This window comes from Caloenas nicobarica, chromosome 6, assembly GCF_036013445.1.
Source record: "Caloenas nicobarica isolate bCalNic1 chromosome 6, bCalNic1.hap1, whole genome shotgun sequence".
Classification (NCBI taxonomy): domain Eukaryota; kingdom Metazoa; phylum Chordata; class Aves; order Columbiformes; family Columbidae; genus Caloenas; species Caloenas nicobarica.
In genome coordinates, this window is record NC_088250.1 from 30,564,782 (window position 1) to 30,694,745 (window position 129,964).

General features: G+C 42.7%; 1 protein-coding gene across 2 annotated transcripts; it reads left to right on the forward strand.

The window, feature by feature from the left end:
- Positions 1-19,230: 19,230 nt before the first annotated feature.
- PDIA5 (protein disulfide isomerase family A member 5) lies at positions 19,231-121,609 on the forward strand. Of its 2 annotated transcripts, XM_065637841.1 has the most exons (17): positions 19,231-19,330; positions 30,936-31,062; positions 34,246-34,333; positions 47,788-47,871; positions 48,647-48,692; positions 54,801-54,893; positions 56,168-56,228; positions 60,061-60,128; positions 64,190-64,281; positions 64,386-64,457; positions 68,910-69,046; positions 86,492-86,562; positions 87,620-87,783; positions 90,316-90,446; positions 107,073-107,143; positions 116,846-116,980; positions 120,411-121,609. In XM_065637841.1, the coding sequence occupies exons 1-17, from the start codon at positions 19,256-19,258 to the stop codon at positions 120,489-120,491; spliced, it is 1,596 nt and encodes a 531-aa protein (XP_065493913.1). In that variant the 5' UTR covers positions 19,231-19,255; the 3' UTR covers positions 120,492-121,609. The 2 variants fall into 2 exon arrangements, with proteins under 2 accessions (XP_065493913.1, XP_065493914.1); XM_065637842.1 differs by lacking the exons at positions 107,073-107,143; positions 116,846-116,980; positions 120,411-121,609 and adding an exon at positions 104,794-104,860.
- Positions 121,610-129,964: the final 8,355 nt, after the last annotated feature.

Here is a 129,964-nt window from a genome sequence, read left to right on the forward strand (position 1 = left end):
CAAATCTCAGTAATATTCCTTCCTTGTCAAAACACTTAGGGGTTACTCATACAAGTAAAGGTTTGCAGGCATGCAAATTAATTTGTAGTAAGATGGTTAAAGTTTTAAATCATGTATTAAATTACTTGTATTGTACAAGTTTAACTTCATTTTCCAAGCTAGTCACATGCAACAGAGATGCAGTAATGTAGGTATTCCAAATGCAGGAGTCATTAGCTGCCTGTGCCTTCTAAAACTAGATTTGTAAGTCAGATCATTGGAAAGATCAGTGGTTTGTGTCCTAGATGTCGTAGACCAGAGAGGTGGAATATTGGCAGAAGATTAGGTTTATTTTTGTATATGTGCTTGAAATATTTAGATAGACTAGGATAGAAATCAACTTGCAGGGTTATAAACCCTGATCCAAAAAAGCAAAAAAAATAATGAGCAAGCCCATCTCAGGTGTTCAAGGAACATAAATATCGATTTATCCTTGAACAGTGGCCCAAAGTCCCATTAAAGTTCAAGGGAAAACAGTGATATTCAAGCACTTGCTTAAAGGTAGGCATGTGCTTAAATGCACTGATGACATGGGGCACTTTCACTTGTATTTATCTATGTATTATAACAAACAGCGAGCTACCACAAGGTTTGTTAATATTGCAGGCATTTCTGCATCTCCTTGTTTCCGCACAGAAGCATACTGCTGACGGTTTCGATTTTGCCACAGAAGAAAAAGAGCATTCCAGTGTGAATTGTCTGCCTGGGTCTGATGAAATCAGATGAATTAGCCACCAGTTTCCGTAGGGTCAGATTGGACTACAAACATGAATTCTCACGAAAATGATGTAGTTGCACCTTTAAGAGGCTTGAGTTGAAATGTACCAACCTCTGAATAATCTGATTGCGACAAATATATAAGCAGCCAGACTGATACCAGTCAGTACCCTTCCCTCCCTCAGGAGCTTTATCCTTTACTGTTTGTAGGTTTACCTGTTAATGCTCATCGTGGTTATAGGCTTTGACTCAACAGCTCTCATTAATCACTGCCTAAGAGCGCTGCATCAGGTAAGCAAACATATCAGATGCTGAGCTGAAGCAGCAGCACTCACTTCACACTGTCGTTTGCTCTTGATATAACAAGGGAAAAGATTATGCAGCCTAAGTACCAATAATTCTTCACTACATGATTCAAAACAAGCTTTGGAGATTGGTGCCACATTGCTACAAATGATGGCACTGAAGGTTCATGAAGTTCAGTCATCAGCACTGAAACCCACATCCTGTACCTCACTGCATGTCTTGCGTTGTTAAGTTGGAGTTACTCAAAGGTGTTCAGCTGATGAGCCTGGATTATTAGAGTTTGGATTCAGCCGCCAAAGTTTGGGAGTGTTTGAAAGCCATGTCTGAATAATCACATCCTTTAATAGAGCCAGCTGTGAAGAGCAGCTGAAGGTCTTGATTTTATGAAAGTTCAGGTTTACTTTAATCCAGATTATCACCTGTAATTCAGTCCTAATTCTTCCTCTGAATAGCAGGAGGAAGCCAGGAAAGATCTTTGCATAGGCATTCAAGCAATTAGCAGTTCAGTTTCCAGACAGTTAGTTTTGCTGATTCAGCACACACAGCAGTTCTCAAACTATAATCTACTAAAACCATTGCTGTCACAGTGGCAAAGCATCTGTCTCAGAGCTGTGATGTCTTGCTGCTGCTTGGAGCTCAGGTCAAGATTCATTTAAGTTTTCCAAATGCCTTTTTTTGTTTGTTTGTTTTGACCAGCTAGACTCCAAAATAAGCATATTTGTTTGATGTCCTTCTGCATCAAGTGTCTCTGATGAGAATCCATCTATCACCAAACTTTCAGCCAATGCTGAAAACAAGAGGGCAACAAACAAGTGAAAGGAGAGAACCAATATGCAGAATGACCTGGAGAGAAAATTAAATATCTGCATGCAACAGAAAAAAAGTCTACAACAACAACTGTAAAGTCCCAATGCAAAGCAGATGCACACCTCCCTTTGAGGGAAGCTCAGTCTCACATTGTTTCCTATAGTCACTCTAATTTTGCTCAACTATTTTTATGGTAGCTCCTGTGAGTGTTGGAAAAATAATGAGAAAAGGACTGGGATACTGGAAGGAACAACAGAATCCATGAAGGATCTGAGGTATAGATTGTGGCAATACAGTGTTCGAAAAACACCAAGCTCATGCATTACTAGTTATGTTTGCCATGTGGTTTCAGCGAGGGATGGTATTCTTCATACACAATGTCCAAACTGTTCAGTACTGGATCATCCAGCAGCTGGTGTTTTGAGGCCCAGAAATGGCTGCACTTCAGTGGTAGGCAAAGCTCCTGGAATGCTTGGGCATTTTGCTAGGTAGAAAGGAGTTAAAATTATATAAAGAAATATGTTTCTAATTTTTTACCTTTTACACAGATGTGTGCTTTATGGGAAGGGTATGATACAGCTAATGTAACCTTCAAGTCTTACCCAGGAATTCTTTAAGGTCGCCAATTGTAGTCTGTGTGCCTTGAAGAACCACATTTTTCTACTCAAACTGGGAATGGCAGCAGGCCAGCTGTTATGAATGGCAGCTTTCTTTCCATGTTCACATGCTGTAACTTTTGTATGGATGTTGTCTAAACTCATATGTGCGTTGCCACGGGATTCCATGCCCTGCTTAGTGTTTGCTGTGCTGATACACTGGCACATCCAGAGGTGATTTTTTACATGTCATCAGAAATGTTATAACACTGGATTGTTTTTGTAAGTACAAGCGACTACCTAAGTGATGGAGGATTCCTGTCTCCTATGCATGCAAGAATAGAAAGGGATGGCAAGGGAGAGAGAACAAAGGCTATGTACCAGATAAAAGAGCACGAAACCTGAATTAATTTGTGGAAGCAATAACATTTTTGTCAGTTATTCCTCTTTCCTGAAAGATGGAACCTCACTGACTGAAAGATGCTCAGGTCAGATATGCTTTCATTTGTCAACAGCTAAGTTGGTGTAGCCCTTGTAAAATCTAAAATCACATGCCCTTCACACACACAGTTTTTTTCATGGCTATACTCAGCCTAGAGTATAGGAATTGTCATATGTTATCAACTTGGCAATCTGTTCAGATCAGTATCCTCTCTAATAGTAGCTTAAGAGGGTAGTTCCGTAATCTGATATGTATATTTTTTCTTTGCTTTAAATCTCAAATTAATCCCTTGAGAGGCTCAATTCTTCCCTGGAGCACACACCTTAAAATCTCTCTGATAAGTGGCATAAATTATGCCAAATCTAGGCAATCTTGCTATAACATAGCTGACCAAACCCTCTGCAATCTCTTTAAGTTCTTGGCCTCAGTGGCTTCCTGTGATAATATATTCCATGACTGAAGTACATGCTTAGTAAAAATGCTTAATTTTATCAGATGCCGAAAGCCTGCGGCTGGAGCTGCCCCGCTGCCCTGTTCCCCAGCAGGGCGGCCATGTCCTGCCACCCCCTGCTGCCCCCAGGCCCCAGGGAGCTGCCAGCTCTTACGGCTCCCCGGCACCCATTCCTTGTGAAGCAGGACCACAAAGTTGGCTTTTTCTTCCCCTCCACAAGTCTTTTTTATGAAATCCACACAGAAACCTCCTACTAATAACCCCATTCTCCCCCTCTGCCAGCTGGCAGCCGCCTCAGCACTGACTCTTGCCCTGAGCAGGACGTTACCAATAGCCACTCCGCCAAGCAGGGCTGATCCCCTCAGGTCCTCCAGACTCCAGGGGCTGTGTTCAGTACCGTTCCCTTCAGCTCTTCCAGCAGCACCCTGACATCTTTCTGTCCCTTCATGACTGATGAAAACGCCCATGGGTCAAGTGAGGGGTGACAGGGACCCAGTGCCCACCCAGAGAGCTCCTGTCACACTCAGGAGGGACAGTCTCGAGTTTGCCCCCCCAAAAAAAACAGGAAACCCTTTCATAGGTCCTCTAAATGATTTATAAATGTGAATGTGGAGCTCTGAACACCACGGTCTTCCCATTGTCCCAAAGAAATGCGTGCCTCCAGGCCTTACCTCCTCCCAGGTGACGGCCACTGAAGAGCTCCTAACATGGCATCAGGACACAGCTCTGCCGTCCCCCGTTGATGATCCCCTTCACCGCCCAGTGCCATGAGGGTGCCATACCAAGTCCTGACGTAAAGGCGATGCTGGGCGGGCTTGAGGGAGGCTCCCCAGCTCACAGTTTTCAGTGGAAAAGGCATTATCACACGTGCAGCCGCCATGTTGGGCTCCACCTCAGGGCAGCCTCCCTCCTCCAGCAGCTCCTCTCAGGGCCGGGCAGCCCTGCCAGCTCAGCTATACCCTTGTGTGGGGCGTCTCTGGTTAATTTTACTCATCCTTTTTGTCAGTCAGCACAGATAACAGCATCACTGTGTTCTTCCTTTCAAAATTTAGCCACGTTTTGGCTGCGGTGGCCAGAGCTGTCAGCCCGGTGAGCGTGAATGAGGCTGGGCTCTGCATGGCTCCTCCTTCAAGCAGAGAAGGTACATGGCGTTGCTCTCTGAGGCCTGGGTTTGGTCTCAAATGGCGGCACAGAATGTCTTCACTGAAGGTTTTCACAATGCAAAGAGGTAAAAATAGATTTATTTTACTCAGGGAACAGACCCACAGAGAGGAGATGTTTTTCACAAGAAGTGAATCCAGCTCTTCTCAGTCATGCACTAAAGCCATAGCTACAAGCTCATCCTTTCTCTTTGGTGGCAGCTACCTAACTAAATGTGTTTTCTCTAGTACATTGTGCTCTGTGCTGAGGCTGTCAGCTCATTGTAACTGCTCTAGAGTCAGGTTTTGTTCTGTTTTTAAATAAGAGTGAAACAAATTCATCTGCGAGCTATGGATTAATAGCCAGCATGGATTTGGGCCAATGTACTTGAATACATTCATGAAATTTCACTTTATCCTTGGTGTCTTATCTTCAAGAATACTCTAAATTTACAATTCTTTCTTTTATCTTCATTATGTTTCACTTGCTTGTAAATACACATAATACATACTGATTTGGTTTGCATGTTGATTTTCTTTCTCAGGAAAATAGATAAATAATTAATTGGTGAATAAAAGATGGACTGGTGTTGGAATTATGCCAGATCTAACATTGAGTCTTCTCTATTTCTTTATTATCTTTGACGGAAAGAGAAATGAAACAAAGAAACAAGAACATTTAAAGCATGTAATAAATTCTTCCCTGTAACAAAGAGTGTTCAGGAGCACTCCTTCCTTTCCAAGAGCACCTTTGGTTTGTTCGATACAGTATTGTTGTCAGGTGCATTGAGGTTGTTTTGAAAGGAGAATGACAAAACAATGTCATTTGTATAATAATTAAACGTAGCTGTCTTTAACTGCTGGTCAGGATCAAGTTCGAAAATCTCAGCAGCAGAAGCACAAATTCCTGCCACCTAAACCAAAAGAGGAACGTCTTTACCTAGAAACGAGTAACAGGCTATTACAGTCTCTGCAGCCAGTCATAAAAGGGAAGCATTCAGTACACTGCAATTATGCCATGCATCATAACCTCTGGGGTTATGTGCACAGTAAATGCAGATTGATCATTATTAAAATCCAATTTTTCTGAAGAATCAGCTTAAGTACCTCACATAATAGAAAATAAACTCATTAGAAGATGATGACATCTGAAAATTGGAAGTATAGGTTTCTTTTTTTTTTCCAATAACTAGGTGTCTCTTCTGTTATTTCCTCTATTGTCTCATTGAGGATTCTTGGTTAGAGCTGCGTGGAAAAAGGGGCAGTTAAGGAGCTTTTTCTTAGGTAGAATAGTCTGAAATAATAGAATCATAGACCGGCAGAATGGTTTGGGTTGCAAGGGACCTTAAAGATCACGTAGTTCCAACCCCACTGCCATAGGCGGGGACACCTTCCACTAGACCAGGTTGCTCAAAGCCCCATCCAACCTGGCCTTGAACACTTCCAGGGATGGGGCATCCACAGCTTCTCTGGGCAGCCTGTTCCAGTGCCCCACCACCCTCATGACAGTGAAAAATAAAAATACTTCGATTCCTACACATAGCTGCACCGCCTCCTGGGAACTGTAGTCCAGATGCTGCAAAATGGTATTCTTCAGTGCAGGTTGGGTTCCCTGTCATAACTAAGCAGATCAACATACCCTCCTCTTTCACTTTATTTGTACAGGGAAATGGTGCATCGCAGCAGTCACATGGCCACAACACACCAAGATAATACAATCCAAAAAGAAGAGTATAAGACAATCAAAGTAAGTATATGACAGACTTGAATAATGTTACAAAATTGTAATAGCTAGGGTTATGATCACTGATTCAGCTGCAATTTTCTGCAGAAAACAAGTACCATCAACCAGAAATATTTTCAATTAAAATAGTTCTGTCAAAAGCTCAGCTCTCCACCAAAAACAGACTCTAGCTGTACTTTTTTGGTCAGATTTGCTGTTGATAAATTGAGCAGACACTGCTTCTGCCTGCTTCTCTCTCAGCCCCCTGTGGATCAGACTAAATGACAGGGGCTGCTCCCTCTAATTCTCATACAGGAATTGCAGTGCTGAGATGTGTTTATGATCATGATCATGCCTTCTAGCAGATTGCTTCCCCAAAAGCTTAATAGAAAAGACTCTCGTTGAGAGAAAAGAAACAATTTTTTTTCTCAGAAAAAGTCTAGAGGAGAAAACAACCTTCTCTAGATTCTGGCACAATAGGTTAAGTATCATTTAGCAAGCATACAGAAAAAGGCATGCCTGGCTTCTTTCCTGAGGTACAAATCTATGCCTAAATAGGCATTCTGAAGGGAGAAGGTTTTTGTGGGAGGCTGTTGTTCGGGAGAATTCAGAGGAACCCATTATATTGTGTCGGCTGCCCAGGAAACTGGCATAATACTGAAAATGAAGCAATGAAAATGAATCAAATCTGCTGGAAACAGCAATGTGATAGAAGAAAGAAAGGTAATCCAGTAATTAGAGTGCTAGCCTGTAGTTTTACAGATTTCAGTATCCTAAAATGCCACAGACATCCTGCATCAGTCTCTTAAACTTAGATCTTCTAAGGCAGGGGTGTCTAACTCATTTTCACCGGGGGCCGCATCAGCCTCGCGGTTGCCTTCAAAGGGCCGAATGTAATTTTAGGACTGTATACATGTAACTACTCCTACATGTATACAGTCCTAAAATCACATTCGGCCCTTTGAAGGCAACCGCGAGGCTGATGCGGCCCCCGGTGAAAATGAGTTAGACAGGCCTGTTCTAAGGGATCGAACACCTATGATGTTGATTTTATTAATAACATAAACACATTTAAATCGTTCTGGGTCCAAAATTAGAATGTATAATAGCCTTTTTATAACTTAAATTAGCATAATGCTTCTAGCTTGTAAGCTCCCTGCATCGTTGTTACGTTAAATTTGATGGGATGAGTAAATCGAAAGCATTCATGACCAGTCCTAAAAAGTTTAATAGGGTTGAGGATTTTGAATGCGAGGATCTCAACCTATTTAATATAATAGCAACAAGGCCTGTGATCCTGGCCAACTAAGCAAAACCCTTACTAAAAAAATACTAAAGACAGAAAGATGTAGAAGAAATAGATGGGAAAGAAAAAAGATCCAGAAGAAAGCGACAATGGGAACTTAGTGCTTGTTTGGGTTGTAGCCAAAGCTGGCAACAGTAATTGAGTCATCTCGGTCTTCCTCTACAGCCTGGTCTGCTCTGACTTTGATGCTCCAGTAGAGCACGGGTGGATTTCAGCACACAGAAGGTGATGTAGGAATTAGCCATTAAAAAATGCCTCACTCCGTTTAGCATATTTCCTTTCACGACCATCTTCGTTCCTCTTCAGTCTTTTTATTTAAAAGCCCTTCTGAAGAGTTGAATAGCTGATCCCTCTATTATTTTAACAGTAAACAGATGTGAGGTTAATCTAGCACATTCTTTTCTAGTTTTGTTTCCTTCTTCCTTACCACAAATGATTTTAGTAGTACAATTAGGCTTTTTTGTTTAGATTAATTCAGGCCCTTCTGTTGCTTTTTATAAACGAATCTTTGTTACCTTGGGCAACTTAGCATATTGGTCATAAGGAATAGTTACAATCATCTTTTTCATCTATGTATAGCAGCTAACATAATAGAGCCATGCTCCATCACAGTGTCTCTGCAGAGCTATCACAATGTAAATAATTAATAATAACAGTTGTTTAACACTTGAACAGGACTCTTGTTGTTTGTAAACGAGGAACATTTATTTTCTCTGCATTGCTTATTACAAAAACCATAAAATTACTCCAAAGGAAGGAAGCCGTTTTACTCACACACTTGGTGAAGTATATGAGGAAACTCAGAACTCAGCAACACATCAAAAGTGAAAGGTTAAATGAATTTTTAAATTATTTCAAATATATTACTAGTAATGTGGGCAAATAAATCTGATATTTATGTTAACAAATTCATCTGCCAAAATGCAATTATAAATCAAATAGTCCTTGTGGTAGTATTGTCCCCATGGTAAGAGAATAAAATAAACAGCTTTAAAAAGAATTAAATTTAAAAGGGCATTTTACTAATGTATGTAAATAAAATTACAATAGCAAAACCATATCAGAAGTCAGCTGTGCTTTTTCCACACATCAAGGAACATGAGTCAACATTGCAGAAAAAATAATTTATTTTGCTGAGTCTCATTATGTAATCTTCCTTGCATATATTGTAGTATTTAAGTATTAACACAGCATATATCCAACAGATTTTGATTAAAGTTGTGGTTTTGTAATTCCAGCAGATTTGAGAGTCATGATTTTCCTTTGCTTTAGTCATATTGTCCCTCTTGTGGTACAGATGGCTCAGTGTTTTGATTTATGTAACCCAAGTAAATCCATGTTCCTTATGAAGACAGTATGTCTATATGCCAATTAGAGAAAAGGTCCTTGCCCTCAAACTCTTCCTGTATGAAGAATATTCAAACAAGTCCATTCCCACTTAAAAGTTTGGCACTTATGAATACACAACCAATTGGATATTATTGTGACAGGGAAAAGCACAAACCCGAGAGATTTGCAGTAAGACAGAATCCATAGATCACACATAGTTGAATGTTTCCATTTCTGTCTTTTCTGACCATCTTAAGACTGAATAAAGAACAAATGCAAAATACACATCACTAGAACAACGTTGCAATACACTGGCACCAAGGGCTTCTAATCAGATCAGAACCCCATGGTGCCAGATGCTATCTAATGAAAAGGAGATTCCTCTTCCAAAGAGATGCCAACAGAATAGAAGAGCTTATAGCTTAGAGCTCTCGACTTGGGAAGTTTACTAGAAGAACATAAGTGTTTGGTAATTCCTCATTTAGACAGATCCACTGAATCCAGGATTGTTCACATTCCCCTCACAGTAGGCTTTAAGCATAAGCAACTCAAGAAAATATCTCGGGGTTTTTTTTACTTCTGGGTGCCCTGCACACCTGGTCTATGAAATCCTCACCTACACAGAGGAGCCACAGCCCAGCTGGCAGTAACTCCCTGTTACTTATGGCCCTAATATATTATGTGGCCTTCTTCCACAGTGTGGCATGGGGCTCAGATAGACTGTGTGCAAAATGAGATAAATGCTTACACACGGGAACTCACAATGGAGCAGATCTCGTGCCTGTGGGAGGCAGAAGCTTTTGGCCTGTTAAGGAGCATTTTGACCATGCTGCAAACAGTATGACCAGCTGAAGACTTTGCACAGGGTCTGGGAATTTGGCAACAAGAAGTTAAAAATGGGGAATCTGGTTATCTCTTTTTTTCACTATAGTGGTAAGACTCCATTTCTAAATGATGCTTAGGACTTTGCGCTTTCTGTCTTTCCATAGTAACATCTCAGACACGTGCCCTGTCACTGTGTCCTATGCTAGTTGCCTAGATATACTGCTTTCATAAACTCAGAGAGCTATAGCGCACTTCAAATCTGCAGTGTTTTTCACCATCAGCTTGTATTTCTCAGGTCACATTTGCTGCATTGGCTTGCACTTTTAGTGCTACCATTTGCTGCTTGTCATTGACAAGTTCTTTGAGCAGGTGCTCAGTTTTTCTGCTGTATAAGTGACAGAATGGGAAAAAAAAAAGCATCCATTTCGGCTGTGTTCCTTCTGCAGCGCACATGGGGAAATGAGCTTGAGGTGACCCCGTCAGCCTCAGCTAAACCTCATTCTATTGCTTTTTACTAGTTCAGCTGGACAAAGCCTTATTTGTGCCTCAGTGCTGTCCCCCTCTTATATTTCACAGACTTCACTGTCTGCACAGATCTACTTTCAGTAGCTGTTTTGTTACTATGCTATCCTTTCTCTTATTTTTTTATATATATTGCTTTTTTTCTGGGTTGCTGCCAAGACACAACTTGTTTAAAAAATAAACCAAACACAGATCCTGGCTTATGTCATCCTAATAACCTCAACTCCATGGTTTTGTCTCTAGGGTCTACAGCGCATGACATCAAGTCATTTCGTAAAATGAAACTGGGTTTGATGGCTCATGGATTTTGCTCCAAAACCCCTGAAATTAACTAACTGCCCACTAACTGCAATTGTCTTCAGCTCCATCCTTTGAGCTATCCTGGTGTCACTCGGTAAGATCTTATAGTTCCTGTGAAAAGAAAATGCGTTAAGTCTTGTAGCAGATTTCACCAGCAGTTCTCAAGGCACTTCACTGGCAAGAAAAAGTAACATTATCTCCATTTTATGGATCTTTAACACATTTTTGCATAGGCTTGACAGAATGTTTTTGAATGCATTCTTGTCTTGTCGCTGCTCGTTTCCTCCAAAACTGTTTTCTTAGATAAACAGGCATCTGTTAATATTTGACTGTATTTTTTTTCCCACAATCCCCTTCCTCTTTCAATGCACAGGATAGAAGGTGCTCAGCACATGAGTAGCTCTTCATATTTGGATTTAACCTCCATGAACCATATATGCCCCCTGACTCTTTGTTGTATGCTACTCAGACTTTGCTTTGACATGAGTTATATTCTTTATCACAGGGTCTTTTCTGTATTATCATTAAAGAGCCTGGGTGCTTCACGCCTGTTGAGAAGTTTGTCTTTCCAATATATAGTAGGACAAAAGAGGATGCCCTTCCACTTCATAGACAGGGAATACAAGGTTGAGTTTCCTATTCTGAGTGTACAGTCTAACTGTCTAAGATCTCCTATTTCAGAGTAGTCAGCTGCACAGTGTGTTAAGTACTCGCTGCACTGCTCCTATTGAATTCAGTTTCTCTTATGAGCACTCAGCACTTCTTCAAATCTGATCAGATACCAAGTTGGAGACTCACAGACAGAGCTCCGAACATTTAGAGATAATGTGGGAAATTTTTCATTTAAGCAGTTTGCCCAATGTTATAGAGGTCACATTGCATTAATAATAAGACCATCTTTTCCCTTCCAGTTATCTCCTGCCTTTAATTATACATCTCTCAACTATTGTAACAAACAGGTTAGGCAATCTGTGGGGCGAAAGAAGAAAAAAAAAAAGTAATTAAAATCTCCATCTTACAAACCATGTTCAAGGAGGCTAGTACAGTTTTTCAAGCTTTCTTAATGCAGCATTTCCTAACTTTTGGGTGAATGACTTTGTTCCCTCTGAACAGAGTTTGTGTGCATGTGATTTCCTAGTTGTTGGCGGTTTATTTATTTTAAAAAAAAGCAATCCAGACCAAAAAAAAAAACCAACCTATTCTGCAGGTTTTATTATATCTTTGACATCAGTAAAATTCAGCATTCCCATCCTGGGAGATGAGACGCCAGAGTTAACTCATAGAAATAGCAAATTGCCATCTGCAGATCAGTGTGTTGAGGCACATACTTACTGAAAGCAGAAACCTGGGAATCTAATGGCTCTGGGGGAGAGTGTGTCTACAGCTTCTTCTGAACCACTAGCTCCTGTCTCGTTACCTTAGGCTTCACCCACCAGTTTTGAAAATGAGTTTTCCTCATTCAACCCATCATTCAGGCTTAGACTTTGTCCTCAATGTCCTCATGCAATCACAGATGACTCATCCACCCATGAATTTTGCTCACCATCCCCAGCTGTATCTCTACACAGTCTCTCTTAGATCTGCCCTTCACACTGGTTCCTGGTTGTGTTCCTTGCTCAGCCTGATCTCCCACAGATTCACTCTAGTTCTCATCTAATCCTGGGGGTACTTCTCAGCCTACATGCTCCCAAAGGGCCAAAAATAAAGTTAAATCAAAGATGCTACTGTCCAAAATCCAAACCGTTACCTGCATGTGCAGAGATCCTGGCTTTGGCCACATCTGGCTGCAGTCTCAGGCTGGCTGTTCTGCTCAGCATTTTCCCAAAGGCACAGGGAAGTGATGGAGAGATGCTGCCTGGAGTTCCTGATCACGCTTCTGGATCCCAGGGAACTATGTAGTCTGGCTGTCCCAGGACAATACTGCAATTCCAGAGACTTAGGATGAATCCCAGGGGGAGAAAAAAATTTTCAGCTTCGACAAAAATCAGTCTGATAAGTTTTTTTGAGAAATGAGGCATGAGGATACCCTTGATAATGAAGATATAGACAGGAATTCACCTGGCTGTCAGAGTTCTCTCCCAATGTTGTTATACAGCTGCAAGGATTTCATTATTGTGTTACAGTACCTAGAGCCATACTGCTAAGTGTCTTAAAAATTTTGATGTATTCTTAAAGGAAGGTGTAGGAGAGCAATCAAATCTTACTGTGATGGTCCATTCTCAACACAGACCTTACAAGAGGGTTTCACTGTGGAACCTGTTTGCAAACCTCAGTTTCACAAGCAGCAGCTGAGTTACCACCTGTCACCAGGAGAAAATGAGAAAAATACTATTTTATAAAGATATTAACCGTTGCCAGACCCTTGTGACAGGACTTGAAAGATAATTCAGGTTTCCTAACTGCTGGTTTTGGCCCACATTCAATGATCTATTCGTTCCTGCAGTGGAAGAGTCAAGACTTCATATTTCTCTGACACTGAGCTCCTTCCATTCCTACTGACTTCTGCAGGAGATAAACTCCATACTCAGGGTGAGACCCAGCTGCACACCAGACCCCTTCTCCAGGAAACCTACACGCACACAGCAGCTGGGAGCCATGGTGTACTCTAAGAGGTGCTGGCCAGGCTGTCCAGAGGAGCTGGAACGCAGGGCACACCATAAAGCGTATCAAAAGGTAAATGTTGTTGCAGCGTCAGTCATGGTGATGTTGAGGTTATGCTATGTGGACAACCAGCTTAAACACCAGCAGCATGTCAGCTTCCTGCACAATCCTTTTCACGGATTGTTCACTGTTGTTTTTTTCTCACTCTTCTCTATTGATGTTTTAGTGGTGTTCACTACTGCTCTCCTCTGCTTCTCTTCCCTTGGCACTCTACCTTTTGCCCATTCTGATTTCTTCCTTTCATTTTCAGTATTTTTTCTCTGTGCCTCCTTTGTTTCCATGTTGTTTCTCAGCTGGTTTTCCTCCTTCTTTTACTGACTTTGCTCCCTAACAGCTGGGGGATGAGCCAAAGTCGATCCATTACCTTCAAAGAGTTTAGGATCAAGGTCTTATTCCCACTTGCTTCCCTGCTTCTTTTACGATCTCTTTTCCCATGCAGCGTTCTCTGTAGTGTTTCCCCACTAAAAGATGGGTTACTGCAAAACGTAGCGAAGGAATGAGGTTTAGCGAGAGAAAAAATCCTAAGGACCTAGTAAATTCCTTACTGAATTGCTAAATTGCTATTCCGGCTGCACAACTGCAGCAAGCCAAAGGATTTGATCATAAGGTTGGAGTTTAGCTTCATCACAGCACAGCTTTTTTCATATGGCTGTAAGTAGTGGTCCTTTCAAAGACGAGGTCTTTCAGGAAGAAAATCCCTCGCGTTAAAGTTTACTGCTTTGCACATGGTATCTAGTGACTGCATAGTCATACGCTTAATTGTGGCTTCTGATCATAAGCTCAAACAGGCAGTACTTAATTGCACAAATTAATTACAGGAAAACTGAAAAATGAAGAAAAAACCCCATATTGACTGGATATTTACTAATATTATATAAAATCATATAAATCAACACAAAGAATCTGTATAATATATGCCATGTGTATGTGTGCACATGTGTGTGTATACACATGTAAAAAAGTAGATATAAAATCATTTATATACATATGGAGACAGAATAGTGCTGAATACATATATATTGGATGTATTGGATATATTCTCATAGGATAGATGTACAAAAAATAATTTAGCAGAACATTGATTGTCTACAGCAAATACATGCTAGTGGTTGAATGTTAATACATTTTTGGATATAATATGGAGACAGATGCTCAGCCACTGTGGATGGATACAGTTCCATTGAACACTGAGGCCGGTAGTGTAAACAGTCTTTTACATGGAACGGTATTTGATTCTATATTTATAGTCCTATCTTTATATTCAGTCCTTCATATGGATGAATATTTGGTGTACCCAGGCCAGAGGCATAATAACTCTACTCATAGAAGCAGGCTACCCCTGAACAGCATAGCAGAACTAGTCTCAGTATGTGGACTTGCACATTAAAGTTGAAGATTTTGTCAGCAGAACAGAGACTTATATTGTTCTAAAATAAGCAGCTGAGCCCGTCAACAGCTTGTGTAGGCACCATCACAATCCAAGGGGTGTTAGCTGAACTCCACTAATGCCCCCATTTCTGATTTACGGGTGGAGACGTCAGCCTCCTCTAGATCATATGGCATGTAAATCCTCATGCAGGAAACCTGTGTTTGGGCTATACATTGAACTCAGATTCAGATCTCAGCCCTTTTCACAAGCTCATTGTTCGACACTTTCCTGATGATGCAGTAAAGGTAAAACAGCCTGCAGATATTTTATAAAGCTTCTGCAAATCACTGGAAAACTGTCTTGACCGCAGTACTTCGGAAACATGCAGTAGTGCTGCAGTCAGTGCACAACAGCTAGACTCCCGTGATTGTTTTAATCTTGTTTAAACTATTCTCTCAGCAGGTAACTGAGAGACATAAATTATCTCCTGCCTGCCAGCACAGTGCCTGTACTGTAGAAGGTTTTTATGTTGCTCAGGAACACATTATATCCAGCTTTAGAGATTCAGTGAAAGAAATGACAGTGTTCTTAACAGTAGGGCCACTTAAATGTAAAAGGGTGTGCAGAACTCAGACTTAAAAAAAGCAATAAAAACTGTAATGGAAAATTTCTAGGAAGAAATATTTGGAAAACATCTATGCTCAGCTTTTAACTGACTCCTGCAGTACCTACTGTTTTTCTCCTCTCATATATAAAGAGCATCTGTCTACTTGTGGTCCAAAAGTACTTTGAATCTAGAATGAAGGAAACAACAATAATAAAGTACAAAAGTAAAATTCCCATGAAAACACACAGCATGTGTGTATTTCTTTTTTGTGCTGTGCAAGGTCTGTACAAAAACTCCACAGTCCTTCTAGACCTCAGAACTGTAAAGGGGTATGATGCAGAAAATGGAGTCACTGAGTTATATGGTTGTGTACAGCATCCTTGCAGAGCACTGAGGATAAAAGTGAACTGAACTCCATCCCGACTTGCCTCCATGCCGTTCCCATTGACTGCAGCGAGTGACCCAGGTGAAAAGCACAGATATGTCACAGCTGAATAATAGAGAGCAGTCCCTTGAGACTTGTGATGTATTTCTGTCACTAACAAAATAGTGTTAAAAAGAGTTCATGTGAAAGTATGAAACTGGAATGTTTGACCTGAGAAACAATCCTGTATGTAACAGCTGCACCTTTGTATCCCTTATTTTGGTGTGCTAATGATCTTCTGTGGAACTTGTTAGCTGATGTGTATGGATACGCCGCATCTGCAGCCCTGCTACCAGGTGCTGAGGAGCAGCAGGAGTGGAAAGCTGCCTTCAGGCTCTCCCCTCTGACACACGTCAGCTGGAGAAAAGCAAGGTACCGCTGTGCCTCTTCTTGGAGACCGCTCCCTTGTAAAGTCCTACAGGGGCTGGTCCTGTCTCTTTTCCTTTTCATCATGTGCTAAAGAGCTGAAGAAAAGGTCATGAGGAGCCGAGGGCTACTATACCATCAATCTGTTGATGGCAACCAGCTCGTATGTCTCTTTTCAGCTGATGCAATCCATGCCATGACACAGATGTCACAAAACTTACAGGAGATAAGCCTGCAGATCAAAATCAGTTGGCTGAATCTAACTAAAGAAGGAAGAGTTGTTGCTGGAAGGAAGGAGAACTTGATGTAGTGGAGGCAATGAATGAATCCTGCTTTCATTTTGGGCAAATGCTATGTAGTTCGAGGTCCCAGTGTAGACCATGTTGCCCCTGGATTCAGTATGGCTTGCAAAGTGCTTTTATATTTTTCTGTCTGCTCTGCTGTCATTTTTTTGTGGTAAAGGTGACTTATTTTACCTTTTGTAAGAGGCCTCCAGAGACTTGTTCAGGTTAAAAAGAGGACAAAGAATAAAGCTTGTCAAATAAAGCAGCAACATATAGGAAATGTCAAAAGTGTAACTCCTTACAGACATACTTACTGTCAGTCCAGTTTTGTATTTCATTCTTGGTAAAAGAGGTGTTTGAATATAGATCGACAAGTAAGGATTAGCAGACCCAGTGCAGACTTTGGAAATGAACATGTGCTGAAACTGTCTGGTTTTGTAGCCTTGGGCAAATCATATAATCTCTCTGCTACTGTTTTCTGATCTATAATCCAAGGGCAGTAATTCTTTCTTGCTTCTCACTGGTGAATTAATCAATGCTTTCAGTGTTTTGCAGTGCCGTATACAAATATTACAATTACAGAGAAGCAAGCAGCAAATTATATTAATGCCAAACTGATATAGGGTAAAACTTGGGATGCTGGAAAGTCGTGCACTCAGATACAACTGTAATGAGTTCATTAGTAATGCATGACTGGATTAAGTAGTTGCCACTGTGTAAAGCCTTGTCTAGAGCTGATACTTGATATATTATTTTGACCCAAGACAGATGCTCAATGATCTTATCTCTTAAGTTTTGGCATGCCTGTCATGTCAATACAAATTATCGAGTCAAACTGAAAGAAAAAAGCTGTAGTTGCCACATGAGTATCCTTTTTATATTTTTCTGTATATAAGAATTGCAGCTTCCCGAACTGGATTTTTTATATAACCTTTCAGAAGCACAGTTTGAAATACCTTGTCTTCTATTTTCCTTTCTTCCTGGGAATGTTTCCTTTTGCCATCATGATAAGAATGTACTCCTGTGACAAAACAACCACGTTCCAGGATTTTATCCTTTCCTTCCACAATGGCAGCACATCCTATATGGTGATGACACAGCACAGAAATTCCAGCACATAGAGGTTACTTTTGCATTGACTGATACTGGTGGCTGTGATGTGAAGCATCAGAAGATATAACAGTTTTCTACACAAAAAGTCACAGGAGGATTCAAACAGTCTTTGAGGACCTGGGTATCCAACTGAGATCAGAGGTCTGGATGAGTCAGGGTAGTTCTGTGCAGAAGACTTTCAGCTCTGGGCTGGGGATCTGAAGCTGAACACCATCTGGAAGAGGTTACCTATTCCTGGAGGGTTTGATAGTTTATTTGAAATGGGCTTCAATTGGGGATCTGGAGCTTTTTGCTAACAGGCTGATTGTTACAGATTGGGAAGCTGGCGCCAGTGGTGGTGGTGACTGGTACAGTGCACCCCTCCATCCGTCCCAGCGCAGTCCGTAAGGGCTGCAAGCGAGAAGTGGCAGTGCGGATAGCATATACTTTAGGGGTACAGATACTTGATGCAAAGGACATTTTTTTTGTGTCCTTCCACTGTAGAGTGAAAAGATTCCTACCTTTTCCTTCCCAAAGTCTCTCTCCAGCTGTATGTCCTTCCTCATCCCAAACTCCTTCTGACAGCTCCTGGGCTGGGCCTCGTGTATGCTTTCACTGGCATTTTAGAGTGAGCTGAGGATTGCTAACCCCATTTTAAGGCAGGCTAACCGAGGCTGCCTGCAGATGGGAAGTGAGGCATAGCACTGTGAAATGATTTGCTAAAGGTTATCCAGCTGTGACTGAGAAAAGTGTGCTCTGGCTCTGCCGAAAAAGATGCCACAAAAGTGGAAATGTTAATAGTAATAACTTTCTCTACGTGTGTTTCTGCTTTGCAAAATTACATCTCTACCAGGGGACTTGTTAATGTCAACGGCATTCAGTTTTCATGATCACCACTTGAAGTGATCAGTCAGCTGTACAGATGTACAAATTGCTCCCTTGCAGCCAGCCTCTTAGTCTAATGCTCAGGCGACAGTCAGCTGTAAGGATCAGGCTCGAAAAGATGCCTTTGATTTTCCTTTGATGTTTCTGAGCCAAGCAAGAATTTCACACGGCCACTGGGCGGTAGGTGAAGATCCCTTCTGTTTGGGGGAAACCAATTATAAAACAGCTGACCCGCTTTGACATTAAAATTACTGGCAGGGCATCTGGGATGTCCTTGTGAGGCAGAGCTGGCTCGCTGAATGTGCCCAACTAGGGGCACAGGCTGATTTGTTCATCTGGATGCAGCAATCATTCAAATAGTGTGATTATAATGGTAGTTGCACAAATTGATCCTGGTCAGACTCGGTGTATTTATTTGCTTGCACTTTGGCATCGTTACCCATGTGCGAGGATAAAGCAGGGTTCTCCTTTAGCATTTAATGATAACAAGTGGGAACAACTTACAAGGAGAATGGGTGCTAGTTTCTAAGCCTATTTTCCAGTTAACTCTCCCCTTTCCTTACTTTTTGTTCACTTATTCGCCTCTTACCCCAGATTTAAGACCCGCAGAGGCTTTTAAAGACCCTCACAAAAAAGCATCAATAACGACGTTATTTGCCAGGAGTTTTTCCAGAGTGAAGTACACACTGGGAGAGAGGTGGAGGCACAAAAAAACTAATCCTAGAGGGGAGTCCAGTGGGACGTTAGAGACGAAGAGATGGGACTTTTTTTCTTTTGAATCTGTTGAAAGACATTGGTCGGCGATTGCGTTTTAAGTGGTGATTGCTGGCAGTACTTTGGGGTGTTTGTTTTGTTTTTCTTTTGCTATGCGCCGGATCCCTGCGGGAGCTGCTCACCCCGCCGCGGGGGGATGAGCATCCCCCGGAGCGGAGCGGCGGGCCGGACTACAAGCCCCGTCATGCCGCCGCGCGGGCGGGCGGTAGCGGCGGACGCGCCTGCGCCGCCAGACGTGGCAGGAGCCCGCAGCGGCGGCGGCGGGTCCGGAGCGGGTCCGGAGCGGCGGCGATGGCTGTGCCGGGGCAGGGCGGGGGGGCTGCGCGGCGCCGCGGGCGGCTCCCGCTGCTGCTGCTCGGCCTGGCGGTGAGTGGCGGCGGGCGCGCCCCGGGGCGGCGGGGGGCGGTGCGCGGGGCGTCCCCCTTTCCCCGGGCCGGGACGGGACGGGGGCGCTGGGCGCGGCCGGAGGAGTTGGGGGAAAGTTGGGAGCGGGACGGGCCCCTCGGGCTGGGCGCGGCGGCTGCCCCCGCCGGCCGCACCCGCCGCCGCTCCGGGCGGGCTCGGCACGGCACAGCCCGGCATGGCTGGGCTCCGGCAGGTCTGCTCCCGGGTGTTCCCCTGCCCTCAGGCGTGTGCTGCTTTCTCTCCCTCCCTTTCTCAAAAAAAAAACCCAAACCAAAACGCAGAGAAAACCCACCCCGGCGTGCGGCGGCGTCTCCCCGCGGCTGCGGGCTGGAGCCCCGGCCGGCACCGGCCCCCGGGGGCTCGGACCGGCGGGCGCTTCGTTCCCAAGTTTCATGTGCAAATCGGTGCCGCGGCGGCGGAGGTTTCCTCGGCGCTGGCTCTGCCGCAGCAAAGCTGCCGCGCTCGGCTTTGTGCACCTGTGCGCGGGTGGCCGTGGGCAGCCCCGCCGCCCCTGCCTGTGCCTCCCGCCAATGTGGCGCTCTCCATCTTAGTGCGTTCCGGACGATCTGGGTACGTTTCATTGAAATTAACACCAAGTGGAACACCCCTTCCCTCAGAGAGACTCCGAGACTTACAGAAATATTTTCAAGTCTGATTTTCCTTTTTCTTATACATAGGATTTAGCATAAATAGCTCAAAAGATTGGCGAAGGCATGCTTTAAAGCAGTACTCCTTTATTTACTTTATTGGCACGGACTACAGTTCTTCCTTCTGCCTGGACAAATAGAGTTAATAATTAATGAAAAATTACGTTAGTTTTTTTACACACGCGTGATCCGAAATGTATTTGGAAATGCATGACCTAGGAGTGCTTATCTAATTCATACAAATCCAGTGTGGAATTGCTAATTTCCTTGAGCTTATTCTGTATTAATATTAGAATTGCTGTTGTGGGATGGAAAGCATTGGCCCTGCCTGACGTAGGCTTTTGCCCCTGGCAGGGGCCCAGCTATCAGCTCATCCAGGAGGAGGGAAAAGAAACGCTGTGCATCCTGCACAATTTTTATTTTGTTCTAAGCTTCATCTAGAAGCACAGACCTCTGGTACCTGCTATTTATTTATTGATTTCAAGTGAAACTGAAGTCAGGCTGAACTCTTCCTAAAATGTTGGAGAGGTCTTAGTCTGGGTTGGTTTTTTTTTTTGCCTGTGGCTCATCTTTAATATACACAGTACTTTTCTCAATGATACTTGTGGTAGCATATTCCTCAGATTAAGTGTATATTGTGGACTGAGTGGAGTTACAAGGGAACTGAATTTTTCCTTCATTTAAAATGACTAGACATGTGGAGTTATTTGTGGTATTTCCTTCTATGTCCACTGCAACTGTCAGATCGTATCTTACTGTAACATTCATTTTATGTTAATGTAAGTATTTTTCTGTGATTTCTTTCTGTAGGTTAAAGGGGTTTTTTTTCCAGCTTTCTTCGTGTGAATCTGTTCCTAACTATTCTAGTTGCCCTTTTTTGGACCTTTTGTATTGCAGAGCTGGTGTCTTTGAGATGAGCAGAGTGAGCCTGCCGTTGTCAGTGAAATTATACAAAGCTATTATAATTTATCCACATTATTCTCTCTTCCCCCTCTTAATTTGCCCCAGCATTTTATTTGCTCTGTGATGCTGCATGCTGAGCAGATGTCTTCATTGAGCTGTTGATTCAGCTAATTCTTTCCCCTTTGCTGTGTACAAGTAGTTTAAATTATTTCTTCCAATTTGCATTATCTTGCACTTGAAGGTGTGATTTTTCATCTTGAAATATGTAACTCGCTGTACGCCAGGATTAAAAAACTAGCCTACAGCTGTGACATTGCAAAACCTGCTTTTAAATTTTTCTTGAGTCAATGTTTGCAAAGTGAGGGAGGCTGTTAAATCAGGACGTTCTCAGTGTGCACAGTTAAAGCATAGGTAATGCCAGCTGATTGGTAGGACAGAGGTTAACGAGGACATTGTCTTTCCTTCCAGTCTGTTGTTTTTTATGTACCCACACACGATTTTTTTCTTTTTTTTCTTCTTTTTTTTTTTTTTTTTTAATTTTCCTGGAAGTGCTGAGGGCTTGCAATGCACCTGGGACAGCAGCTAGAGTCGTGCATGCATAGTGCTCCTGAAAATAGGGCTCACTTTTAAAGTAGGACCCAAATTTGGAGGTGGCTTCCGAGAATTGAAATCCTTATCTCTGTAAGGCTTCCTGCATTTGTAAAAAGAAAGCTACAAATCTGGATGAAGAAAACACCTCAGTATCTTCTAATGGAAGATGTTAAGTTATCTTCTGTATCACCGTTAATGCGAGACACACGTGAGGAAGGTGCTGCAGTGATCTCTGCCTGCTGTAAAGTTTTATTTCTTGAATGAGTTGGAGAGTCATAGGGAAGTTGTGGTTTAACTTTAGAGATACTTCCCTATTTGATGTGTCAAGTGGTTGACTATATCTCATGCTCGAAGGACTGAATTTACTGTTAAAGGCATTGAGGAGTTTCTCACCAAGGTGGATTTGCGTTTCTTCTGATGTACCAAGTACTGTCCTTTGTCTCACAGAGGCCAGCTGCTGCTTCCAACAGGATTACAGATCTGGGATTTGTTTGCTTTGCAAACACTGGTGAATGTTATCTCAGGCCAAGGTGGCAAAGGTCAGTTCGTCTCCTGAGTGCTGACTTAATGACAGAGAAACTGAGTCAAGAGAGTCTGGCTGACTTGCAGCCATTGGGAAGCAGGCTTCTTGACCTGGTGCCGTTCAAACCCGGTGCCTCAAAGACAGGCTTGAAGGAACATTTCAGGCTTCCAGCTCCTCAAGTCCAGGTAACGTCATGGGAATGCAGCAGTGAGCACTGACACGGACTTGTGAATCCAGGCCTGTGGGGAGGACCTGGATGTGGCTCGCTGTGTGCCGCAGGTGGCCCTGCAGCGTGGCAGGGGTGGCTTTGCCTCTGGTGAGTTTCTGGGCAGGGTGTGAGCGCAGCTTCACTGCAGGGCTCGGTTGCTGTTTCCTGTGGTGGCATTTGGGCTTAAACTTGGGAACGCCTCTTCCCATCCAGTTACTGTTTGTACTACAGGGGCTGCTTTGGGAAGGGTTTGCTGCAGAGAGACAGCACTGGAGAGGCAAATCCCTTCCTTGCTGTCCCTCTGCCCCACTCCTGCTTCATCTGTTCCCTCTTCAAAATATGGATTTGTGAAACTTGCCATGTAGGCCGTGCTCTGCCTCCTCAGATGCCCTTCCCAAATCAAACCTTGGCTTTCAGGCCTGGTTTTGTTACTCAGCTCTGTACCTTATGGAGTGATGTTTATATATTTGCTTTGGTGCTGAAATGCCTATTGACTTCAGAGGGCCTGGGATATTGCCACAAGTGTGGTGTGGTCATCAGAAGTGGTGTTTCTGCACAGGGGTGTGTTCATGACGTTATGAGCAACTTGTGATTGAAGTGGTGCTTGTTCTGTTGTTGACCATTTCTTTTTCTTTTTTGGTGATGCAGTTCATTGAGTTCCTTCATTTCAGTAAACTGGAGGTAATGAGACTCGCCTTTCTTAAGAGTTGTTTTGAGATCTGTTGATAGGAAAACGCAACGCAATTTGCAACCAGAATCACAAGCTAGCATTGCCTTGGATTTCTTGAAGTGGACAGGATCACTTTGGAAGTAAGTTATGATTTACCTTGGTCTCACCACTGTTTCAAGCTCTTGAATGGCAAAAAATTGTGATAGCAAAGTAGGCGTTAAGTTTTGGCACTTTGCTAGCTCAGAGTAGCTGTAGCATTCGTGAAGGGTGCTTTGATTTGTGTGCTTGCAAAACACAGATAGCAAAGGTCATCCCATTTGTGGCTGCCTTGATGATGTCCTGTCTGTTGTCTTTGGGTTTATAGTCATGTAGCATATTTGCTAAGTGATTGCAAATAGGCTCTTTCTCTAACCCTCCTCACTTTTCAGAAGATGGCACACGGTGAGCATGTGGTTCTAGGATCAGGTGCGTGCCGGCTTGTTCTGATGCTGCCTCCCTTTTGCATCTTGCAGATTGCTTCTTTTCTGTGTGACTCTTGCTCTAGCTATGTAAATTAAGCTTCCTCTCCTATCACCTGGCACAGAAATGTGAGGATTAATTAGTTAATATTTGTGCAATGCTTTGAAGATAACAAGTGTCATATAAAGTGCTAAGGATTTTCAGGTGTTATTTTTCGCCCTCTCTTCTTTGTAAGTCCCATTAATAGTGTTTTTGTCTTTTTATAGCATCTCCTATGTGCTCCTTGAGTAGGTGATACTTCTTTAAACTTCCTCAAAACCTAATTTTTAGTGGGGGATTATGTTGCATATGCTTTGCTCATGGTCTTAGCTTCTGAAGTCATCCAAATGTGCTTGTTTGGAAGTGATATCAGAAATATAATTTCATCAACAGCTTGTTTAATATATATTGCACCAATGCCTGCCTTGGAGAGCGAGTAAGCTTCACCTTCATAATAAGGAGAAAGTTCTTTTTGTAAGCATTAGTAATTGACCCTATTATAGTCAGTTGTTAATTAGTAAATAGTTGCACAGGTTTTCCTTCACTAAGCATTTGAAAACCAATGATAAACCATACAATTAATTGGCTACACACAGCCTGTAAGAACAGCCCTTAGTAGAGACTATTATGCCTGTAGCTTAAAACCCAGTGTTTAAGAACAATATGAACAGTAGAGTCTAGTCAAATCTTGACGTCTCCATGGTATTTTTTGCTATCTTCTATATTTGGAAAGTGAACATAGCAAGTACTCCATTAAGTGGAATGCTTTATTTGTAGGATTCTTCACCCTAAGTTAAAGAATACCAAGACACTCTGTGTCAGGATTTTAATTTGCCTTCTTTCATGAACAAAAGAAGACATGACACTTGCCTCTTGCAGATATAACCCACCACAATAAAATGTCAGCAGTGCTTTGTTTTTTTTTATTCCTTGAATGGCTAGAGGTGAGACTTAATTGATCTGGATTATATACAGAGTAAGAATGTGTTCTTCCATGGAGCTCATGGGAAATGAACAAAACCCAGGAAGTGTTTAATGGGAGAGTCTGCAAATGTGGGGCAAACCTTTGTTTTTCTAATGCTGTCGGTGTTCCAATGCAGAAGTTGTTGGTCTTCTGGTGTATCTGCCAGAGCTCTCCTCACCTGGCCGTCCCACGCTGCTGTGGGCCCTGGAGTCTCTGCTCCCTACTGCGGCCACAGGTGGCTTTTCGGATGAGCCGCAGATGATGTGCTGCACCTCGGTTGCAGTTTGGGAACCCCTGCAGATGTGGCTGGGAGAAGATTGTGTTGCAGTCCCAGCAGGATCGCAGGGGCTACTTCAGTTGTGACCCCTGAAACCTGAGACCCAAGTGCTACCCTTTCTCTTCTCTCATTCACATCATAAATTCTTAGCAGGCTTCCTAGAGGTACTGTTGAGTAAGAGAGATAACCCGTTTCCCCTCATCTGATTTGATTAAAATGTTTCTACAGCTATTTTGGATATTAATCATGAATGAAAACAGGGGACTGTCCTACTTATCACTATCCATCTTGGAAGGCATTTGTTACAAATGGCTCAGTGATCAAAGCAGCACAACCCTGAATGTAAATAGCAGCAGAGGGAGGGCTTGTGAGTGAAAAGCAAGCAATTATTGCACAAGGTCAAGAGTTGTTTGTGTGATGAACAAGGACGATAAAACATCTGCAGTCAAACTGTGATTCTTGTAAATAAGAGAGCTTTGGATTTGAACATCTTGTATTTTTAAGGGAGAGCAAATTGGGGGAAAGGGAGCAGCAGATCTTTTTCTCTCTTATGCTTGTCTGGAGGTGACTTAGACCTGGTATTTTCAGTACATGCACACCCCCTGCACCCCAGGACCTGACCATGCCATCGGCTGACCTGCAGGTTTATAAACCTCCACCACAGCAATACAGAGATGTTCCTTCAAATCCGTGTTCTGAAGTTAAGTGTGCATTCCACCACAGGCTTCATTTTGGGAGCTGAGTAGGAAAGGGAAGGTGAGATCCAGTCTTGTTCTTGGGATTTCTTGCTTGTGTCATCCCATCCTTCCCCCATTTTAGTGTAGCAGGGGAGATACTTTTTTAGAATGTGAACTAGTCCCCTACTAAAGAAATTAATTATGACATTAAATTCAGTCATCTCCATTACTGCTTGGAATTCTGAGGCAGGTTTGCTCTTCAGCTACGTTCCCATAAAATGCCTTGTCAGACACAATCTGTTTCATATGTGCAGGGTTGCTCATTGATCATATTTACAGTGGGTTGAATGCTGTTGTCCCAAAATGAGAATGACATCAGTGGATGGTTGAGCTAAGACAGAAATCAAAGTCAATGACTTGCTGAAAAATGGGCTTTTGAAATTGTGGTCGAGTGTGAAGCTGCGTCCCTGCCAAGCAGCAGTTGTGCTGGAATCAGTGTTGTTCGTGTCAGCCCCAGCTACTCTTGATGAATAGTGTGCAAATTGTCTACCTAATTATACATGTGTTAGTGTGGACATAAAAATTGTATGTTGACATATGGATTCAGGCACCTAAGCACTCTTTCAACCCTATATCCGTTTATATATATTTATGCATAATTTGTGTCCAGGGAAATGTATTTTTTCATGCTCTTGAGCTGGAAATAGGAGCAATAGGAAATAGTTTTTCTGTCGAGTGTATAATGTGACTCCTCTGATAGTGCCTCCTTATTTAATTTTGTTTTGTATTTTCTTGTTTTTAAAACCATGTGTTTTCATTGCTCTTGATTTAATATAAGTAAAAAAAAAAATATTCTCCAGACATGCTGCTTATCCTTAGCAAGAGACTGTGCTGTCACAAAGCTTTTGTGGGGAGCAACTCATAAATTGAACTGAGTTCTGTGGGAACAGCAGTTAAGCATTTATCACATTTAATTTGAATAATAAAATGTAAAATATGAAAATATGTTCTTGTGGCTGCTTGAAAGCTATTCCTTTTTTTCATGCTGAAATGAGATTCAGAAAAGAGTAAAAACTTGAGAAACAATCTCGGCTTTCTCAGATCCTTGATGATTTTGAGAAAACAAGGCCTGAGGGATGACCACATTTTTTTAATAGTGTCAGTCCTGGAAGTAAAATTAGCAAATAGTTATTTGCCTGTAACTCTCATTGCGTGTGGGTTTGTGAAAGCTCAAATGCTTCTTGGGTATCAGTTCTGAGGAAGAGGGGTTGTGGTGTGTTTTGCTGCTCTTTAACACTTGCGTATGTTTGGCAGCTCTGCAAGGAATTGCTGGAGAGTGGACGGGGAAAAAAAAATTAAACCTTTATGGCTGATGAGACTTCTTCCACCTCACTTGCAAGATTATATATTTAAATACATACTTTGATTTGAAGAGCAGAGGCAGAGCTAGAGTACACATGTTTTTGTACCTTGTGCTCAAATAGCAGTGTCTCTCAGCAGTTTTGGGTTGACTGTCTTGAGGGTTTAGGTTCACTTATGTTTTACTTGAGAATCCTTCTTGCGTCTTAGATCAGACACTACAGTCACGTGACTGATGTGCGACCTACACCGTAAAAATTCTGTGAAAATAAATTCAGGTTGAGATCTTGAGCTGGGGAAAATCTGCAGACTGGAAGCGCTACCAGATTTGCATTTCATAGTCTGCCATGTGCAGTCTGCCTTTTTCTGAAAGTCTCCACCAAAGCTTCCTGCATCCGAGGACACCGGGTGACTGCTGTACTAGTTCCAGCCCACCGAGCCAGCCATGGGTGAGGACTCGTTATGCTACGCATTGTGCAAACACAGCATGAAGTAAAATAGACCTTCCCTCATTTTTATTGCAGTTTCTTGTCACCATAACTGTCATGGGGCAGGGGTGGCACAGATGTTGCATCTGTTGGTCCTAATATGCCTTCTACTTTAGCAGGTACCAAGGTGGACAGCTTCTTGAGAAAAATGTTTGGAGTGTTTCTTAACTTTTCAGCGGTGGTTGTGAGTAGATTTTAAAGCTTTTTGGATCCTTAAGTGACAAGAGAGTTTAGCTTGTTTCTTATTTATAGAGTTCCATATGTGTGAATGTAGCACTTCCTGACGCATATGAAAAGAGGCTTCCTGCCCAGGAGGGACTGTCACCTTTCTTGACCTCTTCTTTTTTTAATGTGAGCTCATCTCCTGTTGTGCCCTGGATTTAAACAAGAAGCAGTATGCTTGATCGCGCAGCACCTGGCTGATGAACTCTCCTGCAAAGACTTTTGCAAAATGTCTGGAATAAATCTACCTGAGTCATATCTCACAATTAAAGTCATATAGCACAGTACATGCAAATAAGCCTTGTCTTTGCTGCCGCTTTGCCTGTGGGCTGTGCAGGAATACGAGCCTGCTTTTCTGTGAAGAAGAAGAGTGTGTATCTGCCTCCATAGGATTCTCTTTTCCCATCTTAATTTCGTGCTGTTGCCAGCATTACTGGCTGTAGCCCTGATGAGGCTGTGGCTGCTGGTATGGTCATCCCAGCGTTGGCTCTGGAGCACGCTGGGACTGGCATCAGCTGAAAACCTCTGCTCAGCATCACTTGTTTTCAGTGGAGCTGGTGGCGAAGGTTCTTTGGGAGATTTACTGATAAACCGGCCTCTCATTTATTCCCGGGTAGGGTCTTCATTGATTTCAGTGGGAGAAAGCTGGAGAGTGTGGAACTACTTAATTCTTATCAGTTTGCAAACACCATGTAGTGCAAATACGTATTGGAAGGTGGTGAACGTCTCAGCTCAGCTGATAACCTCCCAGTATTGCTGTGGCTGCCTCGGATGTGCAGTCAGGCTATCTCTGTCCGACTCAATGCCTGCAACTTGGGTTTTGGGGGTTTTATAACCAGGAAAGGCTGCAACATTAATCTTAATTAAAGGGAGATGATGATTTATTTGGCAGGGATGACTGATGCTCTTATATGCACTATGCCCTTCCCGGTGGGTTTTGGTCTAAACCATAGGATTGGAGAGAGCTGCTGTAGTAAAAATGCAGAAAAATGAGTAATGTGTATTGATTTAAAACCTGGGGAGGAACTGGGCAAAGTAACAGTGGATATGTGCAACATGATGTGCGTCTCCCTCCAAGCACCTGCTGTTCCACCAGCGCAGCGAGTTTTCTGTTAGGGGTAACACCAACAAGGCAGTAGTTAAACCTGTCACTATTTCCAAAATCCAATTTTTCAAGAGGTTTATAGCTCTGCCATTATAAGGAAAAAAAAAATCACTGAAATTGGCTAAACAGCCTTTCCATCTGGAAAAGACATGAAATACATGTTCTTCCAACCTATCGGTAGAACTGTACAGATGCTTTAAACAAAGTTCATAATACCATTTGGTGCCACATTGAAAATGGCCTTTGTGGCTTTTTTAGTCAAATTTTTTCTTTATGACAATGAGTTCATAGGCTAGAATATCCTTGTTCGAGTCCAGTTTTCTAAATGAAGACAGCTTCTAAAAGAAGCAGTCTGTAATTTCCCCTTTTACCTGCTGTGTTCCAGCCTTGGTTTCAGTCCAGTTTACAGTTTAGCCTTCTGTAACTCAAGACATAAGTAAAACTTTAGGACACTTGGATAGTTAAAAAAGTTGAGGTGAAGGAAAATGTTTTTTAAAAAATACTTCGGATTAAAGAGATCTGCTCATAAGTCAATGTTAGATTAATCCCTCCTGTACAGCCTCTGATTGCGATGAGTTTTGAGCAGGAATTTGTGTCTCTGTGTCACCCCATTTAGCACAACTGTATTTGTCTACTTTGATTGGCAACACCAGGTATTTATCTTGGAAAATACACAAATGATTCACAGGCATCAGCCTGAAGTAGGAAGGCTGAGCTCTGGACATCTGGATTTAGAAGACTGCGAGTTTGTCGGTTGAATTAAAGCATCAAGGACATTTATGCTGAAGGTAGGGGCTGACTTGCTAATAATGTGCTTTTTCCCTTCTCACAGTTTGACCACCTGGGCTCAGTGGTGGGAATCCTGCCTGTGGAGTGCGATAACTTGTTCATTCTATGCCTGTGCGACCTGTTGTGCTTTTATATTTTATGTTAAAGGTGTATCTTCCAGGAACTTTGAATTCCCAAACGTGTTCTGAGGTTGTTTTGGGGATGATCCCCAACTCAGCTCAGCCTCTCCCCTCTACCCTGTGCACCCCAAAACTCCCCCTCCCCTTTCCTGCATGTAGAAACTTCTGGCACTTACAAAATATGTTTTGTAGGTGCAGGTTTTGTTTCTGTGCCTCAGTGACGTCGTGTTTGCAAATAGCTGAATTTGTAATGAACTGTAGTGCCTGGGGCTGCGTGTTCTGACTTTGATTGGCTTAGTGCCTTGTTTTGAATGCTGCAATCTGTAATACACGGGATGCAAGAAGAACAGCCTCTTACTTCTTCGCTTCCACTCTGGACACATTTTCCAGCCCAGTTGGAACGAGACATGATCAAAATTAGTTCTGTAATTAAGAAAACATTGAACCTCTTGTGTGTGTGTTAGGCAAATGAGCTAGAGCTTTTAGCCAAGCAATTAAGTGCTAAGGTTTTACTGTAAGGTGAATGTAAACCAGTGAATTTCTCCAGCTAAGCTGCCCATAATCATTCCATTAGTATGAATTCAGTACAGTGCAGAACAGAGGCAGTATAGCATGATGGATAAGATTATGATTATTATCGAAGATTATTGCAGTACAAATGAGCAGCAAAGGCACCAGCTGAGGTTATGGTCATATTTTGATAGGAGTTTTACTTTATGGTAGAATAAAAGACAGACTCTGCTCTGGAGCGGTCATGATTTCAATAAACCAAATGATGCAACAAAAAAAATAATTTATTTGCAAAAATACAGAACTGAGATGCAGCAAGACTAGATGCTGTGCCTTCCATGTGGCCCGTGGAAGGCAAACTTGTTCTTGTGGCCAAGGCCCCGTGTGTGCGCGAGGCGCAGTGTGGCCTGTGGGGCACTGAAGCCCAGTCCCACACGCGGGTGGGAGAGGGTTGTGGTTGTTAGTGCTGTAATGCGGATGCTGAATTACTTGCAAATTCTGTTTTCATTTCCTTCATCTACTCTGTCAGCATGGGTTAGTTATTTTAACTTCATGGCTCTCACTGTCTTCAGTGGGATATTGAAGTACTCGATAGAGTGCGCCGAGCATTCTGAAATCTAGGGATAAGAGTGCTCTCAAAGTGCTAATTTTCTGCTTCTCTTGTTACAGTATATTAAATTTACATAAGAATTTTTATCTGGTTATCTGCCTAGGGAACAAACTTTTAAAGGGGGTGGCTTCTTAACTAAGACCATATTTCTTCATGTTGTGTTTATCTCATCGTTCCACTTAAGGATACTTGCTGGGAGTCATGTTGGTGCAGTTACAATAAGTCATGTGTATGGCTTTTTTTTTTTTTTTTTTTGGCTTTTGCTGATCAAATTGATATGATAGCTTATTTAAGGCAGCGTGTCTCAAGATTATGGAAAAAGGTCAAGGCAATTTCAAAAGCAGTTTGTATTTTGTTTCTCAGCATGGAAGCTGTTACTGATGCTTCTGGCTTTGTGTGTCTGTAGGCGTTCTTGCCGGCGTTCGTGTACTCGTTGAAGGTGTCTCCACTCATAGAAAAAATTAGTGACCACAAGGATTTTAAGAAGCTTCTCAGGACACGGAATAACGTACTAGTGCTGTATTCCAAATCTGGTAAGTCCTCCTTTTTTTTTTTTTTTTTGATGTCACAGCTCTTTGTGCCCAGCAAGGTTTGTGCGTTTGAACATTTGTGTGTGTGTTCTGTTACCTGTGTCCATGCTCAGATGACGAACGTCTTGGTCCTTACTTGTTCTCTCTTTAGTGTTTTCTTACGTGACTGCAAGGTGCTTCTGCATGACTACAAGGGCTTCTTCAGGACCTGTGTCCTTTGTTCTAACTCAGACACTCCTGATGTTTCAAGATGGGAGTAATCTCAATTTGGTCTTTTAATTGCTCTGTCACATTGGCAAAAATGTACTTTATTCTGGCTTTGTCTCCAAAACCAGCTGCTCATAATAGCTATCAGCCAGAGCTTTCTGCTGTGTTTATCACAGTAGTTTGCAAGTTTCGATTTTCTGGTGACACTGAAAGGCTTAATGAATAGTTATAGTACTGAAATCAATCTATCTCTGCTTCTGACAGCTTTGGGTGTCCCATGGTTGTCTTTCAACTGTAATTAACAAAATATAAAAATAAAAAATGAGCTGCTTGTGTAAGGGAGAAATGGCTCATTCCACGTTATGCCACCTGTCCCCTTAAATCTCTTGGCTGTCTTCTCCCACATTCATGCTCCTTTCTGGCTGTTCTCTCTTGCTCTTACCTGTTCGCTCTTCCTTTTACTCTGTTCTGTTCCTGCTGTACCTTTTCTCCATTGTCGCCTTGTTTGTGTTGGTATGGTGTATTGTGCGACAACATGTAAAGTCAAGAAATAGTCTTTAAGCTCTGTATGCAAGTGCAGAATGCTGTTGTGGATGTGGAGGTCATTGGACAGCAAGAAGCAAAATGTGTCGCTAGGATGATTTTCCTTAGTGCTGTGTTGTTTTTGTTTTTGTTGTTGCTTCCTTTTCCTTCCTGCAGGCAAACAATACAGGATAGTGCTTTGTTTGGGGGTTGGGTCCTCCCTTTCTGAGCTGTTGCAAAGGTCTTATCTCGATTAAACACAGTGATGTTGGTAGAGTTGCTTTGAGTTTATAGGGTGCCAAATTGAAGCAGTATGTGGTGACACAATATCCTCCCTCTCCCAATATCAGAGAATTTTGCAGACAAAAATGTGCAGGTGCTCTGATAATGAACTTTATTTCCTAAAGATATGCTTATTTTGAAACAGTTTAAATATCTGACTTATTTTTTGTTAAAATATTTGTGTTTTGCTATAGTGGGGAACTTTGAGTGCTCAAACTTGGCCAAATGGTTTTGTAGTAACAGGTTCAAAGTGAAAGCCATAAAAGAGTTTCTAATGCTTTTGATTTTGAAAGGGACACTTTAGATAAAAAAGACATCTGTATTATTCAGCTTTTTAAACGGAAAATTTTCTTTTTACGCCTAATATTTTAAGTGGCGGTTGCTTTCATTTTTAGAAGCACAACCAGAACACTTCAGCTCTGACACTCATCAAATAAATGTTGCCCTATGGGCATTGTTCAAAAGCTGTGTTGTGGAGATTTCTTTTTTCTGTATTTGTTATTTAATTGGTTGGTTTTAGTGGTCTAAAGCATTGCATGCAAAGCTGACTGTGGGATTAATGTTTCTTCCTAGAACAGTGATCCTTGCACAATTAGAAATCTCTTGCCTATCCATCACCCAGAAAGAGGGGAGGGCAAAAAAAAGAGAGAGAAGTTTGGAGGTGCAATTTTTATCCCAGGTATACATCCCCCAGCTGTGATGAGATGTTGGCCAGCATCTGATCATACTGCTGGAAGAAAGGCTTTGCTTCTCAGCTGAGCAAAACTAGATGAGTATTTCTATCTCGTGCAGAAAATTCATTAGTTTCAAAAGATGTCCTCATTTACAGGAGATGTTCAGTTCACCCTACCAGCTGGCTATCCTGCCAGGGCTGCTCAACTAGTGAGTCTTTGGGGACAAGTCTGTCCTGTCCCGAATCCTGATTTTTTTTTTTTTTTTTTTTTTAAGAATGTTCGTCAATTCGTTCCACTTTATGCACATGCAAAAAATTTCCTCTACATGTCTACGTCCCTGTGTTGGAGAGATGTGGCAGTTGCATGTTATGAGTATGGGAGAGTTTATTGAGAGCTAATGTGTGTGGGCTGGCGTCTCTGAGAGCATCAGGCCCAAGCAAAGGCTGTTGGATACAAAGGAGCTGTTTCTGGCTGAGGAGATTGTTGAGATAAAAACTGTGGAGGCTTAGAGATTATTTGAGGGGGCCATCACTAGCCGCTGGATCTGCTTCTGTACTCTGACCTATATAGGCCTTCACGTTCTCAAATGTCAAGATATTGGTCTATAGAGGCATTCGATCTGACTCAATATAGCCATTCTTGTATTCAATTAGTTGAAGTAGTTGTGGAGCAGCAGCAGTTTAAATAGATCTGCAAGAGGCTCTGAGTTTCTATTTTCTGTTTAGCAAGGTAGGAAACAGTCTCTGTGAGATTTTTCAGGGGAATTGATACTTGTTTGAACCTCTGTATTTTTCTCTCCTGAGCTCTTGTCCCATTTTTCTTCTGTGTTTATTTTTAATACCATTTATAAGACTGTTTTGGAGTGGAAGTGTTTTGCAAAATCTATACATGTGGCATGGCATTATAAAAATCTCAGTTGAGTACTTATAATACAGCCATTTCTTGGAAGGGCCTTTTCTAGGTGCTTTCTGCTAATAGTTTGGATCTTCTCACAACTGTTGGTTTGGGTATCTCGTGGGATTATTCTGAGAATAGCAGTGTGTTTATCTTCTGTGTATGACAGGGATAGAATTGAGACAGGCAGAGATACTGAATGACTTGCCCTTACAGCTGATGAAGGTTCCAAATGAAGTTGCTCTAATTAGTGGCAGTAGTACAAATCAATTAATGCCCAGCCACAGGAAAAAGGTCATATTGTGATGGAAGCTGGTTTTCAGGAGAGGACACAGTATAGCTCCATAAATGTAGGTCAGGGAGTGTGCCTGGGGGTATGAATTTCAGGGGGGTTGGGAGAGAAGGAGCCTCCCAGCTTCAGCTGCAGCCAGCATTCCTTATAGTTTACGAAAGATTTTACTGATCCATCTCATACTGGTTTCTTCAAATTAGACAAAATGTTCTTCCAGTGCTTCAGAACAAAGGAATGCATCATTGTGTTTTTCTATGTGCAGTAATAATGCTGTTGTTGATTTTATTTTTATTATTATTTTGGTTTGTTTTCCAGCTGCTGCTGCGGAAAGCTCACTCAGGTTACTGTCCAGCGTGGCCCAGGAGGTGAAAGGACGAGGTACTATAAGCTGGATAGACTGTGGGTATGTGTCACACTGTTTTTCTCCTTTTATTCCCCTCTCCCTTTTTGGCTTTTATTGCTGACTTAGCTTTTTTTGATGCGCCTCTAACTTTTTGCCTTTAACTGAACCCACATCATTCTGTGCAGTTTCTTCATAGCTGTTGGGAGGTTGCATCTTGCCATCCTCTCCTTCCTTCAGACCTTCAGACTGGTGGGCAGTCATTTTTACCTGAGGGCTGTTGTCACTTCTCTGACAGTATGTTTTTCAGCCTGAAGCTTGAGACCCCAGCTAGCATCGCCTTTCATGGAGAGCACGAAGCACGGAAACTCTGCTCTGTTTCCCGCAAGTCAGGGGAGGAGGAATCCCACATGTTGTGCCTCAGCTGGAGGGCAATGCAGTTCTGCTCCAACAGCAAATGTTGCACGAGCAGTAGGGCTGTTTGCTTGGTTTTGAAGCATCCAGCCATTTGTGTTTCTCAGTAAAATGTGCTTGCTTTTAAAGAACTTCCTCTCTGCTTGCATAGGTTCATGGCAATTTTTAATGTGAAGGCAGGGAAACTTGTTTTTGTAAGTGATTGTTTTTGTGGGGAGGAATGAACAGGTGTGTACTTTCTGGTTTGCAGATGTAAAAGCCTCCACTGTGCTTCTGCTCAATAACATATTGCCTGTGGTTTTAGCTTGTGTATTGTAGTACCTCTCTGCCTCTGCAGCTTCGAGAGCTTTGCCTGCAGGTGGCAAATTCCCCTTCCTGCACTGCAGAGGAACGACTTGCTGTCTACTTGTGTATTTGGCTGAATTGTCATGGGATGAACAAACTGTACACTGTGCACGAATCTAAGTCAGCTCTGAAAATCATGTGGCTCCCGTAAAATTATATTTTTGAAACCAGCCTCTGTCCATCAAGCAGTGACCCAGAGTAAGCCATTGGTGAATGAAAGTTAAGATGCTTTTGTTGTTGGTTAACCTGTGTTGCTTTCCTCCTGCCACCAGGCAGGTACCTTTCCCTTGGAGTTCTCTGCTTCTGCCTTCTGTTTGCATTCTGCTGGGCTCGTCCAAACGCACAAACACTTTCATCTCTCTCCAACTGATGGGGATGGTGTTCCAAGCCATCAGCAGGCAGAAGAACAGGGCTGCTTCTTAGGGTCAGTGAAACCCGTACCACTTCCCACCTGCTGAAAAGCCAGCAAATAAATTGGATTGACTGATGAGAAGAAGGTTGTCTGGAGATCTGACATACCCCTGAAATCCAGTCTCCTTTTCTAACAAAAGCACTGATAACAACTTTTGGTTGTCAGTAATGATGGCTAGAAAATAGGATACTGGGCCAGCTTCTTGGCTTTAGTTTCTAATCGGCCCTGTTTGTGACTGTGGAGTGGTCACTAGTTTAAATGGCTTCTATTTCCCATTTGGTTTAGGCTGTCTCTGTCCTGGGGGACTTAACTGCTCACTGTATGTGTGTGCATGTGGCACATGTGTACAACTGCTGGAATGATGAAGCTGTTCATCTGTCCCTTCAAAACGCTGCTATAATACATCTAAGCAATAACCATCTCCAGTATTTATTTTAGTTCTGGGTTGGAGAAGGAAAGATTGTTTCAAACTTCAATTTGAAATCCAGAGAAGTTTTGCCAATTAATTTCACGGGCTGGTCTCTGCTCCTGAGTTTGTGAGTGGTGGGGATGGAAACGTGTTGTTTGGTTTTGCTGTAAAATACATTTCAGTGCATCAAACCCTGATACGCTGTGCCTTTCCAAATGTTGTCATCTAAACCAAACTTTGTTATGGAAGTTACTTGCAAGAAATGTATTTTAAAGCCTCCTCCAGGTAGTGCTTTAATGCATTCCATAGGAAGCCTGGTACTTGCAGTGCCTTTCCTCTGACCATGGTGGGGAAATATTTAAGTTTCCTATTCATAATGAAAGGTGAGTTGTTCCCAGAGAGTGAAGCAGCCTGGTGAAGGTCATGCTGTAAGAGATTGGGAGACCTGGGAATAAATTTGTAGATTCCCAAAATTGGCTTTGATGCCAGTAAAATCACAGATTGTCACTTGCGGAGTGACAGGCAGTAAATAGAGTGCTGTTACGTGGCAATAGCTGTAATTCTCTCTTTGATGGTTGAGCAGGGCTTCCTTTCAGATCACTCGTTTGGGTAGAACCTGGAAAAAATAGATGATCTGTCCAACTTTAGCTGGGTGTTTGTCAGAGGTGTCTCTTCTATCCCTCCCTTCTGCAGAGAGATGTCACAACAGAGTTTGTGAACTTGCCTCAGGGGCAAGGTGAGCTGGAAGACTGGCTGGTGCCAAAGGAAGTCTCGATGTGTGCAAAACAGAAAAGAGGTGTGAGCTTTAACCAAGTTTTGTGGTGTTTTTTTTTGTTTGTTTGGGTTTTTTTGTTTGGGTTTTTTGTTAAAACTTAACAGCATTCTGAAGATGATCTTGTAGTGTTGAGGTAACTTTTAAACAATTATTTTTTCCTTGAAAGGTTTTTTTCTTTTACCTTTTTTTTTTTTTTTTCCCTTTTGATTCAGGTGGCTGCAAACTGCTGCCCATCTCTTTGCAGCGATAATGTGAGCGAGGCTGCAGTGTTGCTGTCTGCCGCTGGTCACAAAGGGCCAGTTGTAGGGCCTGAGCAGCTGAGTCCTGCCAGAGTCGCTCAAGCTGTTCTCCCCTTGCAAGTATGCTCTGGAGCTTATTTGCAAGTCTTCATGCCGAAACAAACAGCGCACAGATGCAGGGATATTTACAGCACGGGCTCGATTTGTTTTACAAATATTGACAAGAAATGGCTTGTTTGGCAGCAGTATTTAGCAGGGAATTTTGGCTTTGCTCTTTGCATCCTGCTGCAGCGGACTTCTTGCCTTCAGATCCAAGCGTTGGCAAGGCTGGCATACATGCAGAGTTGTGGTGTGTGTCTCTGCTTCCCTGTGGCGATAATGGCAGTCTTTTTCTTTTCTTTTTCTTTATTGGCGGTGCTTTTTTTTATTTCTTGTTATTCTCCTTCTTCCCCTCATTTTCAGGAGAAAGCAAGAGCGTACTTCTCCACTGATGGGAATCGTTATGGATTGCTAAACCTCAGCAGTATGTTCTGTATTTTGTATAGCAGAGGGGAGCGCACAGGTTTGCGGCTGGAAGCAGGCTGCCTGGATTGCTGGGTTATGTGGAAGCACACTACTTGGCCTCGGCTTTTGTTAGGTCTGTGGTATGAGACAGAGGTTAGACTTGAGCTTTCAGTTCCGGGTCGAGTGCCCTCAGGGAGACCAAGTAGGTTAATTTTTCAGCATAACGTGGGGAAAGACTTGGCTTCTTGCTGAGACGGTGTGGAGTAGAAGAGGTTGCCACTTAACTTGTCACTTTGCAGCAGAATCACAGGAGTCCCAGCGTGCTGGGCTTAGGAGATGCAGGGCTGGGAAGCACCAGGTTCCTGCCATTCCTGCGTGGTGAGGCTCACCGGCGTTGGTGCTGGGCTGGCACTGCGCCATGGCGAGCACAGCACACCCGGGGACACCGCTGCGTGCGGTGTCGCAGATAAGGTCCTTGCTCACAGGAGATTTCAGCCAGTTTGTGCGGGCAGATCGATGCCTCCTGCCAGAGATGAAGGGGCAGCATGAGAATTGCTTGTGGCATTGAAGTGGTCACTGCTCCTGTGTGCTGAGATAGCACATGTGGCTCTGTACCCGATTAAACATGAGGCTATTTCAATTGTGAATAAAAGACCTACAAATGATGTGACAAAAATGTGGTTTATTCTAGCCTTTCTATGTTTTAATTAGGAAGTCCTTGCTGAGGTGTTTGATGCTGAGTGAACAGTGGTGTGAGAGATGACAGAACATTGAATTAATGATGGCTGGTAAAATGCTGTCGTCTTTGTGATGGCTACTTTTTGTTGCCATCGGTTTGAACAGAGCACTTTTTGCTACCTTTCGTGTATTTATTTCCTTCCTGCAATATCTGGTGCTTTGTTTCTGAGTCAAGGCTAACTCAAGTAACTGATAGCAAGGGTAGAGCATGACATTGCATGTTGGTAAATCTTCAGAGTGTCCCAGAGATGGATCAGTCATCTTATGAGCAAGTGTTTTGAGACTTATGTTTGGGGAGATGCCACGTTAATGGGAGCTGAGAGTCCCAGCTTCTGTTCCTGGCTCTGCGAATGATTCACTTCTTGTTATTTTGTGCTGTTAAAAAAAGTGTATCTGTTTTCCAGGCAACTGGGTAAATATTGCCCGATTCGTTAGTCAATGTTTGGAGATCTTTGAAGGGAAAAATGCTACAGCAGCACAAATGAGTGTTCTTCACTTAATGGATTCAGATGCTATTGGGGTGGTCATGTAAGCAAGTGGAGGACTATTATTGAATTATTTTTAGTAGGAGGCTGATAGAAATTTTGAAAATGGAAGGGCTTCATAGGGAGTTGAAAGCTTAAGATGTCTGTAAAAAAGAAAGCGTCTTGTCCTTTTGTGCATCTCGGAGTTTGGATGCTGTAAACTGTAATAGCAGGTTGGGGTGCAGGGAAGCTGGTGTGTGTTGCACGGACAGACAGGCGGACAGGCTGTGTCTGTGCCTCGGAGCCACCGCATCTCACAGACTCATAGAAACTCCTGGCAAACCCTGATGGTGGCAAGTAAAAGGTACAAAGTGATGTGCCCGGGAACACAATAAGATGAAATTACTGCTTGAATGAAGATGAAATTTTTGTTGCTTGTTTTTAAGGCAGACAAAGCTCCAGTCCTAGTTTGTGATGCCCCGAGGTCTGGCTTTGAAGAGTAATCGATATAAAGTTATCTTCTAGCCTTCTTGAGTAGGTTTTGTGATAGATCATGGGGTGGGCAAGGACTGATATAACTTGAAAGAGTGTAACTAGTTTGGGTGAAGTGGAAGGGGAAAGTAAGTAAAATGAATGGCTTTGAAGAGAAGAAAACGTGTTTGTCAGGTTATAAAATGCATTGTGGTCAGGTGCAGCATTGAGGATGTGGCAAAAAAGGTTGAAACTATTTTTTTTCTATTCCGAATGGGATTTAGTGAACAATCCTGAGCTTTCCTATTACTGAATTGTTTAAAATTTTTTACTGACTATAACTCCTGCACAATTGTGGACTTGTATTTTCAGAAAAAGCACCCATTTCTTTGGCCCTGGGTAATTATTCCCTGCTCAAATTGCATGATTCCCTTTACTGTAGGTCCCAAACATAAACAAAGCTGTGTGATTTCCATCTGCTGTCATACCGTGTGTGCTTGGCTTTAGCACATCAGACTGCTAGGAAGAGGAAATGCCATCTGGTTAAAATGTCTGACTAATTTCTGGTTGGTTTTAATCCCATTTTTTATGCTTTTGTGTGTCATTCTTGTAGTCCCTTTTGTGTCTCCTGTGTGTCATTCTTGTAGTCCCCCTCCCCAATACTTAGTTGTTGGTGCGATCCCATGACACGTAGCATAAACGTAAGACCATAATTTGGCAGGTGAAGCAGCCCTTTCGAGGCTATTCATCTGAACGTGTCTTGGTTCAGGAGAGAGCCAAAGCTAATGAGTGGTTGTCTTTTATGGGATTTTCTCCAATTTTTGTGTTTATCTGCCTTTTAGATAAAATCTTCTTTCTCAAACTTCTAACTTCCTAATGCTTTGATACAGAAAAGCGTTACCTATACACACAGTCATAAATGAATTTTTAAATGCCTTGAAATAGCAGGGAGGAATTTCAGAAATAAGGCTACTGGTACAGATGGCATTAAGTGGCATTTTGCTCTTTAGTTTTCTACCTTCACTCCTATAAAGCTGATCAGAAGCAGGATTTATTTAAGAGAATAAGTCTACTCATCTTCCTTCCTTGTAGTTGAATTTTAAAGCTGATGAAAAGCTTTGAAATTGAGAATAAAAATGACCAGATCTAATGCGGAGAGAAAAAAGGAAAAAGAAAGGAGAGCTGCTCTTGCACTGATGTGACCTCTTCCATCTGAGCAGATTTTTGGTGTCTGGAATTTCTGCCTTTTTCTCCAGTTGCCCTGAAGGCGAAGGGCAGGGGCAGCTGAGGTAGGTGCCAGCCTGGGGGGCAGTGGGGGCTCTGTTTCAGCTGGGCCCGGGGAGCTGAGCCAGGTATCCATCAGGAACACTTTGTGAGTGTACTTATACTGACAACACGGTCCTTGTGTGGATGCAGTTTATATTGGCAAACTGTGCGCTTGCAGCATGGATTTTTCGATACCTTCCTCCTGTCTCTGTCATAACCTGTCTGTGTGGTTAATGCTAATTCACATTAAAGCCCTTTTATTTTACTGCAAGAGTGACCACGCAGGAAGTGCTATGCCAGTCTGAAAGAAATTCCTTTTTTAGGTAAGCTCTCAGTTCCTAATATAAACCCACTTAGTCTGGTGTATTACATTAATTCGGAAATGCAGAGCGTTTAGCTAACACCTGCTGTAGTGCTTGGGTGTATGAGCCTGGGCTTATGGCTCGGTTTCATCCTGACTATGCATATTCCATGGGTTTTGCCTAGAATTGCTCATTAACTGTGAATCTCCAATGTTGCTGCTTTTCAGGCTGCAATGAAGAGTAAGCGAGCTAAGATTTAATGTAAAGCATTCAGTACTTCATTTAAGACATCCTCCAGAATCCTCTCCGGGCCCACAGTGCAGCTGAAGGTCATAACAGAGGCGCCAAGGGAACAGTACGATGTGCTGCGGCATCTGTGTGTCCTTGGGTGATACATTCCAAACCTGCCTTCGCAGGGATCTCATATTAGTGTGGACTCCAAACAGAGGGGTAGTCGTGTCCCAGGTTAGGACAGTGTCCCCCAGTACCAGGCTGTGTGGGTTCGAGGAGGTCCAGATGGGTCTGATGAGGAAAGCTGCTGCTTTGCAAAGAGAGTTTGAGTGTTCGGCATTTCTAGAAGTTCCTGCAAAGCCTTTGGTAGCTCCTGTGAAAGTGTTTACCTTTTTTCTGTGCAAGTATGTGGGCTGCCAAGTGCCTCTTACTAATTTATATTACCATGGAAAGTACCATTCATTATAAGTTCTTGACTTTCTGCAGGGCCAGAGCTTGCAATTTTTTTCCCTTAATTGTTTTTGCTTGACGATACCTGTTATCTTTTTGTCTTGGATTTCTTTCTCTCTTTGGCTCGCTATTGCTTGCAGTGAGAATTAATCTCATGGGTTTTAATTTTCAGAAAATACTTCTTTTTAATTTCATTCTTATAGATCCCTGGCCTCTATAATTGACTAATGGGCACAGGGAGTCGTTTGTATTGGGTGACAAGTCGTGCTAGGTCTCCGCAGCACATGGATTATTCTGTTTGCATTCCTGGCACGTTCCAGGTGAGTGTTTGGAGCAGTAGGCTGTGATTGCTTCGTGGGTCACAGGGAGGGTTTTCGTTGCGTTCTAGTGGGGGGAAATCAGGCCTTAAATTCAGATGAGACTCTGTCCTGTCAGTGTGCTAATCTTAATCTTTAATTCTTTCCAGGAGCACGTTTTCTGCTTTTGGTTTTCATGCTCCCTGATCCCTTAAAAGATTCAAGCTTTTCATCTGCCGCATTGTTTGAGCAGCTCATTTGTTCTGTGCTATGGAAACCTGTTGCTATTGTTACTCCTTTTATAAGATAGTTTCCATCAGGAACCTAGAACGCTGGCAAAATGTTGCTTTGTTTTCAAAGACAAATCTTGTGGTTTAAGCTTCCTGTGCTGATTACTTCTGCATCCATCTCTCAGGGGTCCTGTTCCTATTTTGGTGTCTCCAGGTTCTGAAACCCCACTCAGGAGCGTAGTATTGAGGTGCCTGTCTGCACGGGGAGCTGCATATGGGCTTTCTGTTGGAGTAGATGTGAGCCATTAACATCCAGCGGCTGCTAAGCGCAGCTCTTTGGAGAAGTGCTCCTGCAAGCTAGGCTGATGGTTTGAGAAGTGATTTTTAAATTTTTTTTTTCTTCTTCTCTGATTACAGATCTGTCTCAGGAGAGTGATACAGAAAGGTTTGGGATCATTAGAGAATATGAGGAGCCTTACAAATGTGCCATACTGTCAGGAGCAATAGTTGCAGCAGCTGTCGCCCTGGGCTGGGAGGGAGGAGTGAGGATGATGGGGAGACAACACTCGCAGTCTCACAGAGTTTTGCAGCGGTCACTCTGGTTTAATTTGGTCAGCAAAGTACACAAGCTGCTGTAGTGTAAATGGATCACACAGTCCTTGTTGGAGGGTGGGATTGATGACTGGAAGGAGCATAGTCAAAATCCCATCATGTCACCAATAATAGCTACTGAACTGCATTTTAAAATTTTGAAACCTTGTGCATGTAACTACAACTGACTGTTAATGACTTCCTCTTTCAGATTAGGTTTACGAGTGCAAATGTGGTTTTTATTTTTAGGTGGTGGCTTGAGGAAACTTCTGGCATTGACACCCCTTTTGCTGCATTTTTGGGTCACAAGCTCAATTAGTTGTTTGGCAGGATCTCAACTCCATGCTTTCTCAGGATGTTCATCAGTCTGTTGTCTGTAGAGGGTATTCTCTGGAAGGCGGCCAGAGGGCATTGCAGAGGCTGCTCGTTGGACTGGGAAACCCTGTTTGATAATTCACTTCTGAATTCCAGTTGCACTTCCCTGAATTTAGAACTGGAGTTGTTCTCTGTACAGTGGTTTTCACCATAACATCAAAGAATGAAAGCAATTAAACAACAGAGACAATAATGAGAGAGTGTGCTGGTAACAGGACAACAGCCTTCCAAAGCCTTTTCTACTGTTGGGAGGCTTGTTTTGTAGGCAGCCCTGCTTCTGCTCTGCCATATCACCCTGCTTTTCCCCTTCCCTGCTCAGTCTTGCCTCTTCCAGCTGTTGGGACAGTGACAGTGTTTGTGCAGCCACTGGTACAACAGACCCTCCACCGTGCTGGGGTCTACAGGCACAACCGTGATATAAGGAACTGCCGAAACATAGTTTATGTGGATTGCTGATCCCTGTTTCAGATGGAGAAGTGTACAGATAGAAGAGATAAAATTTGTTTTCAGGTTGTGAGGTCTGTGATTCGCATATAGTTACGTGATACGCTGATAGAGGAGCAAGAGAATTTTTGTGCAGGCAGATTTACTGACCTGTTTACTTAAATTGGTGCTATCAGTGTTTTTATTAATTGCTTGTGCCTGGAAACACTGTAGGTACAGAAAAAGAAGGCTGGGTCCAGTCTACATTGCAAAGTGTTAGTAGATGCCAGCACCGTGGCATCGAAGTGGCCACACAGCACGTACACATGCTGCTATTACATTGGCAACTGGAGACATGAACTTTTTCTAGATGGCATTTTTGTTGTTTCCTAAGAGGGGATTTGACAGTCATACCAGATCCTTCTTCCCTGGAGGCTGACGTGGTAGTAGGGCTGTTTTTCCTTCTTGATGAGAAGCCAATGAGCAGCATTACATGATAAGGGAAATAATTAGGGAGCTGTGGGCAATCCTATTTGTGCTTGTGAAAGAGGATGGTGCCGAGGATGTTTGGTCTTATCTTGCTGCCTTCAGGACCTGCCAGGACAATATCTGAATGTGCCGCAAGGAGAGTGTTTTGCACTGCCACCTCTGGGCACCATCTTGGGATCCATCCGTCTCGGACTTGTTTTGTTTTAGAAACCAATGTGGACTTACTGCTGCCAAACTCCTGGATCTTATTTTGTGTTCCTCATGTCTAGCTTTGTCCTCTGTCCTTTCTCTCTCCAAATTACCTTGCCACAATGCTGCAAAAGCCCTTCTCTGGATTGCTCCTGCCACTGGGGGTTGCCATCAGTGTCTCTCCTTGCTCCTTTGTCCTTATGGCCACGAGCTCCCAGGCCTGCGGGCAGCCCTGCACAGGCAGAGCATCCTGCAGCGCTCCTGAGGAGCACCCGTGGCATGTCCCCTTCAGGAGCTGGCTTCGCTGGTGGTGCGCCAAAGGAGGCCAGATCTCCTTCGCCAGCCCCCTGTGCTCCTCCGGCCCCAGCAGCAGCTGGCTGCCTGCGCAGAGTGGTTATTCGTGCATGTTCACACTGACAGGGAACCCCAGAGATTTGCAGGGAGTGCTCCAGTCAGGCTTCCCGCCAGCTCCATCGTGACCCCAAATGACAAGTGTCTCCCAGTGGAGGAGATGGAGGTGTGTGAAAGGGGTGAAGTATTCTTGCAATGCTCGCTGTCTTTGTTGTTAGACTTCTTGTTTAGTTGGGTCAACCTGGATCTTTCATTTTATTCTTCTTTGTAACAAGCTGCCATACATTTTTGTTTCTCCTGCAAAAGAGCATTTTGGAGCCCTGGGTTGGTTTCATGAGAAGGAGGACCCTGGGGAACATGCCTGTGGGAGTGGAAGGAAGCCCTGCCATTGTGCCATTTAAAATTCGATCTCATTACCACATAGACAGCTGCCGGTTAGGGTCCTTTGTGGTATTGCAAATAGGTGGATGTTTTGGCTGATTTTCCACAGAGGTAGAGCTGAATGATTTGTAGAGCTGCCTGCCGGCAAAGCCAGGTCCCTTCAGCAGTACCACAGTGGGGACCTGCGAGAGGTGGAATTGCTCTGGGCAGAACTTGCAGGAGGCAGCCAGGGGTGGCTGCTGGGGGCACATCACTGACCTCAAACCCGTCTTTCCGGAGCCTGATGCCTTGTCTGGCACATCGTGGCCTGGGTGGTAGGGTGCTGATTTTGGGGGTAGTTTCTGGCTTTTTTTAGGTTTGGGGGTTTATCTTTTTTTTTTTTTTTCTCTCTTTTTTTTTTTCTTTTCTTTTCTAGTCTTCATAACAAACTCTTATACTGCCTCTTCAAGTGGTATAATTAAATTGCAAGAACTGGAGTCCTAATTACCCTCTCCCATGTGAGAGTCGAGGAGCTCATCTTCAGAGAGAGGCTGTTGGCTGAGATCCAAAAAAGACAAACCTCAGAGCAGAGACTGCATCTGTGTTGATATTTACTCTTATTAAGGATAATGGTCATTACCAAGTGATATCGGAGCAGGTTGCTCTTTGCAGGTTATTTTTGTCTGGCTGTAAGTGAAAGCAGAAGGAAAAGTAGAACGAGTCTACCTCTGCCATTTCTGTACATCTCCTTATCTGCTTTTTTCAAAGAATCATTAGTATAGCATCTGAGTTGGTGGGTCTGGCATGTGCAAAAATCTGCACTGATGCATGGAAAAATTACTGATACATATTTAGACACTGCCTCTTCTGGGAATTTGCTCCTCTTCCATCCGTTGCATCAGTGCAGATAGCTTGCATAAACAGACTAAACTCCCAATGCAGTGGTGCAGAGAATCTGCCCACTAAATGGTATGAGACATACTGGAGAAAACTGCTGCTTTCTTTGCTGTGATAATGGATGTGCATTCAAGCAGTTACGTGAATCTCTATAAATGGAACAATCTTGAAAGCAGAGCAGACTTAGATCCTGTTTCCTTCCAATGAAACAGGTGTTCTTATCTTTCTTTTTTTAACAGAAACTCACACAAACAGAAAATGAATTGGTAGGAGTTGCTAGCTGCTTGCTCACGGGTACATCTCGGTACTAACGTTTTGTAGTCTTTTTCAACTACAAACCTTGCAGAACTTTTCTAAGATGACTATCTGGATCTCTAAGTGACACACAAGGAAAAATTACACTTTTTTTCCCCGACATGGTTTGAAATTGCACCAGACTGATGGCAGAACTGGCAGCACAATTGTCTTGGTACCCATTTTGGTCCTGTGCTGATGGCAGAACAATTGCCAGCACATCTCAAGGTCTGACAGACCCTGTTGCTGGAGGTAAGTTTCAGCATTACACTTGTTCACCTCAGCCACCTGACATTTGTCTTGGCAAGACTGAGATGGCCAGAAATCCGTGTGTGTCCTGGGAACATTTGGGAATGTCTAGAAGAACATTTACAAATGTTGACTGTGGTGCGAGCGGGCTGGCTGTTTGGCAGTGAAGAATTGTCTTCTCAGGTTCAGATCTCCAGCCTCCTGGAGAAGCAAAGAAAACATTTACGGTTACAATGCCTAGCTTCGGCTATGGCCTGAAAATGCAGAACTGACATGAATTCAGTAAGACTCTTCAGATAAACATCTATAAACATCTATAAACATCTATAAACATCTATACAATTGGGATTACAGGTGCTCCTTCCTGGTGAGGTAGCTGCGTGCTTCGTTAGTTCCTTAAAATTCTGATTTTTCAGCATAATATTCTGATTTTGATGCACATGTCCATGGCACCCCCCCTCCTCATTTCCATCTACAATAAGCATTGGGAAAGTTTCCACAAAGGCGTGCTGTCATCTGCGGCACACTGTGAACCTACTGTTGTTGTTCCTCACATTTGCAGAAAGGCAGCTGGAGAACATTGGGGAAATTAGCACCAGTGCTGGCAGCAGCACTTAATTTGGTGGCGCTCTTGCAACCCTTGCATCTCAGTGTCTCTAATGTGTCTCTAATCAGTTTAAACTTGATGGGTTTTCAGTGTTTTCATTTTCTAAATTGATTTATCTACGTAAAAGGTACAAGTTGTCCTCTGCTGGGAACAAGTTTCCAAGCTTTTTAATCTTGCTGTTTGTCAATGCAAAGAATAGTCTTGTCAATGTGAATCATCCTCTTTTCTTTGTAGTTGTGCTGTTTCACTTATCTCCCCAGGTCTTTGACTGACTTCGTGTTCACTTCAGCTTGAAATATCCTTATAGCTTCACTTCTGTGTCATTTAGGACACCAGTTAGGCCATGAAGACCCTTCACCTGCCCACCTGAGTGAACGTATATGCAGTTTTCTCCCATGACCCTTCTCTTCAGCTCAGCCTAATCCAATGCTGGAAGTGATTCACTGTTGTTCAGTTTGAAAACCACCTCCAGCAGGTCTGTCTGCTGTTACATGCCTCGTTCTTCAGGAGCTGTGGCAGATGGTCCTTACTTGTACTTGCTGAGTGTGTCTCCAGGACACATCGCTCTTACCTGAAGTGAATGGGGTTGCTTGGCTTGAGGCTCTAAAATTTATATTGTTTTTTGTTTTCTGCAGGACATTTTTAAGGCTAGCCACTTGTGATCTGGGCTTGGAGATACCATGAAGACGTTTATTTTTGGTTTTGAGTTCTCTTTTGCCAGATATAAAAGCTGACCTGCTCTTTCTCTTTGAATCTTTTCACTAACAGCGCCCTTTGACCGTCACCCTAACAGTAGCATTGTCTTCTTGAAAAGTTGGCTTGCTAAATGTTATGTTAATCCCATGGACAGAAGGTCTACTGAGGTACTTGGACATGCTAGAACGGTCTCCTTTCCCACTGGTTAGGGCCTGCCTTTGGAATGTGTTTTTAACACAGTTCGCTGTGTCCTGACCATGCAAATGGAGAAATTAAATTGTCTAATGCAGCTTTCCACAATGCTTGTCCTGTAAACTTAGCTGAACAGCTTCCAAATTACTGTTAGTTGCAACTGATTGCTGATGAGGAAGCACAGCAATGAGTTTTCAGAACTGAATGCTTTTGATTTCCTTTCTTGTAACCATTTTCCCTCCAATATGTTTTTTGCAGTGATACTGAAAGCCGAAAATTATGCAAGAAGATGAAAGTAGATCCAAATTCAAAGGAGAAGGGAGTGGAATTACTCCATTATAAGTGAGTGTTGGGCTGGGTTTTGTAGTTCCTTATCGTTGGTGCCCCTGTTAGGACCATTTGTTCTCCTTGCAGCTCCATACTGCTGCAGCATGAAAACTTCTTATTTTTTATCCTTTCACATGTGAAATTGATGACTGTTTCTTCAGTTTGCAAGCATGTGTTGTGACAGAAGTTGAGATAAATTTATTCTGCTGTTGAATAGAGTACAGTAAAAGCAGGAGCGGGGCCTGGGAGAGATACCCAGTGGACTAAAACTACCCAATGCACAGGGCTGATGCCTGAGGTTTGAGCTCTCTTGCCCTGTCACGTGCCCACTGGCATGTGCCTTGGGCAAGTTGCTTCACCTCTCTGTGCTTGCTTTTCTGACTTGAGATACTACTTTGTAAAGTAAGCAGAGAAAGGCAAGTGTAGTGAAACAGCAAGAGATTTTTTTTTCTGGAAATAATAGGAGTGGGAGTACTGTTAAGTGTAAGAGACACCAGGCAGCTGCATCTCCATCTCCAAAGATCATGCCTGAGTAAATATTCTTGTTAAAATGTCAGGGGCGAAATTATTTACTAGAAACCTGTTTGCTTTACACTCTGTTTTGCACCCGCCCTTTTTTCTTACTTTTTTTTTTTCCCCCACTCATTAAAGTACTGTACTGTAAATTCCACTTAGTTCTGAGGTTTCAACAAAATGTTATTCTGGTTAGTAAGAAGTGAGGGAGAGCAGCTTCAAGATTTCCAGCAATGTTATTGTAAGTTAACACTATTCCCCACTCCTTGTTCAACAGGGACGGTGCATTTCATACTGAATATAACAGAGCGGTCACATTGAAGGTAAATTTAAATATTTGATTATTATTCTTTTCATTTTGCTGGACATGGGGGAGACATTTGTGGCTTGGAAACAGGTGTTGGTACTTTTTCATGCTGAAGGCATTAAAGGGAGGGGGTTGATCTTCATAAACAGCTGTCAGAATGACCTAAAGGTGTTTGTGTGTGTACATGTCTGCCAACCATACGTCCAGGAAAATTGTGTATAATTAAAAAGATTGAACCCATGTTGAACTGGAATGTAAATTGTGAGTTAACTTGCAGGCTGGTAACAAATAGGGATTTTCTTGTTTTGATTGCAAGGTGCTATCAATGGCAGTATAACTGAAGTTATTAGCTGATACTGCATTTTGATGAGTTCTCTGAGATTTTTAGGTTGTGTGTTTGTAAACTGTAAAGAGAGCTGAGTGGCCTTATCTTTTATTGGATTATGGAACCACAGTTCCTATGGATGTGCCCTGAGTGCAGCAGGCATAAAATGACCTTCCTTCTGCAAACCTTGACACAAACCAACAGAAAGCAACGTTCTGTGAGGGCAAAGGAAAAAAGAAGGCATGAAACTTGAAATGAATGTGTAGATCTTCATGACTGTGGAAATGGTGAACTAAAAGCACAGTAACCATGCCAAAAGTGTGCAGCGTTCCTCTGCAAAGCCCTGGTGAGCACTGGGGGTCTCCTCATGTGAGGCTGCAGCTCTGCGAAGATTTGGCTTCCAGAAATGACTTCTGGCCAGCTCTGATGCCCAGTTCCCATTTCTCTTACTCCAGCAAACGGAGGCTCTGCACCATTGTTGGTCTCGTGGAGGCTTGATGGCACCATCCCAGGCTGACGTTGTTACATTCAGTTCCCCTTTCTGGCTTGTTCAGGGGTTTGGCCTGGGATGGAGAACAGCCTGTGTGAGATGCTACATGAGCCCGAGTCTGTCAGTGTGGCCATTCCTAAGCTTGCTTGCTCTGGGCCTTCCTGTGACAGCTGGAGCTGTTGTGGGGTGGCTGATGGTGTGACTGCCTTGGAAGTGCACCCTGGCTTGAACCACCCGTTCAGCCTGTGCTTGGGGTCATCATGCAGGAGTCTTCTGAGGTGGGGAGGGTAGGACTGTGCATCTTCCCATCTACAGTAGAAACCTCGCCAGGCACTGGGAAGGGCAGTGTGAGATACCCAGCCTAGTTGGCAAGTCCCCAAAGCACCTTCTGAACTTAGCGAGGAAAAGCACCTGGTGAATTTTTTTCCCTCTTGGTGGGTGGTAGGGTGCAGGAGACTAGTTAGTTGCCTAAATTTAGGTGATTTGAACAAGGCATGACCTGTCTTTTCTGCCCTCCATAAAGTGCTGCAACCTGGAATTAGTGCCACGACTTCTACAGATCTGATCAGCTGGAAATCACCTGTAGAGCTCAGGGAGTGTTGGGCTGAGAGGCGTTCGTAGCATGACAGGAACCACATGTATCATTTATTCCTTCAGTTGCTGTTCTGTGATGAGCGTTTCCCCCTTCCCTCTTGCCCTGCCTGCTGGGGAGGAGCAAGCAGCATCCCGTGGGCAGGGATGTGCAATTGCTGTGCAGGTGGAAGAGAGGGTTTGGAAGCTCCCTCCCCCTAGCAGCTCTAATCTTTCTTAATTTAACTGCCTCTGTGAGACCAGCTGCTAATGATTTACAGGTTGGACAGTGCATCAGAGATGGACAGTGGTCAAAGAACTTGGCTGTGTTTACTTGTTCTGCTGCTCACAACTGCCTGAACATTTTCTGTATTTCTCCCTCTATACCACTTCTTCTCCCTGTTTTCTTCTGTTGAGACATTGACGTTTTTTCGTTCTCTCAGCTATGTTTGTCAGGGATCTCCCAGTACATTACAAACAGTGAGCAGCAGAGCAACACAATTATGTAGAGTATTATACCCATTTTACGGGCAGGTGGACACACTAAAGAACAGGGAGATTAAAGGATTTGTTTCACATCATTCAGCAAGCTTGTGGCAATAAAACTTGGATCTTCTTTCCAGGCATCCAGTAGACATATTAATATGTGCATGACATTTTGGAGAAGGATGGACACAGCTCTGAAGAACTGTAAAAGGATTCCTCTGAAGTAATCGGCAATTTCATAGATATGGCTGATCCAGTTGATAGTGTACTTGGGTTTTTAAGGAAAGCTTTTCATTTCTTAATGTAACTAAATCCTTACGTAATTAGCAGAGATGCTCTTGTGGGTTTACTGTTAGAAAAATGAGGAATAAAGGGTAGCTCAGTGTTGACAGCCAGGGGAAGTTAGTTGTCAGTCAGAACCTCCTGCTGCTGAGTCCCATTTTAGGACCAGACCTGTTTGGGGTATCTGGTAAAGAGAGGTGGACTGCAAGATAACCAAGTTCGGTGATGGAAAATTATTAGGAGTAGTTTAGAAAAAGTATTTCCAACTCTTTACAGAAGGGTTTAGGTTCTCGCAATATCAAGTGGTTTGTCAATATGAATGTAGGAACTTGTGGAGTAATGAACCTGAGAGGGAAGGAAAGGACTCAGCTCCCACTATGCTGGAGTTATGCAGGCTGCTGTAGTGGGTTTTGAATTACCAGTCAGGGCAGTGGTTGGCCTGAAAATATTGGCCCTGTGCTCAACAGTAGTTAGGTGATTAGGAAAGGAACAAAGAATGGAAAAACAAACATTATTGCACCATTTAAGTCCATTGGATTCTTTCATCTTGTGTCTTGTATGTGATTCTGCTTGCCCCATCAAGTGAGAGGTGTAGAAGTATGGCAGGAGGTCAGTGAGGACGGTCAGAGGCGCAGGTGGCTTGAATATTTATACAAAGATTCTTGGGCTTGGAAAAAAAGGACAACTGCAGGAGATTATGGTAGATACTTGTATAACTGATTAGCTTGACAAATGAAATGATCACCTGTTTTTTTTTTTTTTCTCCAAACCTGTGTGCAGACAGTGGCATTTTGGGGTGGCTGATTTGAAACAAATAACTGCAATGTTTAAAAAAAGGTTGTAAAACTTGTAGCTACATGTTGTGAAAGCCAAGAATTTAAGAGTCTTAAAACCAGTTTTAGATAGTCAAAGGACAGCTCCATTGATAGTTAGCAACCACAGAGGTCCAAATGCAACAGCTGGTGCAGAGTCCATAAACTTAATTACTTTTTGCCAGAAATTGAAAGCATATACCAGTGTATGCTATATAAAAATGGTACTAGTATAGTTTTTCCCCAAGTATCTGTAATCAGCTGCTGTTGGAGACCTAAGTTTAGATCAGTCTTTGATGTTAACTGGTGTGTCTGTTTGGTGTGGCTAAAGCAACATACGTGTCCTAATTCTCAGTAGTGCCATAAGACCAGTATCCAAGCTGTGCTTATTACATTATGAAGCCTTTTCTGGAGGATAAAGTACAGAGAGAGTTTTAGTCTCCTTCTAAAATGGAGAAAACTCATTAATGTACAGACCTGCTCAGTACTAGCAAAGGGAATAGACTAACCCAGTAAATTGGTCCTGCTCTAAAATCTGAATCCTTTTCAAGTCTGCTGTTCTAAGGAGTGTGTGTGTGTGAAATCAAGGGAAGTCTTTATATTAGCATCCCCACTGCATTGTACTTCAAAGGAGTGAAAAGTACAGGGATGTGTTTCTGTACATTTTTCTTTTTCAGGATAAAACCTAGGTCCATGTATGATAGCCAGCTATTGCGCTGTTAAAACTCACGTGCTTTTAGCAGCATGGGCTGGATGAAGCTATGTCCTGTATTCTGCTGAACTGATGCTTAAGGTTCAAAGCTGTTGCAGGGGTTCGGGCAGCAGGTTACAGCCCAGCATGGCTCATGTTGGTGCCATGGGGTCAAAGTGGGTCCTGACCCCATCGTGGCAGGACAGGAGCGTCGCTGATTCTTCAGCGTGGGCATTGCTGTGGCCTGGACCTTGCTCTGGTGTCTGACCCGGCAACCTGGCGACCTCTGCTTTTCCATGATTAGAAAGCGTTGCAGTTTGTTTGGAGAGTTCTTTTCTATTTAAAGGCACATAGAAAGTGCTCTTCACTGCATGGAGTAATGAGTACAAGGCCTGCTCCTGCCAGAAGACATTACACATCTCATTTTTTCCTTCTTGGCTGAAAGGGAGAGACTGAGTGAATTAAATCTCTTTAATCCCTCATCCTCCAGCCACATATGTTTCTACATGACTGAACTTGGCACACAGGAATTCTTGAAACTAGCAGAGTCAATCACACTCATTAGCTGTTTAAAATGTTGACCCCCCTCTCCTCCCCTCCAGTGCACAGCTGAGATCTGTGCAGACTGAGAGCGAGCAGAACTTGGGTGTAGCTTTTGTAGGTGTAGAACATCTCCCCTCTTTTGTCCTTTACTCCCCTTTCCCCATATATTGTTAAGTCTTCTTAGGGTATCATTTGGTATGTTAATGCCTCTAGTTTTAGAGCTTTTTACAACTATAACTGCATTAAAAGTTACTTGATTTTTTTTTTTCCCTCTAGCGAGCTCCTTTCTTTGCTAATGCCATATTAAAACAAACTTCTTCCTGAAGTGTTTTTGGTCTCACCACTACTGTCTCACCTCTTAGGTCTTCTTACTAGGTACCTTAAGTGCTTTGCTTGCTGTCTAGTGACTAGCATATGCTGCTTCTTGTGATAAGACAAATCTCTTCAATATTAGCTGTGCAACTAGACAGAAGCATAAATGCAATAAATGGCTGCTCCTGTAAGCTCTGAATCCTCCCAGGCCTTGCAGTACCAACTGAGATGCAGGAAAATGAGCTTAACTCCGCTATCTGTTGATAAACTGTTGGGCTGTTGTACCAGAGCAGCCCTGCCAAAGGCAGAGAGGTGGCAAAAGTATCTCTGAGGATGTTTCAGCACTATGTGTCACCAGGTGTGCTGCTCAACTGTTCTAGAGAAGGTGGAGTACAGACCTGAGCTTCTAGGTGGATGCTCATGGTGTATGTGAGTATATACTCAGCTCTGCTCTTCAGTTGTGAGCTGCTTTGGCAAAATATCCCATGGCCTAAAAAAGGCTTTGATGAAGCATTTCTTTGCTTCAACTCCAAGTTCACTTAGTGCTGTTGCAGCATCATGCACTCACTCTTACAATAGAGGAAGCTCCTTAGAGGCCGCATTGCATTACTGGTGTCGCAGAGATCCTGTCTGGGAGTAGACACGTACCTACAAGCAATGCCACAAAGAAAGAAACGGAGTCAATCTCAGTGGTCAATAAACACAGAAAATCAAGTATTATTTTTCCTAGAGCACATATAGGATGACAGTGATCAAGCCTGTGCTTCCATGTACTGGAGGGCAGTGTGACTCTGCTGGAAGCTGTGGAGAGAATCTCATTGGCTTCAGAGGGCTGCAGTTTCCCTCAGGCTGAATTGAGAACCAGCAGAGAGTATTTCCTCACGATAAAGAGAATGTGGTTGGCTGAAATGGATTCTTGGTTGCGTGTCAGTCAAGTACAGCAGTTATAAAGTATGCATGCATGTGTACTCAGCTTGGTCAGTGTGGGAGCTGCAGCATCACAAGGTCTCATACTTCCCACTTGTCACATTTGCTTCTTGCTCTCTTACTTTAAAATCCATTGAGTGCAGTTTCTAGGTAGATAGGTCATATAGGGAACTATTGGTGGATTCTTCTTCCTTTGACCAAATAAGCAGTTTGTTCAAGTGTGGAGTTCATTGCCCTCCAACTAGACCTATTGGATTCAAAGGTTACTCAGATATGGGGAAGGGCATGGGAACCTGACCCCTGCATAAAGAGAAATCTTTCCTGCTAAGCCAGGGAGTAGCTGTGGAAGTATTGCAGATCGAGTGCCGTTGAAAGAGCTCTCTGAAGGATCCTTGAAGCTATTGTCCGTGTGCTGTTCTACTTCCACAGTGTTTTCCCCAGTTTTGTAGTGGAAATGGGAACTGCTAAGTTTGGATATCAGTTATGAGGAAGATACACACCCATGTATCACCTGGTTCTGCAATAGGAAATTCGTGTTCATCTGCATTACAGCAGATGAGTATATGAGCAGAAAAGCAAAGGCACTAACTGGATGAGGTTTGCCTGACAGCTTGGATTTGAGATGGGATGCCTCATGATTTCCATTCATTTTGATTTAAAAGCTTTTTTTCCCCTGTTGATTACAGTCTATAGTGGCGTTTCTCAAGGATCCAGAAGGTGCTCCACTGTGGGAGGAAGATCCCGAAGCCAAAGATGTTGTGCATGTTGACAGTGAGAAGGTACATTAGCTGGATAGATGTTCTGTATGTTTTATAAATATGTGGGATGAAGGGAGTGCGTATGCTTGTGTTAACTCTTAATGAAGCACCATAACTTCCTTTATTTGGAAAGGAAGTTTAAAGCACTCAAACTGTTTTACGTGACTTGACAAAGTTTGTGGATTGTGATAACTATAAAGTCTCCTGCTTCCCACCTTCCTTGCCCCTATGTCTGGTCATGATATTAATCTGCCAGCTGCACAGCAGGTATCAGAGCATTGTGAATGGTGTGGCAGAAGAGACGTGTTTGTCTCAGGAAGGTGTAGCAGCTTGCAGGATCACTGAAAGATGCAAGTAGGAGGTAAAATGCTGCTCTTGGAACTTTAGGTTGTTAAACCTTGGGTTCCTCAGGTGCCTGAGATCATCTCAGGAAGTCTGGAGCAGTAAGGAACAGGATCCAGATCTTGAGTGCTTTAACCTTGTACAGTAACTGTCCTCTCAGTCTTAAGTGGGAAAGCATCAAATATGATGAAACTACCTTAAAAAGCCAGTGTCACCACAGAGCTACCCATTATATTCTCTCTAATATAATCAGCCTGATTTTCGTATTAGTTTTCTAGTCTATAGATTTTTAAAACTTTAATTAATTGGACTCTAGCTGGTATTTTGTAAAAGGCCTTTTCAATTTTTTAGCTTTCATTTTTAATATTAGAAATGGTTATTTTGACATTCAGTTCTTGTAGGAAGATTAATTTTTAATGTTCATCCCTCTGTACGCTATTATAAGCCTTCCAAGGGTTGCATTCAGTTTGAAAACTTCATCTGGTTTCTCTACCATGCTGGTACTGAAAAATCCATCCTCCTGGCTTCTCATAGCTCTGACAAGATTTCATGGTGTGGAAACTGAACTTGGTTTGTTTATTATCGAGTCTGAACTTTTGAATTGGAGTATGGCTTTTTGGATGGGTCAGGGAAGAAAAAGCTTCCACTCAGAGGTTCTGCAATGAGGATAAATGGAGCCATGCAACTTCCACATCTCAACATTGAAGATACTGCTCTGGGATATTTAGCAGATATTTGAATCTGTAATAAATTTTGCCATCTTCTTTCAAGTTAAAATTGAGCAAGAAGAAACTCAAGTTTTGTCTGTTAGGAAAGATGGGCCCCTCTTCCCTCCATATAAATGAATCTATGTTCTATGAATACATATTTTAACTATTTAAAGTTGTAACCAAAATATTAAGAGGTATGCTTGGGTATAGGTCTGTTTTTGTTTTCTTTGGTTCGTTCACTAGGAACTAAGAAGGCTTCTGAAGAAAGAAGACAAACCCCTTCTGATGATGTTCTATGCGCCATGTAAGTAACCCAGCATGTTCTGTCACCTCTTTCTCCCTTCTCCACTGAGAGATGTCAAAGTCTGAGTGGAAGCTTCACCTATACTTCACTGATACCATCTTGTCTCATCCTTACTGTTCAATTCCTTGTGTTGTTTTGTGTGGTTGTCCGCAGTTTCCCCCTAGTTGTCCATGGCTTTTATCCTAGTCTTGCCTCTTTCTCTTGTGATGATGACTCTTGCTCATTGTTCTTTTAAGCAGCTGCTTTCTGTAATTTCTTTACCCATTGTCCTTTCTAGATTTGTGTTGTACAAGACAGAAACACTGTATGCTGAGTGCGTAAGTGTTAATACCTCTGTCTCAGATTGCCAAGCCCTCTGGCCTGTACGGAGCTGTAAGTGCAAACGGGTATTGCACATGTTTTTTACTTTTGCAGTTTGGGCCATAGCATAAAACAAGGTGGTCCCACACAAGCAAAAGATCTCTGGAGGAGACTACGGAATTGAAAAAAACCAACGTATTTGTTCTTCCTAACTGCAGGCAGAGGGAACAGTGCAGTGGTCAGGAATAGGAGTATCTTTCCTAGTCCATCCAGGAGGCACCCTGGGTGTTCCTACCCACGTTGGCAGGAGTAACTTAAATACAAGTGGGATTTCGTGGTGGGGGCAGGAAGGAAAGAGGAGAGCACGCTGGAGTAATTGCATTTCTTTTGTGACCTTGACCTTGTATTGCTGCTATCTTGTCATTGCACTGCCTGCTTGTTTCTTAATTTTGCAGATTTACAGTTGCTTTTTTGTGTTTCCTGGTGACTGGTATGTGAGAGGCTTTCCAGCTCTTCAAGATAGTGTTGCCCTGGAGTTGTTGCTCAGCTGGAAAACAGGGGTGCCATGAGAATGGAATGAACATATGACCTAAGCTAGAAAAGCCTCCCAGCACTGCCCTGGTAGGGACATGGATGTTAGACACCACCAGCAATTTGCTGTCTGATTCTCTTTAAAACTCTGTCCCATGGCAGCTTTACCTGGTGTTTCTCAGTATAGTTTCTCTTGTAATTACTGCCCGAAATGCCATTCTACCTTTTTAGTCTAATCTGAGTACTGCCAAGATGGCCAGAATTGCCCAAGACTTAGTTTGATGCATCACTAAGAGAATGTTTTTTCCTTTAATTAAATCAGTTGCATCTCGTGCCTTCAGACTCTGCAGCAGGATGGTCCTGCATGGCCCGGCATGGTGTGTGGTCGTTCCCAGTCGCCGCTGCCGCCTTGGCATCAGCAGGAGACGATACGCCTGCTCTGCCTGTAAATTGCACCTTCGGGGAGAGTTCTGCTGCAGAGTGCTTTCCCAATTTACCTGTATCATGAATAATTGTTTTCCCCAACTGAGTCTTTTCCTGAAGTGTGCCTTATCTAACCCTTTGTTCTCTTTGAACCGTTCACCCAGAAATCCTCCTCCTCCCAGTTTTTCTGCTTTTGAAGTGGCAAAACACCTGCTAGTCTTCAGTGCTGTAATACTTTTGCTGCTTTTTAAACTGCTGTGAAGGAAGCCTACTTGTAAGTTGTGGGGTTTTTTTTTTCCTCCCCTCTGATTCTGCAGTTCTTAACTCCCTCATCTTTTATTTAACACACAAGACCTTCTGACTTGGTTCTTGTCCATATATTTTTTTTTTTTTTTTTTACTCCTACTGGAGACAGAATACATCCAGCAGTTGAGTTAAAATATTGGCTTTGGGCAGCTGAAGTTACTGGTTGCATACAGGTGTTACCTTTCATAAACAAGAGCAGCAAATCAAGGCTGGTCACTAAAGGAAATTCTGCTTTACTTGTAAGGGGTGAGTCTGGCACAAGAGGACATCTGAGGCTTTCTCTGGGAAGCTGTGGGGAAGGCAGCTGTATTATTTCTCTGCTTTGTTGGAAACAGCGACCTTAGATTCATTGTGGCAGATTCGTAGGAAATGGGCTCTTTCATTATGTACTAGTTGCAGAGGGAGATGAAAGCGACTGCAAACTTAAATGTAGTTTCTTTAATATTTCAGGAATGCTTGGTCTGGGTAAAATGCCCCAGAGCAAAGGTATGCTTTCCTTAGAAGATATTACCTGTCATTTGGAGACCATTTGCTGTACTTTCGGACCTGTATTATAAAGTCAGATAGAACTAAATATGAAAAATTAGGTATACTTACAGGCACTGAAATTTATTTGTAGTTAACTCTGTCAGAGAAGACTCCTGCAAAAGACAGTCTGGATTTGGGAACAAAAAGGAGCTGTTTATGTTATTGAAAACAAGACTTTAAAAATGGAGGTGTTAACTAGTGGAAAAACTAACATGCGTTTTAATTAAGCCCCTTCTTTTGAGTCAAAATACACCAAAAAAGAACAGAGGAAAATGAATTTTTTGAGATTACCCTTTTATGCCTGCATAAGCTGATGGCATCCTGAAGAGTATAACCCAGAAATGTGTGGGCAGGAGAGGTTGTGCTGAAGTGGGTTTGGGAGCAGCAAGTTCAAGGCAGCAGCAGAGCTGGGAGCAGAAGGATGATGGGGTGATGATGGCTGGGTGGAGAAGCTGGACGTGCCTGTGCTCCAGAAGAGAGTCCAGGGAGCAGTGAGAGGTTGAAGAGGAGCAGAGAAAGAGAGATCAGTAGCTGGGGCAGTTCAAGGCCTGAGGCAGCTGAAGAGAGAAAAACCAGAGGATCCAGAAGATAGTATTAACAGCTTGTATCTTTTGATGTCTGTCCAGTGGTTGGGATGAAGCTGCAAGACCTCGGCTGGCCTCAAATGAGTGATCTGTGCCCACCAAGAAATCGTCATTTTGACCAGCACTGATTTAACAGCCTCACTGGCAGTTTTAGCAGAGAGATCAAAGGTGGAAAGACCTCAGAAACAAGAAACAATTTCCTCTGATTAAAGGATGTTCCTCCCAGGCATGCTGATGTGATCCTAAACCAGTGGCTGCAAAATCTCTTCCTCCTTTCTGGGAGATATTTTCAAAACTCTTGTCTCTTCACCAGAATAAAAATGTTGGCTGCTGTCTCATGGTGGACCCAAGAGTTTCTATAAAAAGTGTCTGAAGTGCTTGGCTGCAGCTTCCCCTTTTCCCACTGTCTGCCCTCCCGCCCCTTCCCACGTGCATGCACATGTTCGACATGCCAGGGGTGAGACCTGCTGCTCACAAGGTGACTTACTGCTAATCTGCTTAGCACTCCAGAGCGTCATCAAACAGCTCTCAGCATCCTCCAGCTAAACATTGGTCGTCTTCCTCACTGGCCATTTGTCTTTTCCTCAGTGTGTAAAATTATTGTATCTCACAAGGGCTGTTGCTTCTTCTGAGTTATGTCTTCTCAATTAGCAGGGCACTGTTTTAACATTTGATGTCTGTTTAATGTGTTAGGAAATGTGTCTCAAATGAATTTCAAAGACTTGTTAAGCTGGGATGAACCTAATGTACCTCCCTACCTCCCTTAAAGACCAGAAACCCAGAAAGCTTTTTGTTTGAGTTTACGAGCATGACATCTTCCTTTGACTTTTGAAAAGTGAGTTTCATGTTAAGTTCCCCTCTGGGCTCAGGTCAGAGCCAGAGGAATATAAGATGGTGTTACTTTTTCCAAAACTGGAACGAGAAATGAGTATGAAAATGAATAGCATGAAAAACATGCAAAAATAGCTGCATATAATAAGTAGTAAGACTCTTAGAAATTAATAATCTAATAGTTATTTAGTGAAATAGATAAGGAATTTTGCTCTAAAAAATTTTGTATATAAAAAAAATGTAGTTTCATATGCTTTGGCACATAGATCCTGTAGAACAGTTTGAATAGACTTGCTGGTATTTTACTTACACAATTTCTTTTTTATCAGGGTGTGGTGTTTGTAAGAGAATGATGCCGTCTTACCAGCAGGCAGCCACAGAACTGAAGGGTAAATATGTAAGTGTGAAGATAAGATTCATATAAAATCTAAAAAATCCTTGTAACACCTCATTTTTTTGAGTATTTAAAACCAGAAATACTAACTGAAGTGGGGAATTTTTAAGCAAGTCAAAACAAAACAAATGAATAAGTCTGTTCCAGATCTCTTCAAGATTCTCTCTCTTGGTTTTTATTCTTTTTAAAACTTTGGAGAATGAGGTGAGGTCAGTCATAGTGAGGTCAGGGTGGGTGCCCTTATGGTAATAATTAATCCACTTTTTTAGTGGAGAATCACAGTGTCATGAGAAGGGGATTTTCCTATGTTAGCTACTGATCATTCTCCTAGCCGCGAACCGTAAGTATTAATAAAATCTTATTGTTTTCCTATAGCTCTGTCAACAAAGTTAGCATTCATACTGGATTTAAATGAAAGTAAGTTTTGCCTGTAATAAAATCCATTAACAGCAGCCACAATAATTTGATTACCTGTTTGTATAAATAAGGTATATTGATCTTTCTAAGCAAGTCAAAGGTACATCTCTAGTCAAGATTTTATAATGTGCTTCATGTATAATTTACATGATACCAATAATACATAAGTGACAAAGAAACAGGATTGTTGTTTCATGGCTTTAGCTGGATTTAGTCTGATCCTACCTGTTGGATTGTTCACTGTTGAGTTTACAGATCTCCTTGGGAGAGGTGAATGTGATGAGGAACAGATGAAGCACTGGTTCATTGCTAGGGCAGCTCTGGCCACTGCTGCTCACAAGCACCGAGTACTGTCAAGACTCCTCCACGTTCTCCCAGCTAGTTGTTTTTCAGAAGTGTTTTTTCCAAATCCTAGTTTGCTCAGGGCTGAAATGAGTGGGAGTTGTTCAGATTTATTTAGAACACAGTACAACCCTCGAAGATATTTTCAAGAGCGTTTTTGTCCAGCCAGACAGCACTCTAATGCCATCTCCCCTCAGTGGAGAGTATGCTGTGGTCTTTGGGACAGTGCTTCTGTCTTGCATGGTGGGAACATGGTGAGGCATGGGGTGGGCAGGAATTAGGAATGTAAAAACCCCCTACACAGGTAATGCCAGAGAGCAGGCATGCCACGGAGTGCTGCGTTCTCCTGCAATTATCCCTTCCTTGTCCGTGTGCAGCTTGTTTTATTAAATTCAGACTGGAGAATTTAAACTCCAGATGTATTCTAGTTTGATTATTTCCTTCCTCACATGGAAATGGTTTCTGTGGATCTGGGCTAATCCTGCACAGCTGAGTGATGGGGCTGCAGCGCAGTGCTGAGCCTGGCAGAGCCTGTGCGTGGTGCAGCTCAGGTCAGGGCTGCTTTTTGTGCTGGAGTGGTTTTAGCTCAGCATCAGTTCAGAGGGAAGACCAGTTACACCACTGCTACCCGCATCTTTCACAAAAACATCTGTTCGTCTAAATTTGACCTAATTAGCTTCCTGAGTGGGATGTGTACACAGTTTGCCATTTCTAAAGTCAATTGTGCTGTACCCATCATAAATTATCCATGGGGAACCTTAGAGCGATGTTGACCTCCAGATCAGACTTTGCTGGAAAGTTTATGCTTGGTTTGGATGAGCTGAGGGTTTGGCCTTCAATCTGACCTGTCATTAGCTGTCAGGATGTGCCAGGCTCAAAAGCTATTATTGCTATTATATAGCAGGAAAATGAAATGCAGCATTGCCTATTTAATGGGTTGTAAAAAAGAAAAGGTGAACTGTACCTGTCGCTGGTTGCTGTGTTCTCTTGGGACTGGTTATTTCTTGTCCCACTCCTGTTACTGGCTTTAAACTGAAAGACAGTAGATTTAGATTAGATATAAGGAGAAATTCTTTGCCTTGAGGGTGGTGAGGCACTGGCACAGGCTGCCCAGAGAAGCTGTGGATGCCCCATCCCTGGAAGTGTTCAAGGCCAGGTTGGACGGGGCTTTGAGTGACTTGGTCTAGTGGAAGGTGTCCCTGCCCATGGCAGGCGGGTTGGAACTATATGATCTTTAATGTTCTTTCCAACCCAAACTCTTCTACCAGTCTATAAGACATGGCCGGCTAGGAGAGGTTCAGAGTTGGTTTAGGTTATATAGGTAGCTTGGTGGAAAGCAGATAAGTGTTGAAATATGTCAAATGTCACTGCAGAGGTGAAAGGAATAAACTGATCTTTGTGTCTGCTGTGGCTATTACAAGGGGTAATGGACTTAAATTGAGGCCCGGGTCATTTTGCTAAAAGCAAATTAGGTAAACATCTGGCAGGAGCAGCTTAGGTATAGAGGGAGGATCCTTGCTTTGGGTAGTAGGTGTATTTTGATGGTCCCTGACAGCCTGATATTACATAATTCTGTGATAATAGGCCAGCTCAAGCTGTTATATTTTTCATTAAAAATGAATCCCATTGTAATAGGCTTTTTGCTAATTATGTTTCATATGATGTATGAACACCAGAATGAATCCAAGTTATTGACTTGTATCAATCACTGCAGGCAGGGTGGACACAGTGAAATTGTAGCAGGGTATCTGGAGTGGCCAGCAACACCCATTTAAAACCTGGGCAATCCCCTGAAAGCTCAAGGCAAATGTGAAATCTGGTCGACTGGTATTTATGAGGGAATTCATTAATCAACTTGGTTCTCTCTTTATAAAGCAACCACTGTGTTTTGATTCTCTTGCATTTACCTACATCAAGTGGTGATATAGAGGATGAGGGAAGGGAAGAATTTGGTCTAGATAATCTTGTATGAATTAAGTCAATCTGGTTGTTGGAACTACAAGGAAAATTCAAAGTAAGAGACTTGGCCAGCCAGTATAAACCCTATTTCTGTACCCTGCTCAGTTAGCTTTCCTTTATCATTTCTCAGGATAGGGGAGAGAAAACCAAGTATTTTTTTGTGGCTTTCCAGCACTTTCTTAGAAAAGGCTGACCTTCAAATGAGGATTTTCTGCTTTAAGATTTATTTCATGCTGTCGCTGAGCACATTTGGTTGGTCTGTTCAGTTTGCTGCAGTCAGGAACCTGGTATTAAATTCCGATGTGATATTTCAGCTGGAAGGAGAAAAATCCTGGGTTTGGAGGGGGAAAGAGGAGGGGTTTGGATTAAGACCCTGCTGCTAACATGATTTAAGCCATCAGTGCCATTATACTAAGTTAATCATGAAGTGGTATCTCAGCAACTCACTGGTTGAAGGTTTGTCAGCAGAACGACCTCTGTGTGAATCCCACACCCACAGAAGCTCAAAATCAGTCCCATCTTCAAATTTTCAAGTCAGAAATTTTTGGAAGACAATTGGACAATTGGGATAAGTCACAGAAGCCCTGAGCCTGAAGCTTTGAGTGAAGGGCTCTTGAGATGGAGGATGGGTTGGGATAGAGGTGAGGAAAAGGAGGGAGAGGCTTTTTGTTTCACTTGCTAGTCTGAAAAGCTACTGTGCTTCTGTGCCCCTTGTTTGATATCTGTAAGACAAGGTTAGTTCTTAACTCTCATTATACCCTACCAGTTAGGTAAGTTAACATACTGAAAGCATATAAATACCATGTGGTGTTTCCTGGGCTCATGGAAATAGGGCACATTTTACTTTTGCATCAAAGGGATGCTGATTTCCCCTTGCCATTTAGTAAGTACATTTTTGAACTGGGATAGCACTGGTGCCTGGTTGGTTAGAGCTTCTGGACTTCAGTTGAGATTGTAAATTAATTGCTGGAGTGGAAACCAGAGAGATGAGGGTGGAACTTCTTGTGTCCTAGCTAGTGTTTGGATGCAAACTAAGCCACATCGTTGCAGAAGAAGGAAAAAACATCTAGTTAGGCTTGTAGCTTAAAATCTAAATATGCAAAGAAGAGCACAAGTAGTGGGACTGAGATAAGTCCCTTTAGGTATTTCTGTTAGTGGGTGAATAAAAAGAAACGGAGACACTTCCAGAGCAAGGAGGAGGTGACAAGCAGATTGGCTTACAGCAGTATGAATGAAATCAGAATCTGCACAGAGCTTAGTTATTTTTACTTAACTCTTTACAAAAAGTTGTAGTGTGTTCCTGCTGTATTGTAAGAATCAATACAATTATGCTCTGTCTTTTTCAGGTTCTTGCAGGGATGAATGTTTATTCTGCTGAATTTGAAAGAATAAAGGAAGAATACAATGTCCGAGGATATCCCACAATCTGCTATTTTGAGTCAGTTATGTTTTGCTACTACTTTAGAAATCATACACTCAACTATAATTGCATGTTCTTATCTTCCAGGGCAAGGACTAAACCTTGTTTTGTTGGTTTAACAGGAAAGGAAAGTTCCTGTTCCACTTTGAGAACTATGGTGCTACTGCAGCGGATATAGCAGAGTGGCTGAAAAAGTAAGGCATTGAACTTCATGCGCTTTTATTTACAGAATGTAATGGTTTAGGAATTGCCATTTCTCCCTCATTCCCTCTGCTTGGAAGAGCAAACAAAACTACCCTGCTGAGATTGGCTAAACTAGTACAGAGAGGTTGCCTAATCTTTGTTAGCATGCATGCCTTGTGTTTTACAACTGCATTTCATCTGTAATAGGAGGCTGTCTGTGGGTCAACATATATACAGATACACAGATCTCAGCTTCGTTAAAAATGCCAACATAAATTTCCAGGGATCTTGAGCGCCTGAACACTAATACCTTGCAAAAGGTCTGATTTTGTTGTTTTATTAAAAATGTATATACCAAGTGCACAGTTCTCATTGGTTCTGGAGCCTTTAGAGGGTGTTGCAGAGGCAAACAGGAGATCGAGGCACCCCAGATTGCTAGTCATTTTTACAGTGCCTATGTCTCCTGTCATGACATGAAGTGGTGTTGAAAGCATCTTGTTCTACGTAAAGAGAGCTATTTGCAGTCATAAATATTTTGGGGAGTGAATAAGCCTACGGGACTGGCAGTTGAGAGAGAGACAGGCAGTAAAAGTGTGTGTGTGTGTGTGTAGTTGCCGTTCGGCTGGTGCAAATCAGCACATCATCAGTGAAGCTGATAGAGCAGCTGGAGAGAGCCGAGAGTCTGGTGACAGAGAAATGCTGTTAGCAGTCAGTCCTGGCTCTTGGGCATTATGTCATTTCTGTAACCCTCTCTTGTTTGCTGCAGCCACGGAAATAATTTTGAAATAAAGTTAATAAAAGGAAAAAAATGCATGGGAAGGAACAGACAGTTGCAAACTATTGTGATAATATGGCTTAGCAAAACCGGCTCAGAAGAAATGTGTTTTACGGTACCAGTAGGGCTCTGCTGGGGACATGCGTATGGTTGCAGGCAGCCCAGGGTCTTCAGCAGTGGTAGGTGCTTCAGGACTGGGAATTCAGGAATGAAGTGACAGCAGCGTCCCTGTTAGCATCAGGAGGGACAAACCCTGAAGGCGAGTCTTGCCCGGTGGATCAAAGAGGAGGAATTTAGCCATAGTCTTTAAGCCTCATTTAGTCCATTAAGCCTTCAGATCTGAATGATCAAGATGGCAACACTAGCAATGCTGAGGAGATGATCAGCACTTGGAGCAAGGATATGACTTAATCACCTGCACTTTATTGTGCTTTTCAGTGTTGCAAGGATGCAGTTATCTCTTGGTTACCACATGTGATACATTAGGTGTTTGAGGTGGGTTTTTTCCCCCGTCTGCCCACATAATTTCCAGATAATCCCTGTAATATGCAGGGCCTTTATATCAGTGCTGTGACAGCAAGTGAACACAGCTACTGGAGGCAAAGCAGAACAGCTGCAAGCTCTTTCCAATGATAATCTCTGCTAACAAGCCACTGTGGGCTTTGGCTGATATTTCAGCAGTCCAGAGCTAAAGACAGCTGTTTGTCCTCACTTAGTGCATGCTTATTAGTTTCCCTAAAGATGGCCTGAGCAGTAGCCTTCTTGCCCCTGTTTTGTATAATAAGTACAACTTTTAAGGAGATGATGCATACTTAAATTTTGCCAGTAATTGATGTTGCAATTAAAACCGTGTATGGGGTAAATCTATGACATGCATAATACTATATTACTCTGAGGAATCTGCAATTCAAGTAGTCAGATGGTATGGCAAGGGCTTTAGGAAAGCCAAAGAGTGCAATTAAATAGCTGCAGGGTGTATAGGCTATATTTCAGAGTAGTGTAATATTAAAATCGTATCAGGAATTTGCTCTGATGCAAGATGTTGCTCTGCAGAGTGGGGGCACAGCAGTGCCAGGGTGTACCTGGCAGCCCATGGTGAGCAAAGCCAATGTGTTTTTATACTGTGCGTGCATGTGCTGTCATCATAGATTCCCAAAAGAGAATCCAGCAGACATTGAGCTATACAAAATGACCTATTTTTTGTGGACACTATGTACACACTGCAGAAAAGCAACCTTTTCTCTTCCCTTCCCCCCTTCTCTGTTTTTTCCCTTTAAATGTTACTTGTGAAGTGCTTAAAGTGGTTCATCTATGCTAATTTTTTTGGGAGGACATGATATAAATTAACGAAGGTTAGAAATATTTGAATTATTGAAAGAGTGTTTTCCATGTTGTCTTCTCTTGGAACAAGAGATGCTAGTTTGGAGGACCGTGGCACCTTTCTTTTACTACTTGTTGAAGGTGATTCCTCCTTATGCTGAAGTGTGCTAATGTGTTGGTCTTACATTTATTTAACCTCTCTTATCTTCTTAATAGGCACTGGCTACTATCTGATGGGGTTTCAGATGTTTTCATGAGGCAATAGAAGGAAACCATCATACAGCTTTACTCCAACACACAGCATTGTTAACATGAGAGATGCTATCTTGTACATATCACAGCTCTTTTCTTTTTTATTTTTTTATTTTATTTTTTTTAATCTGACACACAGCTGTAGCAGCCTAGATGGGATGCAAGCCAGACAGCTTCTTGCTGCCTTCAATAGCTGCTTAGTTTGTCTTGCTATTTTTATGGACTCCTCTCGGGCCCTTCCTTAGCAGCAGCTACTCGGTTAAATCAAGAACTTGTTCTCTGTTCTTAATTGGATTAGCTCTTGATAACTCTTCCACACTTCTGTCATCCTGTTTTTTGGTCTTCAGGCGTTGGATGTGCCTTGTCTCACTTTTAAATGACAATTTAGATTTTGCTCATTGCTTCCTCCAGGCCTTGAGGTGCTTCTTACCAGCTCCTGTGTAGGCTTATTAGCACGCACAGCATTTTAAAGTGGGCCATTGGAATAAACATCCTGTGCCCTGCTTTACTAATTCCTTCCTGAAATAGGTCATGCCAGGCCCTGCTAAACACAGCATTCTTCCAGTGCTTTGGAGCTGCTGTGTCCATGTTCATCATGCTCTGCCTGCTCAGCCCAGCTCCCCTTCCAAATTCATTAAGTGTCATGGTGTTTTCTGGAAAGCCTTCACTCTGCCAGGGTACTTGCAGATTATTACTCTCTAGTAAGCTGGGCAATGAGCAAACTGATTGTCTGCTGAACTTTTAGAGAGTAGACTTGTGGATGGGGACCTCCCTCTTGGCTGCTTAGCCGAGTGCAGCTCTGATCTTTGTTTTCATGTTTGTTTCTAGATTCGTTTATCATATAAACAGCAGCAGAGGTGTGCATCAGAGTTTTGCATGGATTGCTTAATATTCTTGGATCATACCCATTGCTTATATCAACAGAATTTGTTATCTGAATCTGTGTCTCTCTCTACCGCTTTTTTTATCAAACTAGGCTTTCAGCCTAGAAATGAGTAAGGCAGGATAAATGAGTTGTCATCCATTTGCCATTCCTTGTTCCAAACAGCTAACACAGTAATACATTTCAATAAAAAAATAGTAAATCTGCTTTTACTAGAGGTGGGGTCACATCCAGACCTGTACTTTGCCAAGGAATTTGTGGAATTGGGGGGGGATATTTGGAACTCATTACTACAACTGGCAAGGATAAAATAGCTTCAAAGTCTGGCTCCAAATATTTGTATATTTGGGTGTCCTTTATGTGAACACTGCTTTAACAAATAAAATGTCAGTTAGCATAGTTTAGTTCACATCTGCCAAATTCTCTTTAATGGCCATTCATAAAAGCTGAGAACAATTGTTTAGTGGGATGATGAGCACTGAACTGGTCCAGAGGAGCCTGGATTCAGTTTCCACATTTGTCACCGTGTCTTTGAGCAGTCTCTCTGGCTCTGATCCATCAAAGATGGTTAAACTCACGTGCAATCACAGTGAAGTCGGTAGAACATGTCGCTTCTCTTTTAGGTTAAGCATGCAGTTGAGTAGCTTTGCTGAATTAGGCCTACAAGCCCGCTGCCGAGTGAGGACATAACGATGCTTCCCCAGGTCACAGGGTTGTTCAGGGTAAAACCGTCTATTCCTGGGGAAATGGTCTGTGTAACTGTGCCTCGTTCTTTCTCTGTCAGCCCTAATCACACTGTCAGTATTCAAGGTGACTGGTTAGATGCGCTGTTTCTGCTCGCTGTTTTTTTTCTTTCATTTGCAATGGCTCCTGTGAACTACCAAGTGTGAATGCTGTGAGAAAGGCAGCATCCTGCTGAGGAGGGTAGAAGGGTAACAGCAGATGCATCTGATTTCTATAATGTAATAACCAAGCAGTCTGGTTATCTTCTCGCTCCATCCCTTTCCATTGCTGATCTGTCCTTATGCGGATTTCTTTATTCCTCCTCCAGTTTTATCTGAGTTTCAGTGCTCATGAGTTTTGGGTGGGTACAATTAGGGAAGCTGTCCAGCAGGGTTAGTGTGTGATGCATGTATGGACATTGGCCCCAAGTGGTTGCTTGCAGTCCAACTTGCCAGACTGACTGCTTAGTCCCAGAGAGCTTCTTTTCAGCTGTGTCTGTTTGTCTTGTAGCCCACAGGCACCTCAGCCACAGGCTCCGGAGACTCCCTGGGCAGATGAAGAAAATGTAGTTTATCACCTGACTGATGAGGACTTCGACAAGTTTATAAAAGATCATTCATCTGTGCTAGTGATGTTCCATGCACCATGTGAGTTTGTTTTTGTTCTGTTTTGTACCCTGAGCCAAGTGCTTGCTAGCAAAATCAATGATGATCTTCTGTGGAGGTTTCACAGAGCCGTGAACTCAAAGTTCAGGCTTTTCTTGCTTGTGATTGTTAAATACACAAGGCATGAAATGTTTGTAGAGTCGCTGACTTCAAGTTTAGGACAGAGATGTGCTGATGGAAGAGATACTTCGTAGGCCGAGTCAAAACATAACTGAAGAGTGTAATGATGCTTAAATGGTCTGAGGATTCATCATTTTACAGCATGATTTCCCATTTTCAGCTTGTCTTCTGTGTTGTTTGCTCTCAAAGCAGAGCTCTGGTTGATTGAGAAACTCAGCTTGAGAACCATGAGCTCCAGAGTCCTGGTTCATGGCTGCTGAATGTGTCATTTTGAGCATTTTCACTCCTCTGCCATAGTTCATTCTCTGGCAATGTAAGGGGTGACAGTCATTACACACTGTGCTGAAGTATGGTAAAACTTGATTTTCGGAAAGTCTCCAGGACTTTTGAAAACTAATGCAGAGCTGGTAGTGATACTACTTACTGTTTGACTGAGAATGCATTGGGATGCTTTTTTTCATGACTTGATGTTTTATCTCAAACAATAAAATGCAGTGGGTTGCCCAGAGGCGTTGCCTTCAGAAAGCTGTTCCAGCCACATCGTCCCCCTGTACGATGCGGGGTGGAAGAGTGTGTTAACCGCTCTGTTTGCTTAGGATACAAGTTGTTTCAGCTTCATAGCTGGTTCTAGCAATTCTTTGTGTCTGTGATGGAAGGTTCAGGCTCAAATATGCTACGCTGGGTGGTACACAGCTTCTGTCTCCTCTTGTTGCTGTGCTGGCAGTTGCACTTGGGCAAGATGTTCATTTTCATGGGCACAATTTGAAGGTTAGGGCTCTGGAGGCAGGCTGTGTGCTCACAGCTGAACAACGGAGGATCTTGGCACAGTTGCTCAAATCCTGCTTCCTTTTAAGCCAGCAGGAGTGAGCTCCAAAATGCCTTTTTTGAGGGTCTGCTCATAAGACTAATTTGGAAAGCATACCATAATGAATTTCCTTTGCCCGATTAAGTGTCTAGGAGTTTGATCCACCGAAGCAGGTGACTGGCTGCTGTTTTGTCGCTGTGTTCACTGGATTGTTTGTACTAATGAAAGTGGGACCGGAGATTAACGCCTGGTCTGAAAACCAAAACACAAGTGGCAGAACTGATGAAGCCTGGTTTGCTCAGGAGTTATCCTTTGTTACCCAAATCCTTCCTTCCCCAGATTTCCATGCACCCTGGCGTGCAGGCGGCAGCACAGGCTGCTGCTCTTCAGGCTGGCCGCTGGCTGCTTTGGCTGCCAAACAGAAATGCAACTGATGGATTTCCCTCTCTGTACACAATGGTTAGGGCTAAGTGTCCTCTCTAGCCCCAGAATTTTCTATATTTACAGATGTTCAGTCATAGTTGAAAGCTTTGCCGTGTTTTGAGTTTGTAAATGGGCGAAGGAGTCCACTCACGTATTTGTGAGGGGGAGGAGCGGGAAGAAATCTGTGGTTGGCCCTACAAACTGTATTCCTTTAGGAAGTCAGATTAAAAATAGATGAACACACAACTGCAATCAAATTTTACAGTAAATTCAAGTTAGCTATAAATCTGAACAGGGCTCCGTTCAGTTTTGGGTTTTATTAAATACTTTCTAAAACACAAATAATACAGTTTTAGGGGTAACAATATTGTGTGACCTATTTGGAGAGGAGGGACACTTCCAGCTAGGTATGTTTTGTACTAAGGGGCAGTCTGTGCTAAGGTACAGCAGTACTTTGGCAAATGCTGTTTTAAAAGTAAATCAAATGCCTGAATCAGGCTGTTGCAGTCTCCTGATAACATGTTCCAGCTGCTCAAAATTGGGATAAAGAATGTTCCTTGGCAGAATAACTCCATTTGAAATACAACTTGAGTATTTGGGGCATTTTATTTACATTCAGGTGTGGTATGCTTACGTGCAGAATCCAGCTTGTACGTGTGTAAAAGATCTGTGTTTGTAAGAATCCTCTCTGGGCATCCTCAGCAGAGAGTGTAAGGCTTGCAAACTAATTAAGGACAGACAACTATCATAAATAGTTATCTCCATGATTAAAAGATCTTCTTCTAGCACTTCTTAAATGTGCTAATGGAGCCACCTTATGAATATTAAGAGACAAATTACCCTAGTAAAAGAAACAGTAAAAACAGAGGACATCTTCCTTGTTTTAACCTTGGTAGCTTAGTATGACAAACTTTCATCTGAAAACTATGTATTAATAGAAAAAATTGTTGAAACAGATGTACAAAATTAGGCCCAGAACTCAGGATATACTTCTGTGTAACTAAGAATAAGCAAGGGGATTTCAACACTGACCTGGAATTAGCAGGAATTAAAACCCTGTGTCACTATGCAGCATACACGTGACTTGAAGTTTTTGTAGCGTGCTGTCAATCTTGTGTTCCTGAGAAGTTGTTTTACTAGAGGAAGAATTATTTCAGTGATGCTTTATGTACATAGTCAGATGACCAATGCATTAATAGAGTGTAGTATTAAAAGTTATGTGGGGAACTGGAAGCTTTTTATCTGTACCTCAGGTGCTGAAGATAAAGCTGAACCAAACACATCCCCAGTAAATCCCTGTGAATTGCAGAATTAGGCACTGTTATTAATGTGTCCAGTTGAGTCTCCATGCCTGTGGCTACTAATGATCGTTCCTGAGGACCACACTATAATTATTTACAATCAGTTGCACTTACTAGCCCAATTAAAGGCGTCACAGCATTTTGTGTTAAGTGCAGCCCAGGATAACGAGGTTCCACTAGAGCAGCTACCTGTGATTTAAACACGTCAGGAAGGTCTGCAGTATGCAACTGGCACCTCTTGCTATCAGAGAGCTTATACCTTTTCTGCAATAATTTAGCACAACTGTTAAAGAGAAGATGTGCTGCTTCGAGTCGTTACTGCCGGCCCTGAGAAACATGAGTGTGGGTGAGCAGGATGAGTTTATCCTGCTTTCGTTTTGCAGGTCACTAGGGACACAAACCAGGATTTTTAACCTTCTGAAACTCCTTTGTAAAGCCCTTAAGAGGATGTTCAATAAATCTGAATATTTAGCATAGGTAAACAGCGACCCAAGTAGCCAGGAGTCTGAAGGCATTCTGCCTCCCCAGCCATCTGCAGAGGATGTGCAGCCTTGTGCTCCTTATTCAAGCATTTTGCTGAAATTTCAGAATTGCTGCTGGCGAGCATAGAGTTATCCTGGGTATATCCAGACTGGAGTCTTGCAGATGTCTGAAGGGGGTTTTTTTTCTATGTGTTGCTGTTGTACCCAGAAATTTCGGTTATGGACTGAGATCTCCTGCACTATACAAAAGAACACACAAATGGCCCTTTCCCACAAAGGATTTGGAGTTTTTGCTTGGATTGATCATATTTGCGAACGTGAGATATTGCAGTTACGTTAGTGGGCCTTTTGCTGATTGTGTAACAGAAGATGCATTGCACCAACCAAAGCTATTTCTGTACCATAATGTAAATAAAGGCACCTATACAGTTTATGATAGTGTTCTGTTAGCAATGAGAAGAAAGACTCCATGTCTGTATGTGCTTCTTGATATCTGTGCCTACAGCTGATCCATTTATTTAGATGCCCAAGATGACAGCTGGGTTCTGAATGTCTCTAAATATGGGTTATGCTGCCAGTCAAGTGTTGTTAAATGCTTTAGTGACATGTGGACTCTCTGGGACTTAAAATGCTACTGAGTCACTTGAGCACAAAAAAAAGCCCTGTATGTGTTTTCAACTTCCCCATCAAACTATTTGTGTCAAATGCAATTTTAAAAATAATTCTGTCCAAAATATTTGCCAAATTAGTGCAGGTTGTGATCTTTCTGACTTGCTTTTGTCAAAGGAATAAAAACCTCACGAATTTCACTTTCTACATTTTTCGCAGCATTTTTCTCCAAAGCACATCTGAGAGTCTTGCACAAAATAAACCTAGCCGAGCTGCTGATAAGTCAATTCAAATGCTACCGAAGGGTATTTAAAGTCTATGGTTGAAATTGAAGTCAATTCAGAAATATGTTCTTCAAAGTGTCTGTTTTTCATGCACAGGAGTTACTTTCTATTATGTTTTGTTAACACAAAGGACACTGCTAACATTTTAAAGCATACCTGTTCCTGCAGCCTCATGTAGAATAAAGTCCTGGTGCCACCAGGAGCTGTAGCCCCCCCAGGTACATTCAGCAAACACAGATCTGAGTAGTCCCTGTTGCTAATGAGGGGTGGTCATCAGTCACCTCTGATATTTGCTTGGAGTTGCTTTTCCCCCTGCTCATTCCCCACAACAAAGTCTGTGGTCCAGTCCTGATGCCAGAGGTAACAAAGGGGAAAAAGTGCTTTAGCTGTGCTGTTAGTGTGAGTGTGCATTTGCTTCTTAAAGGGTTGAACTATTAAAATGTTTTTCCTGCAATGTGTCTTCCTTGTACACGAACTTAAATTCATGTCAAACCTGTCTTCTTCCCAGCCCACTTCTTCAGAGACTTTATATAAGCTGTAGTTCCAGAACTTGAAAAAATGTCAGTACCCTTAGTTGGTATTGGAACCATCACAGTTTTCCTCCCTTGATAAGGAGGGGAGACAGGGAAAATGCAGTGCCTCTTTTTTTTTTTTTTTTTTTTTCCTTTCTCCTTCCCTTCCTTAATTTGTTCTTGAAAACTGCTTTGGAGATGCAGCCCTTATATACTTTTTCTTGCTCCCCCCGCAATGGGAGGGCAAAAATACATCTTGAGATGATAAAATGCACTATAGTTTTGACGTGTTGTTGAAATGTCCATCCTGTCCTTGGATTTTTTTCTCTCCCTTTATAAGCCAGGCTGATAAATTACATAGTTGATGCTTTCCAAAGCCAACTATTCAGCTTTGCAAGTTTTTAATTGCATGGGGAGCTGTTTTATCAATTTATCTTTGAAAAACAGCTTTTCACACCCTTCCCTCCTCCTTCTGGTGCATTAAAACCCAAGGTTTTAAGCCACTTTGTGGACTTGTTATTAAGAAAGCCAGCCAATTAGCCCAATATGAGATGAAGGCCTCCAGCTTCTAACCAAGCAGTGGACTTGGATCTCTCCCTGCTGGTGCACCATCGCTGGCTTCAGTGGACTTGTTTTTGTTTCTTGCCGCTGCACGTGGTGAGATTAGGATGCAGGAATCCATCGCTCGCTTTAAATATCAAGTAAAGCGAACCCAAAATGTGCTCACGAAATCAAATCTGTTTTTTTCAAACTGGGTTTTACAACTATAAATAAATAAGTTTCCCTTTCAGACCCCGACTGGTTCCTTATGAAAGCAAACTGCCATTGCAGTGAGCGCCGATTGGTACATCTGTTGGCAGCCCCAGCAGAAAGGCCACGAGTTGAAAAGGCTGAAGAGCTAATTTACTGTGCAACCTGAAAGCAATAACCATTCCAGCACAGGTCAGCAGCAGCCTAACATTGGCAGGCTGTGATAAATAAAATCTGAAGTTTTTCCGTGCTAATTCATGATTCCATCAAGTTTTGATTTTTTTTGTTTTTTGGGGTTTTTTCTAATGTAAACTGATCCAGTTGCACCAGTTAACTGAAGGTTAAAGGCCCGTGGGTTATCCGAACAAGCAGCACTGAATGTGGATGGAAATACCTTCTATTTTTTTATTTGTTGCTATCATATCTGACATTTGTGATTTTTAAAATAAAATGTTGGCTGTGTTCAGTGGCTACATAGAGAGCTTTTGACATCTGCTTTCACATGTTCAGGCTCTAGGATAAGGACAAACGGTAGGTAGCTGGGAAGCGGTTCTTGTTAGACCTGTGCTAGGAACCACCTTTAATTTATTGGACATCACCTACTGGTAGCTCTTTGTGAGAGGCTTCTGCTTGTCTCTGCTGATGGTATCAGTTTCGTTCAAATGGAAGATACTCTTTCATCACCAAAGCTCTGCCTTTGGGCCTCAGCCTTGGCACCAGCCAAACTGGTTGTTTTGAAGAGAAGCCGTGCATCTGGCTGGTGTCCTCACAGCGGGGTGTCAGCAGCAGCAGTAACAGCATCTTCTCCAGCATCCCTCTATGTCTGCACTCGGCTGTTGTTTCCAGTTGTATGATGTTGATGAGTCCTTGGTCAAAGATAACTCTTGTTGAACGGCAGAAGCTGCAGAGAAGAGCTGTGTTTCCAGGGTGCACTTTAGCTGTGTGAGACAGCAGGGAGTTGGAAGCTGAAAGCTTGGCAGGATGTAGCCCTCGATCAAGGGTTTGCTTTAGAGTTTCCTGAAAGGTCTTTATAGGCTTTGACAATCCAACCTCATGAATGAACTCTGCTTTCTAGATTGGACTTTCCATGTAGGCAGTACTTCAGGAACAGTTGTGCCCATTACCCAGTGATGCTGTTGTCAAAGAAGAAAACGAAGGCAAGCAGCTCTGCACTGCCTTGGCTGCAGCCTGCAAGGACCACTGGAAGGTTGGAGTGTGTAAGGCAGGTCATGTATTTGTGTGTTTGGAAGCTTGGCAGATGCCATATCCACATGATATAGCTGTGTGTACTAGCCCATGGGACAATACACAAGGCGACATGCGTGTGTCAGGGTGCTTGTTGTGAGCTCAGTCCTGTTCCTACTAGACCCCACAACAGTGTTTTCCTTCCTCTTAGAGTAAATAGAGGAAGCTTTGAACAAGGCAAGCTTTCTGGACCATTATGCAGGTCATAGGCAGTACCTGGCTCTGTTGGGTTTCTTGGTGAAGCGGCGCAGGTGTCTGGATGGGCTGTTGCAGTGTCCTGATCACTGAAAGGTTGAATTGTTGTGCAAGGGCAATTGCATGATGAATGATGCTGTTTAAGAGTCCAGACATATAGGTGAAGAGATCTGCTTCAGTTTCAGCATTGTGTTTCTTGACTTCACATCCCTTAGTGCCCAACTTTAATGTTGCCTTAATGCATTTTTAATGGAATGTAGAGTAAAATGCTTCCCTGGACAAGCATAAATTGTGCCAACTTTCTGTTCCTTGTATGTATGTACTTTTCAGCTGTACGTTACTGGCAGGCTACTGGAACAGATACATTTTTCATATAAACCAGTTAGAAACAGGTGTATTCTTGGCTCCTGAATCTGCTTCCACTGAAGTGAGCAAGTTATTATCACTGTTGATTTCAGAGAGAGGTGGACTGGGACACTCAGACTGGGTTCATCAATATTTAAAAGTATGTAGGTCTACAACAGGATCTTGCTTGATATTACATCTGTTTGAATATCACAAAAAATCACGGGGAGTGTAAACAGTTCACCGCAATGACCTGCCTGTACAATGACCTGCCTGTACAATGACCTGCCTGTACAATGACCTGCCTGTACAATGACCTGCCTCATTAAACTAATTACAGCAGTGATTTTCAGTGGAGATTTAATCACACATTAAAACAGGAGTTCTTGAAAATGCAGCAAACCAGGAAAATGCAGAACCTGACATGAGTTTTTTCCTTTAATGACCATCCCACTTATGCTTCTTTAGGGTTTAAAAATAAAAATGAATATGGGTTTTTAGTGGTACTTAATAGGAATGTAGAGAGTATAAAAATCCTAATAACTAGCTTGTGCAGTAAAACTTTATAGGATACCTAATGAAAAGGGCGAGGACAGTAATGATGGAGTCCATTGTCTCTTTTGTGTTGATCTTTTGATACTAGAGCACTCAGTTCATATAAGAAGGTTGCCTTTTTGAAGCACTTTGTGCTCTTTGAGCAGGGTAAAGTCATAAAAAATGATGGTCCAGTGATAAAAGCAACAGCCTTGGCCTGGAGATGTGAAAGTTTAGTTCCTTGCCTTGCTTTGATTTGTACAATTGTGACTAAGTTGCTAAATATTTGTCTCAGTTTCTGATCTGTGAAATGGAGATAACATTTCACCTTGTATGAGAGTTTTATGTAGCGAGCCATGTCCAGACTGAGAGATGCTCTGGTATTGCAAGAATTGGGGTAGGGAAGGTATATCCTAACTGCACATTGCAAAGACTTGATTGACACGAAGGAAGCAGGACAATGCCTTTGGGGTTCCCTGGTTTGTGGCAGGCAATCAGGCTTTTGACCCCCAAGTTTAGGAAATCCTGTCTGCCATCAGTCGAGTACACAGCTTGGACAAGATTAATCACAGCGAGAGCTGACGACTTGCAGGCTGGTTATGGGGACTTGAAGGGAGGAGCTGTGGGTTGCTCTGGTTCAGCTTCGTAACAGAAAAAGTAGCAAAAACCAGAGTTTTGGGGCATTCGTGGCTGCTTTGCCTTTGGGCTGGATCTTGACTTGCTCTGTGCCATGGTGCTGTTCTGGGGACACGGCGTGTACATTGAACAACTTCCTTGCTATCTGTTGTGGGTATTTGGAGCAGGATGCAGGGCAGTAGTAAAGCAGGAAAGAAAGGCGCTGAACTGTAGATACTTGGCTTTTGTGAAATTTGAGGCATTTGTTCAAAATGCATTGCTGTATGCTCGCCTCCAATAGGGAGCAATTAGTTTCTCTACTAAAGAAGACATTTGCGAAGGCTATTCCAATCAGGGAAAAAAAAAAATATTCCTGTGAATGTGTGGCAGGTGGTGTGAAGGGAACATTAGTTTCTTTGGGGATTTGCTGCCTCATTTCTCGCATTACTGTTGCCTTCCCTCTCTCCTAAAAAGTCCTTACCAACTAACCGAGACTATTGCAAACGAGCAGCTATGGCTGCTCAAGAGCCAAGGGGTGGCCGAGAGGTGGCAGCTGAAGGGACACCCGCCCCATTTTCCACTCCTCTGTGTGTTATAGATCATTTAGTTATTCAGAGTGGTCTTTTTAAAGGACTTCTGCAATTTTCTGTCTCTTTTGTCTGGTGAAAGTCCTCATCTGGGTGTGCAGAGGGGGTGACTGCCCTCCTGCAAGCCCGACCCTGGTGTATGCATAAGCCCTGAACACCCTCGTGGTAAGTTCTGATAGGAGTGAAGCATAACTTATTTTTATAGATTTACTTCGCTTGTCTCTAATGTTGGGTTAACAGTAGGAATTAGCTTTAAGAATTAAGCACCAGGTTTATTTCTTCTGAAATAAATTAATTTCCTTGCCTGGATATCTTAATATACGGTGCAGGGCTCTCATTTGGAAAGTGCCTTACAGTATCTCTGCTACTTGAATCATTACCAGTAGGGTTTTCATTATCAAGTTTATCTTCCTAAATACTTTATGGCTTCAATTTTTATTATCCTGTGAAAGGTAGAGAAATTAGTTTAAAGAGCAAATAATGAAGAGAGAAGACCTACAGTGAAAGATTGCTTCCCTGCATGTCTGCTTCTTGTGCCCTTTCAGATGGCGAGTCGGCCAGTGACTCTTTCTGAGTTATTAATCAATACTTTGATACTGAGGAGCTGTGCTGATGGTGGAGGTGTGTCTCCTGGAGTCCCGACTGCTTGTGGTTAGCAAGCATCCCAGCACACTTCTCTTAAGTAGGAGAATGCATCTCAGCTGGTAACCGCTTTTGCTCTCATTTTGGACAAAAAGTGTGCATTCTGCATGGTGTCCTTCCCTGATACTTGACTTTTACAGGTAACTTCACAGTAAGAGACAATGTCAGCATTGCTTTTAACACCCCTGCCCCATAAGCTTAAGTGCTTTGGGATGTACCTTTCTTAGGAAGATCTCTTTGCATTGCATCCATTTTGCTGGTGTTTTATACAAGTTGCATCCTAGGAAATCATTTGCTTGCTGTGCTGTTTTCCTGAGCTGGACATTCAAAGCTATTTCATCTAACCTTTGTTCTCTGTCATTTTCATTGCTAAATTCAAAGTATAAAGCCTTCCGTAGTGGGGTAAGAGTGTGAGGGAAAGCAGTGCAACGGCTCTTCCGTCCCCAAGGTAAATTTTGTTGATCATCTGACAATGAAGAAAGGGGGGGAATCTTTTTTTGATATAGAATAATTATGGTTTAATTGAGAAGGAAATCTTCTGATGGTATTTACCATAAACTCTCAACAATTTCACCTTAAGGCAGCCATGCTGTTGTCTCTCCCTTCCACATTTCAATAGGGGAAGATTAATTTTCAACACCTACTTAGGGCCATGTTCCTCCAAGCTGGTGTAGGAAGTGTAATTCATATCTCCCGATGCCAGATGATCCACCTTCCTTCACTTCTTTTCCCACCCAAGAGGGATGAAAGGAGGCACCATCATCTCCCAACACTGATTTCTACCAGTTGCACCACTTGACTAACAGGGTACATACATGCAGTATAATCTCTAATAGCTGGAAGCTGAAGCCTGATTTGGAATGGAAATAAGGAACCGTGTGTGACTTTTATTGTTAGTTTATTATAAGTAAATATGGTGATTAGCTTAAAGATCTTTCCTGGATGCATGCTGAAGTCTGTGCCAATGCAGATGGGGGTACATTTTTCAAAGACTAATTTCAGGACCCCAGCTCAGCCGGGCCTCCCTGTAGGGTTAGAAGAAGAGAAAGCACACTCCGAGGGCAAGATAGAGCTGAAATATCTCTCCCTGCTTAACTCTCAGGGACCCTTGAGAGGCAGCAGCCTGTGGCTGAGGGAAGCCTTGGAGAATATTCACCCTTTGCCCTGAGATGTGCTCCAGCATGACCAGAAATGAAAGCAGAAGCATGTGTTATGCAGAAGGTCATCAGAGCTCTGTTGTCTTTTAAATCCCGTGGAGGCAGCTGGCAGGACCCGCTCGGTGTTTCTCCCTCTCTGCGCTGAGCCTTCCTCTGCCCCGCTCTGCTGCTGGCTGAGGGCAGCACTTCTGCCCCAGCTGCGAATACAGCACCCATGCAGACAGAGATCCCGGAGGATACATTCTCAGTTCACTCTGGTTTATCTTATGTAATGCAGTGAATTGACGGTCTTTTTAAAAAAAAAAAATAAATGATCCGAACTCATACTGTAACTGTCTGAAGCTGTTATGAATCTTCTGCTGCTGATCAGTTTCAGTGATGCTCTGGGGGAAACAGTAATGCCAGCATAGAGAGGATTGAGAATTGGATTTCAAATGCTTTCACCTCTACAACCAAGGTGATGAGGTAGGGAGGTGAGGCTTGGCTTGCTCAGCATGCATCCCCGTGTACCAGACAAGTGCCAGGCAGCTCATGCGTTGGCCCATTCCTGTGGCCTGATCAAGAGTTCATTTGTGTCAGTCTGAATCATGTGGCAGTGACCCACGCTGTGCTTCTCTATTTTTCTCAGTGCCCTGAGGCTTTCCCCCGGGGACATCTGTGTCTGCCGTGTGTGTGCTCGGCAGCTCTGCTCCCGAGAGAGGCGGTGGCTGGGATGGGGTCACCACCACCTCAGCAAGTCACACGGACAGAAGGGGTGACCGATGTGTAGTCATTTCGCGCCCCGACATCATGCTGAAGAACTGCTGGAAGCAGACAGGGACTTTTCTTCTGTGTGCACATGCTGGGATTGGATTTGCACAGATCATTGCACGCACAGATTGACTGCGCTGCGAGTTTGTGGCAGTGCCAGTGAGGTGGTGATAACGGTGGGGACGCGACGCCGCGCTGCTCTCCTGTCACCAGGATGAACTGTGCAGCCCACACAGCCGAGGCGTCAGGCTGCAGCCGCATAAATGTAGCATGACTGCAATAATCCAAACTGCTGAATTATTTTCCTTCTAATTCTACGTTTCTAGTTTCTCAGAGTCTTTTCCAGGCTGACCTTTCACAGGCTTTGTCTTTTGTAAAGCCATGAAGCTGTTTGCTTGCCACTGATCCCTAAGCAATGTAATACTCGGTAAAATCAAACCTACCTTTAAAAGTACAGTAGTGAGGTGGGGAGTCTGAATTTGTGTATGCGTGCACACATTTCTAGCTGTTGAAAATTTGAATTCTGTGTTAAAGATGTCGAAGCTGCTCCTGCTGATCTTAAAAGAAAGCATGAAGCCTTGAAACATCTGTAAGTATCTGAAATTTTACCTGGGTGGGGAGTGCTGCTGGTGAGAAGGAAATGGATGGTTTGATGCGAGTAAGTATCCAGAGGGAAAAGGATTAATAAAATTTCTTGAGCTCCTGATCCTTCATAAGGTGTTTTTTTAATTTTTTAATTAAGCAGAAACCTGGAGATCTGGACATGACCTGGTGGCTATGACCATTGTGACTGTTAAGTGAATGTGCAGCTAACATGGTTGCAAATTCGTACCTGTGATTACGAGGAGAAACAGCTGCTTTTGTCATCCTCCTCCCCTGCCAAATTTGTGGATGATTCCCCATCAGATGTCTGCAATGCAGACGGCTAAATTATGCAAGGGAATCTGCAGCTGTTGTAGTTCATGTGCTTCTACACTGGTGAAAGAACTGTAAGCTGCCTCGTGTCAGACCTCAGAGCTGCTCTTTTACAAGATGCATAAGAAATCTTTGCATGTTAAAGACGTCCATGGCAGAAGAGAATACATTTGTGTTCTCACATAGATGATAAGGGGGCTGGGACTTGTATGCATCCTTGCCCTGGCTCCAAGGGCTGTGTCTCCCCACTGTGTATATATTCTTGCTTTTATGTGTTCAGGTGTATGTTCAAAGTTAACAACAGGGCTTGCCTGGGATTAGAAATGGCGAAACCAAAGGTGTATCCTCGGGTGTTAAATGTTCAGAGAGCAAAGCTGCATCTGAATTTTTTGAGATTCTTTTTTTCTTTTCTTGCAGTTGTCAGGAAATCTTCCATGAGTGTAGTTTGAACTGCCAATGACCCACTTGTTGAAAGCAGGATATGTTTGGTGCTTCAAATTTGTTTTCTCATCAGGCTAATGGGGGTATTTTTGGTATGCAGCTATAGATGGGTGTAGGGCTGGCATGATACAATAAATAGCTGGTATGCATTAACAGTACTTAAGCAGTCTGTTGATGGCAGAAATGTAATGATTCTTTAAAATCTTTATTTGCAATTTAATTTATTTTTAGGGTTCTTCACATCAGAAATTCTTTGTCCATCACTGCCTGGATGTTGACTTTTATCTCTTGCTTGTCACATGCACTTCAGATCCTCAGACAATGTTGTCTCGAAATGAGAGGATGTGATGGAAAGCATAGTGTTTATTTACATAGCCGTAATAACCTGAAAGAAGCAAACAGTGAATGACAGAGAGAAACAGAGATTTATGTTCTGGGGACAGCACTAAGACAGCATATGCAGGAGCTTAGCTGGAGCTGCTTGACTGCTTTTCTGCCTGTCTTCTGTAAGCAAAACTTGGTTTCAACAGTAGAAGTGTTTGTGTTAGTTCACTTCTGAAAACTTTTGGAGTAACTGTGCTCTGTATTGTGAGTCTTTGTCATGATGCCAAACAGGCTGCTGTAAACAAATGTAGATCTTTACTTGGAAAAAAAGTTGTTTGGTACATTTGTTCACCTTCCCTTTGTCTGTGTGTTGCTTGCCTGTGCACGTTAGCATCGCTCGGTCCCCATTTGGCCTCTGCTTCTGCACTCGAGTACGGTCACACCCTGGGAAGGACAAAGTGCTGAGCGAGTGTTGTCCACTGCCTTGCGGTGGGATTGTGGAGGGAGGTGACTTCTCTGCGCTGGGGACCTGTGATCACGATAGTTCTTGGGGTGCAGCTGAGCTACGCTGTGTGACAACAGCGCTGGGGGAAGGGGCTGTTTATCTGCCTGGCTGTGCAGTGCAAATGAGGACGATTGATTATAAATAAACTGGGAAAACAGAATCCTGGCTTCATTTAGACATCTGTTTTAAAAATGGTTAGCGAGGGCCTGTCTTGTAGCAGATGTCCTAGCACTGATTTTTGTAAGCTTTGACTGCTTTTTCCTGTCTTGTAACACTCCTCCTTTACACTTACTCCATGTGCTCTTTTCCATTCGAGCAACTTGGCCCTTGCAGCCTTGGGGCTCATTTTGTGCAAGAGGAGCAAGACGAGGTGTTGAGAGATCAAAGGAGTTGTCCAGAACTGTTCAGCAGAGTCAGGCACTGAACCCTGACTGGTTTCTGTTGCTGGATAGAGAGTAACTCTGACTTGCACCTCCAGGGGAGCTACTTATCTTCTGAGAGAAAAGATGGAGGCTGTGGGAGTCCTCTTGTGTAGACACCTCCAAGTCCAGTGGGTATTCCCACCAGCTGTGACCCAGAGAGGCTCAGAAGATGTCAGTGCTTGGAGTAGGCTGTCGGGCATCCTTGTATTGACTGTGACCTTTCTCTTCTCACCTGGGACTGAACGAGTTGCTTCCCTTGCTTAGCCTGTTAGTTTTAATGTCACTATACACTTGACACAACAGTGCATCTTCTAAGAGCAGGTCTATCACGGAGGCCCACTGCAGACCTGCGGGCTTCCTTCCGCTGTCCCAGCAGACCTTATGCAGCACCTTGGAGCATCTGGGCCAAGGACTTGCAGGGTTGTTGTTATTTTCCCATTCATTTTATGAACAGAAAACATCTAAAACTAGAGGAGCTTAGCGCAGAGGGATACAGCTGCTGCTGAATAACCTAATGTAGCAATCAAAGGAGAAACAGTGACCTTGGAGTTCATTTAAATTAATTTTTCATTGGCCTTGAGAATTTAATGGCAGTCCTCACAGGATTATTGAAAGGTAGGATAAATAATCATAGGAAAGATGAATTGATTTGCTATGTGTAGGTCTGACTTCCAGTTCATATCTCCCCTTTTCTGCAGTGGTAGGTGGAAGCAGAGTGTAGCATGCAATAGCAAAATTCTCATAAAGATGGCCAGAGAAGCATCATTTATCGTGGGAGAAGCTTTTAAGATTCGTTGTCCCTCTTTCAGATTCAGTTTAATGTAGTGGCTTTTTTTCCAGACTGGCGTATCGTGCTTTCCTCTGTCAGGGGTCAAGCAAGCATTGCATGATAAAAGATTTGAGGACTTCAGTTTGCATTAAGTGCCTTTGAAGACATGATCCCGCATCCTCTTCATTTTAAGCATGAGTGAATTAGCTTTGTGGCAGTCAGTAGTGCTGTGTCTGTGTGATGTTTGTGAAAGAACCTGGAACAGTGACATTTCATAGTCTGAATATCTTTCTCCAAAATATTACTTACATGAATTTCAGATGCTTTGGATTGTTCTTTGTTACCTGGGCATATATGCACAGCTTGTTTGTTTTGTTCTTTTTTTTTTTCTCTGCATAGGTTTGTGAAAACTCAGGTTGTTGCTTTTGCTTGACCAGATTTGATATTAATGATTGTAGAATATAGTGTAGCCTGTGTGGATACCATATCTAGAGCACAGTATGAAGCTTGCTCTGTCTGGGGGATGTGCCGTGTAAAGCCCACCTAGGTGAAGTTACCCCTGCAAAAAAGTTTGTCTCTTTTGGTACAAATTTGAGCTAGCTAATTCAGAGAGGTTCCCAGGTATCTGAGCAGGGACTGGAGATGGCCCTTGCTTAGAAGTAAGGAAGAGCACAAAATGAATAAAATTCTCTGCTGCTAAAAGGAGAAATAAATCAACTCGGGCAGGTGTCAAAGGGAACTGTCAGCCCCTTCCACAAAGCCATATGCCTGCGAGTTTCCTGTGGGTGGCAAATAAATCATTTTGCCAGCCTCTTTCATGCTTTCAACCAAGACAAGCAGTGCTGAGACAGTAACTCTTCCTCAGCCTTTTCCAGCTTCCTCCCGAGTTCACCTCTGAAGCTGTCGTATCAGGTTCTCATCTTGGTGGTATGTGCTCCCACCACGGTGTAAAACCAAAGCAAAGGTTCCTCCTCCAGCTGAGATCCCCTCACTCTGCCGTTCCTACCACATTAAAGCATTGTTTTTCGCTCAAAAGAAGGACATGGGGCTTTTTAATGTTGTGGTTGCTATGCAGATGACTAAGCTGTGGTGGGGATGTTAGCTGGTGTTTGAACTGGAGTTTGGTCTGGGGTCAGCTGTTCGGGTATTTGCTGTAATTCTCAGGTGGGATTTGCAGACTTTATTCAAATGTATCCACCTTGTTGTACAAACGTGCCCCGAAAGTGTTTTCATGGTGTGCTGTGGTGGCTGGGGCTCTGCCGAAGTCCCTGTTTGCTGTGGTGAAGTTACACCTGGATGTCCTATCGCTCCTTGGCTGCCAACACTCTCTGACTTGTGCTGTATAGAACATGGTTGTCTGGTTGAGTTCAGGCTTAGGTTTGTGTCTGCTGGCTTTGGCAGCTGGCGTTAGTGGGAACCAACACAGCGATGAGATTCAGTGTCCTTGGTTTATTTTCTTTTAGACAGTGGTGTAAAAATAGCCCCAACCCTGTTGCCCATACACCTCAGAAATGGCTTTTGCTGAAGCCGCATTGAAACAGATTTTCTGATACAACTTTCAAAAGCTCAGCAAAGTCTGGGCGTTCAAGTGCCTGTTCCAACAATAATCGCTGAAGGCAGAAAAGCTGCTGCTGGAAATGAGAGGAGAAAGTGCAACAAGGGATTGCGTGGAGGGGACGTTGCACAGGGACAGGCGAGCGCAGTGCGTTGGGGTCGTGCCATGCACCTTATTGCAGCTCTCTGTGCCTGGTGTCGGTCTCTGCTGCCCTGTCCCTTTGCTGGGACCCTGCAGGGACGGGGGTTGTGCTGGTTCTTGGGGTGCAATAGCAAGGGCTGTCCCGGAGATCCAGCATCGTGCCATGGGCACCGAGGTGTAACTTCAGGGTGGTGGCAGGAACCATACCTGGTCCTCAAAGTTCAGCTTGCCTGGAAGCAATTGCACTGGCTGAAGGCAGTTTAATTTACACTCAAATAATTTATTTTAAATCTGCTTTTCTTGCTCATGCATTCATTTTACTTTATTGTAATGTCAGCACTTAGCACTGAAGTAATGGCAGATCTCTGGAGAACTTCGCACAAGCGAGAAAGCACCATTATCTCGGTTTTACAGGCCCTGCTTATGTTGAGAACATATGTGGTGGTGTAATTACACTGATGTGATTAAATCAGTGCAAATCCTTGCTGGAGGGACATGCTGCACCACTGTAAAGCAGAGCTTATTATCAGTGCAGTTTAATTCAAATTACATTACTCAATTAAGCTGTGCTAGTATAAGCCTCTGCTTAAAGTCAGGAAGTCACGTGAGGGCCTGTGTTGTTTCTTCTTAAAGCAGGTAAAGATTTGGAAACTGAAATGGGTGAGGTTGTGCCTCGCCCAAGAGCGTGCTGGAAGCAACGGGCTTGAGAAGTACCGTGTTTATAGTGCTTTCTGGGAGGAAAGTGCTGTGAGTGCGAATCGAAGGCTTTTATTATCGTTTTTTAATAGATTAAATTGTTTGTTTAAACCAGAGTGACCACTTTGGAAAAGATCCTAGATCATACTAAGGCTTTACAAATAAATTAAGTAAAATGCATACTAAATTCTAGTAAATCTCTACCACATGGGTTTGGGTTTTGATTATGGCTAGATGGGTCAATGAATAACCATGGCGTGTGCAACTTAATTGGATTTTTTTTTTTTTTCTAATTTTTGGCAGGGTGTGGGCACTGTAAGAAAATGAAGCCAGAATATGAGAAGGCTGCAGAATTTCTCCATGTAGCCAGTGATGTAAGCTAATTTCCTTTATTATATCCTTCAAATAATCAGTAATAAATAGCTGGAGCAATAAAAGTGACTTTTCTCCCTACAACAAATTCAGCTGTTCTCATCTTCCCACAGGACCCTTCAAAATGTGCTTCCAAAGTACAGTCTCATCGCTAATGCATGAGCCCTGCCAAAGTCTTAGAAAGAACATTCTGTCTTGAACGAAAACAAAATCAAAAAATGTTTATGTATTCTGCTGTAGGCCTTATACATAATATGATCAAATCCAAAATGGATTTTTTTTTTCCCCTTAAAGGCATCGAATGTAAAGAAACATAGGCTTTTATTTATTAATTAGATTTGGAAAAAAACAAAGGGGTTTGATCCCTCTTTCAGATACCCTGGTTTTATGATTGCATCACTCCATTACTTCACCTTAAGAGCTTCATCTTAAGTGCTCCATCAGCGTGGCTGGAGAAGAGAGATCCAGTAATATCAGTGTTATTGACTCAGTCTCACACTGTGTACACAGTGCAAGAGGAGAAGTAGGATTAGCTCCCCCATACTTTAAGCATCTTCAGTGTACACATCAAGGGTCCTTTTGTAGTTGGAGAAGAAGGAAGAGATGAGAAAAACAAAGATCAAACAAGTCACACTCTACAAGTGTCCATTCTCCTGTGGCTCTAAATGTGGTTCATGTAAAGATGCCTGCAAGTTAGGGAAAGATGGATTTGCCTTGAAGTAAACTTGTCTTCAACGATGCTTGTTTCCTCTGGGAGAAATTGGGATTTGTGGGATGAAATGCCACTCCTGGGAACAGCTCCTAAGCATTATAGAGTGAATTATATACAGGCAATCCTGTCAGAAACAGGAGAACAATTAAAACTCTGGTTACATTTAGTCCATACAATGTCCCTTCCTAGTTTTGCATCAGTCCTCTGTGTCTTTCTCTGTATCTGTGCAGAGTACCTGAGAAAGGGAAGGCACCTATATCATTAGTGATTGCCCCCAAGTCCCCTGCTTTGTGCCAAAGGATTGTTTGTATCTTGCTGGGATTTACAGTTGGTGTTCTCCGTTTTAGAGTCCAGGTGTCCTTGCAGCAGTCGATGCTACCATCAACAAGGCGCTGGCAGAAAGATACCGCATCTCAGGGTTTCCTACTTTGAAGTATTTTAAGGATGGAGAGGAGAAATACACTCTGCCGCACCTCAGAACAAAGAAGAAGATCATCGACTGGCTGCTAAAGTAAGTTCTGAGGGTCTGAGACAGTATTCGGGTTCCTGGTTACTGGCTCCTGAAGACTGCTTTGGTGAGGAAGCAAATCTTAAACCTAGCTTCATCGACTGCCTAAATCCCTTCCTAACAAAAACAAATTGCATTGCAGTATTCAAAGCCATACAAACACATATGTTAATTATGGTCTCTAACACGCCAAATCCTTTATTTGCTGTGAGCTTTTTCATAGTTGTCCCGATAATTCTTTCCCAAAATAAATATTTTTCAAATATATGCAGAGCCTCTCACTGGAGAAGGAATAGCAATGGCTCTGGAAAATAAACAGAACATTTGTTGTTCCCTCTTTGTACTAAGCAGCAGATTTCACTGTTAGTAACTGAATTTCTGCAGTTATACTTTCCTCCTTCCAGCATTTCAGAGCCAATGCCTAGATAACCAGCGATGTGGGGCTGAAGGAAAGCCAGAGAGACCAACAAAACCAGCACCTTTGTCTGCACTAACCACCTTTTCTTGGTGTTGTGTTAAACTGTGCAGAATTGAGTTTGATGTATGATGAAAATAATTTCATTTCAAAGAAGTAAATTGCTGATACAATGTTCTTTTTTAAGTATTCTGGAATAAAATATGCATTTCCTTTAGGTACTGGAAGCCTAATGTATTTTCTGCATTATTCAATGGGAAAAAAATGCCAGTGTTTTGTGAAGTTTTTAAATCATTTAACCATTAAGTGCAGCTGGCGTGAGGAATGTAATTTTAATTTTTCTCCTCTTATTTGGTGGGGGGAGGGAGGTTGCGTGGGGTTGTTTTGGTTGGTGTGTTTTTTCTTTTCTTTTTAAATACATCTCTGAGTACTTCAAATCAGGTGATACATATGGTCTGGCAGCATCTTTGTAGCACGTTGGAAAGTGTTATCTACATTCTACACTTAGACACGGTACTCCCTTGGCCTCCCTGCGTACTCAGGCTCCAAGCTGATGTGTCAATACTGGACGTGAAGTCACTGTCCTAGTTTCCCCAGTTTACTGGAGTATTTTGCATGCTACATAATTTATGTTGGGTAAAACAGTCAGGTTGATGCTGCCTGCATGTATTGGCAGGTGAATAAGCAATGGGGAAGAGGGAAGGGGTGTTAATCCCTTCTGGGTCCTCTGGAAGACCTTTGTCTGCAGCCTCAGGTAGGCAGCGACGCAGGGGAAACCCAGACAACATCTCTCCTGTTCTTGACTGCTGGGTGTTCTCCATACTAGGGAGACAATGGAGTAAGATGCTTGTTTGCTGACCAGGGATAAAACTGTCACAGCTGCACTGCTGGTTGTAGAAATAGGGCTGCATCTGGGGGGTAGGCTGGAGGTAAAAGTAGAGCTTGTGTAAACCTCCCCCAGTGAGTGGGCTCGTCACAGCCACACGGGTTTCGGCTCTGGTCCTCAGTGGTGACTGGAGTCTGTGCTGCCACACCAGGTTGTTACCAGTGTCTGGGTGGCTCATTTCAGGTCAGCATGGGAAGGTCCGTGTGAGATGAAGTCACACCTCTGACTGTAACTGCAATCGACAGTAGCTCACACCGACTGTGTTTGTGTGAAAATTCAAACCAGCTGTCCTAATTCTCTCACTAATGACTGGCAAATCAGTATCGATGGAAATACAATGGATGTCCACCAAATGACCTTGAGAAGGACTTTAAAAACTGAGTTTTTCTCCTTTTTTTTTTTTATGTACCTGATACAACTTTAAATGGTGTCATTCAAAGTGACAGGAAAGTCTGAAAAGCTAATTTATTACCAAGGTGACATATGAAGGTCTTTATACTGTGGCACCATTCTGATTATTTTATATAAGTAATCACTATTTAAGATACAGCAGGAATGAATTTAATGAGTCCGAGAGAAGTCTGTGAGCTGGCGAATAGCAGAAGTTTTGTTAGAGGCGCTCTAGATGTGCAGGATTGCTCTGATCTAGTCAGTATGTGCAGTCATAATTGAAACCTGACATTCTCTTTATCAGGGTAAAATATTCCAGTTCAGTCACCCCCAGTCTTCCAAGTGGAACGGTGCTGATTATTGCATCCTGGCTTTAATATCTGAATTCAAGAGAAGGTCATGAAATTCTTTATAGAAGTTTGCGTGATAGTGATAGAGTACAAAAAGGGTGTTTGAATGGAAGATGCTGTTCTATATCGGTTGCCTTTTGATTCCACCTGCTTGCTGTTCTTCTCAATTCATGCCTACGGATGACACAGTGATACCAGAGCAATGTTCTTTTCATCCAGGTGTTGGATACAATATAGGAAATCTTTATTCTGCGTTCCTACTCATACGCCTGAGTACAATCGCTTAAATTATATTTTTATTGAGTTACAGAAATTAACTCGTATCTTTTTTGTTATCTGGTGTTGGAAATATCAAGCATGTTTTTCTATGGCACAGGCATTCTGAAGGATTCTTTGACCTCAGTTCCCTCTTGGTAGTTACGACCAGGATGCGATGCCCGTTTGCCTGCTTCCAGAAACATTTTCAAACCAATCTCATTTCCTTCCTTTTCTAGTCCTGAAGCACCTCCTCCACCTGAGCCTGCTTGGGAAGAAAAACAGACTAGTGTTATCCACCTTGCTGGAGAAGACTTCAGGGAATCCTTGAAGAAGAAGAAGCACACCCTTGTTATGTTCTATGCACCATGTGAGTTAATACCTCTCCCTACGTGGATGGGTTTTATAAACACTACATTTTATGAAATCCTGAATTAATTCCCTTGCTGTCCCCACACTTTTAAGGGTAAAGAGCTGATTCTGAATATAACTTCCTGGGACCATCATTGGCACCACCATTTATATCTTTATAAATGGAAACAAAACAGTATACACTGTTTATTTAAAGTTATTGCATTAATGCAGACACCAAAGCAGGCAGGGGTACAAAACCAAAACAGATTTATTTTCCTCTGCTGCATTTTATGGTCCATGTAACAAAATGGGATCCTTTATAGTAGCACAATGGACATAGAGAGCCTGACTCATTAGTGCAGCACTTCAGTAGTGAAATCAATGTAGTGGTGTAGGAGGAATCAGTCCCTAGAGGCTGAGAACAAATTCTGATGGAATAAGTTTTGTCTGTAATAAATCTACATTTAAATCTCCACTGGGAATATGGGCATAGCTTCCTCCTCCCAGATCGTTTTGTGTGCATCACACACATGCTTTCTTTTTGAAGCTCCTGAGAATATCTCTAGAGAAGTTTTGAGTCAGGCCCCTTATCAATTCAGTGAATGGGAGGGACCTCTTTTGTTTTCCTGTGTTGTCCCAGAGACAGGCAGGCTTGGTACAGGTTTTTAACTTTTGAGGGGTCTGTCAAAGGGAGAAGATAATCCTCACACTTAATTTTAGATAGCATTAACTTGCTTTTATAGCACTGTGACTCAGCACTCCTAGATGCATGAAAAATTCTTCCCTATCATGTGGCCAGCCCAACAATTCATGGATAACCTTCAGATAAGCAGTTACTAACTTGTTCCCATTAAACGGAAGTTTTTTTGCAGAAAGGAAGAAAAACCTCAGGTCCTTAGTGTTTAATCAGGCAGCCCCTTATTTTTGCTTTTCTGTCAGAGATTTAAACATGAATGCTTTGGGGCTCTTGTGAAGCCCTGGTGGATGTGGGATGTGGGAGAAGGGAGGGATGCAATTCAGAAGAGAGATTTCTGGAAAGTTGTAGAAGAAAACAGAGGGGACTTAATCCCTTCTCAACTCCAGTTCCCACCACCTATTGACTAAATTGCTCATGTGCCAGGAATTTCTGATTCATGGACCTCAACTGCTTAAGAGCAAGCTGTAACTTTAACATCAAATGATTGTACATGAAATGGTAGTATTGAGGAGTTTGCTGTCTCTTGAGTACTCTTTACCCAATGAGTGACTTTCTGTTAAGAGAGAGATATATTTCCCTTTTGGTTTTTACCTGCATCTTTTTAAGACACTTTAAATTCTTGGTCTTTTTTGAGGTCATATTTAAAGCAAAGACACTACGTGCAATGAGTATGTAGCTCTCAGAGTTGAAAGCATGAGGCAGCTTGCCTGGTGGGCTAATTATGATACTGTAGTTTGCGGGCTGACTTTTACCCTTAGACCAGGAGAGGTGAAAAAAGATCAGCCTGGCCTTGTCTGTACCGACAGGCTGTAAAAGCAAGGCTCATGTGATATGAGACTATTGGGTCCTTTGAGGCCACCCTTCTTGGGCGTTCTTCTTGCACTGTTCTTCTTGCACTGTTTTGGATACAGTGCTGCATGAGACCACCTATATGCAGAACCGTTAACTGGAACCGCTCCTGGCCTTCCCTTGACTCCGAAGACAGGCAGCGTTGCTGTTGTGTTATCGGTATGTGGGTCATGCACAGCTTCTGATTTGTGAGATTTGTTCTCTCTGAATGTGGAAGTGTGTGTGTGCAAAGCAGAAAGCAGGCGCACGAAGGGAGTGCAATGAGCTTGCCCTTTGTTGGATGCAGGGGAAAGTGGTAGATGAATATTTTAAATCTCTGGTTTCTGTGAAATAATCATTAATTCAATAGAACGGTACAATTCATTCTATTTTTCTGCTTTTCTGCAGTGATAATGTGCCTCCTGCTAAATTTGATAGATTAGCTTTTGTTTACCATTTTCTCAATATTGAGACCTCTTGGAGCTTACGTTGCCAATTAGCCTTAACTTGCTTATTTTAGTGCAGAAAGAACACTGCTAAAATTGCCAGGCCCCATTATCTCATATAATTTTATTTTTCTATTCAGATCCACATCTTAGGTCAGGGCAGACTCACAGTATGTTATTCCATTCACTTATGACTCTATGACAGTATTTGTTACACTTACACATATGCTGAGATATTTTAAGATTGGGGGTGTGTGTATACATGCATATATAAAGTATGTTTATATATAAATATTTATGCTAAGAAATGTATCTCTCATCTGTCATTAGACTTTAAAGCAGAAAGTTGAATATTCTGACCTTTGTAAAGCTTTCAGCTGCAGTGATAAACCTTTAGGCAAAGGCCACAGATATATATCTTACATGCAAATTAAAATGAGATCTGGCTTTTCTGTGGCAGCTTCTAGTCCAAATTATTTAATATGTATAGGAGAACCATCAATCTGCTGCTGTGCCAATAACTCTGGACTGAGCTGAGTGGTGCTTTAATGGTACTGAACAGTGCTTCACAGTGATTTAGCTCCGGAAGAGAAGACTGCAACATCCACATGGAAAAGACAGGGAACTCATTACTCCATCACCTTGAATGTGGGTGCAGCGTAAAGGTTATTCCTGGTGCCTGTGGAGTATTTTAAGGACAGAGAATCAGAATCAAAACTCTCGAAATTACTGGGGAAAAAAAATCCACTCCTGTGGACGTGACACCCACAGAGAGCGATGTTCTTGATTTCACATTCCCATTCCTCGCCGGTGACATCTCTGTGTGCTGTCATGACTGATTTGGGGCAGGAGGCAGCAGTAGAGGCAGGTCCCCAGTACTGGCTTGGAGCAAAGGAGCCAGCTGCAAAAAAGGTGATGCTACTTGTGCCGAGATCTGCCTTGGACCTGTTCTTCATCCAGGCGTCCATTGGGTAGGTCTGTACCCTCTCTGGCCACCACGCCGGACTGGCGCTTGTCAGTGCTTCTCAGGCTTGTGCTTGGAGCAGCCTGCTGATGTCTGTGCTGCACAGCACCTGGCCCAACTCTTCTCTGGGCCCTTGTGGGGCTCTTGTGGTCCTAAGATGTAATTGTTATCCCACTCCCTTATCTCTGAGTTCAAAATGCCTAAAATAAGAGGAGGACAATGATGCAGTGGGCTTATTGCACCAGCATTTGAGAGGTGTTTTGGGACGGTTTGTGGGATCTGTGTCTTTATTATCTCCATAGACCAGTCCTTGGAGTACTGGATACCATCAACTACTCCAGGTTTCCTCTTGTAACTTGCTTGGCTTCATCCAGAAGGGAGGAGTGAAGACAACTAGTCCGAGTATGGTTTGGTGTACACACATAGCCTGGTATGTGGATTATCAGGGCTGTGGACCAAATATGGAAGTGAGCCAAATGGACAAGAATAGATCCAGTCTAGCTTAGACTGGACACAACCAGCCATGGCCAGAAGTGCACTAGCTGCATGGCTGTGCTCTGTGCCCAGAGCTGGTTTCAGTACTCCCAGCATTAAATGCCTGGAATCCTGGACTGAGCAGTTTGCCTCAGTGCCTCTTCTGGGATCAATGCACTGACTTTTCTTTTTTCTTTCTTATACGTCCTCACCGTTTGTTCATATAGCTTATCTGAATGTGTTTTATCTGCATTTTTACTTTTATGTGCTCTCTCCACTCCGTTATCCCAGGTAATGCATTGGCAAAGTCAAATCTCAATTAAATTATAACCTTCTCTTACTATAGCACTGAAAACTGGGCAAAATAGAAGCAGTTGGTTGTGATTAGTTGTCAGAATCACAAAGGGCAATAATGTTCCAGTAAATAACATCTTCTCAGTTGGAGATGGTTTTGCTGCATTACTCAAACTGAATTAAGGAAAAAAAAAAGCGATTGAAGCTAGGTGAGCATTTTCAATGAAACAGGGAGATGCAGATAGTTCTTCAGCAGTACTGTGTTTTTAACCCAAACTTCTCTCTGGAGCCCTTGGACTTCTACATGGAATTTCTTGCCAAGCCAGTGCAAAGACATGTACCAAATAAATGACCATCACATTCTCTAACTAAAACTCACGTGGTTCCCTCTTCTGCCTTGTTCATCCCTGGAATTTAATATGCCTTTTTGATGTTATAATTTGGATGTGACCATCAAGTTTTAGCTATTCTTGGGTGATGTTTCCTCAAAGTTATGCTAGGTCTTTTCTGCTCTTGTAGAACCAATTCAGAGCTGGGGACACAGACTCCATACATGAGCTTCCTCGATTGCATTAGGCAGAGCGTCACCAGCCTGTCAAGGGAGCTGATCCTGCCCCTCTGCCCAGCACTGGTGAGACACAACTGGATTGTTGTGTCCAGTTCTGGGTTCCCCACTACGGAAGGGACATTGACATACTGGAGTGAATCCATTAAAGGGCCATGATGGTAATTAAGGTCTGTGGCATCCGACATACGAGGAGAGGCCGAGAGAGCTGGGACTGTTCAACCTGGAGAAGCAGAGGCTCAGGAGGATCTTATCAGGATGCATGAGTGCTTAATGGGGCAGTTAGAGACAGACTCTTCTCTGCAGGGCCCAGGGACAGGACAAGAGGTGATGGGCACAAATTGAAACACAGGAAATTTTGCTTAAATATAAGAGGAAGCGTTGCTTTTTGGGGTTTCGTGGTTGGTTTTTGGTTGGTTTGGTTTTTGTTTTGTTTTCACTTTGTTTGTTGTTAGTTTGTTTGTTTCACTGTGGGGGTGATTGTACACTAGAACAAGTTGACCAAAGAGGGTGTGGAGTCTCCATCCTTGGAGACATTGAAAACTCAGCTGGACACAGTGCCGGGCAACCTACTCCAGTTGACTCTGTTTTGAGCAGGGGAGTCGGACTAGATGATTTCCAGAAGTGCCTTCCAACCACAGCAATGTTGTGTTTCTAGCAATAGTAACATGAGCTGGGATTACACAGTGGCTTTATGTTTAGTTTTGGGGTTTGTTTTTGTTTTGTTGGATTTACTTTTGTTTTCTCTTTTACCCTTCCCATTGAGTTCTGATTTTTTTTTCAGAATAGGAAAGGCTTAATATCACCCCCTACTAATTCTTGCACAGAAGCAGAAGCTGTCCACTTGTGGCTCATAAGAATGAGAGACCAACACATGAAAACACATTCATATCATTTTTTTGGTCAAGATGGCTGCCCCCCAAGAGACTACAAATGAATCAACTGTGTCAGAAACGGGAATTATATCTAATAGACCAGTCATTAACAGGTCCAAATGGGGGGGGGGGGGGGCGGGGCACTTGTTTTTTAGATCAGTCATTTTTAGTGGAAATGCTCAGCACTGAGCAGATTCATTCAGTTCCTACTTTTCTAAAAAAGCAAGGTAATAAGCGTTCTTTAAAAATAAAGACTTTCAGCAGCAATGAGAAATAATAGGGAGAAAATGTGCCCTTTTAATGGTTTGTAAGGGTGGCAGTTGCCAATGTTATTAACTTGCCAAATGGCCTCAATTTGTGCGACTCCACAGGATTTGCAGAATGGGTATTTTTAATAAATACTTTGCTGGGAGCTGATTTCCGGTTCTGTGTTCAGCAGTGAAACTTTCACTTCACTGGAAATTATTTTTGTCAGCTGGAAAAGGTTATTTTCTGGTGAAGCCTCACCCACGGGGGTTACCCAAAGAACACTCAGAAATAAACTGTACTGAGGATGATTTTAATGAGGTATTTTTGTAGTGAGTTAGTGGCTGTACTGTGACAAGAGAATGTGCAATTAAGAGACATCAGCCTCCTTGACTCTTCACTTAAATTTTTTGTAGGGTTTTTCGTTCAGGGCTGGAAGAAGTGAATGAGTGTGCTTAATCTGTGTTGCACCTGATAAAATCACAGGAGACTTTGGGATGGCTTTACAGCCATTAAAAAGCTGTGTGTTGTTCTAAGCTGTTAGTGCGAGATGGTACCTGGGTATAATTCTGATGTAAAAGCAAGAGAGTTCTTTGGCTTCCGAGTCAAGCAGGAATCTTGACATCATTGCTGTCTGATGGGTCATCTCCTGGCCATCAGATAGGGCTTTCTTCAGTAGTAAGAAATCAGATAAAGGATCACATTCTTTCAGTTCTGACTAAATCAGTCCTGCCCATTCCTGTGTGTTTCATCAGTAGTGCATAAAATGCTGAGAGCTAAAGCAAACTTGCATTCATTTTACCCACGGGCTTTGTTGAAAATATTCATCATTCTGTTTCCTGTTATGCTCCTTTTCTGTCTTTTCATGATAAAAACTGCCCTGTTTCTTCCATCCAAGTTATGCATCAAGGAATATACAATGACAAAAAAGCACTTAGCTGAGAGTCCTTGCCAGAGCGGGTTGCACTGGGTGCAGAGTGGGTGCAGACTGTGTTTTGGCTATTAATGCCAACAGCCAGGGCCAGTATGTGCTTTCAGCCCTGCTACCCCGCTCGTGGGACCCAGGCTGTCCTCAAAAGCCTGTTCTTAAGGAAGCAGTAGTCTTTCCTTTTCATCCCTCCCATTTCTTGAAGTAAGCTTGGGGCAAAACTGGTTGCACCAAATCTAAGCTTTTGCACAGGAGAGTTTGGCGAGATAATGCTGTGTTCTGCCCAAGCCAGACTGCCGTAACAAAACACTGCAATTTTGACCGACCACAAGGCTTCAGCCAGTGGCTGCTGGGCCCGAGATGACCAGCCTGGGTCTCAGTGCTGAGCAGACCTGGGTGGCATAATTCTGGATGCAGGATGCACAGAAGGGGCTAAAATACTTAACAGTTGAGTTAATGGGTCCAGATGAGCCAAGCAAAGCAGCAGCACACATGAATTCGGTGTCCCATGATGGCTTCAGATTGGCTCCCACCAAGAGTTTTTCCCTTGCAAGCGCATCTTGTTAAGTTTTTATTAGGAGGCTGTATCAAAGAGCTTGAACAAAATGTGTGTGTTTGTAAATGAAGCTTAAGCTATCAAAAAATTATTAAAAACATGCTGAACAGAAAGAATCCGTTTCAAGGCAAAAAGCCCTTGCAGGAAAGATTTTCTGGTTGTCGACGGAGGCAGAAGCGAGGTCTGGATCCTCTGATAATGAGGCTTTAAATCCTGCGTGGGCTGGCACTGCAGAATTTTGATATGTTGGCTCTGCACTAACTGGTTTCTCTCCTGCATTAGTGGTGTTCTCTCTACAGGCTGGTGTTAGCGAGGTGCGTTCCTGCCGGTGTGAATAGCACCAATGCCACAGAGCCCATTAGCAGGCTGGGTTTGATAAAGGATGAATTTCTAGAGTGGGCTCTGCAATCAGGCTGTCAGAACTGCTCTTAGCCCCACTGTTTGTGTCGAGGCTATTAATTAGCACCAAGAGAACCGTTTTAACTGCTCTCAACTCAGAAGTTGAGGCACTTCACGGGACTGCGTGTAGCCATGACGGAGGTGCGCAGGGGTGGCTGTTGTGGAGCTGTGGCGTTAAATTTGTCGGGGTGATCCAGCTTGTTTTGTAAAACAGCACTCATGCTTTAAATCTGTTGTAACCCTGAAATGTTACAGCTGCTTGAATTGGTGTGAAGGGTATTAGTGGTAAATATAAACAGGTAATATATAAATATTACCTGTAAATATAAACAGCTCAGGCTTGAGAGGAGGGAAGTGCATGGCCTTGCTTCATGAAATCCTCTCCACACAGGCACATGGCTGTGTGTTGGTGCAATGCCATGTAAAGTCTGTGTAGGCTGCGTTAGGAGACACTTAACTACGAATACGCCACCCATCCTCATGCATTGTTGTCAGACCTATTCCAATAAGACACATACTTTCTCTGGTGCCCCCAAGTTACTGTAACGGGGGCTGTTTTTGAGCCCCATGGGGCAGGTGTGATTCTGTGGTTCTTCCCCCCATGCTCTGCCGGGCTGCTGCTTGCTCCAGGCCCTTTATCTTCTGATTACCAGTTGCATCCACTGGCATGTTAGATGGCAAAATGATTTTGCTAGCTCTTCAAATGTTATATTTTTGCAGTTAACATAGGTTGATGCTGACTTGGTTAGCCGATGTTACCAGCTTCATTTGTGCCATGCAGGTCAGTGACAATTGATCTGGAAAATCTGTTGGAACTGGCACTTAAATTTTGTTCTGGACATAACTATTGTTCTTTAGCCCTTTCTGTCCAGAGACGTCTTGCTGTACACCTTTCCGTCTTAAAGGATTGCTTATTGCCAAACGCCAAGTGCTGTCATCTCATTTGTAATTCACTGCAGTTGGTCATATCCTTGCCTTTTGTAGTAGACCAAATAGTCCAGGAGTTTTGTGATGAGTCTTCTCAACTTTGCAGTTTGGCCTGTTCTAAATGACTTTGTTGCTGCTATTGCAATTGTTCATGTCTAAGGCTGTGTTTTCTGAAGGTTTGGGTTTCTGTATCACTCATCTCTTCTGTATACCCCCAAAGTGCTACAAAATAAGAGTTCAGATAGCTTGGGGGGTGAAAAAAACCCAACAAAACACAAAAATACAAACAAACAAAAACTACAATAAAAAACCCACAAAAACCCACCAGCACGCTGTGAAATTGGCAGTAGCTTGCCCGTTGTTAAGAGTCGCAAGGCAAGCCCTGGTTGACCTGATGCTTAACTGAAAACTTCATGACCTTTTTCAAATCAAAGGACAAATCTCCCTCCTTTCAATTACTAATATCTCGTGTCTTGGAAATATGATTATGCTATGTGTCGGGTCATGTCATAAAATGAGCTTTGGTTCCAGATATTCAATTAAAAGGCCTTCCAATTCTCAACTGGTAGAACAAAAGCGAATTAGCCTTTCAGCAACATGTCCAAATGCCTTTCTCAAATCTGCCTGTGGATTCAATAACTTCTGTAGCTACATGAATTGTGTTGGTTTAAGCAGTATACCCATTTTCAGCTCTTATCTCTGCAGTTACTGTCTGTGGCCTGTCTTTCCTTGACTGACCAAGTAATATTCTTGTTTTAATTCTAGTTAATGACTTGGAACTCTTGAAGTGGAAACAGCTTTGCTTTGTGCTCTGTAAGCTCCTGGGTTTGCTTCGATAGCTGTGCAACGTGCTGCTTTCACTTGCTTAGAATTGCAGTCATTTAAAAACCAATAACGGAGGGCAGCATCTACCCCTGTTATTTAGACAGTGACGATTTCAAGCAGAGATGGGAGAATGGGAAAGTCATTCTCTGCTCTGCTCTTTACGTGCTGAGGGCTCCAATCCTGCCACGTGCTGAGCCCTCAGAGGACCCCGTGGTTTTGCAGCTGAACGAATGGAGTCAGCACCTCGCAGCCCTGCTCCCTGTCGTGCAGGATTGTGAACCCCGAGAGTCACTTAACCTCTTCCTGGCTCCATTTAACCTTGGGTGTAATGACAGAGGAGGATAATCACGCCTGTCTCTCTTTGGGGCGATTTGAAGCGTAATTAATTGATATTAGTTAAAGCATTTGAGATCACCCGTTGAGAGGCGCTAAAGGGGGAGCTGAGAATAGAGCACAGACAGCACAAGTGCCGCAGTCTCACAAATCACTGGGCTTTCAGGTCTCCTCCAAGGAGTTAGCCAGGACTTTGCTGTGAAAATACTGACAGTTTAAGTTAGTATATTTGATACAGAAACATTCTCCAACATTAAAATGTATGCATGTTTAAACTCTCTGAAAAATCTCATGTAAAATTCATACACACCGCTTTGTTACTTTATTTATTAGATTTTTATTATGTACAAGATGCTAAAAGCGCACACAGAAACAACATGGGCAGGGTTATGCATCATTATATATTAATGATGGACAAAAAGTATAAGGTACTGCTTTCTGAAGTCAAAATGCCTGATCTGCACGGGCGCAGACCTGCAGAAGTTGGGCTGCTCGGGTTGGGGTCATCAGGGGCTGCCATCCTCACCTGACCTGTGGGGCAGCACTGGCACCCTGATCTGAGGACAGCAAAGCCAGATCACCCCTGCAGCAGTTTCAGCTCAGTGGTGTGAGTCAAGGACAGGCTGCAGTCTGATCAGGTGGAGAGCCACTGTGTGAATGCATCTTTTTTAGAAAACCTTTCCTTTCAGACTAAAAATCACCAGTGGTGGAGAATGTGAATTTCCTGTCTGAATTTGACTGGCTTCAGCTCGCAGCCAGCTCTGGAGGTTACTTAGCCTTTGGCACCCAGCTTGAGCAGCTCATTATAATGAAAACTAGACTGACACTTCTCGATTTCTATCACTTAATCTTTGGATTTGAGCTGTTGACACACTGAGCTTCCTGACTCCCTTTGCCATGAAATGCACCTTCCAGCCCTGTTATTTTTCTTTTGGGTCTTCTGAGCCCCCTCCAGTTTGAACTTATTCTTGATTTGTGGACCCAAAACTACTAACAGCATTGTGGAGGGCCCTTTCCACACCTACTTAATATTTTCAGTTATATATTCATTGAAGTTCCTTTTGACAACTTCATCATTTTCTTTCAAAGCTATATTGCTAGTATTGTTTGGATTTCTTTTGCTTCTAATACATTTAAAGCCTCTTATATACTTAAAGCATCATTATTACTTCTGCTGACTGTAGATATTGCTTTGATGTCCATTTGCTTCCTTTATCTATTTTGTACAAATTGTTAGCTTTTGATTTATATTCATTAAAAACAGCTTCACCTTTCTTCTGTGTGCTATGCTAATACAGCTTCCACTCTTCTAAGGAAACTGAATTAACCTTGTACTGTTCAGCTGTAGAGAGGTTATAGTATATCACTGAGCTTTGTAGTTTAAACAAAGCATGAAGTAACTTAAAGGACGGTTTTCATATTTAAGCAAGTAGAAACCTGTGTTTTTTTGGAAAGACAACTTGATTCCTTTAGGCAATTCTGAACATTTCGCACAATTTTATTTTAAATGTAATAAGGTGACTATTGTCCAACAGGATGCATATGTTTCATGCACTACTCTGGAGACATTTTTATAATTGCCATCTGGTCCTATTACTTTTGTCCATTCAAGTTTTAAGAATCTCTAAGCTTTTCTTTTGACTTGTTACCATCTCTAAACCGTTCACTTCGTTAGAAAAACAAACCCTGTCCAAAAAGTCTCTATTTGAATGTAATAAAGATACGTAGGTTATTCACTTGATTGTTCCATTGATTTGAAATCCTCTTTGCATCCCTTCTGCATCCCCTGGGACCCTGAAATTATAGCAAATATTTACAATTCTGAATACAGGATATTATTTCTCTGGATTTATTGAGTTGCTACCACAATATATGCTTGATTAATCTTATGTCTGGTGCAGTGTGCACTTGTTATTTAATATTAGTTATGTGTCTTTCTTACCTTACCTGACAAATGGGTTTATATTGTTCCTCCTCAGTCTGCTTTTCGTTTAAAAAAAAAAAAAAATATAGTTTGCAAGGCGATGTGAGTACTTAGTAAGTTTTTCTATTTCTCCATGCAATATCTTTGTTTTACATCACATATACCAATGTTTTGTGGCATCATGTTGGAAACCACATCCAGCTCAAGCCTGCAGATCTTTATTTCTTTGGAGTCCTCAAACGAGTGTTTCTGTGAGGATGGAGCCAGCTGCTGTGCCAGCCTCTGCAGCACCTTTCTGTGCCCAAACCAACGCTGGCTCATTGGTTCTTTCCTCAAAGACGCCCAGAGAAGATGCTGTACTATGTGGGGGTTCCTGCTATCAGTAAATTCAGTCCATGGAAAATAAGCTGGGCTATATATTGTCCATCACTTCGCCTCCAAAAGACTCACTAGCTTTCCTTTAAATGTCTCTCTAATTAGAGGAGATTTAATCTGACTCCTTCTCCAGCCCCTCCATGATAATGGGTCAGAATGAAGCTTGCTTGCTTACTAGATTTCCCTTGTCTGCTCTTCATTAGGCATTCCTCTTGGATTTTTACCCACAGAAACCATATTTTTCATGTGCTGGATCAGTCAAGAACCAATTGGTTTTCAAGATGAGGAATGTGGCATTGCCCACTGTGAGTGTACTGCAGCATGCCTTCCTAGCCCTTCCCAGCTTTACAGCCTGGATGGTGGGGACGAAAAACAAACCGTAGAAAATTCTGGGTTCATGTAAAATTTTAAATTTGTACTACAAAGGCAAAGAGAACTTAGAACCCCTCTATCCCAGGTGTTCTTGCATGGATCCACAGACGTGTGGTTTAGGCAGGCAGCGCTCAGGCCCAGCAGGCTTCAGCGGTCGGGCAGAGCAGATCCCACCACGGGCTACGTGGGGGCCAGAGGGCAAACTTTTGAGAGGTGAGAACATCTGGCCAGAGCTGTAATAAAGCTGTATCGTTCGCCGATTGGGAACAGAGAATGGCCTTAATGCATGCTACTGCATGTGTGTTAGATGTCAAGCTCTCTTGCTTTCCCGCCAGGTGATGCAAGTGTGTTTCTGCATTAGGAAATGAAGTTAGCTCGAGATTTGCAGAAGTGATTAGAAGGTCTGAGCACCAGTGCTGGGATCTTGTGGAAAGGCTGGATGTTCCAGGAGCAGATTCTTTCAGATCTCTCAAGTCAAGCGCAGAAAGTTACCGTTCTGTTCACAACTGCCGTTAACCCTGTTGAGATCAAATTTGACAATGATGTAAAAATGAGGAAAGAAAATTGATAAAGCAAAGCCCGTCATCTACATTAGAAGGCTCTGCTCCCAGAAGTGCTACTTCCAATGCTGCTCAACTGAAAATACACCTCTTGGACTTGTAGGAAGCCTGTGTACCTGCCATAACACCCAAATTATTCAAGTAAAATGAAATGGAATGAATCTTCCCACTTCTTTAGTCCATAGTGACTCACTGTCCTATAAATACTACTGAGAAGAGGGCAGGACCTTTTGATTCTTGACCCACACCTTCAGATGCCACCAGTTTAATCTCTTTCTGTTGCAGCCCATCTGGAAAATCCTTTGTAAGGAGCCTGCACACTTCCTATCCTCATGTACTGTGCTCAGTACATTTCCTTTCTTTGCACTTTCAAATCTGGAAGATAGTGTTAGCACTTAAAATAAACGTGTGATAGTGGGTGTGAAGAGGGAATGGGGAGAACAAGTTTTCCGTCTGTCAAAATGAAGACATCAACCTCTGCTTTTATTTTTTTTGGCATGTGTGCTTTAAATAGAATGACTGGGTTGGGTGACTTCCAAGTGTTTGCTGCATTTGGCAATCTTTCTAAGTTGTAACAGATGAAGTTTTGCTTTTCCGTATGATGCGCTCCTTCCCGTTTTTCGGTGACTCCTTGAAACTCCTTGGGAATTCAGCACAGTGTTCACATCTGTTCCGGGGATGGATGTCCAAGGCTAACAAAATGCCTACTGGACTTGGAGTGAGCTCTGCCAAAAGCCATATGGTTCTGTTTTAGCTTTACAAGCACAGTGCAGTAAAGAAAGGAGATTGGGCCAAGAGGGAAGTGAGGGGAGGGGAGGAGGGATGGAGCTCCAGATCAGTAAATGAAGGTAACTTTTGTCGTTTGCCATTAGAGTGGGAAGATAAGAAGACGACAGAGAAGAGAAAATAAAAGCTGTGAGCGTAGGTTCCTTTATCAGTTGTTTTGAATTACATGGCACTCCTCTGTGTGGTGGTGTTGACCACAACTTCAAAGCGTGTTTGGTTTTACCTACCTTTTCCAGAATGCCATAACAGTCTAGATAATCGGATGCTTCCTTTTGGCCTTACAAGATGTGCATCTTTGCTGAGAACCAGACTCAAAGCTCTTCTTGATGCCACCTGTTGAACACTGTGCAGCAGCATGTGCTGTGATGATTCGTTGGGTTGGAAGGGACATGGAGCAGCTGCTGATGCTGCTTGGAGCCATCACCAGCTGAACGGCCACTCGGGCTGTTTTCTTACCAGACATCTGTTGGTGCCCTGTAAAATGGCAGCTTGCATTTTTGATAGCCATTGGACTTTTCTGTGTCTGAAAGAACACGTTATTTGTTGAATCATGCTCTGGTTTTCCTGAAGAGTGTGGCCCATGGAGAGCTCTCAGCTGCAACAGCTTCGGTGGGGGCTGAGTGAGAGGCTTTACCAAGTGCCTCGTCCTCTGCAGAACCAGCACCTGCGAGGTGGGAGGCACATTGACTGATGTACCATAAAGGTGTTAGAGGGGAATAAGAAGACACAAAGTCTCTTGTTTCTCTTGAAATATCTTTTATTGAGAGTTTGAAAGTTGCTGTTTGGTGAAATCTAGATTTCAGCCTCAAGACTGTAAGCAGAAAGGGGAACCTGGAAGGTTTTAGTTTTTAGGAGCTTTATGTTTTAGTGTAACAGTTGGAAGTGCTTTCCAGTAAACTGCAGTGTGTAAGCATTTAGATGTGAACAAGTGATCTTGTTTTAGGGGTGCCTGATTTTTCTTGTTTTCTTGTCTCTGGAATTCTTTTTAGATGTCGTTACCAGTTCTGATTTATTTGTGTAGAGCGGCGTTAGTAAGTCAACCAAGGCAGTCACCCCACCGTACAGGACATTATCCAAGATGTGTCAAGAGACAGGCCTGACCCGAAGGCTCTTCAGTATCAGGAAGACAGGACAGCCAAGTGGTGAGAGAGAAAATGGGTCACCAAAGCGAGCTGGTGGGCGTGGGAGCAGCCTGGAGCCTCAGCCTCTACCACCTCCTCCTTCTATTATTGACTGTTTTCTCCCAGGCAGATGTCAAACTGTTCAACAAAGTTAATAGTTCGTAAGCTGTAGAGGCACTGCACTATTTCCCACGGAAACACAGCTGCCATCAGGATAAACTGTCATTATGCTGTGTGAGAGTTAGAAACCCTTATGATGGATTTGCAGAAGTGCCTCAGTTTCCCAGGAAATGTCCCCTTGACTTTCCAGTATTCTTAGTTACTGCATAGACTCTCCTTGTATTTATACACATGTGTGTCATTGCAGTGCTTTCAAAATCCTGTTCTGAAGGAAAAAATACTCTAAAATTTAAAACAGTGCATGTAAGCAGTGAAATTGCCTTTGGTGAAGATGAAAGGGGTGTGCAGCCTTTCCTTTGTGAAAAGGGGTGAGCAGTGTTTATCTACAGATACTGTTTTTCTTGTCACTACAAGAGTGAGTGCAGTTTATGAGAGGGTGGCTGCAAGCCTCCTAAGAGGGCATTTGTTTAGTATTGACTTAAAAGTAACACAGCCACTTCTTTACCAGTATTTTACCATGATAAACAACAGTAGCATAAGCTGTAATTGGAGCTTGTGAACAACTCATCTGTGCTCTGTTAGGTTCCTATCCAGAAATAATAGCAGGATGAACTCTTTTGCCTTTGCTAGCTTGACAGAAGTGTGTCCATTCCTTTTTTCCCCTGCATCTAAGCAAAAAATAGTGTCCTCAGTATTTGCTTGGGAAAAACCTCTTTATGCTATGTTTGAAAAAAGTAATTTGTTAAACATAGGCAGGTACATTCCTTTTCAAAGCCTTACTTAGTATTGATATATTGAGAGTAGTTTGGATTAATAATAGACAGTAAACATTGCTTCTGAATCAAGAGCACTCACATCTGAATCTTGAATCAAGAGGCTTGTTCTTGTTCTGCTTGTGTGGCTTCTTCTGAAATGTTTGAATAAATGTAGTGTATGTTTATGCAAGGGATGAACTGGCTTTTTGTTCAATGCTGCAGTGGTTCAAACACGTTATTAACCCATCTCCTGCACAAAATTTTGGGGTTTTTGTGTGCTTTGTCTGTAAAACTCTTCTGGGGTTGCCTGTTTTGTGGTGAACAGGAGGAAGATCTCCAAAAGGTCCAGCAGCAGTCATCCTAACCTGGTATTGGACATCTGCTCTCCATACGTGGAAAATGTGTGGTCTGTTGGACTTGCTTCTCTTCCTCTCCCTTGTGGTCCCAATGGCTTGGCCCTAACACAGGCAGTTCCAAACACTTCTGAATGCTGCCCTTGATCTTCAGTGTGGAGTTTTTCTTCAGTGACTTCCTTTCAAATTCCAGTCTCCTGTTCACAAATGCACCATCTTAATTCCGACGTCCAAATGTAGCTTGTATCTGTGGCAACAGCAGTAGTAACCCACGTTGTCATGCCCATGAGGAGGTACAACAGCAGGGAAACATTTTGTTTGTTTGTTTAGCAGGGCCTGTTGCAATGGGATGAGGTGTAATGGTTTTAAACTAAAAGAGGGGAGATTCAGGCTAGTCATGAGGAAGAAATGTTTTACAGTGAGGGTGGTGAAACACTGGCCCAGGCTGCCTGGAGAGGTGGTGGATGGAGACATCTCTGGAGACATCCCAGGCCAGGCTGGACGGGGCTCTGAGCAACCTGATATGGGTGAAGATGTCCCTGCTCATGGCAGGGGTTGGACTGGATGAGCTTTGAAGGTCCCTTCCAACCCAAACTGTTCTATGATCTTTCAGTGCTCTTAAGGGACAGGCAATAGAGAAGAGTCCCCTGCGCCATGGTCCTAACATGGGGTGTCGCTTAACTGAAAGTATAGACTTAAACTGGTCGACATGAGAGGGATTTTAAAAATGTGCTTAAGTTCATGTAGCTGACACACAGTCTACAGATGTCTTGTCCTGCTTGTCTAAGAACTGCAGAACTCTTGTTTAGAATGATTTTTAATACAAATTTTCCATTAATTCACTTTGTGTATTGAGTTTGTCCCAGGATCTTATTTACAACTAACGTTTATGCTGTTCTTTTCTTCCCATGTCAATCAGGGTGCCCACACTGTAAGAATGCCATTCCGCATTTTACAACTGCTGCCGAAGTCTTTAAAGAAGATCGAAAGGTAACTTGCTGTTAATAACTTCTGAGATATTTAAGAACATTTTCCACCATTTGTACTTTACAGGCTTTGCTTATTGATCAGGTGTTAGGTTTGTAGATAAAATTGCTGTTACCCTAATAGAAAGGTATCTGCATCTTAGAGGTTGTATCTTTTTGGTCAAATGGAATTAGCCTGTTCTTTTATTTGTTGCCTTTTCTGTTTGATTCTTTGTGGAAGCATTCTTTTCTATGAAGCGAAACACATTCTTTCTCATTGAAAGACTAAAATAATTTACATAATCTCCATTCTCCTTCAACTTTTGTCAGCCCGAAGTGGGATGCATGTAGAGAAACCACAAGTTGTGTGACAGTCCTGAAGACCTCAATCATATAACTAATCTTTGCTTGCATAGCATAAATATAATTTATTTCTGTAAGTTGGCTGACTTGAGTCCAGGATGTCAGGCACTTCTAGGACCCTCATGCTTCTGCTTTGAAAATACATCTGATGGCTGAAGCACACCAGTTAATTTCCTTGCATCAGCTGAACAAATTTAACTGAGTGGATACATGTCTAGGATTAAAAAAACCCCAATACGTAAGCCACTGGATTTAACCAGATAACTAGCTAGAAACCTGCTTATTATCTTTGAGTGAACTGTGTTTCGTTCTGGTTTCTGAATACGTTCCCACTTCACAATTGCTTTGTATTTAGGTGTAGCATGGAAAAGATTTGGCAATTTAATGGGGAAATTGCTCTCTACAGCTTCCTGAATGTGGAAAGGGGAGAGGGGGTTGCTGATCTCCCTGGGATCCAGTGACAGGATGCCTGTGAATGGTTCAAAGCTGCACCAGGGGAGGTTCAGGCTGGACATGAGGAAGCTTTTCTTTAGGGGGTGGTCAAGCCCTGGAACAGGCTTCCTAAAGAGATGGTCGATGCTCCAAGCCTGTTGGTGTTTAAGAGGTGTTTGGACAATGTCATTAACACCACACTTCAACTTTTGATCAGCCCTGAACTGGTCAGGCAGATGGACTAAGTGATCATTGTAGGACCCTTCCAACTGAAACGATCTATTCTATTCTGAATGAAGAGGTAATTTTGTAGCAGTTATAGCCCTATTAATCTGCCTGCTACCATAACAGAACAAACAATTTCTGTCTCTTTTTTTTTTTTTTTTTACATTTTCCTCTCATCATTTCTGTAGCTCAGAGAAGATGGCCTCAGATTGATGAGAAACAAATAACTTTTCTATCACTGACTGCAAAAAATGAGAAGTCCATCACTTATGCCCTCTGGCACACAGATGATTTAGAGGCGTGCAGCTTTCAGTTCTCTTACTGCTATAAATGTGTTTGCTCAGATGCCTTTTGGTTACTTACTTGTTTCCAAGATCTCTGAGAAAGTGTCCTTGTTTTCCCAGTTTTCTGGTAGTTCCCAATGAAACCTCTCTTTCTTAAACTCATTAAAATTTCAGTCAGAGGAGATGAAGCAAACGTACCAAACAATGTGAAACTTGCCTATTAGAGCCCCAGGATGTATTAACAAGCAATCTGAGACATGGCGCAGTTTATTGGACATGGTGGTGGTGGTAATTGCAGGGTTGCGAAGCTTTCGTTTTGGACTGCAGGTTATGAAAGGACTTCAAGAGCTGAGCGGTGATTGACGAGTGCAACTCTTGACTCCAGTTTAAAGCTAAAGTGAGGAGGTATAAAACGTAATGAGTTGGAACAGGAGAGCCAGTAGGGAATACTAAGGCTGGTACAGTTTCAAAGAGGTGTGTACAGTTACGGAAAATTGCATTATTCCCCCCCAGTGACTTATGAAAGTGCCAGGGATTGATTATCTGGGGAGCCCTATTTAATTGTGTACAGCCATAACCCGCCAAGGTGCTTCTTGTTGCCAGTTTGTGTCCTTGTGAAAAACAAAATAAACCTGTTTAAGACTTCAGAAGGGCATACGGCTGTTCCCACAAGCAGCACTGGGCATATTCCCATGGTTCAAACTGGGCTGAACCTTCATACTTTGGCTAATTTGTAGTTCTGTAGGTTTTCATACTTCCGTAAAATTACTGCTTAAGAAGGAAGAAGTATTTCTTCTTTCAAAAACAGAGCAAGATTACTAATTTTCATTTTTAATCTCTATCTCTAGTAGTGTCTTTTTCACCCCTGGAGAAAGATTTTTTTTAATTTTATTTTTAAAAAAATTTTTTTTTTTCCCACTTTAACAATGTATGGTAGCATTTAAACTGTGTCATCTTTTCAATACAGGTGGTCCTTTAATTAAACATTTAATTCTGCAGAAGCCAAAGAACAATCAAACACATTCCAGCCTTGAATTGGTTATAAATGGTATCTTAAAAGGTATCCTTTGGGAGAATTTGAGCCTCTACATTGGAATTTTGAAGATGAGCAGAGCCTGAAGCTGTTAAATACGTGTCTCTGGCTCTGCAGATTCGCTGTAAGGGGGTGGTTTTGGCACAGAACCCCCCACCGCCCCCCAGGGCTGTGTGTAATTCTGTGCTTTTTCGTCATCTGCACTGCTGGAGTTGGAATTTAAAAAAACAATGCTCAGAACATTGGCCCCAAATGTCAGTTCTTGTTGGCCACATCACTGCTGGTGGTTTTAGCAGAAATCCTGAGCCTGCATGCTTGCCTGGGGCAGTGATGTGGCTATTGCAAAACACGGGTCTGGGTGTAACCCATAAACCAGAACCTCTGCATCTTTCTATGTACCTGGAAAAATTCAGTGCCAGTAAGACTGTGGAGATGCTAGTCTAGTGAAGCACTTGGCATATTGCTTTCAGTTATTTAAAAAGAAAAAAAAATAGGAAAAAAAAGCCATCTGAAGCATTCTTCCCTTGGGGTACTGTGGTCTTTGCATACAGCTGCCAGGGGAAAACCTTTGGCCTGCGCTTCTGTCGGGTTTTAACCCCAGCTGGCAACTAAGCACCACGCAGCCACTCGCTCATTCCTCCCCAGTGGGATGGGGGAGAGAATCAGAAGAGTAAAAATGAGAAAACTCATGGGTTGAGATAAAGACAGTTTAATAGGTAAAGCAAAAGCCACACACACAAATCAAAACAAGGGATTCATTCAGTGCTTCCCATGGGCAGGCAGGTGTTCAGCCATCGCCAGGAAAGCTGGACTCCATCATGTGTAATGGTTACCGGGTAAGAGAAACACTCTTAACTCCAAACGTCCCCCTGTTTTTTCTTCCCCCAAAATAAATACTGAGCATGACATCATATGGTGTAGAATATCCCTTTGGTCAGTCAGGGTCAACTGTCCCAACTTCTTGTGCACCCCCAGCCTCCTTGCTGGTGAGGTGGTATGAGAAGCAGAAAAGGCCTTGACTCTCTGTAAGCACTGCTCAGCAATAATTACAACATAAGTATATTATCAACATTATTCTCATACTAAATACAAAACACAGCGTTATACCAGCTTCTAGGGAAAAAATGAACTCTGTCCCAGGCAAAACCAGGAAAGCTCAACAGCTTGAATGTTGGCAATGACCACTGTGCATCAGAAAATGCAAATGTGAGTATCGTCACTTTGCTGAACATATTGAGGAGCAGGAAGGCATGTTCACTGACTACTCCAGAGACTCTTGAAAAGGCATCAGCTAAATCTTAAAAAAAAAATCTACATTCTGCCTTTTGGCTGATCCTAAAGTTCAGCTTGAAGGAACTGATTTGTGATGCTCCAGCTTGGATTTGCTGAAGGAAAGCTCTTGATTCCTCAAGGCCTCTCAGTAACACATCTCTGGAACTTGCCCAAAGAGGCTGCTGTTTGACCAATCTTCTCCATTTTCACAGAAGATTGTTCTTGTACAAATGCACTGAGCTATACCAGAGCATTGCACAGAAGCAGCTGGGCCAGAGACAGCTGGAAAGATTCGAGTTAATGGGGTGAGCTGGGGTGCTCGTGGGGGGCTGCAAGTCAGCAGGGAAACTCGTCAGTCCCCAACGTGTATCGTGCATTGGCTTTGCAGCTGTGTTTCTGGGCTTGAACCACAGTTTAAAATCATGATACCAACCAAATCACTGTGCAGAGTTATCCAAATGAGTTAATATTTGGGTTTTGCTAAGAATTTGATCTCTGCTTAAAAAGAATGCGTTGAATTTCTTTTTAATTAGACTCATTAAATATGGTGATGTTTGCACTGTAAGTCATGGTGCCTACTAATGGATCTTCCCTTTGCAAATGGGGCTGCTGTGAGAACAGCTGATGAATTGCAGCTATGGTAATGCTGCTATGGCACATCAGGGCATCTAATAATGAATCTCCCATTCGCAAGGCCTTTCACATTAAGAACAGTAGCTGAATCTCAACAAGCTTTAGCAGGCCAGCTCATAACTGCCATTAGGATGCAGAACAGGTAATATAAATGGAAACCTATGGAGTAATCATAGAGAAGAATGTGCATCTGTCTTATTCATAGGTGCTTTTAAGACATTTGGCAACAACAGACTTTTTTTCCAATAATCAGGTAATTGTCATCTGGAATTGGCTATACTTTAAAAATGTTGCTTGGAAGCATTCTTTTCCATGCTGCAATTTTATTTTAATTTGTTTTAAGCTTATCATATATCATTCCTCTCTCAAATCAATATTCAGTTAGTTATTCACTTTCATTTTCATAACGAAAGTCAATATTAGCTCCAGCAAAGATTTATTTCCTTGAGTCAATAAACCAGTGTGTGGTAGTACATATTTTAACAGGAGAGCAACTAGGATTGCAGGGGGTATTGTTACTATATCATCATATGGTGACTGGGAGACAAACTGTTAAAATGAAAAGGGGTTTAAGAATAGAAGGGAGGAGTTACCTGGAAGGTCAAGGGATCCCACTTTCAATTTTCTACACATTCGTTTGATCCACTGGATGTAATTGTGTTCCTTAGCTGCAAGATCCCTTTAGAGCAGAAAGTTGTTTCAGAATTCTGTTGGAAGAGAATTGTGATGCCTGATGTATGATTAGATGATACTGCAAGTACTTCTTTCTCCTCCTAATACTTATGCAGTAAAATAATAAGGCATCATACTTCTGTTATATTTGAGGAACATGGAGATCAACAGGTACATTTTCAGCATAGCTCCACTTCTGGTTAAGCACCTAAATGAAAAGTTCTGATTTTTGCAACAGTATAGCATTTGCGATCAGACCACTTCATCTGAACAATATGCCGTGCTCTATATCCTTTTAAAGAGCTCTTCAGAGCTGGTCATACATTGCTCACATTCTAATGCCATGTGGAGTTAAGTTTGCAACTCTGTAGTTGAACTCCCACTTCTTTGCTAAAACCATGAAAAGCTGCTGTGGGACTTCCATTTTCAGATGAAGATTACTTTCCAGTTCCAGATGTTGATAGAGGCTTGTCAAACTATACTGATGATTGAATAAAGGATAAATGCATACTAACCTAGTATCATATTATTATTATTATGCACAATTATGTATTAGTAGCAGTAGTATTGGCATTATTATTATGCATCCTAAGCTGGTGTTATTAATTATTATAAGCTGCATAGCAGTTGTGAGGAACTACCAATGATGTTAAGAAAATTGGATGTACTCCAAGGAACTTTATCTGGGATCCACAGTCTCTGATTGACTATCTTTTCATTTGATAACAATTCTATCCCTGCTACAGCTACTGAAAAGGATGGTGATAAACCTGAATGGCATTGCCTCTGGAGGGAGAACTTGTATATGATGTATTGTCAATACCTAAGGCAGTGCAGGAATAGCACTTAGGGGTTTTTTTCTTTCTGTAATGTTTTTTCAGCACATTTTTCCCTCTGGTTATAAGATAGTTAGGAAAGCTCAAGAAGTTAAATTTTAGCCCTAACAATCAAAATCTCCATAAAATCAATCTTTTCTTCTGAAAGCTGTTACACTGGGTTTTTCCATAGTGGATACGTGTGTGTGTGTGTATATATATATACACACCCCTAAGTCTTACGCTAGCATTAGAAGAGTTTCTAGCACTCAGAGATTTTTAGAGGGTTTTTTCCCTCTTGATGAGAGGGAATTTGTGAGAGATGATGCTGAGTGTCTTGGCTCCTGGGTACATAGCAGGGCTGTCTTATGTGTAATCTCTCTGAGATTTCTGGTTGGATAGAGTTAGTGTTTTTACAAGGCAAAGGTCTTGCTATAACCTATGCTTTCCAGTGAACTTCCATTCAACTTATTGCTGGAAGTTGAATTTGAAGATCATTTCTGAGAGTGATATTCTCCAGAAGGCTTTAGCCACATTTTTGTACAGGGTTTTTGGGTTGTTATTTTTCCTGACTCGTTTCCTTCTTTAATGATGCAGAAAAAATGATCATTGATAAGAAGACTGAGAAGAATACCTCTCTGCAATATATCACCACTCACTTGAGCCAGGACTCAGGCGCAGCCTTTTTTTTTGTGGGCTGCTTCTTTTTATGTGCAGCCTTTCAGTATAGTCGTGAAGTGATTCATCATAACTGAAAGCTGCTCTTGGAGACTCCTCTACCAAAAATTGAGTTTAATATTCACAGTCCATGGAAACACAAACAGAATGAAGCTAAGGGCATTGGTGCTGTTTACTGAAATTCCGGTATGTCTTGGAGTTCAGCTGTCTGAAGTTGATAGAATTTAGATTGGAATTGGTCCTCAGTCCAGAAGTGCGTTTTGGTACAAGTCTCTTTCAGCATTACTTTTCTCTTTTTGTAGTGCACTATATTTGATCTTCCGCTGTGAGACAGGCAAGACAATTAGGACTGTGATGCTATGGTAATGAGTGCATAGAGATGGTAGCAACCTCTATATTTAGGCTGCCTTAACATTTCCACTGTAAAGTAATCACTCAAGATCTCCTAAATACTCTTACTCAGCCACTGTTGGCAGCAGGCATTTGAAATGCAGCCTCAGATGCAGTCTTGGGAATGAAATTTTTCTCTATGAAATTTTGCTCAGGTCTGTATGCATTACAAGGCTTTTGAAAATTTCCATTTCTCTCACTGGCTGTAAAAATAACTGAACAGGAATGTATGTTCTGAAGAGCTGGGCTCAAAATGACATTTGCAGGAGCAGTGGCAAGTCCGTGGGCCTGTGTGGGAGCTTGTATCAGGAGCATTTCAGAGATTGGCAGACCACGGACATGTCCTCCAAACACTACTCCAGATGTATGTGTCCCTCACCATTAGACCTATTAGGCACAGCATTAGGCTGATGTGATTGTTGCAGCCAGATTTAGACTGGGATCTTTGTGCATAACTTCAGTGCACAACAAATGCCCAGACAGACCAGCTCAGGTTTCCATGTGCCCTAGAGGACAGCTGTATCTCAAGCTGACTACTTAGCATTTCTTCCAGAAGCCACCTCCTTATAGTTCCTCAGTCATCTGTTTTGAGGCAACAAATAAAGATGTGCTGAACAAGGTTAATATAGCATTGCATTCCCCCACCATGTCCTCTCCTCACTGGGGCTATTCTTACAAATGCCTTTTGTAAGTGAAATAGGGCTCTTTGCTCTAACCAAAGCCAGTGTAGATGTTTCTAGAGAGGTAAACATAAAGAGGGCTGCTCTTCCTTCCAATGCACTAAGAACTAATTTTCCTCATCTCTCAGTCACTCTCTAAAAACAGATGGGTTATCAGTCACAATAGTTTCATGCCTCAGACCAGCTGCTAAGATCTGGATGACTGCACATATACCTTCCCCTTCTTTCTGGCTGTAATCTCTCGCTGTGTGATATAGAGACCAGTGAGGAAAAAAAAAAGTTTTATTTATTCTTCCTGTTTTCAGGGAACCAGGACTTCCAGTATTCTTTCTACATTCATACTGTGACATGAAATAAATGTTTGTCTCCATTGTGTGCTTTCCTTTACACAGACGTAGCCAACAGGGCTCTAAATTTTGACTGACTACTAAGGTCAGGAAGGCATAAATGCTTAGATGAAACTCTTTTGCAGTGTATTATTCCTAATCTTTCATTTTAACTGGCCCTGAATGAGTAGGAGTCTTTCTGTTTACAAAAGGAAAAAAAAAAAGTGTGATCATACTTGTTTTAACAGCTCTCAAGAGTCCTGTAATACCCTTATCAATGTTTAAAATCAGAAAACAGAAACCAAATATTTAAGGTAAGAGCACTGCTCACTTTATGTAGTGCCTTCCATCTGAAGATAGACCCAAGCATGATCTTACTGAATATTGTCTTGTCAGACTTTCAAAGCCAAAACAAAACAAGCAAATTAACTGAAGTTGGCTTTGCCAATCTCTTTAATTACTGCTAGGATAATGAGATTGGGTTTTCCGATTTGGACAGCGTCACCATGAAACTGAAGGGCATTGTGGAATATTAAGTGATCTTTTAATTATGGAAGAACAGTTCAACTGCAACCCTAAAGTCACGCAAGCAAAATGTATTTTGATCAGATTGTTTGAAGGAGGCTTGTGGAACGGAAATTTCTAGTTAAGATGTGGCTGTTATGAAATGAGCACATAATACATTGTAACCCACAATTGCAAAAATTGTTCATCTAATTTGTTCGGTTTTTTTACATAGCTTGTAGTTAAACCTGCTTGCTCTTCAGCAGAGCCTGTAAGGGGCTGCGGAGGCAAGTCTGTGTGAGCAGCAGTGCCAGAACTGCCGCTCGCGGGAACAGTCGGTGTGAAATCACAGCGGAAGACTCAGCTGCCTTAAGTAGAAGCCTATGAATTGCATTTTGTTTTGACATCAGAAATGTTAAGTGCAGCCCGTCCTCAATTACTTCACAGATTCAGGTTTCAAATGTCAAATGCTGGGAACTGGGGTTAGCCTGATGCTCGGGGGCTCAGCCTGTGCTGAAGCGGGCAGGGACGGAGGGTGTTGCTCTGCTGCCGGCAGGCTGTTCCCCGCTCAGCGTTTGTTTGTGTGACAGTAGCATCTAGAGGTTTGAAAAGGAATTAAAGCCCACTTGGCTAATGGCTGCACATAACATGCTGTCCCCACCTTAAAGGATAGACTGGAAAAGGACAGGAAAGGAAAGATAAACCCAGGCTGAGGGTGCAAGCGAGCGAATTATTGCTTTACTTGCACTACTCAGTAGACAAGACTCTGGCCTCTCACTCATCCCCCTTTGACCTTGGGAGAACTGAATGGAGTTTCTAAAAGCTATTTGAGGTAGAAATCATTACTCTATTAATAGCCTGCATAAGTGACCAGCCATGTTTGTCCAAGGGCAGAAGAGGTAACTTTTCTGAGCGTTAGCGGCACCGCAGGAAGGAGATTGGGTTAGGTGGGTTATTACTGTTACCAAAGTCACCCTGTCACTGTTCGTCACTTGAAACCAAAGTGCAGGAACAACAGTGCAGCATGACGGAGCTGTGACTGCCATGCCTGGATTTGGTTTTACTAACACAGCCTCTGGATTGCCCATTTGGAGTCCAACGCGGTGCTCCACGGAGAGGCCAGGAGGGTGATTTTCTGTTCTGTGAGTTGAACACGCCTCGCAGCCGCGTGGGCCTGGTGCTGTGCAAGCAGCGCAGTGTTTCCTCGGCGGGGAGCAGGCCTCTGCTCTTCCATTTGTGTTGCTTGACCTGGTGGCCGCCCTCTGGTCTTCCTCCACAGCTGAACCGTTTCAAAAGCCATTGCATTTTTGGCAGAAGACTTGAGTCTCTCCTAGTGCTAAGTCTAAGCTGCAGCGGTATAACCATGAAGTGGAGTCTTGCTTTGTCTTCTCCTGCCTCATGCTGATCTCTTGCGTTTCAGATCGCCTACGCTGCAGTGGACTGTGCCAAAGAGCAGAATCACGACCTGTGTAAGCAGGAGGGGGTTGATGGCTACCCCACCTTCAACTATTACAACTACGGGAAGTTTGTGGAAAAATATACTGGAGAAAGAGGGGTAAGTGAAAGCAAGAGTTGTCACCTGATACAAGGAGAACTGTCTCCTCTGCCTGTACCGCCTCGCAAATGAAAACTGCAGAGTAAATTGTTACCACGCTGGAAGGATGTTTAACTGCTTCTGTTACCGTCTTACAAGGATGAATCATTGTGTACCACACCCCTGTACATCTCTGCATTAGGAACGTGCTTGGTCTATTTTAAGAACATAAGGAGATGAAAAAGGAGTAGATTTCGTAATGCTTTGTTGTATATTTTATTCTCTAAGCTGAAGTCTACAAGTGAATTTGGACCAAGTGAAAGCGAAGAGTTTATTGCATGGGCTGCTGCTAAGTACAGAACTGCCAGAAAATACAGAACTTGGTCCTGTCAGTTCTGGATCTGGATTGTGCGTGTACCGCAAAATGTTACAGGTCTACCAGGCTGCCAAATGGTGACAGATCATTGGTTTTATAGCAGGGACAAAGCTGTCTTGTGGGAACTGGGGGAAACTAAATATCTCATTCTCCCTGAATCAGAGTCACTCCTGGAGCTCAGGATGGAAAGACCAATCGTACCATCTACCCCAAGGGCTGAAGTTCCATTCTTTTGTCCTACTGTGGCCAGCTAATTATATGCTATGAATACAAGGGGCAGAAATGGCATAATGCCTTGCATGGTTGTAAAGTGCCTGAAAATGAGGGAGCAATCTAATTACTTATGTGTGTTGTCTGTCATAACTCCTAGAGGGAGGTTACTTCTCAGCAGTGATTGATTGCCTGGAGGAGCTAGGGTATGCAAGAAAAACTTGGGGTCTTCAGGCCATCCAGTGATTTTGATTAAAAAAAACCTTGCCTGAAAGTTATTGCTGCTATTACAACTCACCAAATTATAGAGAAGAATGAAGAAAAATGCCAAATTCTGAGGTTCTTTGTCAGTCAGGATCATAGGGAAGTCTTCATGGAGCTTCGCCTCCCAGTTTTCTCCAGCATTAGGACCCCAGTAATTACCATTTTATAGTGCCGTTCCACGCGTTGTTACAGATACTCTGTTTAGTTCCGATTGTGGATCTTTTCTTAAAAGTGAAGATGGGTGCAGTAGCCAACAATTAAGTAAAATTTCAGACACAGTCTTTGTATTTCTAACCCATACTTAGAGAAATGATATATGAAAGGAAAGATCTGTAGTGGCTGATAAAAAGAATTTAGCAAGACAGGAGTGCTCTGAGGCCACAGCAGTTGGGAGATGATTATCCCTGTGCTGGAAAGTGGACTGACTAATCCCCTGCGTGCGGCCAACCCTTTCTTGGGTAGAATTAGATTACTCAACAGGAACATTGCAATCTCTCTGCTGCCAGCAGCTGTGTTCCCCCTCCACCTCTCCTGGGACCTATGGTCTTCTGCTTGTGCAGCATCAAATTAGGTTCTTTTATCTCCTATCATGGTAATGCTGGAGGCAGCACTTAGCACAGTGCCTTCCATGGAGTTTCCAGGTCTGTTCACACATCTGTTTCAGTAACAAGGGATTGTGCTGTTAAAGGACTTTTCATCAGCATGACAACACCTTTTCAACCACCTTGTTCAACCACCTCCTACCTTACAAAAGAAATCTCAGGAGAGAGCAGTGGGAGCCAGGGAACCTGTTTTCTGTTCCTGATTCTGGCAGTAAATCAGTAGATGTCCATGAGCATGAAGTTCAGTGTGGTTCAGCTGGTGTATCATCATTTCATGTGGGCAGGGAAAAAGAGAGGCGATGTCAGCTGCCCTGGGAGCACCATGACCTGCTACAGCAGGAGCTGTAGCCAGTAGAGCAGGAGCTCTCAGCTCCCTGCCACCCCACACTGGAGCACTGGCTATGGGGAAGAGCCTGACCCCAGCAGCAGCCTCTAATTTGTCCTCCACACCTCCATGGGAACTGCAGTTCTAGAGCAGAGATTTTAGGATTTCATAGAATCATAGAATAGTTTGGGTTGGAAGGGACCTCCAAAGCTCAACTAGCTCAAACCCTTGGCAATGAGCAGGGACATCTTCAACCAGATCAGGTTGCTCAGAGCCCCATCCAGCCTGGCCTTGAATGTCTCCAGGGATCAGGCATCGACCACCTCTCTGGGCAACCTGGGCCAGTGTTTCACCACCCTCACTGTAAAAAATTTCTTCCTCATGTCTGGTCTGAATCTCCCCTTTTCTAGTTTAAACCCTTTCACCGCAAGCGGTTCAAGCAATGAAGAGTCAGGACACTCTCTGACCCAAGGGTACTTTAAATGACTTCCAGACACAGAGCTTTGAAAACCAGGGTCCTCCTGTGGGAGCTAGTGATTGCCAGATGTCTTCAGATGGTGTATGGCCAAAACTCATCACTTCAGTTTTTCTCAAGGGTAGAACAGTGAATAGTTACAGAATCACAGAACCACAGAATGGTTGGGGTTGGAAGGGACCTCTGGAGATCATCTAGTCCAACCCACCTGCCAAAGCAGGTTCACCCAGAGCAGATCTCACAGGAATGCGTCCAGGCGGGTTTTGAATGTCTCCAGAGAAGGAGTTTTAGAAATGTTTTGTTGTTCAGCCTTCTTAAAAGCTTCCCAGCTCTGGGTTTTTCTTTGGTTTGGTTTGAAGTCAATCCTTTGACTTCTATTGTTTATTCTCTACCTCTTTGTATTTTCCAATCTTTATCACCAGTTCTCATTGGCATGTTTTGGGATTTCTTAACAGTAAAAATGGTGTTACTTGCCCAGACAACTACAGTGTTTATGTATCAGTGGACAGTGTGTTCAAACACAGGAGCTCACACCTCCACGTATCTGAGCCTTTTGAAACGGCTGCAAGTTGTGTACTGTGCCCAGAGCTTTCCTTGGAAAAGGAAACTGCTGGCAACCAACAGCCTTAGAAATCAGAAGTTGTAAGTTGCCGAAATACAGAGGTTGGCAGCTAGGCATGCAGGTTTGGAATTGTTTGACAATAATTTTGATAGTAACTTGAAAAAAATGTAATTCTCTTCATCTGAATGTGTGGAAGAGGAAGAAGATCATTATCAAAACTGTTAGGGGATGAGGAACAGTGGCAAACATGCATAGCCAACAAATTATCTACTAACTGCTTTCAAAATGACACAGGTGGCATACACATGTGGTGTGACAATGTCTTTGAGCATTTTTGCAAATAGGCGTCGACGACATTTCTAGGGACAGAGTTTATGGTTTTCTGTGAGCTTTAGGGCCTTTTTCTCTGTGTCCCATCTCTTCAAAGTTTGACGTGTGGCATCTGAGTGGATATTTTCCCCTTGGCTTGCAGTGGAGCAGCACTGGACCAAAGCACTGCACAATGAGGCAATGCAGAAGCAATAACTGTTCCTTAGTTTATATTCTGCTGTGGGATACGGCAGCTAAAAGTGTTCTTGAAGCATTGTTTTGGTTTGTTTATAAAAATGTAACCCTTTTTTTTTTTCTTCAAAACCAGGAGTCTGGATTCACCACTTTCATGCGAACCCTGAGAGAAAGAGACCATGAAAGAGTAGGAAAGAAGAAGGATGAATTGTAGTTTCTGCCTCAAAAGAAGCTTTCCGCTGCACTGTGAATGGTTCCAGGTCTTTTGTGAATGCACCTGAGACTTCACATATTCTCAAGACAGAGACTTTTTTTTATAAACAGCCATGGCCATTTTGTACAATTTTGAAATAAAGTGAAACCACTTGATTTTTAAAAGGAAAATAAATTAGAATGTTGCCATAATGTTTTAAAGAAAACTTAGCATTTTCTCTCATGTTGTGAGATGATGCCCACTGACACTCCTATGCAATATTTTTGTAGTCTGTAGTGTGTCTGTAGGTGATGTTGTTTGATAGGGTGATTTTTTTTTTTTTTTTTTTTAAGGTATTGCAGTACCTGTAAAAAACAAAGCGGGGTGGGGAGAAGAACACATTTTTTGTTTTGTTTTTAAACCAGTGAAGGAAAGTGGGACTTGTAAAACACAGATTTATTCAAATGCAGTTTTACATTCTCGTGAAATAGTTACATGTTCTTCAGTGAGATTTGGGGGAACAATTTTATGGTGCTCAGGGATAAATAAGGTATCTGAGTTAATGAAGACACTAACATTGACCAGTCCAGATCTATTGATTTCATTTAAATCTCTCTGGTCTTTCAGTCAGGACTGTTTACGTACCTTTGTAGAATGTATTGAGTTAATTAAACAAAGCATCAAAAATCAGCAGAGCATGGGTAAAATTAAACTAAACCCTCCTTTTTGGCATCAATTTTGTCAAATGCCTCTGCAAGTTATGACAGGAGTGATTACCTTATAGGGGTATACAGTTACCCTTACAAGGTATACAGTCTCCCTTCAAATTATGATTGCTCCGTATCAAATATGTGTTGGAAAGTGTTATGTTCAACTGTTTTGATAAATGCATAATACTTTTGATAATGCAGTCATTATGTATATTACGTGTTTACATTCCAAAAGATTATCTGCATTTGTATGTAGGATTTTTCCTTTTTGCTCTTTAAGGAGTTGCATAAACAATCTCTCTTTGACAAAATCATCACTTTAAAACCTGTATTATCAGCAGTTGAAATGTGTTACACTCTTGATGCTGAAAAAAAAAAAAAGACGTCGATCTGGAGGTACTTATGTCTTCACAGGAGGGGAGAGGGAGGCGCAGGAAGTTGTGATTCATTTTGATCTGAAAATAAATTTTTAAAAAGGCAAGTATTTTTATCATTCATGAGCCTTGTTCAGCTTCTTCCCCACTGGGTGAACGACCGTAGCTGGTGGTGGTTTGGGAAGAGCCAGCGCAGCAGGACGGGTGCCCATCGCCCCTTTGCTGGGGACAGCCCAGTCCCCAGCTGCGCCGGGCAGTTTGGCGGGGTGAGGGTTGGCCCCCGTCTGCCTTGACACTCAATGGGCGGATGAAACAGCTTCTTACAGCAAAGAACTGAGCCTCAGGTCTGAAATCTTCCTCTTGCTCCTCAGTCTGCCCGTCTCATTTTGCGAGTTTGGATCCTCAGTGAAGGCCGTGCCAGTGGACAACTTGGTGCTGTGCTGCTCAGGAGGGGAACGGCATCTTACCTCCTTCCTGGGTGTTTTTTCCTCCTCTCTCTCACCCAATTAATGGCACTGTATGTTTGGCAGTCATTAAGCTGCTGAAGCCATTAGTGAGTATCTGAAATACGGGTAGCCTGACTGGCCTTGTATGGTAGCCAGCTTGTTAACCAGGACATCAATTTGAACAGCGGTGGAGCTGTGCCAAGTATCTTCTCCTATTAGGCACCCAATGAGTCTCTTCACTCAAAAAATCAGCTGCCTGGTAGTACATAATATCCTAGTGTGAAAGTAGCTTAATTTATTAAATCTCTTACTGTGTTTTGTTGTCCTTTTCTGTTAGCATAGTTACTTCATGTTTTGTTCAATACTTTTGCATAAGATCATGGTAATTCTTTTTTTCAAGCTATCCTCACATTAGTAGCAAGCATTCTGCCCTGCATTTAGGAAATAATACATATTGATGCTGTTTGATTTCAAACAAGAATTCTTTTGCTTACCAGCAAACTATCAAGTATGATCAGTACAGAACTTCCTGCATGTTTTTTGATCTCAGACTCAAAGCAGCTGGCATTAAAGAAATACGGTCTCCAGAACTGCTTGAACATTTCTGTGCATAGGCTGTGCCTATGTCTGTGCTAATTGCTGAGAAATATAGACTTCTTCAAAAAAAAAGAAAAATCATAGCTTGCCAATGGTGACATCACTAGTCGGGATCATTCTGAATTATAGGCTTTAGTAAATGTTTAGGATAGGACAATTGCACACTGTGCTTCAGACCAGTAATTCCTTACAGCTGGTTACACCATAATAAAATTAAGGATTCTCATTTTTTCCCTTCAGTCTTTTGTTAGTTACTTCTTGGACTTGGGCATTCTTTTTTTTTTCTTGGGTAATCATGTGTTAATGCACAAATATAAAATATTTGAGAATAATTTACCTTCTGTTACAGGGTCATGACTCATCTGGTTTATAGTCTGAATGGTTTTTGAAAAATACAGTTTTGAACACCATAACCGATTACATCAAATGGCTGACAAAAGCCTTAGTTACTGTGAACTAGAGTGTACCAGGAGCTCTGCTTCCAGGCCTGTTTAATTAGCTGACCAGGTCTGGATCTCGGTTACACTGTTGTAATTCTGTTGCCTCCAGTAAAGCAAAAGTTTGTGTTTATATTTGCTAGTGAAGTCAGTTTATATTTGCCTCAGTCAAGTTGACATACTTTACTCTCCAAACTGTGAATGAAAAGTATCTTATATGTAAGAGCTCTTTGTGGAATTAAACTGCTGGTCATTTCACATAGACTTTCCAGCCTGTTGTGGGAGATGCATAATCCAGGCGTTCATAACCACATAGGAATTTCTGCCATGGTTACAAGTGAGTAATCTGGGCTTTTAAATCATGAATCATTTATCAGCAGGAAACTCAACTGCTGATAATAAGGCTTGCAGTGAATCAGAGATTCTGCTCTTGGAATTATGCGTTTGGTCTTTCAGACCTTTTCAGGTGTGATTCAAAGCTCTTGGACACCCACTACACCATTAACCCGAAGGAGATGAAATCTTGTTGAGGAAGGGTAAACCGTGTACACAGTGGAGAGGCTGAGCAAGGATTGTGTATCACTTTGCTCCTCAGCGTTGACTTAAAGGAGATATAAACAGCCCACAGGTCTGAGTCCTGTTGTGCAGTCAGACCTAGAGATGAAGGGGAGCAGGACCAAGCGTTCTTTGCAGACTAGTAGCAGCTGGGTAGGAAGTGGTTTTCTCATCTAATGAGAGAGCCTGAGATGCTGTATTTGTTTCATCCACCAAAAGGAGGGAAAAGGGAGCCTGGGCAAGATCCCAGGAGAGTGAACACTCCGGGGTATGGGAGAACCAAGATGAATGTAAGCTTATATCCCAGTCCCCTGCAACTCGAGAGGATAATTTGGCTTCTGGTTTAAAGGAATTACCCACCCAATAACAACATCCTTATTTGTTCAAACTAGAGCAACTCCTACAGGAGAGACTGGAAGAGACTTGCTTTCCAATCTGAATCAAGAAAAGCAACCTAGCAAATCTCCATTTCCTCTCCTCACCCTGTAAAATTGCATTTTGGATCTGATAGTGACTTGTTGCAGATGGGTGAAACAGCCTTGGGAGTTTTTCTAAACTCCCACCAAGACCAAATTAGGTCCCTGGATCTTGCTGACTCAAAATTCTCTCAATAGTCATCCACAAAGATGGATTGATATTAATGGTGAAAAAAGATTAGAGGGGTAAGGTTTATGTTCTTACAGCATTTAATTTGGGAGTGAAAAAGCACATCTTACTCCCATCATGAGTAAGCTCTAATAAAATGCTTTAGAAAGTCTCGTTTCAGATAGAATTGCTTCATGAGTGATTTTAGAGGCTAACTGCTTTTCAAAAGAAAAGTCAAGACGTGGCAACTTAGCCTACAGGTGTTTTATTAGTCTGTTTTCCTTTAAAAAAAACGAAAAAGCAAAATCACTCTCCATATTCTTGGTAGTGCTATATTATGAGAAAGAAATGTTGCTTATATGGATTTCCTAGAATAATACTAAACTCCTGCCAACTGCATTTTACAAACTATGAAACAAGCCATTTGCTCAAAACGACACTCAGGGGAGCAGGGACTGTTGTCCACGTGCGCCTCATTCCAATTTAATAGGCTTGCTTTAGTGGGATTGGGTCTGTAATGGGACGCTGGGATTGCAGGAGTAAATTCTGAAAACTGAGATGGGGGGAAATTAGCTTTTATCAGCAGGTGCCGAGCGTCGCGGCCAAACGCTGGCATTGCCTTTGCCTTTGGCAGCCCGGCGTCCCTGAGCGCTCCACGGCTCCGCTGGAACCGCGGGGCTGCAGCCCTTTGGCTAACCCAGCTCTGTATGTAACCACTCTGTGCTGGAACGGATTGGAAACCAACATTTCTCCTGTTATTTTCTTTGGCTGGGTGTGAGAAGATGCTACGCTTTCTCTGGGTGTCCTGCTTTTATTCAGTGGTTAAGGAAAGAAGGTACCTGAGTGTTTCTACAGAGGAAATAACTCCAAATGCCATTTTATCTGCTGGCAACCAGGACTCCTGGAACGCCCAACTGACCGGCAGTGCTGAAATACTCCCTGCAAAGCACCCTCGACTGGCTTGGCTTTTGCCAAGGTTTTGGCAGGCACTGTATGATGCAATGTTGGAAAAACCTCAGTATCTAAGGCAGCGATTTCCAGACTGTGGTTTCCAAGGAGTTAAGCTGAACTGTAAACTCTATGTATTCATCAGCCCAGTGCAGCTTATTTTGAAGTCTGAAAAAGAGATGGGATGTTAGCCCAAAATTTAGGGAATTACATCTCCAGTGCTAGCCCATAATAAAAGCCAGGAGGCGGCTCGGTGTTTCCACCCAGCTGCTGGACCTGGTCCTTGTTTTGTAAGATTTCTGCCCCTGAAGTCCTCTGTCCTCCTGCCCACAAGGAAACAGGGCTTCTTAAGGAACAGTTATTCTGTGTTTGCTTAGAAAGCATCATAGTGCTAATTATTCTCATTAGCTTTGAGCCACTAATAAATTATCTTTCCTATTGCTCTTCCATCACTCAGTAATGAGAACCATTTAGTCAGATTTTGCAGATACTGCTCCCTTCCTCTCTACAACACGATTCCTTGCAAGCATTCATCATAGGAAAAAAGCTTCTATGTGAACAAAATCTTTTCAAATTAGTCTCTGGTGCCCCAGTTAAGTGGGTGTGTACATCACAGGCATGCAGAAGAGCCTTCTTCATTAATATGTGCAATTCTGCGCAAGCTGATTAGCTCTTGCAGCTCATTTGGTAGCAAATGTGTAAATCCGTCACACTCCAAATGCCAAATATGCGCACAGCTAAATTATGGAGAAGAAACTGCAAGAGTTGGGAGTCTTTACTTGGAAAAAGAGGTCCTTATCCCATGCATTAAATTGGAGTTCTGGATTTATCAAGAGCATTTATCACTCCTCTGCTCTGTCATTTTTCTGATTGCAAAATGAATAATTCTTCCTGTCGTGTTGGTCCTTTCAGCATGTGTGGGTGTTTAATTTTGTGCCTAACATTTGTAACAGACACCCGCTATCTAGTCTGAGTTCCCATAAAACAACAATAGCCACAACACACTGCAATCTTCCTCACACAGTACGTGAAACCAAATTCATCAGTTACTAACTATGTATTATTAATAATCCAGTTACCATCACTCTTCTTGTTCTTCTTTGTTTGTAAAAAACTTGTGAGGAGAAAGGGGAGGGTGGGCAATGAAATTAGTTGGGTTTGGGTTTTGTTGGTGTGGTGTTTTTTTTTTTTTAATGTCTGTGTTTTTTAGCCAGGTCAGTGCTGCACAATTAAATTAATGTAATAATGTATGTGCCAGCTGACCGGGAAGCACTTAAAAATGTCACCTGTCTATGGGGAGGGGCTGGTCTCCTGCTGCAGACGTCAAGCGCCCTCAGCCCTGTGACCAAACAGGGAACTCTGCCTTAAGAGCTCCTCATTTATGCACGTTTTTACCCCTCTTCATGCCAAGTGGCTGCAGAGCCAGCCCAGCCCCAGGGCCTGGACTCACCAGCTCAGCCCAGCACAGCACCTCCACTTTCTCTCAATGTGCAGAGAAATTGCAGCTCAGACCCACCTCGATCTCCAATGAGAGCAATATTTTGGTATTATCACCTGGCCGTACGGGTTATGGCGAAAGAGCTTCCCACCTCTCCACAATTCTGGTGTGGGAAGCTGTCTTTCTCCAAGCTGAGCATAAACTCTCGAAAGAGCATTTCCTAGGAAAATGTGCAGCATAATAATGAAGCTTCCACCCTGGAGCCTCCAGATTGCTGATGAGGGGATACTTATTCCTATACCCCACCCCATGGGCACAGAACAGGGTGATCAGCTCCAACGATTCCTATTGCAGCCCCCTCTCCAAGAGGTTGGGCTTAGGCCAACTGTATGAGGTTTAACAAGGCCAAATGCCGGGTCCTGCACTCGGTCATAACAACCCCAGGCAGCGCTACAGACTCGGGGAAGAGTGGCTGGAAAGCTGCCTGGTGGAAAAGGATCTGGGGGTGTTGAATATGAGGCAGCAGTGTGCCCAGGTGGCCAAAAGGGCCAACAGCATCCTGGCTTGTATCAGGAATAGTGTGGCCAGCAGAGCTAGAGAAGTGATTGTGCCACTGTACTTGGTGCTGGTGAGGCCAAACCTTGAATCCTGTGTGCAGTTTTGGGCCCCTCATCATAAGAAGGACATGGAGGTACTGGAAAGAGTGCAGAGGAGGCGACAAAGCTGGTGAGGGGTCCGGAGCACGAGTGTGATGGGGAGCGGCTGAGGGAGCTGGGGCTGTTCAGCCTGGAGAAAAGGAGGCTGAGGGGAGAACTTATCACCATCTGCAACTGCCTGAAAGGAGGTTGTAGTGTGGAGGGTGTTGGTCTCTTCTTCCAAGTAGCAAGTGATAGGACAAGAGGAAATGGCCTCAAGTCGCACCAGGGGAGGTTTAGATTGGATGTTAGGAAAAATTTCTTCACGGAAAGAGTTGTCAGGCATTGGAACAGGCTGCCCAGGGAAGTGGTGGAGTCACCATCCCTGGAGGGGTTTAAAAGGCATTTAGACGAGGTTCTCAGGAACATGGTTTAGTGACAGTGTTAGGTTAATGGTTGGACTTGATGATCCTGAGGGTCTCTTCCAACCAAAATGATTCTATGATTCTATAATATAAAACCCACCTCCCTGTCAAATTCTTCCTTAGGCGAGAGATCAGAATGAAAGGAGGGACTGCAGAAGTCACAGAGTTCAGTGTGTAATAAAGTCATGTCTCTCTGGCAAGGTACCGCAGTATTAGGTGCATTAGGCATATTTTGGATGGATGTATAATCTTAATTGTTGGTTATTGTTTGTATTGTAGTCCCAAGATCCAGGTCTTCATTATGCTAGATGCTGCACAAATATATAAGAGACTGTCATGCATGGAAAGGCTTTTATTATGTAAATAGTCAGGTTGGGAAAAAAGAAGTACTGTTATCTCTGTTTTACAGATGAGGCAGTGAGAAGAAAAAAAATGAGAAAGCATTTTGCCCAAGGACACACAAAGTCTGTGGGTCAGCAGTGGACTTGAAATTCAAGTCTCGATTTAGCTTCTTACCAGCTCCTCTTTCAATTTGTGTACTGTCCACAACATAATTAAAAATTAAGTGCAAAGAAGACAATACCATGTGTAATTTATCTCTATCTGGAACAATCATCTAGGGTCTCTCAGCCAAATCCTCCCCAACTCTTCTCCGTTTCTTCAAAACCTGTATTTCTTCCGTGCCCAATACCCGTAATCACCTTACAAGGCAAGTCACTGTACATGTTGTCCTCTGATTTTCTGCAACAGATAGCACGTTTGTGTTGGACTACAAACCTCTTTGGGAAGAGACCCTGTTCCATGTGGGGCCATGTCTCAGTCAGATCAGCCTGCTGAGTTTATATTCCAATCCTTTAAAAAAGTGGTATTAGCAATATTTAGAATAAAAAATATGCTTATACATTTCTGCTAGTGAATATAGCAAGGCATCCAATATGTTTATAACCGCTGCTCAACCCTACCCGCTAGTAAAAAATACAAATTGATGTAAATAACTAAGCTATACCAAAGAAAAATAAAACATGGATTTCAGTCAAAAGGCACAATATATTTTGCTTTGTGTACGTCAACATTTTCTGTCAGTCTTTAGGAAAGAATGTGAGAGGAGAGAATTATAGAAATCATGACAGTCACTGGAAGACAGAAGAAAATGGAATTGGCATTTACTAAGGCTAGATAATACCAGGCCAATTCAATAGCTTTCTTTGATACAGTAATTAATTAGCTAGACAAAGAAGAGAAATCTGACTGTCTGGACTTCAATAAAGTAGCTGATGAGATGTGTATAAAATTACGTCTCTTACCTGAAGAAGTCTGAGATTTATAGAGGAACTGCAAGGCATACACAGTGTTAGAAGAAGAGAAGCTGAGCTGTGTTGAAAGGGAATTGTTAAGAGCTCCTGAAAAGTAAGTGTTAAGACCGATTATTATTATTTTCATTAATGACCCATTTGGAAAACAGAGGTGTCTGATCATTAAAATGCATCAAAGTCACAAATTAGGAGGTATCACTGATGTATAGAAAAGTTCAGAATATCCCACTGCAAGAACTGAGTGTCCTTGATGAGCCACAGAAGCGGTGCGAGAGCCAGCAGCAGTAAAAATTCTGCAAGAAATCAGCAATGACACAGAAAGATTTCTAACAGTTTGCCCCAGTGTGGTGTGGGCATAGAAAAGGCAATCGAAACGCTAAAATGCAACAGGAGAGACATTTCCAGAAGAGCAAGGGAAGCATGAACATCCCCATATAAGACCCCAATAAGATTAAGTTTGGAATAAAACACAGGATTCTGGTAAATCAAATTAAAGCAAGCTGAATTCTTAAAGAAATGTGTACAGAAAAGGGCTGCCAAGATGAGGAGGAGACTGGAGAACCTTTCAGGAAAGCAAAGTGTGGGTACACTGCTTGTTTAGCCACACAGCAGAAGTCTGAGATGTGGTTTAATTACCCTTTGTAAATACATCAGGTCAGCAAAATATTAAAGGTAGGCAATCTTGGCATATGAGCAAGCAGGTATAAATTGGCCATGAATAATTTAAATCATCAGTTAGGTATTCTTTATCCACCTGCATAGTGAAGGTATAAAAATTATAGGGACAAAACCATACCTAGTTTTAACGTGAAGCTCACAAAATGTATTAAATGGATGATGTGATGCAGTTACTTGCAGTAACTGCGGACTGGATTTCATAACCCCAAAAGATCTGCTGGTACTTTGTCTTAGTATATTCCTCTGTCTTAGCAGGTTTCTGTCACAGTGAGCTACCACCTCCATCTTATAATCTTATTAGATATTACAGTACCTAATACTCCCTTCAGTCCTAGGAAACCTTTCTGTCCTTC

Coding starts and splice junctions, on each gene's coding strand:
- PDIA5 (XM_065637841.1), top strand. CDS start 19,256: ATGGCTGTGCCGGGGCAGGGCGGGGGGGCTGCGCGGCGCCGCGGGCGG. Junction 54,894..56,167: donor TGCATGTTGACAGTGAGAAG/GTACATTAGCTG, acceptor TTCGTTCACTAG/GAACTAAGAAGGCTTCTGAA. Junction 116,981..120,410: donor AATATACTGGAGAAAGAGGG/GTAAGTGAAAGC, acceptor CTTCAAAACCAG/GAGTCTGGATTCACCACTTT.